Raw genomic sequence first — 144,179 nt, forward strand, 5'->3', positions numbered from 1 at the left:
GAAAGAACAAAAGAAATATGTTTGGAACAAGTTAGAGATTTTATCTCAACTTTGTGCTTTGAAGTGCTGTATGCACTAACTAAAAGCGGACCTTGCCTTTCCATCTTCAGAATGTCTTGAATTGGAGTTTAAAATGTATGCACTCCCCGCAGTATACATTGTAATGGTAGGAATAAACCACAAGGGGGTTTAAATTGTACCTATTACGTAATGCATTCTAATTGAAGATATAAACAAAGAGGGATAATGTTTGAGTTATAAAATGCATTGTTTGAAGAAACACAAATTATGTTGAGATTTGGAATCATCTCATGGTTGCACACTCTTAGACATTCATCAAGTAAAAATATAGTGTGATGTTCTTCATCGATTTTTTTGGGTTTTTATTTTAATGTTCCATGTATGTCAACGTAACCAGTCATGTGTTATCTAGTGCAAGTGTATCGTGTTTTTTGCAAGAAGTATCATGCCTCCCTCGTGGTGCTGTGTCTCTTGGTTTTGTTTCTAATCAAATACCTTTGTATAAATAACATGTTATTCAAGACAACGACGAGCCTACTCTTTATGTAGGAGGTATCTCACCATGAAGTTTTTTGCATTTTGTATAAAAACGTGATGTATATTTTGATTCTACATTGAACATGACAACTTATAGAACCATGGGAAAGTCAATATTTTTTTAGAAAATATGTTGACATGTATTTTTATGGGATTCTCCTTTCACTCTTGATATACAAAAGAATAGGTTTTAAAAATAAATCTTTTTGAAACAACCCGATATTTTCTGGGACCTTGTAAAATCACCATGTGGATAATCACTTTCAATATATAGTTTGATAACACCTTTATGTAACTTATAATTTCAAAGTGCAAATAAAAAGGGAGGAAATATTATCTAAGAAGCCTTGTTATGTTTTAAAGATTAAATGAAATTCAAATGCAAATGTTCGGCTCACTGTAGAATAATGTTTGTTTAATCAAAAAGTGTGAATAATTCTTATAATTTAGTACAAAACCTTACACACACCTTCTATGTTTCAAAGATTAAATGGAATTCAAATAGAAATGTTTGGCTAATTGTAGAATAATGTTATGTAATCTGGAAGTGTGAATAATTCTTACAATTTAGTACAAAACCTTATACACACCCGAGATTTTAAAGGCAAATTATAAATGTGATTCAATGCATATAGTGGAAATCGACTAAGTACAAATAGATTCTAGGTAGCATGTAAGTGTGATTCAATGCATATAGTGAAAATCTAAGTACAAATAGATTCTAGATAGCATGTTATCAATATGTGATATCATGATTTTAAGAGTATGCAATAACCTATAATAAATGGTTATTAGTTTTCATATGTCTTCATAGATTATCAAGGTGTAATGAAAATTTCTTTTTATTTAAAATTACAACTTAATATATAATTTATCACATAACCTACCAATAATTGATCATGGTGGCAACAATAAACCCCTATCATATTTGCTAGCTATTTCACTTGTAATGTAAGATTCCTCCCCAGCCTCTCAAGATGTCCAGCATCTTCCCCTATAATCAATTCTCTCTTCAGAAATATAAAAGATCTTGTTTCTACCTGTTTTGGCCTACAGAGAGAAAATATTCTAGAGAGAGAATATTCAGATTTTGAATATTTTTGGATGGAAAAATATCTCTTCTTATTAAAATAATTTCCCTCGAAACAGAAGCTCAAAAAGATTTTCAGAATAGAAATTAAGTATAATTTATTCAAGAGACCTTATCCTAGGGGTCCAGATTTTTAAAAAATTTCAAATTAAGGTTTTGAAGAGAAAATTCATCCAAATGTATGAAGAAGATAAATAGAAGAAATAAAGAAAATCACCCCCAAAAATGAGTAAATACTCACATAAGATGAAGAGTGGACTAAGGACCAAAGGAAAAGCTAAAAAAATGGATTTTTGACACCTCACAATGGGGATTCCCCTCATGAATGAGGTGCCTACTTCACATGTGCAATTTAGTTTTAAATCTTAAAAAATTGAGATATTTCATCTCTCCTCTCTCCTAATTCAAGTCTAGTTCCAAAAAGTTAGCTCAACTGACCTAAAAATGGTCAAAAATTGACCAAACTGATTTGGAAAATTCTAGAATCAGTTTGTTTGGTTAGGAGCTCAATTTTTCCTATAAATAGAAGCCTTCCTCTTTGTTGAAAAATAATAGTGTTTATGCACTATTAATCTACTCTTCCCAAGCCAAGAACTGTGAATTTATTAATAATTCACTAGTTTTTGACATTTCCCTCTTCCAAAGATTGGTGGCCACTCTTGTTACAAACAAGAGTAGAACCCTCAAACCATCAAGCCAAAGGAAAGCTCCTAGAAATTATGTAAGTAGAGATCTTGTAATTTTCTTTATTGATTTTTATGCTTTTCTAAATTTTATGATTTTTTGAAGTGATAAATGGACACTATGCCTTGATCGAAAGGCTTTTCCCCTCTCTATTCTTAGAATCAACCCTTCTTTATCCTAGTTAAGTGAATTGTTGGAATTAAACTTTTTATAATGTTTTCTCTTTTATAAGTGAATTTTGATTAGTCTATTTTGATTAGTCTAGATTACTTTAAATCAATTACAATTAATTTTTTAGACAAATTAATAGGAAAATTTAAAAAATGGCCAGCCATACAAAGGAGGTTATGGCAAAATTTTTCGAAATAAGTATAATCTTTTATTATGCTAAAAGAGTAATCCCTATCATTTCTATACTCTAAAAGTGTCATTTTCATGCATAGAAGATACATATTGATTATTATTTTTTTCTGCATAAAAGAATATTTTTTTTTTATTATGAAAGTGTTACTTTCATCAAAATGGATTTTTATGCATAAACACTATATTCGTGAGTTTGGGAATTTCCCAACTCCCATTTTTTGAATACTAAAAAGGTGGGACCTGGATAACATGCCTATAAGTTTCTCAAAACCATATCATGTGACCTATTGTTGGAAAGCGCTTGGAAAATGGAATCTTGTGAGCTATAGAGCGCTCAATTTGGAGTAACAGTGTTCAAGTTATGATTAATCCAACGATTTGACCTAATATGGAAAATGTCACTTTTTAAATTATAAGACTCCTTACATATGTATATTTTATGTGACTCCATAAGAAAATAAAACCCCCTTATCTATTTTATTTTAAGTGATTCCATAAGAAATAAAACATAATTTATTGAGTGATGCATGAGATATCTTACATATTTCATGGTGAACTCCCTCAGACTAAATAGAGCATATCTTTTATTGAGTGATGCATGAACTATATTACATATTCCATAGTGAACTCCCTCGAATTAAATAGAGAAGAAGGAAATAAAACATCTTTTATTGAGTGATGCATGAGCTATCTTACATATTTCATAATGAACTCCCTCAGACTAAATAGAGCATAATTTTTGATCCAAGAAAAGATATAATAATCCATTTTTGGTACTGTACTATTTAATTACTTTTTCTTATAGAGCGAGAAGACACACTAATATAATGGGTTTGGTAAGAACCTAAAAAGTCTATCCAACTTGTCACACAAGCAAGCATTAATCCTACTTCACGAAATTATATAAATATCATAATTTTGAACTAAATGTTGATACTTTATGACAACCAAGCATATAATGATGCAGAAAGACATCATCATAGGCATGTGTTAGATCTCACCTAGAAGGATCCTAGTCTCAAATGACCCCCCATTGAACACAATAACTTTTACACAAGCTTACTGAATTTTCTTTGCCTTTTAGACTTTTAATATGTATCCCCTTTTTCAACTTTTCAAATGTATCCCCTTTTGATATATCGTTCTTAAATTAAAATGTACCTATGTCATTGTACACATTGATTGAAGCACCTTCACCTATGCTAAATATGAAGTTACACATAGTCTTTCTATTTTGGCATCCTACCTTGAAGGTACATTTTTTGTTTGTACAACTTGTCTAGAAGCCATGTAGAGGTCCTTTGATAGTTTCTACTTTTAGGGATTTCTTCTTTCTTCTTTTTATGTCTTTCCCTTGTCTTTTTTTCTTTGGTGGGGGTCTCTCTCTCTCTCTCTCTCTCTCTCTCTCTCTCTCTCTCTCTCTCTCTCTCTCTATATATATATATATATATATATATATATATATATATATCCAAGCCAAGTGATAGAGATTGTTTTTTCCTATGTTTTTCTTTTTAAGGGAAAAGGTGTAAGAATTTTTTTATATGTTTAGAATTTTAAAGTGATGGGTTTTTTTAAACCTTGCCATATGCTTCAAATTTTTTAAAATTGAAGGCCTGTAATATACTTGGCCTTCCAAATACTAAGAAAATTTTACTTGGCGCGGCCTTCTTTTAAAACCTAATCTAAAGGTTAGTGGATTTCTTATGGGGAAAAGATGCTTATTGAAGATTACAAATTTTAACACAAGGACAAGGATAAACTTTTTTTCGAATCGGTGAAAAAAAGAATGACATTAGGAAAAATTTGGACTCAGAAAGAGTCCTCGAAGAAGAGCCATATCATCACTTTGCTAGAAAGAAGGAGGCCCCTTATGAATCTTATGTCAAAACCCACACGTGAGACATACCATTGGGAAAGCCCTTAAACACTAATCTATCATTGGGAAATCCCTTAATCTACCACCTTCAAAAAATTTGGAGTTTTTATACTCACGTTATGCCTTCCTCACTAAAAGGTAGATTTTAACGATTGTTTAGATGTTACATCATTAAAATATACCTTTTAGTAGGGAAGGCATAACTTGAGCATATCAACTCCAAATTTGTCATCGATGTCACAATCATTGGAATCTACCTTTTATTGGGGAATGGATAACTTGAGCATATCAACTTCCAATTGGTAGATTTAGAATCTATTGTTCAAGAACTTTACAATGGTATCACATGTGGGGGTTGTGACATGAGGTTCATAAAGTTCAGTATGATCCCCTTTTTCTAGCAAAATGATGACATGGATCTTCTTAGAGGGCCCTTAAGTCCAAATTTTACTTGATGCCTTCAAGCTTAAACTTGTCTTTATTGAAAAATACACACATGGATCTTCTTAGAGGTCCCTTTCTAAGTCCAAATTTTACTTGATGCCTTCAAGCTTAAACTTGTCTTTATTGAAAAATACACAAATTAATCGGTTTTATAACTAAGTTTTAAAAGTTTTGAAACTTTAAATTCAAATCGAGGCAAAATTTTAACTGGTTTTAATAGGAAGGTGACATAATTGATGACGATAATAAGGACTTAACTCATGAGTTTTATTTTGGGTTGCAAACATTGAAGATATATATATATGTATGTATGTATGTATAGAGAGAGAGAGAGAGAGAGAGAGAGAGAGAGAGAGATTTTAGAAGGAGGACTACAAAACTTGATATGGCTATTGAGACTATGGAGGTGGTGGAATTCGCCACACATTCTACATACGATATCTAGGTGTGACATATGGTTGTTTGCTAGGATTTCGATCACCATCTGAAAGTGAAGATGAAAGGTTGTTCCCCCTCTCTCTAGAGAGCATGTACTTGCAATCGTCTCTTTCTCTATAAAATCTTTTAAATTTACCAATAGCTTATCATCCACATCACATCCTCCAATAGATATAGTTACACTCAACTCAAATTGCTTAATGTTTTTATTCTCCTTAGTTTCTTTCTTTTGTTAATAGAAAGAACAAAAGAAATATGTTCGGAACAAGTTAGAGATTTTATCTCAACTTTGTGCTTTGAAGTGTTGTATGCACTAAGTAAAAGCGGACCTTGAGGGGGTTTAAATTGTATAGACCTATTACGTAATGCATTCTAATTGAAGATATAAACAAAGAGGGATAATGTTTGAGTTCTAAAATGTATTGTTTGAAGAAACACAAATTATGTTGAGATTTGGAATCATCTCATGGTTGCACACTCTTAGACATTCATCACGTAAAAATATAGTGTGATGTTCTTCATCGCTTTTTTTTTGCTTTTTATTTTAATGTTCCATGTATGTCAATGTAACCAGTCATGTGTTATCTAGTGCAAGTGTATCGTGTTTTTTGTAAGAAGTATCATGCCTCCCTCGTGGTGCCGTGTCTCTTGGTTTTGTTTCTAGTCAAATACCTTTGTATAAATAACATGTTATTCAAGACAAGGACAAGCCTACTCTTTATGTAGGAGGTATCTCACCATGAAGTTTTTTGCATTTTGTATAAAAACATTGATGTATATTTTGATTCTACATTGAACATGACAACTTAGAGAACCATGGGAAAGTAAATATTTTTTTAGAAAATATGTTGACATGTATTTTTATGGGATTCTCCTTTCACTCTTGATATACAAAAGAATAGGTTTTAAAAATAAATCTTTTTGAAACAACCCGATATTTTTTGGGACCTTGTAAAATCACCATGGGGATAATCACTTTCAATATATAGTTTGATAACACCTTTATGTAACTTAAAATTTCAAAGAGAAAATAAAAAGGGAGGAAATATTATCTAAGAAGACTTGTTATGTTTTAAAGATTAAATGGAATTCAAATGCAAAAGTTCGGCTCACTGTAGAATAATGATTGTTTAATCAAAAAGTGTGAATAATTCTTATAATTTAGTACAAAACCTTACACACACCTTCTATGTTTCAAAGATTAAATGGAATTCAAATACAAATGTTTGGCTAATTGTAGAATAATGTTATTTAATCTGAAAGTGTGAATAATTCTTACAATTTAGTACAAAACCTTACACACACCTGAGATTTTAAAGGCAAATTATAAATGTGATTCAATGCATATAGTGGAAATCTAAGTACAAATAGATTCTAGGTAGCATGTAAGTGTGATTCAATGCATATAGTGAAAATCGAAGTACAAATAGATTCTAGATAGCATGTTATCAATATGTGATATCATGATCTTAAGAGTATGCAATAACCATATAATAAATGGTTATTAGTTTTCATATGTCTTCATAGATTATCAAGGTGTAATGAAAATTCCTTTTTCTTTAAAATTACAACTTAATATATAATTTATCTCATAACCTACCAATAATTGATCATGGTGGCAACAATAAGCCCCTATCATATTTGCTAGCTATTTCACTTGCAAAATTTATGTCTCTTTTTAATCCCACTTAAATACAACACACGAAACAAAAAAATAAGTGAATATAAATTGACTCTATGTGCAAGATGTTTGGATATGGCATGACTTATTATTGTTTTTTAGTAAATTAACCTTAGTATAAAACTAATTGATTTGCAACACCACCATAGTATCTCTCTCTCTCTCTCTCTCTCTCTCTCTCTCTCTCTCTCTCTCTCACACACACACACACACACACACACACACACACACACACACACATGCACATGCACATACATGCAAACACACATGTGCACAAGTTTGCACATTTGGTACAACCTTCGCATAAGTTTCTATGGTGAAGGAGAGTGTGTGTCCACCATCAAACAATTGGTGTAATATAGTTTATACAAATTTTTAAGCTCTAGTAAAGTGATGAATTCCTAGAGGGAGGAGAGCCATGGGGAGAAGATGGTGGGCATGTGCATGCCCCATAGGAAGGCCTCTTGGATAAAATATACAAGCTTATAAGAGAAAAAAGAAAACAGAGGGGGGTTCAAGCGTCAAAGCAAAGTAGCTAGTGAGGGTGTGTCCCCACAACATGGGCAAAGTCTTGTTGAGAGCCATCCATTGACAAGGGAAAGGGGAACCCTAATAAATCTCTATCACTTGGCTTGGATATATATATATATATATATATATATATATATATATAGAAAGAGAGAGAGAGAGAGATTAACGTCGCTAGTAGAATGCAACACAAGGGCATATACGACCAGCACACACACACACACACACACACACACACAGAGGACCCCCACCAAAGAAAAAAAGACAAGGGAAAGAAATAAAAAGAAGAAAGAAGAATTCCCTAAAAGTAGAAGCTATCAAAGGATCTCTACATGGCTTTTAGTTGTACTAACAAAAAATGTACCTTCAAGGTAGGATGCCAAAATAGAAAGACTATGTGTAAATTCATATTTAGCATAGGTGAAGGTGCTTCAATCAATGTGTACAATGAATAGGTACATTTTTTAATTTAAGAATGATATATCAAAAGGGGATACATTTGAAAAGTAGAAAAAGGGGATACATTTGAAAAGTCTAAAAGGCAAAGAAAGTTCAGTAAGCTTGTGTAAAAGTTATTGTATTCAATGGGGGGTATTATAAATTGACTCTTTGTGCAAGATGTTTGGATATGGTATGACTTATTCTCGACTTATTATTGTTTTTTAGCAAATTAACCTTAGTATAAAACTAATTAATTTGCAACACCACCATAGTAGCTCTCTCTCTCTCTCTCTCGCTCTCTCTCTCTCTCTCTCTCTCTCTCTCTCTCTCTCTCTCTCACACACACACACACACACACACACATGCAAGCATGCATGCACATGCAAAAACACGTGTGCACAGGTTTGCACATTTAGTACAACCTTCGCATAAGTTTCTATGGTGAAGGAGAGTGTGTGTCCACCATCAAACAATTGGTGTAATATAGTTTATACAAATTTTTAAGCTCTAGTTTGAAGGAGAGTGTGTGTCCACCATCAAACATGTGGCACCTTTGTGCCCATGCATGTCTTAGAATGCACATGACATGCATATACACATGGATGGTTATGGGTACTTGGGGTGCTTGTTATATCAATAGGTGAGGTAATATAGGCTATGCAAACATGTGTATGTGTAAGATACGTTATGCAAATTTGCATAACTTCTATAGGGATTCGCAGCAAAGTCCCCTATGGATTCTAAATGTTTCTGTGCTGCTAGAAATAAGAGTATTTTTTCATCATAAATTCTTCTACATGACTAGAAAAGAATGCAACTAGGATTTTGTCACATGAACGGAGCCAAGTAAAGTGATGAATTCCTAGAGGGAGGAGAGCCATGGGGAGAAGATGGTGGGCATGTGCAATGCCCCATAGGAAGGCCTCTTGGATAAAATATACAAGCTTATAAGAGAAAAAAGAAAACAAAGGGGGGTTCAAGCGTCAAAGCAAAGTAGTTAGTGAGGGTACAACATGGGCAAGGTCTTGTTGTTGAAAGCCATCCATTGACAAGGGAAACCTGCAAAAGAGAAACCCTAATAAACAAGTGGAGGAGAATATATATAGGGAGAACTTAACTAGACACTTTTAAAAAACCCATCACTTTAAAATTCTAAACATATAAAAAAATTCATAGACCTTTTCCCTTAAAAAGATAAACATAGGAAAAAACAATCTCTATCACTTGGCTTGGATATATATATATATATATATATATATATAGAGAGAGAGAGAGAGAGAGAGAGAGAGAGAGAGAGAGAGAAAGAGAAAGAGAGAGAGAGAGAGATTAACGTCGGTAGAATGCAACACAAGGGCATATATGACCAAGAGAGAGAGAGAGAGAGAGAGAGAGAGAGAGAGAGAGAGAGAGAGAGAGAGAGGACCCCCACCAAAGAAAAAAGACAAGGAAAAGAAATAAAAAGAAGAAAGACAAGGGAAAGACCCCCATTTGGCCCAACCTTCGCATAAGTTTCTATGGTGAAGGAGAGTGTGTGTCCACCATCAAACAATTGGTGTAATATAGTTTATACAAATTTTTAAGCTCTTGTAAAGTGATGAATTCCTAGAGGGAGGAGAGCCATGGGGAGAAGATGGTGGGCATGTGCATGCCCCATAGGAAGGCCTCCTAGATAAAATATACAAGCTTATAAGAGAAAAAAGAAAACAAAGGGGGGTTCAAGCGTCAAAGCAAAGAAGTTAGTGAGGGTGTGCCCCACAACATGGGCAAGGTCTTGTTGAGAGCCATCCATTGACAAGGGAGATGCACGTTGGGTGGGTAACTTTAAACATTCTTGCATCACGCGAGCCTCGCCATGAAAACACAGCAGCCTCTGCCATGAAAACACAGCATGCAAGCAATAGCTTCTTCTGCAAGCATCTTCTCTGCCTGTATTATATGCAAAAAAAAAAACCGTTGCGATAACTGGCACCTTGGATCTGCAAAACATTGATCAGCAATTAACCTTGAATTACCCCGTCTCTATATTTCAAGCTTAGCCGCAGACAACAGCACGGCGGCGGCGGCGGCCTGCATCACCACCACCTGATTGCTGCTCTCTCTGAGTAAATTTCACCACAGGCAGCTCCCGCGAGCTTAATCATTTTTTAAGCCCCCCCTAAACCAGATGCACGGAGAATATCAAGCTCCCAGCGGAAGCTCACAGACCAACGATGTAAGTTGTATTTTGATTCGCAATTATGTCCTCCCTATGATCCTACCTGTTTATACAAAGATTAATTGGTTAACACTAAGTTAACTAACAGTGGGGTTTTTTTAAATTATTGAGAGTGCATGACCAGGTATTACATCTCCACAATAAGGGCAAAGCCTTTGTCAATTTGTTTTATTTTGATATTGAATTACCATATTTTGGCCTTGCGATATAATTGATTGCAAGGGTTGTTTTGCCTGTGAATAGATCATGGCGATCGATAACAACTCAGTTCCTACCCCTAATGAATCGGAGTATCCTTTGGTGGAGGTATTTTAAAATAATCTAGGGTTTTCCAAATGATTTTGTTATCATGGCCTTTTCACTAAAGTTTTGAATACATCAGGTGAATCCTATTGGGAGGCAGGCATTGCAAATTCATGTCGAGTGTAGGAAACAGCGTGGTCTATTAGAGAACCTGGTTACAGCTCTCGAGGCGACGGGCTTGCTTTTGCTAGAAGCAAACATCTCCGTCCAGGAAGATATTGTCAACTTGGATGCAGTTGGTTTATAGGTGAGCCAAGTTCATTTCTTATTACTAGATACAAACTCTTGCACCTACTTCACCTTGTATAAAGTTGTCGTAACCTTTCTTCATGCCTAGCATACCATCATGTAACATAGTTGATGCTAATAGTAAACGTTTGTTAAGTAACCTTTCTCTTAGTATATCATGTCATATAAAAGTTGTATGTCTAGAGTTGTTGTGAATCATAGACACCCTTCACTATTGGGAAGGAAGAAGAATTAGCACCTGTCTCATCGACGCTGACGTGCTAAGAAGCTCTTTGCTCGACATCATCGTCAATGCCAATAATATTGAAGGGTCTAATAGTATTATTGGCAATGACGTCATTGCCAATGCCAATAATACTGATGGCCCTAATAATATTGATTAAGCTAACCCCACATCCTAGTACGGATAATCTCTTGTGACTATGTCACATTATTTTGATAAGGTTCTACGAGTTAAAATTATGAGAACCTATGAGCTTTTATGTAGGGTGGGTCTATAGCCGAGTGACTTAACATTATCATTGTGAATTGATAGGTGTACAACTATGGGGTTACTCATATATATGTTAATGGAATGCCCCCATCAATGTAAGTAATGTCCCCATGGTGAATTGATAGGTGTATAGCTATGGGGCTACTCATATATATGGCAATGGAATGCCCACCAATGTAAGTAATGTCCCCATGGTGAATTGATAGGTGTATAGCTATGGGGCTACTCATATATATGGCAATGGAATGCCCACCAATGTAAGTAATTTCCCCATGGTGAATTGATAGGTGTATAGCTATGGGGTTACTCATATATATGGCAATGGAATGCCCACCAATGTAAGTAATATCCCCATGGTGCATTAAGGTGTGTACCTTTGGGATATCTCCTATATATAACTTTTCAGGTATGATAACACCATGAGAGGAGAAGCATTCTTATTTTCATCTTACTTTTATTTACTTCATATTGATATATTGAAATTCATCATGCATTATAGTGCTATAATAAATAAGGTCGTGTGTGCATGTGTGTGAGCAAGAGAAAAGGGTGGCATGATTGAGAATTGGTAAGTGTTAGAAGTATTAAGTGTTTATGCCTGTGTCTTAGAAAGCAAAGGTTAGCCATGAATATTGATTGTTGCAAGTAAGTAGTAAGTGTTTATGTCTAAGAAAGCAAAGGTTAGCCATGAATATTGATTGTTGTAAGTAAGTAGTAAGTGTTTGTCTAAGAAAGCAAAGGTTAGCCATGAATATTGATTGGACAATGGTAATGTTATGCATGTATCCTAGGAAGGAAAGAGCAGAGGATGTCGATTGGTACCTTGCTATTATGTAAGATCAATCCCCCGATTGGTCACCTAGAAACATGCAAGATCATAGGCAAGAGAGTTTAAGAGAAAGGTTTTTAAGCTTTCTAGACTTATTGAAATGATTATATGTGTAAGGGCATTCATGGGAAAAAAATCAGCTAAAAAGAGCTAGTTTTATTACCTCTTAATTGATATAACCATGTACGTGTAAAGCAAAAACCAATAGACATAGAGATTCCAATAATGTAACGTAGTGCAATGTTTGGTGATCTTTGTCTTGATCTTTCATTGTTTGTTTGTTATTGTCTGCATATTGTCTATTAACATATGTTTAATATGTTAATCTCACTTTGTTGATCATCCACCAACACTTTTGGCGAACCTATTGCATGCTTGCCTTTTCGTTATTCTCTAGTTTTCGTCGTTTTTAGAATGTCAGGACCTTGTTATGGATTTGTTGTTGGTTGAGGGATTACCCCTATCCATCGAGCAAGTAGGGGTAATCATATAGGATCTTATATTTACAATGTTGATATGTCAAGCTCAACATGAGCTGACACTCATGATGTGCCTAGGTGATCGTTCCACCTTTACACTACTGGTGCATTTGGTAGTTGGCACTCATGATATGCCTAGGTGATCGTTCCACCTTTACACCACTAGCGTGTTTGGTAGCTGACATGACGGATCTTTGCTAATGATTCTAAAGTTGGACTACACCCACCTAGTCCCCAACCGAGTTATGGCATATTTATCTTGCTAGCTCACCTACTTAGCATGTTCATATTATGGATTTCTTGTACATATTACTCTAGTACTTATGTTGGATTTAACTTATCTTTTGTAAACCTCTTTTGAGAGCATCAAGTAGAAAAACATTTCAGCCTTCCATCTCAGTGTGTCTTCTCCATTGTTGTGTGAGTGGGTGTGTGCTTACAAGAGCTCAAGCTCTCTCTCCTCCCCAATTCTTCTCCTGGTACCAAATCTTGGTTTAGGGTAATAAGCAGAGGAGAAAGCAAAGGAAGCTATGAAGGCAAATGAAGTGGTATAGGGTAAGAGCATCATCTTCTCTTCCCCTTCTTGTTTTGGTACAAGCCCTTGGTAGCTTTGGGAGCGACACATCTTTGATTAAGGAGCTATCTTCATAGGTGCGAGGTACCTATAGTATGTGCAATACTTTTGTAGATAGATTTACATCTTGGGAACATTTTGGCCTCCATTTGGCCATTACAATGTGTTTATCACTTTTGGGAAGGTTTGGTCTGGAAATGTCTCTCTCCAAACTCTGGTTATTTACAGTGTAGTAGTGCATTTTGGGTGTCCAAACAGTGATTACACATGTTTTACTATTTGTGGGTGTATGTACATGTATTTTGATCACGTGTTGCTGTGACATATAGATTGTGTAGCAGTATCGCTCTACAAGAGTTACAAAAAATATTGCTATATGTTGTAAGTTGCATATATAAATTATCCATTTATAGATTCTTGGTTATTATAAGCAAATATTTCTAACAACATTTACCAAATTATTAGTGACAATAGGTTCCGTGCATGGAAGTTTAAAATGACTAATGTCCTGTTGTGGGAAAAGGATTTTGGGACTATATTGAAGGAGACAATGAGGAGCCTTGAAATTTCTTGAAGAGAACGCTTCTCCAACATAAATAAATGCGTTCAAATACTGGAACCAGCAAGATGCAAGGAAAGTCATGTATTATCTTTCAATCAGTATGATAGACACTATGATAGGGCATATATAGAATGTCAACACTCCAGTACTTGCATGACAAAACCTAGTGAAGATGTTCCAAGCAAACACAAAGGCAAGGAAGTTGTAGCTAAAACAAGAGTTACATATAGTTGAGAAGAAGAACATATTCATCAATGAGTATCCGCATCAAAGATCAAGGGTATTGTTGAATCCCTTGGATCTATCAATGTATCAATGGAAGCAACTGGGTGAGCATCTGTTTGAATGGGCTTGGCAAAGAATACAAGCCATTCAAGAACTCTATTGTCGAAGAGAAAATGTTCCTAGATTTTGGGATTTGGTGTCTATATGAATCATAGAAGAGAAGTCTTTGGGTGATGACTCTTTCTCACAAAGCAAGAGCGCTTCAAAACACACCTTCTACTCAAATTCAGGTACAGGTAAGATGGTGGCTATTCTAGAAATCAAAGTTATGGATAGCAACAATCGAATGATTCACAATAGCAGAGCAACAAAAACACACAAGTGGAAGAAGCCAAATTCAAGAAGGTAGGGGGAGCCAAAGAGGCTGACGAAATTGGCAAAGATAGCAATCGGGATAAGGTTCCAAGGATTTCTTTACAAACATTAGGGAAAATTCAGGCTCCAAACGGTCCCTTTAAGGGCTTTCTCTCTCCTCTTGGAATCTCGAAAAAGTACAAAAATAATATTATTATATTAGGTTTCTCTCTCTTCTTTTTGAATCTAAATTTTCTTTTTTTCATATTTTCTAAAGAGATTCAATGCTTATTTTATTCTAATGTTCTTAAATTCTACGTAACTTCAACCACTACAAGTAGAAATTTATAAATGTGAAAAGCTAGTACTCTATAAAGTAAGAAAACAAGTACGAGAGTATTTGACATATGTAACTATGCAACTATATTTCTGACATAAATACAACATGGAATTAGAAGATGGTGATTGGAATTAGGGGCCTTTTTTAAAAGAAGTCGAATATATCTTCGGAAGCAAACTTAGTATTATGAAAAGCTCTTTTTTTTCAGCGCAATAAACACTCTTAAATTCTATTCTAGTGCATTTTCATGAAGTTATGGTGGCTATCATTGGGTGAGTTTTCCTAATTCAAAATGCCACTCTTCTCTATTTGAATTTCTCTCCATTCAAATCTTCAATCTGTCAAGGAAGCCTCTAAGTTTTCGCCTGAATCTCCTATTTTCTCACATACTGTTTATGCATGGACAACAATGAAGAGAGATTTGGCTTTCTTCATACCTAGCATACCATCATGTAACGTAGTTGATGCTAATAGTAAACGTTTGTTAAGTAACCTTTCTCTTAGTATATCGTGTCATATAAAAGTTGGATGTCTAGAGTTGTTGTGAATCATAGACACCCTTCACTATTGGGCAGGAAGAAGAATTAGCACCTGTCATCGACGCTGACATGCTGAGAAGCTCTTTGCTCTATAGACATCATTGTCAATGCCAATAATATTGAAGGGTCTAATAGTATTATTGGAAATGACGTCATTGCCAATGCCAATAATACTAAGGCCCTAATAATATTGATTTAGCTAACCCCACATCCTAGTACGGATAATCTCTTGTGACTATGTCACATTATTTTGATAAGGTTCTAGGGCTTAAACTTATGAGAACCTATGAGCTCTTATGTAGTGTGGGTCTATAGCCCAATGACTTAATATTAGCATTGTGAATTGATAGGTGTACAACTATGGGGTTACTCATATATATGATAATGGAATGCCCCCATCAATGTAAGTAATGTCTCCATCATACGTTTAGGTATGATAACACCAGAGGAGTAGCATTCTTATTTTCATCTTACTTTTATTTACTTCATTGATATATTAATATTCGTCATGCATTATAGTGCTATAATGAATAAGGTAGTGTGTGCATGTGTGTGAGCAAGAGAAAAGGGTGGCATGATTGAGAATTGGTAAGTGTTAGAAGTATTAAGTGTTTATGCATGTGTCTAAGAAAGCAAAGTTTAGCCATGAATATTGATTGTTGTAAGTAAGTAGTAAAGGTTAGCCATGAATATTACAAACGAGGCAGAGAGTGAACTCCGACCCCTGACCATCGTCCCGCCCCACAGGACACGGTCATACTAGGAACTATGAGAGTGGTCTCGGAAGCTACATCCAAACCCATCTTTTGTAAAATTTGGTCACACAGATTTCGAACGGAAGTGTCACACGGCACTCAGGGATATTCGGGCCATCACTGTTTAGGGGCGGTCGCTACTACGTGGGCCGGCCCGGCCATTGAGGGCTAAAGGATTGGAAGATGGTAATGTTATGCATGTATCCTAGGAAGGAAAGAACAGAGAATGCCATGGTTGGTGCCTTGCTATTATGTAAGATCGATCCCCCGATGGTCACCTACGATGGTCACCTAGGAACATGCAAGATCATAGCAAGAGAGTTTTAGAGATTCTAATAATAGACATAAATTAATAGACATAGAGATTCTAATAATGTAATGTAGTGCAATGTTTAGTGATCTTTGTCTTGATCTTTCATTCTTTATTTGTTATTGTCTAAATATTACCTATTAATATATGTTTAATATGTTAATCTCACCGTGTTGGTCATCCACCAACACTTTTGGTGAACCTATTGCATGCTTGCCTTTTTGTTATTCTCTAGTTTTCTTCATTATTAGAATGTGTTTACATTATTTTATGGTATCTAAAAGGGCCCATTTGAAGCCCAAATTTCCCCTACTAATGCCAGGTCACTTTGCAACAACAGAATGTCACAAGAAGTAGAGTGACGATAAAAGTGGTAAGTTCTAGCAAAACAATTATGTATCTTCAAGCAAGCAAGCTGAAGACAGATGTGAGCATTTGTTTGTTATGTAATACATGTTGAATTCAATGGTTGCAGATGTATCCACAAATGGTGATGATGTATGTTATGTGGATTCAGGAATCTCTAACCACATGACCTGTTATGGTGAGTGGTTTAGAGATGTCTAAAATATGGAAAAGCCTAGGTTATGTAGAGACGAGGGATGACATGGCTTATCCTATTTCTCACATTGGGAATGTGCCTTTGATTATGCAAGATGGCAAGAAATGAGATACTTAGCTGATGTACTTCATGTGCCTAATATAACAAAGAATTTGATTTTTGTAGACACATGATTGGGCAAGGTTTGCAGGTACGCTTTAATCCTAAGCGCTGCTATGTTTGAGGACTTCAACAATAAATGTTGTTTGGTTGCAAAGGACAAAAGAGTGGGTAGAATATTTACTTTGGATGTAAGCATGCGTGAGGTGAAAGCTGCTATGTTTTCACAAAGTGCAAGTATTGTGGCTAACAAAGTTATCTGGCACAAACATATTGGTCATATGAATGTGCGAAGCAATCGAACTCTATCCAAAATTTAAAAAATTGTTACAGGTTTGCCAAATTTTAGGTCGATGGAATGCATAAAGTATGTAAAGCATGTCAATTTAGAAAGCAAAATAAGAATGTATTTCCATACAACAAGAATTTAATTAAGAGGGAACTTGATGTAGTGCACTCAGATGTATGGGGGCCGACAAAGATGGTATCAATGGGAGGATGTCATTAATATGTATCTTTCATTGATGACCACACACAAGGAAAGTGTGGGTCTATATGATGAAAGAGAAAAGTGAAGTGTTTACTCACTTTTAGAATTTCAAAATAGGCTTATAAATAGGTTAAGTGCCTAAGGTCAAATGGAGGGGAAGAGTATAACTTCTCCAATGAGTTTGAGTACTTGAAAGCATGGAATTGAAAGGCAAGTCATAGAAGGTACACTACCATAGCAAAAAGGTATTGCTGAGAGGAAGAATAGGAACATTGCTCGCCATGATTGGGTTGAAGCATTACGACTGTAGTTTACATTATGAACAAGGCCCCCATAGCAATAGTAGTGCATGGTGTAACTCCAATGGAGAAGTATATTGGCAGAAAACTAGGTTTATCACACATGAAAAATGTTTCGATGTATTGCATATGTACACATTCCTGATGAGCTACGTAGTAAGTTAGTTCTAAAGGCTTAAAAATGTGTGTTCATTAGTTACTCCCTTGAGCAAAAAGGGTACATATGCTATAACCCTAGCACACATGAGATGAGGGTGAGCAGGGATATTTTCTTTGATGAGATGAGTATTTGGTATGCTATTATAAAATACTTGATCGGGACTCATATGCATAGGAGCACGTGATTGCACAGAATATAGGTTAGCAATCACAACCATTGAGTGGACCAAGATAATCCTCTAGCAATGCGTCTATTGGAGTGGCAAGCTACATCAGAAAATTAGTCTTGTAGGTTCAGCAAGTGCATCACATAAACGTTAAGAGAAGGTTGATGAGTCTGTTGGTATGCTTGACATTTCAGTAGGGCTTCCAAACTATAGTACCTAGGGTTGGCATGGACGTAGGTCGGTCACGTTGACTAGTCCATGACTTGTTGGTCCAAAATGACCAACCAACTACCTCACCCGATTGGGACCATAGGAGACTATATAACATAGCAGCATATGAACTTTATGTATCTCCTGCCAACATATGAGACCATCTGGACCCTCAAACAAGCCTTGTAGCTCAAGATTGCAACCAAAAAATAGTGTGTCCTTGGTTTGTTATCTTGCACTCATTAATGTGGTCACACAACATGCACAAGCATGCATCCTATTTGGCAGAGTGCCAAGTCTACATAATCCATGTCCTAACCATATGGCCACGCTTGGCCACCATTCAATGTCTAAAATGGGAACTATTTGTGGGTGGGATCCTCATAAAGGGGGCCCTACAAAATAAAGCACATATGTCGCACGCAAAAATAATGTGAGAGTGGAGAATTAAGCAAATGCTTTTCCAATAGTATCATCATGGGAGATGCAGACCTCACTAAGCCTCACTCACCCCCCTAACAATTTTAACAGATATGATTACCATGATAAAAAATTATCACTTTATACTGTATTGAAACGAAATTTTACATTAAAACTAAGCATGTTTACAGCAAGTCCTATGCAACCCTAGTAGGTAAAATGAAAAAAAATATTATCCTCAAAAGGGATGGATTACATGATCAGTTTGCAAAAGATAACCTTAACTCTCAATCTCCAAAATGGAGTAGTTATCGTATCCTTTAAAGACACCATTTTGGCCCAAGCCTTTTGACCTCTTAGGCTTTGTCTCAAGATCATAATGCAGTGACCATACCCTTTATAGATAAGGATTCCCTAAACCTTTTGACATGCTAGGTCTTGTATCCTAAAGTCCATCAACCTGAGTAACTCCTAAAACCCAACACTCTCTATGCCTTGCTACATCTAATGTCCCCTCAAACCATTCTAGTGATCTAAAACCTCATTGTTAATAGAGATGATGGCCAACTCCCAATTTCCAACCCTAACTACTCTCCAGTAAGAGTGGGTGGTGCCAAACCCCCAAAAACACCTTGCCTAGCTAAGATTCCTATGCCCAAACCGAAACTTGGTAGCCACTATATCCAAGTTCTAACCCCAAGCCAAAGCATGCCAAAAGGAGATGCCCCAAGCACCAAAGCTAAAGCCGTAACCAAAGCCCCACTAGGTGCCCACCAATATTCTAGTAGCCCAAGGCTACTAAGAAGGGAACCCTCACATTTGGATCCCTAAACCTAAGGAATCATCACCACAAACCCTTATCCCTAAATCAAGCCAAGTAGAGGCCTCAAAACTAAACTCACAATTGAAACCCCACTAGATTCCAATAAAGCTTCTATTAGCCCAAAGCTACTACAAAAGGAACCCTCGTATATCTGGGTCCTCAAGCTAAAATACCCTAGCAAAAATTGTAATCCAAATACTCCATCCCATTCCAAACATAAGATAGTGTGGGTACCCAAAGTTGTGCCTCTAATTCCACCCAAAGTTTTATCTAGTGTAAAGAGGGAACCCTCGAATCAAAGTCCTCAAGCCAAAACACCCTAATAATAATTGCTTAACCCAAATACAAAGACTCCATCCCATGCCAAACCTAAGATGGAGTGGAGAAATTCATGCCTCTAATTACACTCCCAAAGTTATAACACAGCCCAACATTGTTATAAGGACCTTATAAAATAGCCCTACTTTTTTTCCTTGTTATAAGGACCTCATAAAATAGCCCTACTTTTTTCCTTGCTCTACACAGTGATGCGATTTCTATTATTCATCAAGTTTAATACATTCTTAATTATCATAGCTTTCATTGGAAATATAGTATTCATCAACTTCAGTACATTCTTAATTATCAAAGCTTTTATTCTTAATTATCATAGCTTTCATTTCTCTAGTGTCATGTGATTGCTATTATTCATCAACTTTAATACATTCTTAATTATCATATATTTCATTGGAAATATATTTTGATAAAATTTGGCTAATATCATGTGGAAATATAGCCCTAAAAATAAGTTCTATTATATGGCTATGAGAAAGAGAGCTTGCATAGTGCATTCTTGAGTTGAAGAACATTACGTTTTTCTTGAATCTCCATTCTATAATGGATTGGAGTGGAGACTTGGGAGGGATTGATTCAATGAGTTGTGAGAGACAAGCTTGGAGTGTGAGAAGCTTGGAATGAGTAGTATAGCAATAAATAAAGAGGGAGTGATAGGAGAGTAGTGGGATTAACCTTAGTATAAAACTAATTGATTTGCAACACCACCATAGTAGCACTCTCTCTCTCTCTCTCTCTCTCTCTCTCTCACACACACACACACACACACACACACACATGCATGCGCATGCACGTACGTGCAAACACACGTGTGCCCAAGTTTGCACATTTAGTACAACCTTCGCATAAGTCTCTATGGTGAAGGAGAGTGTGTGTCCACCATCAAACAATTGGCGTAATATGGTTTATACAAATTTTTAAGCTCTAGTTTCAAGGAGAGTGTGTGTCCACCATCAAATATGTGGCACCTTTGTGCCCATGCATGTCTTAGAATGCACATGACATGCATATACACATGGATGATTATGGGTACTTGGGGTGCTTGTTATATCAATAGGTGAGGTAATATAGGCTATGCAAACATGTGTATGTGTAAGATACGTTATGCAAATTTGCATAACTTCTATAGGGATTCGCAGGTGTCACATAAGTCCCCTGCGGATTCTAAATGTTTGTGTGCTGCTAGAAATAAGATTAATTTTTTATTATAAATTCTTCTTCATGACTAGAAAAGAATGCAACTAGGATTTTGTCACATGAACGGAGCCAAGTAAAGTGATGAATTCCTAGAGGGAGGAAAGCCATGGGGAGAAGATGGTGGGCATGTGCAATGCCCCATAGGAAGGCCTCTTGGATAAAATATACAAGCTTATAAGAGAAAAAAGAAAACAAAGGGGGGTTCAAGCATCAAAGCAAAGAAGTTAGTGAGGGTGTGTCCCCACAACATGGGCAAGGTCTTGTTGAGAACCATCCATTGACAAGGAAAACCTGCAAAAGAGGAACCCTAATAAACAAGTGGAGAAGAATATATATAGGGAAAACTTAACTAGACACTTTTAAAAAACCCATCACTTTAAAGTTCTAAACATATAAAAAAATTCTTAGACCTTTTGCCTTAAAAAGATAAATATAGGAAAAAAAAATCTCTATCACTTGGCTTGGATATATATATATATATATATATATATATATATATATATATATATATATATATATATATATATATATATATATATATATATATTGAGAGAGAGAGAGAGAGAGAGAGAGAGAGATTAACGTCGGTAGAATGCAACACAAGGGCATATACGACCAACACAGAGAGAGAGAGAGAGAGAGAGAGAGGGCCCCCACCAAAGAAAAAAAAGACAAGGGAAATAAATAAAAAGAAGAAAGAAGAAATCCCTAAAAGTAGAAGCTATCAAAGGACCTCTACATGGCTTCTACACAAGTTGTACAAACAAAAAATGTACCTTCAAGGTAGGATGCCAAAATAGAAAGACTATGTGTAAATTCATATTTAGCATAGGTGAAGGTGCTTCAATCAATGTGTACAATGACATAGGTACATTTAATTTAAGAACGATATATCAAAAGGGGATACATTTGAAAAGTAGAAAAAGGGGATACATCTGAAAAGTCTAAAAGGCAAAGAAAGTTTAGTAAGCTTGTGTAAAAGTTATTGTATTCAATGGGGGGTATTATAAATTGTATGAAGCTACTTTTTAGTATTCTCTACATATTTGCACAATATAGACCTAGTATATTATAATTCAGAACAACGCGATAAAAGGCTACCTGCCAACATCCACCTTATATCACGTTGTACTGACTTACAATATACGCTCTCATTATAGCATGAATATGGAAGCCTACTTCTGATCGGCTATGTAACTTTAGAGGCCGTTTGTTACATATTAGTGTAATATACGCCTTGTATAGTGCAAGTCAGTACAACATGATATAAGGCCTGCCCTCATCAATGCCCAATGTAAATTGCATTGTAGTGACTTGCAATATAGGTGGTCTTTTTAGCTTGAATATGGAACCCTTTTCCATATCTCTATCTCATAGTGGTGTTTGTAAAATTTTAGCAATGCAGACTTAGTATAACTTGAATTTGTAATCCCCATAGTTTGTGTTGTAATGAAAAGTTGTAGTATCGCTAGCTTCTAATGCATATATGTGCAACGTAGACCGTGTATATTTTAGTTTAGCACAACGTGATATCAAGCTTCACTTGTCAATATCCACCGTGAACCGCGTTGTAATGATGTTTGCACTGTAACTGCACATCTCCATTATTCTCTCATTGCTGTGTAGTTAACAATCATTTTATCATAGAGTCGTTGCATACAACAAAAAATTGAGTATCGTGAACTTTAGAGGCTTGTTTGTTACATATTAGTGTAACATAGACCTTGTATGGTGTAAGTCAGTACAATACGATATAAGGCCTCCCCTCGTCAATGTCCAATGTAAATCGCATTGTAGTGACTTGAAATATAGAAGGTATTTTTAGCTCGAATATGGAACCCTTTTCCATATCTCTGTCTCATAGTGGTGTTTGCTAAAATTTTAGCAATGCATACTAGTATAGCTTGAATTAGGAACCCCCATAGTTTGTGTTGTAATGAAAAGCTGTAGTATCGCTAGTTTCTGATGCATATATGTGCAACATAGACCGTGTATATATAGTTCAGTACAACGTGATATCAAGCTTCACTTGCCAACATCCACTGTGAATCGTGTTGTTGATTTTTATATTGTAACTGCAGATCTCCATTATTCTCTCATTGCTTCTATAGTTAACAATCATTTTGCAAACTTTTTTCTACTTGTAGTTGCATCCTTTTGAGATCAAGGTCAAACTCGATACTAGGTTTGAAGAAACCCCTAATGAGAAATTCTTCGATTTCCTCCACAAAGTCGGCAAGCACCATCTCCAACCTCAGATTATTGGACAACTTCCAATGATATAGTAATCCTGGACAATATTCATATGTGCATGTGGAGGATCTTGTTTCTGCCACATCCTCCAGAGATAATGTGAATATGGATATTTCAAAGGTACCAGGGGATAAGAAGAATAAACATAAATTCCTAGTACACAAGCACAAATGTCATCTTATTGACTACCACTACGGGTTTATTTGCTATTTGCATCTGCTTGCAAATGAGAAGGGTTTAACAGAAGGAGATGAGGAAAGGTCAGAGGAACCTTCAAGAGAAGAAGATGATGAGGTTCACGAGGTTGCAAAGGAGATAAACTTGGCCACGAAGAGGGAACCCAGTGAGTAGTTTGATATTGATGTCCTCAGAAGAAAAGACACCTAACGAGGAGCCTGATGTGGTAGAGGAAACAGAGCACGTTCCAACCTCCGTCCTCCCTGTGTTTCTGATAGGTGACCACCAGTATGTCCTCCTAACAGATATTCAAGCTTTGTCTGACATCAGGGTGGACTACTGTCTCGTTTTCTTTATTTTATGAGAGAGCTCTTCTGTGTGTGTGTGTACGTGTGTGTGTGTGTGTGTGTGTGTGTGTGTGGAGAGAGAGAGAGAGAGAGAGAGAGAGAGAGAGAGCTTAACGGCCATCTTTTAGAATTATCAATGATGTATAAGGATGCTTGTCACTATGAAGCCAACCTTCCCACTGAAGAGGAATTTCAAGATGTTCAACACAGACTCAATAGTCCGTAAAGGTAAGAGGAGTCTTCAACTGTCCAAGTTGTTGAGTCATGAATTTACTTATGGACAAACGATTTACTTGTTAATGACGAGAAATAGAAGGTTTGATTATAATAATTTTGAATATCATGATGAAGCTTTTGGGATATTGCATTTGTTTTGTTGGCTTATGGACAACTTTGTTTTGTATAGCTGGTGGTCTATGACGATGATTTTCTCATACGTGCATTAGGATCACGAATGGGAGGACTTGGAAAGGACTCAGCGAACTGGGCGAGTACATTAACCGGCTTAAATTTCCAGAGGTTATTATCTTTCACAAGAAGTTTGGACAAAGGTTAATTCCCATTGTTTGCAATTAGAACATTATCTAGATGTCTTTGTTACCATATTATAGTAGTGATGTGTGTGAACACACTTAGGACCGCCGGGGCACTTTTTCCCTCACTAGGAGGTTTTTTCCCCCGTGCATTGTATATACGCCCATTATCTTCTAGGGCTTGTTATCTTTCATTTTTGGCACTCATAATACACTACTGTGTTGTGCTCAAGCTTCCTCATCTTCTTGAAGTTGTGTGTGCATTCCTGCAACCCTAATTCCAACAATTGGTATCAGAGCAGGCTTCCTCCTCCCGGGCATCATCACCGGCACCTGCCGCTTCATCTCCTCCGATTGCGACGAGGTTTCACGAGCGTCTGCAGGTTAGTATATGCTGTGGGCAAGCCCGTAGGGCTTGTTCGTTTCAGAATTTTGATCTGAAGTCATTTCGCCCTCCGTTTTTGCATTCCAAGTACTGCGCAGGCAAAATCGTCCTACTATGCAGATTTTCTGTCAACATTAAAATCTGCAGGACAGGTGCCCATTCGTCTGTTTTGGGCTGTGCTACATAGCACAGGTCGATTTTATACAGGTTTACCTCTTACAGACAGCATTTACATCTAGTAGTACAGTCATTGGCCATGGCTGACAACAATGATGTATTCCGCATGTTGGCTGCTGAGGATAAGTTGGATGGCACCAACTATCCATTGTGGGCATATATGATGCGACATGTATTGGTAGCAAAGGGGTTATGGAACATTGTGCAGGGTATTGATGCACGTCCTATTGTGGCTGGGAATGCTGCAAATACATCAGAAACAGGTACTGTTGATGATGGTGCAGGCACAAGTGCTGTAGCAGCTGTTCGAGAACCACCACTTTCAGCAGAGCAGATTCGTTGGGATGGTAGAGATGCGCAGGCTCATGCCTTGATTGCGTTGTCTGTCAAACGTACCATTATCCCACATATTCGCTCCTGCAGGACTTCTAAGGATGCTTGGGATGTACTTGCCACATTGTATCAGGCAAGAAATGAGGCTCGTGTTGCTTATCTCCGAAAACAGTTGGAGAGTGAGCATATGAACGAAGGTGATTCTATGGATAGCTTTTTGACAAAGATCAAGGATTTCAAAGAGCAGCTCATTTCTGCAGATGAAATCCTGTCAGACAGTTCACTTGTGCAGACTGTTTTGAATGGTCTACCAGATTCTTATCAGGGTTTTGCTTCCACTCTTCGCTTGATGATGAAAGGCAATCCCAATGCCTTATCATTTGAGGAGTTAGTTTCTGTTTTGCTGCAAGAAGACCAGTCAAGGCAAAACAGGAATATTATGCGTGTCGCAGATCAAGCTTTCGTTGCTAGTCAGAGAAGCGGGAAAGGTAAAGCTGGCTTTTCTTCTAGTAAGCAGAAATCTGCAAATGCTGCGCAACCAAAGAAGGAAGACAAAGATGAGAAGAAGGGTGACAAACAGAAGACATTTTGCAAGTACTGTAAGGGAAATGATCATGTCATCAAAGCGTGTCCTAAGCTGGCTGCGAAAGAGGCTAAGAAGAAAGAGGCTGGTATGGCTGTTGCAGATGCCTCTCCTTCTAACAATGAATCTGCTAATGTTGTGCTAGATACAGAATGGGCATTCAATGCGCAGTGCAGTTATGACCCATCTTTGCATGACACATGTATGTCTGCAGTAGATTCAGATGTATGGTACTTTGACAGTGGTGCCACTAAGCATATCACCTCGCAGCGCAGTTTATTCACTTTCCTTGAGTCTGCTCCCACAGGGAATACTGTCACTTGTGCCAATAACTCCTCTTATCCCGTTGAAGGAGTTGGACAGATTGTGCTGAATGTTGCAAATGGCAACACCTTTACACTTTTTGATGCATTGTATGTGCCAGGGATCAAAAAGAATCTGCTGTCAGTATCCACATTTGCCAAAACAGGTTTGGTTGTAAAATTTGTGGATGACAGATGTACTGTTCATGATCTCTCTTGTGGTGACATCATTGTAGCATCTGGTTCACTATGTCGAGGACTGTATAAGCTCAATATGGATGGCAAATGTGTAGAGGATTCAGCATGTGCTATTATGGATACGCAGGCTATTTCAAATGCAAAACTGTGGCATGCACGTTTTGGTCATCTGAATTTTGCAAGTTTGCTGCGCCTGCAGAAATCTGAAATGGTGTCTTCTTTGCCTAAGCTTGAGGCACCTGTCAAGCATGTTTGTGAGGGCTGCATATTGGGTAAAATGCAGCGTGCTTCCTTTCCCAAAGATGGATCAGTGAGAGCTGAACGCAGATTGCAGCTTGTTCACAGTGATGTTTGTGGTCCCATGCAAACTCCATCATTTGGAAACTACCTTTACTTCGTGACTTTCATTGATGATTTTACCAGGCATGCATGGGTATATCCTTTGAAGGCAAAGTCCGAAGTGTTTTTGTGCTTCAAACAGTTTTTGGTTATGGCTGAAAATGTGTCAGAAAGTAAGATGGGCACCCTCCGTTCAGATCGAGGGGGGGAGTATATGTCTTCAGAATTTAATGCATTTCTGGCTGAGCGTGGGATAAAACACCAATGTACAGTGCCGTATACACCACAGCAAAATGGTGTGGCTGAGAGAAAAAACAGGTCTCTCATGGAAATGGCAAGATGTATGGTTAAGAGTCAAAGTCTACCACATGGTTTTTGGCTTGAGGCTGTCATGTGTGCCACTTATGTACTAAACAGGTGTCCCACCAAAGCATTACAGGTTGTCACTCCATATGAGGCTTGGCATAGCCGCAAGCCATCTGTTGGCCATTTACGTGTTTTTGGTTGCCTGGCATATGCATTAGTGCCTGTGCAACATCGCAGAAAATTGGATGACAAAGCTGTCAAATGTATTTTTGTTGGATATAGTGCTGAGAGCAAAGGCTATCATTTGTATCATCCACAGACAAAGCGCATTTTGGTTAGCCGTGATGTTGTATTTGTGGAAGATGCAGTTCAGCCCTTGGTTTCATGTACTAAGGAGACAGATATCAGCTCACGTGATGTCTATGATACATTGTTGCCTCTTTTCAGTGGTGCACAGTCAAGTGCAATACCTCATGAGGCAGTTTTTCAGCCTATGCAGGTTTTAAATGATGGCACAGATCAGCCTATATCTGATGCAGATGTGCATGATGCACATGAGGATGAGAGACAAGAGATTGAGGGCTCTAGGAACATGCCTAGATGGCTGGTGCAGACTTTGCGTGACAGCAAGTTGGATGCCCCTTTGTCTAGTCGCACTCGTTCTGGCTCTCATGGTGCCTCTTATGCGTCAGATTGTTATGCATTGGCTGTTTCTAGTATGTGCGATGAAAGTGAGCCTGTTTCATTTGATGAGGCACAAAGTTCAGAAAATTGGATGGCTGCTATGCAAGCAGAATACGATGCTATTATGAAGAATAGTACATGGTCTTTATGTGACTTGCCCCCTGGCAAGAAGGCCATTGGCACTAAGTGGGTATACAAATTGAAGCGTAAGCCTGATGGCACAGTGGATCGCCATAAGGCTAGGCTTGTTGCAAAAGGTTATGCTCAAGAGAAGGGCATTGATTTTGATGAGACTTTTGCTCCCACATGTCGTATGACCACTGTTCGTAGCATCTGTGCATTAGCAGCTCATAATGGTTGGAATGTACATCAGCTGGACATAAAGACTGCGTTCTTAAATGGAGATTTGCATGAGGAGGTGTATGTATCGCAGCCTCGTGGTTTTGTTCAAAGAGGGCAGGAAAACAAAGTGTGCAGGTTAAAAAAGGCTTTATATGGTTTAAAGCAAGCTCCACGAGCTTGGTATAAAAAAATACATGCATATTTGACTGCACATGGGTTTCAGAATAGTCCAACTGAAAGCACTTTGTATGTTAAACGTGTGGATGGTGTACATCTAATCATTGCTCTCTATGTCGATGACATGCTGCTCACAGGACCAAATGAGAGTCATATTGCTGATTTTAAGGCTGATTTGAATGCCTCTTTTGAGATGTCAGATTTGGGGCATTTGCATCATTATTTGGGGATACAATTTAAGCAGTGTGATGGAGGTATTGCTTTGTGTCAGACAAAGTATATTGAAACATTGTTGCGGAGATTTGGCCTTGAAGACTGCAAGCCTATTGCTACTCCAATGGAGACAGGTTTGAAGTTGAGTCTTCATGATGCTGGAGATCACTTTGATGTCACACTCTATCAGACAGCTGTTGGTTGCCTCATTTATGTATGCATTACGAGGCCAGACATTCAGTTTGCAGTCTCACAGGTGAGCAGATTTATGCATAGCCCAGGCATTAAGCATTGGCAGGCAGTGAAGCGTATCTTTCGCTATTTGAGTGGTACTCGGCATCTTGGGTTGTTTTATCCCAAGGGGGGATCATTGCCGCCAGATTTACATGCTTTTTCAGATTCTGACTGGGCTGGTTGTTATGACACACGCGTGTCCACGAGTGGTTTTTGCTTCATGCTTGGAAGCTCATGCATATCATGGTTGAGCAAGAAGCAGCCTACTGTGGCCACTTCTAGTTGTGAAGCTGAGTACAGGGCAGCTTTCACAGCTACGGTTGAGTGTGTGTGGCTCAGACGCCTTATGGCTGATTTGGGTGTTGGACAGCCATCTGCCACCACCATCTTCACTGACAGTCAGAGCGCATTGGCAGTTGCGCGGAACCCAGTGTTCCATGCTCGTACGAAGCACATTGAGGTGCACTACCATTATGTCAGGGAGAGACTCTCTGCAGGAGAGATCAGTTTGGCTTATGTGCCAACACAGGATAACCTTGCAGACCTTTTCACAAAGGCTCTGCCTCGTGAGAAGTTCGAAGCTTTTCGCAAAGCTTTGGGCTTACTCCCTTTTGTGGATTCGTCCACATAGCTAGACACTTCCCTATACATGAGTGCTAGCTCTTGTTCACCGCATCACTCCAGGGGGGATTTGTTACCATATTATAGTAGTGATGTGTGTGAACACACTTAGGACCGCCGGGGCACTTTTTCCCTCACTAGGAGGTTTTTTCCCCCGTGCATTGTATATACGCCCATTATCTTCTAGGGCTTGTTATCTTTCATTTTTGGCACTCATAATACACTACTGTGTTGTGCTCAAGCTTCCTCATCTTCTTGAAGTTGTGTGTGCATTCCTGCAACCCTAATTCCAACAGTCTTGGGGATACCCTGTCAGGTGGAATGCAGATAAAATCATGCTTCTAGAGAAGCAAGTAGTGGTGCAAACCTTCGGGCAAGGCCCCGGAGTGTATGCTCTAAGGAGAAAATATTACTTAGCCTACACCGCATATGGATTAACATGTGGGATCAGGGATCCCAAGATGTTAAGTGAATATGGGAAAAGGGAGTTTCTCAGATTCAAAAGACCGAGAGTTCCGCCATTCTACGATTACACGATGATGTCGAGCCATTTGCAAAAGACCGAGAGTTTTGCCATTCAAAAGACCGAGAGTTCTGCCATTCTACGATTACACGATGATGTCGAGCCATTTGCAAAGAGGGCAAAGCTTCATGCACCACAGTATGCTATTGCACAGGATCAGGAGTAGTAGTAAACTCCCATTGTAAAAAAAACTCATTTTTTTATATAATACAATGACACTTCTGGAGTATAGCCTTTTCTGATTTGGCTCTATTATATCCATGTTTTTAATGTCTAAAAGTTTGAAAGTATCCTTGTTGGGAGGTGATAAATATAGATAGAGAAGAAACGAATCAAAATTTTATTCAAGTCACTGATTTATAAATTTTAATATTCAAAGCATTAAGCCCCATGAATTCAATGTGTTCTATAGTATTTGGTATCTTTCTCCTCTATCCTAACTGCAATCCTCCTATACCACCACATGAGTAATTGTCTCAATGCACTAACTTCATGGATTCCACCACCATGCAAGGTGGCCTTCTAAAACCCACAACGAGTTTGCCAATGTGAGTGCTCCATGCCTTGGGTCGACTAGATAGCTAAGATTTCCTGATTTGCAAAGTAGGGGCCATGAGCCTCCAAAATCTATTGGAATAAAAGTGACATAAGCATACGCACATTGGTTATTTTCACTAAGAATTGCTAAATGACATAAGAACATATAAAATTGGGGATCTTACCATATAATGTGTCATGCTACTTGATGTCCATGCTGCCACCATGTAGTTGTAAAACGTAGTCATAGCTTCTTTAAAGTCGTTGGCATCTTCTTTTTTAAATGTCATTTTTTGTAGAAGTATAGTAACCTTATCAAAGGCAATCCATACATTACCCTTTACGCAATTCTAGTCTCGCCATTATTACTACAATCTGGGACAACCATGTGTAACTTCCTCCATGCCTTATACCTCTAGGTTTTGTCATGCAAGCACTGGAGTGTTCACATTCTATATATGCCCTATCATAGTGTCTATCACACTGATTGAAAGATAATACATGACTTTCCTTGCACCTTGCTGGTTCCAGTATTTGAACGCATTTTTTTATGTTGGAGAAGCGTTCTCTTCAAGAAATTTCAGGGCTCCTCATTGTCTCCTTCAATATAGTCCCAAAATCCTTTTCCCAACAGGACATTAGTCATTTTAAACTTCCATGCACGGAACCTGTTGTCACTAATAATTTGGTAAATATTGTTAGACATATTTGCTTATAATAACCAAGAATCTATAAATGGATAATTTATATATGCAACTTACAACATAGCAATATTTTTTGTAACTCTTGTAGAGCGATACTACTACACAATCTATGTCACAGCAACACGTGACCAAAATACATGTACATACACCCACAATTAGTAAAACATGTGTAATCACTATTTGGACACCTAAAATACACTACTACACTGTAAAAATAACCAGAGTTTGGAGAGAGACATTTCCAGACCAAACCTTCCCAAAAGTGATAAATACATTGTAATGGCCAAATGGGGGCCAAAATGTTTCCAAGACGTAAATCTATCTACAAAAGTATTGCACATACTATAGGTACCTCCGCACCTATGAAGACAGCTCCTTAATCAAAGATGTGTCGCTCCCAAAGCTACCAAGGGCTTGTACCAAAACAAGAAGGGGAAGAGAAGATGATGCTCTTACCTTATACCACTTCGTTTGCCTTCATAGCTTCCTTTGCTTTCTCCTCTGCTCATTAGCCTAAACCAGGATTTGGTACCAGGAGAAGAATTGGGGAGGAGAGAGAGCTTGAGCTCTTGTAAGCACACACCCACTCACACAACAATGGAGAAGACACACTGAGATGGAAGGCTGAAATGTTTTTCTACTTGATGCTCTCAAAAGATTTACAAAAGATAAGTGAAAACCAACATAAGTACTAGAGTAATATATACAAGCAATCCATAATATGAACATGCTAAGTGGGTGAGCTAGCAAGAGAAATATGCCATAACTCGGTTGGACTAGGTGGGTGTAGTCCAACTGTAGAATCATTAGCAAAGATCCGTCATGTCAGCTACCAAACACCCTAGTGGTGTAAAGGTGGAACGATCACCTAGGCATATCATGAGTGCCAACTACCAAACGTACCAGTAGTGTAAAGGTGGAATGATCACCTAGGCACATCATGAGTGCCAACTACCAAACGTACCAGTAGTGTAAAGGTGGAATGATCACCTAGGCACATCATGAGTGTCAGCTCATGTTGAGCTTGACATATCGACACTGTAAATATAAGATCCTATATGATTACCCCTACTTGCTCGATGGATAGGGGTAATCCCTCAACCAATGTGACAAATCCATAACAAGGTCCTGACATTCTAAAAACGACGAAAACTAGAGAATAACAAAAAGGCAAGCATGCAATAGGTTCACCAAAAGTGTTGGTGGATGATCAACACAGTGAGATTAACATATTAACATATGTTAATAGACAATATGCAGACAATAACAAACAAACAATGAAAGATCAAGACAAAGATCACCAAACATTGCACTACGTTACATTATTGGAATCTCTATGTCTATTAGTTTGTGCTTTACACTGACATGGTTATATCAATTAAGAGGTAATAAAACTAGCTCTTTTTTAGCTGATTTTTTTCCCATATATGCCCTTATACATATAATCATTTCAATAAGTCTAGAAAGCTTAAAAACCTTTCTCTTAAACTCTCTTGCTGTGATCTTGCATGTTTTTAGGTGACCAATCGGGGGATCGATTTACATAGTAGCAAGGCGCCAACCATGGCATCCTCTACTCTTTCCTTCCTAGGATACATGCATAACATTACAATTGTCCAATCAATATTCATGTCTAACCTTTGCTTTCTTAGACATAAACACTTACTACTTACTTACAACAATCAATATTCATGGCTAACCTTTGCTTTCTTAGACATAAACACTTACTACTTACTTGCAACAATCAATATCCATGGCTGACCTTTGCTTTCTAAGACACATGCATAAACACTTAATACTTCTAACACTTACCAATTCTCAATCATGCCGCCCTTTTCTCTTGCTCACACACATGCACACACGACCTTATTCATTATAGCACTATAATGCATGATGAATGTCAATATATCAATATGAAGTACATAAAAGTAAGATGAAAATAAGAATGCTCCTCCTCTGATGTTATCATACCTGAACGTACTATTTTTCAAAGTTATATATAGGAGATATCCCAAAGGTACACACCTTAATGCACTATGGGGACATTACTTACATTGGTGGGTATTCCATATATATATGAGTAACCCCATAGCTATACACCTATCAATTCACCATGGGGACACTACTTACATTGATGGGGGCATTCCATTACCATATATATGAGTAACCCCATAGTTGTACACCTATCAATTCACAATGATAATGTTAAGTCACTGGTGGGCTATAGACCCACCCTACATAAGAGCTCATAGGTTCTCATAATTTTAACCCCTGGAACCTTATCAAAATAATGTGACACAAGAGATTATCCGTACTAGGATGTGGGGTTAGTTGAATCAATATTATTAGGGCCTTCAGTATTATTGGCATTGGCAAGGACGTCATTGCCAATAATACTATTAGACCCTTCAGCATTATTGGCATTGACGATGATGTCGAGCAAAGAGCTTCTTAGCACGTCAGTGTCGATGACAGGTGCTAATTCTTCTTCCTGCCCAATAGTGAAGGGTGTCTATGATTCACAAACAACTCTAGACATACAACTTTTATATGACACGATATACTAAGAGAAAGGTTACTTAACAAACGTTACTATTAGCATCAACTATGTTACATGATGGTATGCTAGGCATGAAGAAAGGTTACGACAACTTTATACAAGGTGAAGTAGGTGCAAGAGTTTGTATCTAGTAATAAGAAATGAACTTGGCTCACCTGTAAACCAACTGCATCCAAGTTGACAATATCTTCTTGGACGGAGATGTTTGCTTCTAGCAAAAGCAAGCCTGTCGCCTCGAGAGCTGTAACCAGGTTCTCTAATAGACCACGCTGTTTCCTACACTCGACATGAATTTGCAACGCCTGCCTCCCAATAGGATTCACCTGATGTATTCAAAAGTTTAGTGAAAAGGCCATAATAACAAAATCATTTGGAAAACCCTAGATTATCTTAAAATACCTCCACCAAAGGATACTCCGATTCATTAGGGGTAGGAACTGAGTTGTTACCGATCGCCATGATCTATCACAGGCAAAACAACCCTTGCAATCAATTATATCACAAGGCCAAAATATGGTAATTCAATATCAAAATAAAACAAATTGACAAAGGCTTTGCCCTTATTGTGGAGATTTAATACCTGGTCAGGCACTCTCATTAATTTAAAAAAACCCCACTGTTAGTTAACTTAGTGTTAACCAATTAATCTTTGTATAAACAAGTAGGATCATAGGGAGGAATCAAAAATACAACTTACATCGTTGGTCTGTGAGCTTCCGCTGGGAGCTTGATATTCTCCGTGCATCTGGTTTAGGGGGGGCTTAAAAAATGATTAAGCTCGGAGCTGCCTGTGGTGAAATTTACTCAGAGAGCAGCCATCTCACTAGCGTTTTGTTGATCAGGTGGTGGTGATGCAGGCCGCCGCCGCCGCCGTGCTGTTGTCTGTGGTGGTAATTAAGGGTTAATTGCTGATCAATGTTTTGCAGATCCAAGGTGCCAGTTATCGCAACGGTTTTTTTTTTTTCATATAATACAGGCAGAGGAGATGCTTGCAGAAGAAGCTATTGCTTGCATGCTGTGTTTTCATGGCAGAGGTTGCTGTGTTTTCATGGCGAGGGTCGCGTGATGCAAGAATGTTTAAAGTTACCCACCCAACGTGCATCTCCCTAGATATATTCTCCTCCACTTGTTTATTAGGGTTCCTCTTTTGCAGGTTTCCCTTGTCAATGGATGGCTCTCAACAAGACCTTGCCCCATGTTGTGGGGACACACCCTCACTAACTGTATATTTTATCCAAGAGGCCTTCCTATGGGGCATTCACATGCCCACCATCTCCCCATGGCTCTCCTCCCTCTAGGAATTCATCACTTTACTAGAGTTTAAAAATTTGTATAAACTATATTACACCAATTGTTTGATGGTGGACACACACTCTCCTTCACCATAGAAACTTATGCGAAGGTTGTACCAAATGTGCAAACTTGTGCACGTGTGTGTTTGCATGTATGTGCATGTGCATGTGTGTGTGTGTGAGAAGAAGAAGAAGAGGAAGCTCTTTTAACGTCGTAGGAACAATCCCAAGAGACCAAATATGATCTATCTAACGGGAGTGAGATTCGAACACGAGACGTGTTGAATAACAACTCCATGAGAGAGAGAGAGAGAGAGCTACTATGGTTGTGGTTGCAAATCAATTAGTTTTATACAAGCTTACTAAACTTTCTTTGCCTTTTAGACTTTTCAGATATATCCCCTTTTTCTACTTTTCAAATGTATCCCCTTTTGATATATCGTTCTTAAATTAAAATGTACCTATGTCATTGTACACATTGATTGAAGCACCTTCACCTATGCTAAATATGAATTTACACATAGTCTTTCTATTTTGGCATCCTACCTTGAAGGTACATTTTTTGTTTGTACAAATTGTGTAGAAGCCATGTAAAGGTCCTTTGATAGCTTCTACTTTTAGGGATTTCTTCTTTCTTCTTTTTATTTCTTTCCCTTGTCTTTTTTCTTTGGTGGGGGTCCTCTCTCTCTCTCTCTCTCTCTCTCTCTCTCTCTCTCTCTCTCTCTCTCTCTCTCTCTCTGTTGGTCGTATATGCCCTTGTGTTGCATTCTACCGACGTTAATCTCTCTCTCTCTCTCTCTCTCTCTCTCTCTATATATATATATATATATATATCCAAGCCAAGTGATAGAGATTTTTTTTCCTATGTTTATCTTTTTAAGGTAAAAGGTCTAAGAATTTTTTTATATGTGTAGAATTTTAAAGTGATGGGTTTCTTAAAAGTGTCTAGTTAAGTTCTCCCTATATATATTCTCCTCCACTTGTTTATTAGGGTTCCTCTTTTGCAGATTTCCCTTGTCAATGGATGGCTCTCAACAAGACCTTCCCCATGTTGTGGGGACACACCCTCACTAACTACTTTGCTTTGACACTTGAACCCCCCTTTTTTTTCTTTTTTCTCTTATAAGCTTGTATATTTTTTCCAAGAGGCCTTCCTTTGGGGCATGCACATGCCCACCATCTTCTCTCCATGGCTCTCCTCCCTCTAGGAATTCGTCACTTTACTTGGCTCTGTTCATGTGACAAAATCCTAGTTGCATTCTTTCCTAGTCATGCAGAAGAATTTCTGACGAAAAATTACGCTTATTTCTAGCAGCACAGAAACATTTAGAATCCGCAGGGGACTTATGTGACACCTGCGAGTCCCTATAGAAGTTATGCAAATTTGCATAACGTATCTTACACATACACATGTTTGCATAGCCTATATTACCTCACCTCTATTGATATAACAAGCACCCCAAGTACCCATAATCATCCATGTGTATATGCATGTCATGTGCATTCTAAGACATGCATGGGCACAAAGGTGCCACATGTTTGCTGGTGGACACACACTCTCCTTCAAACTAGAGCTTAAAATTTTGTATAAACTATATTACACCAATTATTTGATGGTGGACACACACTCTTCTTCACCATAGAAACTTATGCGAAGGTTGTACTAAATGTGCAAACTTGTGCACACGTGTGTTTGCACGTACGTGCATGCGCATGCGTGCGTGCATGCGTGTGCGTGTGTGTGTGTGTGTGTGTGTGTGTGTGTGAGAGAGAGAGAGAGAGAGAGAGAGAGAGAGAGAGAGAGAGAGAGAGAGAGAGAGCTACTATGTGTGTGTGTGTGCGTGCGTGTGTGTGTGTGTGTGTGAGAGAGAGAGAGAGAGAGAGAGCTACTATGGTGGTGTTGCAAATCAATTAGTTTTATACTAAGGTTAGTTTGCTAAAAAACAATAATAAGTCGAGAATAAGTCATACCATATCCACCCCCATTGAATACAATAACTTTTACACAAGCGTACTGAACTTTCTTTGCCTTTTAGACTTTTCAAATGTATCCCCTTTTTATATATCGTTCTTAAATTAAAATGTACCTATGTCATTGTACACATTGATTGAAGCACTTCACCTATGCTAAATATGAATTTACACATAGTCTTTCTATTTTGGCATCCTACCTTGAAGGTACAATTTTTGTTAGTACAACTTGTGGAGAAGCCATGTAGAGGTCCTTTGATAGCTTCTACTTTTATGGAATTCTTCTTTCTTCTTTTTATTTCTTTCCCTTGTCTTTTTTCTTTGGTGGGGGTCCTCTCTCTCTCTCTCTCTCTCTCTCTCTCTGATCTCTCTCTCTCTGTGTTGGTCGTATATGCCCTTGTGTTGCATTCAACCGACGTTAATCTCTCTCTCTCTCTCGCTCTCTCTCTCGCTCTCTCTCTCTCTCTATATATATATCCAAGCCAAGTGATAGAGATTTAATCTCTCTCTCTCTCTCTCTCTCTCTCTCTCTCTCTATATATATATATATATATATATATATATGTATATATCCAAGCCAAGTGATAGAGATTTTTTTTTCCTATGTTTATCTTTTTAAGGGAAAGGTCTAAGATTTTTTTTTTATGTTTAGAATTTTAAAGTGATGGGTTTTTTAAAAGTGTCTAGTTAAGTTAATGCAAAAAAATTTCAAGTGACTAGTCTAGGTCCACTAAGCATCCACAAGTACATGAGAGAGAGAGAGAGAGAGAGAGAGAGAGAGAGAGGGAGAGAAAGGGAGAGAGAGAGAGAGAGAGAGAGAGAGAGAGAACCTTTATCATACCTTACAAAATCTAATAAGAAGGTTACAAATGAAATTTTAACTTGAAAGTTTACAGTTTAAGGTTTAAGGAAATCTTTATATGTTTAGATTTTTAAAGTGATGGATTTTCTTTAAAAAATTAGTTGAGTTAATGCAAAACTTTTTAAGTGACTAGTAGTCTAGCTCCACTAAGCATCCATAAGTACATGGATAGAGAGAGAGAGAAAGAGAGAGAGAGAGAGAGCAGAACCTTTATCAAACCTTAGAAAATCTAGTAAGAAGGCTGTAAAAGAAAATGAGATTTTAACTTGAAAGTTTTCTTATTCATTGATTAATGTGTATGGTAATTCCAGATACTTTTGTGAAACGTTTTCTTATTTTACAAGCATAAACGCATGGAACAAAAATGTTTGCATTTGAGACATCCATATGGGCTCTTTACTCATATGGTTTTAGAACATAAACTATAAAGGAACTTAGAAGGCAACGCTTACATAAGGCTTACTACCCTATGACAATCTACACCTAGGTGTTGAGTGTGTGCCAGGGATAGATATTTGCTCAACCAACATTCTTTATGTATTACATACTTGTATCTGTGGTTGATTTTGACAAGCTTCCTTGCCCATCAATTTGTTTTTGAGAAAATGCATCTACATTATGGTTTTTAGTGTATTTTATGATTTTTCCATGTAAAAAATGTTTAGAAAAGGTGATAAATTATGTCAAATCCTATGGATTTACTTTGTCCTAGATATTACTTCAACTTATGGGGCAAAAACTTGCAACCTTGCCATATACTTCAAATTTTTTAAAATTGAAGGCCTGTAATATACTTGGCCTTCCGAATACTAAGAAAATTTTACTTGGGGCGGCCTTCTTTTAAAACCTAATCTAAAGGTGAGTGGATTTCTTATGGGGAAAAGATGCTTATTGAAGATTACAAATTTTAACACAAGGACAAGGATAAACTTTTTTGCGAATCGGTGAAAAAAAGAATGACATTAGGAAAAATTTAGACTCAGAAAGAGTCCTGGAAGAAGAGCCATATCATCACTTTGCTAGAAAGAAGGAGGCCCCTTATGAATCTTATGTCAAAACTCACACAAGTGACATACCATTGGGAAAGCCCTTAAACACTAATCTACCATTGGGAAAGCCCTTAATCTACCACCTTCAAAAATTTTGGAGTTTTTATACTCACGTTATGCCTTCCTCACTAAAAGGTAGATTTTAACGATTGTTTAGATGTTACATCATTAAAATATACCTTTTAGTAGGGAAGGCATAACTTGAGCATATCAACTCCAAATTTGTCATCGATGTCACAATCATTGGAATCTACCTTTTAATGGGGAATGGATAACTTGAGCATATCAACTTCAATTTGTGGGAGATGGTAGATTTAGAATCTATTGTTCAAGAACTTTACAATGGTATCACATGTGGGGGTTGTGACATGAGGTTCATAAAGTTCAGTATGATCCCCTTTTTCTAGCAAAATGATGACATGGATCTTCTTAGAGGGCCCTTTCTAAGTCCGAATTTTACTTGATGCCTTCAAGCTTAAACTTGTCTTTATTGAAAAATACACAAATTAACCGGTTTTATAACTAAGTTTTAAAAGTTTTTAATCTTTAAATTCAAATCTAGGCAAAATTGTAATTGGTTTTAATAGGAAGGTGACATAATTGATGACGGTAAGGACTTAACTCATGAGTTTTATTTTGGGTTGCAAACATTGAATATATATATATATATGTATATATATATATATAGAGAGAGAGAGAGAGAGGGAGGGAGGGAGAGAGGGAAGGGGAGAGAGAGAGAGAGAGAGAGAGAGAGAGAGAGAGAGAGAGAGAGAGAGAGAGAGAGAGAGATTGATTTTAGAGGGAGGGAGGGAGGGAGGGGGAGGGAGAGAGAGAGAGAGAGAGAGAGAGAGGGAGGGAGGGAGGGAGGGGGAGGGGGGGGAGAGAGAGAGAGAGAGAGATTTTAGAAGGAGGACTGCAAAATTTGATATGGCTATTAAGACTCTGGAGGTGGTGGAATTCGCATCATGCACACACATTCTACATACAATATCTAGGTGTGACATATGGTTCCTAGGATTCTGATCACCATCTGAAAGTGAAGATGAAAGAATGTTCCCCCTCTCTCTAGAGAGCATGTACTTGCAATTGTCTTTTAAATTTACCAATAGCTTATCATCCACATCACATCCTCCAATAGATATAGTTACATAGCTCAAATTGCTTAATGTTTTTTAGTTTATTTCTTTTGTTAATAGAAAGAACAAAAGAAATATGTTTGGAACAAGTTAGAGATTTTATCTCAACTTTGTGCTTTGAAGTGCTGTATGCACTAACTAAAAGCGGACCTTGCCTTTCCATCTTTAGAATGTCTTGAATTGGAGTTTAAAATGTATGCACTCCCCGCATTATACATTGTAATGGTAGAAATAAACCACAAGGGGGTTTAAATTGTACCTATTACGTAATGCATTCTAATTGAAGATATAAACAAAGAGGGATAATGTTTGAGTTATAAAATGCATTGTTTGAAGAAACACAAATTATGTTGAGATTTGGAATCATCTCATGGTTGCACACTCTTAGACATTCATCAAGTAAAAATATAGTGTGATGTTCTTCATCGATTTTTTTGGGTTTTTATTTTAATGTTCCATGTATGTCAATGTAACCAGTCATGTGTTATCTAGTGCAAGTGTATTGTGTTTTTTGCAAGAAGTATCATGCCTCCCTCGTGGTGGCGTGTCTCTAGGTTTTGTTTCTAATCAAATACCTTTGTATAAATAACATGTTATTCAAGACAACGACGAGCCTACTCTTTATGTAGGAGGTATCTCACCATGAAGTTTTTTGCATTTTGTATAAAAACGTGATGTATATTTTGATTCTACATTGAACATGACAACTTAGAAAACCATGGGAAAGTCAATATTTTTTTAGAAAATATGTTACGTATTTTTATGGCATTCTCCTTTCACTCTTGATATACAAAAGAATAGGTTTTAAAAATAAATCTTTTTGAGACAACCTGATATTTTTTAGGACCTTGTAAAATCACCATGGGGATAATCACTTTCAATATATAGTTTGATAACACCTTTATGTAACTTATAATTTCAAAGTGCAAATAAAAAGGGAGGAAATATTATCTAAGAAGCCTTGTTATGTTTTAAAGATTAAATGAAATTCAAATGCAAATGTTCGGCTCACTGTAGAATAATGTTTGTTTAATCAAAAAGTGTGAATAATTCTTATAATTTAGTACAAAACCTTACACACACCTTCTATGTTTCAAAGATTAAATGGAATTCAAATGCAAATGTTTGGCTAATTGTAGAATAATGTTATTTAATCTGAAAGTGTGAATAATTCTTACAATTTAGTACAAAACCTTATACACACCCGAGATTTTAAAGGCAAATTATAAATGTGATTCAATGCATATAGTGGAAATCGACTAAGTACAAATAGATTCTAGGTAGCATGTAAGTGTGATTCAATGCATATAGTGAAAATCTAAGTACAAATAGATTCTAGATAGCATGTTATCAATATGTGATATCATGATCTTAAGAGTATGTAATAACCTATAATAAATGGTTTTTAGTTTTCATATGTCTTCATAGATTATCAAGGTGTAATGAAAATTTCTTTTTATTTAAAATTACAACTTAATATATAATTTATCACATAACCTACCAATAATTGATCATGGTGGCAACAATAAACCCCTATCATATTTGCTAGCTATTTCACTTGTAATGTAAGATTCCTCCCCAGCCTCCCAAGATGTCCAGCATCTTCCCCTATAATCAATTCCCTCTTCAGAAATATAAAAGATCTTGTTTCTACCTGTTTTGGCCTACAGAGAGAAAATATTCTAGAGAGAGAATATTCAAATTTTGAATATTTTTGGATGAAAAAATATCTCTTCTTATTAAAATAATTTCCCCCGAAACTGAAGTTCAAAAAGATTTTCAGAATAGAAATTAAGGATAATTTGTTCAAGAGACCTTATCCTAGGGGTCCACATTTTTGAAAAATTTCAAATTAAGGTTTTAAAGGGCCAATCAAATTCATCCAAATGTATGAAGAAGATAAATAGAAGAAAGAAAGAAAATCACCCCCAAAAATGAGTAAATACTCACATAAGATGAAGAGTGGACTAAGGACCAAATGAAAAGCTTAAAAAATGGATTTTTGACACCTCACAATGGGGATTCCCCCTCATGAATTAGGTGCCTACTTCACATGTGCAATTTAGCTTTAAATCTTCAAAAATTGAGATATTTCATCTCTCCTCTCTCCTAATTCAAGTCTAGTTCCAAAAAGTTAGCTCAACTGACCTAAAAATGGTCAAAAATTGACCAAACTGATTTGGAAAATTCTAGAATCAGTTTGTTTGGTTAGGAGCTCAAATTTTCCTATAAATAGAAGCCTTCCCCTTTGTTGAAAAATAATAGTGTTTATGCACTATTAATCTACTCCTGCCAAGCCAAGAACTGTGAATTTATTAATAATTCACTAGTTTTTGACATTTCCCTCTTCCAAAGATTGGTGGCCACTCTTGTTACAAACAAGAGTAGAACCCTCAAACCATCAAGCCAAAGGAAAGCTCCCAGAAATTATGTAAGTAGAGATCTTGTAATTTTCTTTATTGATTTTTATGCTTTTCTAAATTTTATGATTGTTTGATCGTGATAAATGGACACTATGCCTTGATCGAAAGGCTTTTCCCCTCTCTATTCTTAGAATCAACCCTTCTTTATCCTAGTTAAGTGATAATTATTGGAATTAAACTTTTAATAATGTTTTCTCTTTTATAAGTGAATTTTGATTAGTCTAGATTACTTTAAATCAATTACAATTAATTTTTAAGACAAATTAATAGGAAAATTTAAAAAATGGTCAGCCATACAAAGGAGGTTATGGCAAAATTTTTGGAAATAAGTATAATCTTTTATTATGCTAAAAGAGTAATCCCTATCATTTCTATACTCTAAAAGTGTCATTTTCATGCATAGAAGATGCATATTGATTATTATTTTTTTATGCATAAAAGAATAATTTTTTTTATTATGAAAGTGTTACTTTCATCAAAATGGATTTTTATGCATAAAATAATAATTTTTTATTATGAAAGTGTTACTTTCATCAAAATGGATTTTTATGCACAAAAGAATAATTTTTTTTCAAAATGAATTTTTATGCATAAAAGAATATTTTACAGATTTTATAGCCTATATTTTACTCTTATGTAAATCTTTAGATAATAAATTTGCCCCTTCAATATGAAAAATGTCACTTTTTAAATTATAAGACTCCTTACATATGTATATTCTATGTGACTCCATAAGAAAATAAAACCCCCTTATCTATTTTATTTTATGTGATTCCATAAGAAATAAAACATAATTTATTGAGTTAAATAGAGAAGAAGGAAATAAAACACCTTTTATTGAGTGATGCATGAGCTATCTTACATATTTCATAGTGAACTCCCTCAGACTAAATAGAGCATAATTTTTGATCTAGGAAAAGATATAATAATCCATTTTTGGTACTGTACTATTTAATTACTTTTTCTTATAGAGCGAGAAGACACACTAATATAATGGGTTTGGTAAGAACCTAAAAAGTCTATCCAACTTGTCACACAAGCAAGCATTAATCCTACTTCACAAAATTATATAAATATCATAATTTTGAACTAAATGTTGATACTTTATGACAACCAAGCATATAATGATGCAGAAAGACATCATCATAGGCATGTGTTAGATCTCACCTAGAAGGATCCTAGTCTCAAATGACCCCCCAATGAACACAATAACTTTTACACAAGCTTACTGAATTTTCTTTGCCTTTTAGACTTTTCATATGTATCCCCTTTTTCAACTTTTCAAATGTATCCCCTTTTGATATATCGTTCTTAAATTAAAATGTACCTATGTCATTGTACACATTGATTGAAGCACCTTCACCTATGCTAAATATGAAGTTACACATAGTCTTTCTATTTTGGCATCCTACCTTGAAGGTACTTTTTTGTTTGTACAACTTGTGTAGAAGCCATGTAGAGGTCCTTTGATAGTTTCTACTTTTAGGGATTTCTTCTTTCTTCTTTTTATGTCTTTCCCTTGTCTTTTTTTCTTTGGTGGGGGTCCTCTCTCTCTCTCTCTCTCTCTCTCTCTCTCTCTCTCTATTGGTTGTATATGCCCTTGTGTTGCATTCTACCGACGTTAATCTCTCTCTCTCTCTCTCTATATATATATATATATATATATCCAAGCCAAGTGATAGAGATTGTTTTTTCTTATGTTTTTCTTTTTAAGGAAAAAGGTCTAAGAATTTGTTTATATGTTTAGAATTTTAAAGTGATGGGTTTTTTAAAAGTATCTAGTTAAGTTCTCCCTATATATATATTCTCCTCCACTTGTTTATTAGGGTTCCTCTTTTGCAGGTTTCCCTTGTCAATGGATGGCTCTCAACAAGACCTTGCCCATGTTGTACCCTCACTAACTACTTTGCTTTGACGCTTGAACCCCCCTTTGTTTTCTTTTCTCTCTTATACGCTTGTATATTTTATACAAGAGGCCTTCCTATGGGGCATTGCACATGCCCACCATCTTCTCCCCACAGCTCTCCTCCCTCTAGGAATTCATCACTTTACTTGGCTCCGTTCATGTAACAAAATCCTAGTTGCATTCTTTTCTAGTCGTGCAGAAGAATTTATGATGAAAAATTACTCTTATTTCTAGCAGCACAGAAACATTTAGAATCCGTAGGGGACTTATGTGACACCTGCGAATCCCTATAGAAGTTATGCAAATTTGCATAACGTATCTTACACATACACATGTTTGCATAGCCTTTATTACCTCACCTATTGATATAACAAGCACCCCAAGTACCCATAATCATCCATGTGTATATGCATGTCATGTGCATTCTAAGACATGCATGGGCACAAAGGTGCCACATGTTTGGCTAGTGGACACACACTCTCCTTCAAACTAGAGCTTAAAAAATTGTATAAACTATATTACACCAATTGTTTGATGGTGGACACACACTCTCCTTCACCATAGAAACTTATGCGAAGGTTGTACTAAATGTGAAAACTTGTGCACACGTGTGTTTGCAGGTACGTGCATGCGTATGCATGCATGCATGTGCGTGCGTGTGTGTGTGTGTGTGTGTGTGTGTGTGAGAGAGAGAGAGAGAGAGAGAGAGAGAGAGAGAGAGCTACTATGGTGGTGTTGCAAATCAATTAGTTTTATACTAAGGTTAATTTGCTAAAAAACAATAATAAGTCAAGAATAAGTCATACCATATCCAAATATCTTACACATAGAGTCAATTTAAAATACCCCCCATTGAATACAATAACTTTTACACAAGCTTACTGAACTTTCTTTGCCTTTTAGACTTTTCAAATGTATCCCCTTTTGATATATCGTTCTTAAATTAAAATGTACCTATGTCATTGTACACATTGATTGAAGCACCTTCACCTATGCTAAATATGAATTTACACAGTCTTTCTATTTTGACATCCTAACTTGAAGGTACATTTTTGTTAGTACAACTTGTGTAAAGGCCATGTAGAGGTCCTTTGATAGCTTCTACCTTAGGGAATTCTTCTTTCTTCTTTTTATTTCTTTCCCTTGTCTTTTTTCTTTAGTGGGGGTCCTCTCTCTCTCTCTCTCTCTCTCTCTCTCTCTCTCTCTCTCTCTCTCTCTCTCTCTCTCTCTGTTGGTCGTATATACCCTTGTGTTGCATTCAGCCGACGTTAATCTCTCTCTCTCTCTCTCTCTCTCTCTCTCTCTCTATATATATATATATATATATATATATCCAAGCCAAGTGATAGAGTTTTTTTTTTCCTATGTTTATCTTTTTAAGGGAAAAGGTCTAAGATTTTTTTTATATGTTTAGAATTTTAAAGTGATGGGTTTTTTAAAAGTGTCTAGTTAAGTTAATGCAAAAAAATTTCAAGTGACTAGTCTAGGTCCACTAAGCATCCACAAGTACATGAGAGAGAGAGAGAGAGAGAGAGAGAGAGAGAGAGAGAACCTTTATCAAACCTTACAAAATCTAATAAGAAGGTTACAAAAGAAAATGAAATTTTACCTTGAAAGTTTAGAGTTTAAGGTTTAAGGAAATTTTTATATGTTTAGATTTTTAAAGTGATGGATTTTTTTAAAAATTAGTCGAGTTAATGCAAAACTTTTTAAGTGACTAGTAGTCTAGCTCCACTAAGCATCCATAAGTACATGGAGAGAGAGGGAAAGAAAGAAAGAAAGAAATATTTTATTAACGTCTTCCAACAGACCGAACTCAGCCTATGAGACAAATCGGTGTACCTGTATGAGTATCCTCTATCATCCCAACAAAATGAAAAAGTACTGAACTAAAAAGCTGAATCTGGGTGTGCAATAAGTACAATGAGTGGTGGTGAAGGGGATGGAGCTCTACTACTAGGAGAATGCAAAGCTATATGCATGGAGTATACAATCATGATATGCAACCTAGCTAGAAAATCTAGTAAGAAGGCTATAAAAGAAAACAAAATTTTACTTGAAAGTTTTCTTATTCATTGATTAATGTGTATGGTAATTCCAGATACTTTTGCGAGACACTTTTTCTTAGCATAAAAGCATGGAACAAAAATGTTTGCATTTGAGACATCCATATGGGCTCTTTACTCATATGGTTTTAGAACATAAACTATAAAGGAACTTAGAAGGCAGCGCTTACATAAGGCTTACTACCCTATGACAATCTACACCTAGGTGTTGAGTGTGTGCCAGGGATAGATATTTTGCTCAACCAACATTCTTTATGCTTTATATACTTGTATCCGTGGATTTTGACAAGCTTCCTTGCCCATCAATTTGTTTTTGAGAAAATGCATCTACATTATGGTTTTTAGTGTATTTTGTGATTTTGCCATGTAAAAAATGTTTAGAAAAGGTGATAAATTATGTCAAATCCTATGGATTTACTTTGTCCTAGATATTACTTCAACTTATGGGGCAAAAACTTGCAACCTTGCCATATGCTTCAAATTTTTTAAAATTGAAGGCCTGTAATATACTTGGCCTTCCAAATACTAAGAAAATTTTACTTGGGGCGGCCTTCTTTTAAAAGCTAATCTAAAGGCTAGTGGATTTCTTATGGGGAAAAGATGCTTATTGAAGATTACAAATTTTTACACAAGGACAAGGATAAACTTTTTTTCGAATCGGTGAAAAAAAGAATGACATTAGGAAAAATTTGGACTCAGAATGAAGAAGAGCCATATCATCACTTTGCTAGAAAGAAGGAGGCCCCTTATGAATCTTATGTCAAAACCCACACACGAGACATACCATTGGGAAAGCCCTTAAACACTAATCTATCATTGGGAAATCCCTTAATCTACCACCTTCAAACAATTTGGAGTTTTTATACTCAAGTTATGCCTTCCTCTCACTAAAAGGTAGATTTTAATGATCGTTTAGGTGTTACATCATTAAAATATACCTTTTAGTAGGGAAGGCATAACTTGAGCATATCAACTCCAAATTTGTCATCGATGTCACAATCATTGGAATCTACCTTTTATTGGGGAATGGATAACTTGAGCATATCAACTTCCAATTTGTGGGAGATGGTAGATTTAGAATCTATTGTTCAAGAACTTTACAATGGTATCACATGTGGGGGTTGTGACATGAGGTTCATAAAGTTGAGTATGATCCCCTTTTTCTAGAAAAATGATGACATGGATCTTCTTAGAGGGCCCTTAAGTCCAAATTTTACTTGATGCCTTCAAGCTTAAACTCGTCTTTATTGAAAAATACACACATGGATCTTCTTAGAGGGCCCTTCTAAGTCCAAATTTGATGCCTTCAAGCTCAAACTTGTCTTTATTGAAAAATACAGAAATTAATCGGTTTTATAACTAAGTTTTAAAAGTTTTGAAACTTTAAATTCAAATCTAGGCAAAATTGTAACTCGTTTTAATAGGAAGGTGACATAATTGATGACGGTAATAAGGACTTAACTCATGAGTTTTATTTTGGGTTGCAAACATTGAAGATATATATATGTATATATATATATATATGTATGTATAGAGAGAGAGAGAGAGAGAGAGAGAGAGAGAGAGAGAGAGAGAGAGAGAGAGATTTTAGAAGGAGGACTACAAAACTTGATATGGCTATTGAGACTGCGGAGGTGGTGGAATTCGCATCATGCACACACATTCTACATACGATATCTAGGTGTGACATAGGATTTCAATCACCATCTGAAAGTGAAGATGAAAGGTTGTTCCCCCTCTCTCTAGAGAGCATGTACTTGCAATCGTCTCTTTCTCTATAAAATCTTTTAAATTTACCAATAGCTTATCATCCACATCACATCCTCCAATAGATATAGTTACACTCAACTCAAATTGCTTAATGTTTTTATTCTCCTTAGTTTCTTTCTTTTGTTAATAGAAAGAACAAAAGAAATATGTTTGGAACAAGTTAGAGATTTTATCTCAACTTTGTGCTTTGAAGTGCTGTATGCACTAAGTAAAAGTGGTTCTTGAGGGGGTTTAAATTGTATAGACCTATTACGTAATGCATTCTAATTGAAGATATAAACAAAGAGGGATAATGTTTGAGTTCTAAAATGCATTGTTTGAAGAAACACAAATTATGTTGAGATTTGGAATCATCTCATGGTTGCACACTCTTAGACATTCATCACGTAAAAATATAGTGTGATGTTCTTCATCGATTTTTTTTTTGCTTTTTATTTTAATGTTCCATGTATGTCAATGTAACCAGTGTCATGTGTTATCTAGTGCAAGTGTATCGTGTTTTTTGTAAGAAGTATCATGCCTCCCTCGTGGTGCCGTCTCTTGGTTTTGTTTCTAATCAAATACCTTTGTATAAATAACATGTTATTCAAGACAAGGACAAGCCTACTCTTTATGTAGGAGGTATCTCACCATGAAGTTTTTTGCATTTTGTATAAAAACGTTGATGTATATTTTGATTCTACATTGAACATGACAACTTAGAGAACCATGGGAAAGTAAATATTTTTTTAGAAAATATGTTATGTATTTTTATGGGATTCTCCTTTCACTCTTGATATACAAAAGAATAGGTTTTAAAAATAAATCTTTTTGAAACAACCCGATATTTTTTGGGACCTTGTAAAATCACCATGGGGATAATCACTTTCAATATATAGTTTGATAACACCTTTATGTAACTTATAATTTCAAAGAGCAAATAAAAAGGGAGGAAATATTATCTAAGAAAACTTGTTATGTTTTAAAGATTAAATGGAATTCAAATGCAAAAGTTTGGCTCACTGTAGAATAATGTTTGTTTAATCAAAAAGTGTGAATAATTCTTATAATTTAGTACAAAACCTTACACACACCTTCTATGTTTCAAAGATTAAATGTCTTTTAATTTTTGCAATTCTTATCTTGGTCAATTTCTTCATTTTCTATTTTTTGTTCATTTTTTATTTTTACGCATAAAAAATAGTAAATTAGGCTTGAAATGGAATGAATTTGGTTAAGTAGACCTGGAAATTGGTTTCCAGGCATGGGGTTTATCCCAATTTTGACTCCTTACACAAAGAATTTGGGATAAAAATAAGGATTTGGATAGGGCTTGCGAATCGGATTAATTTTTGTGTTTTGCACATTTTTCATTTAATGTGTGCAGACTTTTAGGTCCAAAGTCAAAGAGGGATTCTAGGAAAAATTTGAATATCCTGACACCACCCCTTTTCAGGTAATGAAGCATGGGATTCCATGTTGATATCCCTAACCAAGCAGCTCCTACTGCGCCTATTGCTACTCTACCTAGTGACCCACCTCCTGCACAAGTGCTTATTCTTAAAACAATAAAACATTGGAAGAAGTGTAGGCAATAGAGGCACTAATTCAGGCTACAAGAGCAAAAGACAAAGAGACTTTGCGGTTGGCACAACAACAATTAGTAGCTCAATCTGCCCAAACCAGTCCCAAGCTATAACTATGTAAGTAATACCTGACACATCAGCCAAGACATGAGTGGTGACATTGCACATGCATCCAAGAGGGAACTAGGCGTGCAAATCCTAGACTAGCATTCATGGAAGACTGGGAGTATGACATAGTGTTAGTTGGGAAGAGATTGTCCAATCAATCTCTAGACCCACAACTAAGGAGGAACATTTACGAGGCATCTGTATGCATATATAGGATCATTGAACATAAGAGGATCCAAAGACCCCTTTGTTGCACCCAATTTCCTTTGCACAAGACAAAAGCATAGCACTTGTTATTATGAGAGACGGAGGCTAAACCCATTCTGGAAGGGCTACACAAATAGCCAAACTGACTCACAAATTCATCGGGGATGGAGACCCTACGAGACATCTTGAAGTGTTTGGTTAAGTTTGTGAGGCCCTAGGAGAACGAAATGAGATCACCAAGACCAACGCCTTTAGCCTTACATTAGATGGTAAAGATGGGGATTGGTATAGAACTCTCAGGGCTAAGAATGCGTGAACTTCACAATTCTTAGAAGATTGTTCCTAAAGCAATTTGTGCGTGAAGGGGCATTATGGAGTGTAGCTTCACAGCTGCATAAATGAGAACACGGATTAATACACGCATGGCAGAGAAAAACTGAAAAAAAACTGAATTCCTTAACAAAATTAAAAACTATTTTCCTTAAACCATCTCATAGTACATTACAGTATACATCATTACACAATCCCACTACATGCATTTACAACAATGAAATATATTCAAAAATAAATCATGCATATAAGATGATAGAAATGTCATCAATTTAGAACATACAGTGACGGATTGGTTAGGGTTCGATCTCATCTTCAATAAGATCCATCCTTGCCAAACGATCAACATCAATATCCATTTGATCAATTGGTAGGGCTACGATTAAATTTATTCCACTATCGATATTCTGTACTCCATTGATAATGGTATCGATGTCCTGATCATCCTCATCAACATCACCATCATCCTCAATGGTAGGGTCATTCTCATGATCATGAGAAATGGCATGCTCATCCTCATTATCACGATCATCTCTTATTTCTTGATCATCGATCACAACATCTTCAATGGCATGTTCGACGTCATCTTCATTGCGGCTTGTTACATCCTCCATATGCTCCATATCAGTGAATGTATTATACATCACTTTGGAACGTGGTGCAATAGGGATGACGTACCACCATTTGATGTCATGCACCATTGGTAGATAGATAACCTACTCAAATACACACAGTACAGTAATTAATTAGCATATCAAAAGTCAAGGGGTACGCGAGCTTAGATATATATGTACATGAAACACATTAGTAAAAAAATGCATACCTGCTCACATTGTTGTGGCAATACGAGCCTATCTTTCTTTGTTTGCCAGAACTTTGTAGAGTCAATAGTTACATATCCACTTGCATGGCGTTTTATCATTGCATCAGGCCCTTTTTCTACCACGTTCATTTGCCATTTGACATCCAAAACATACACAAAGAAGCGACGAAAGTCAAGCCTAAATATGTCTTGGATTATGCCACAATAATCATCCATTTTTCCATTAGCTCCCTCAAAGCTACTAATGACACCACAATCTTGTGTATTTCTCTTTTCATCAATTCTTTGTGTTCGAAAATGCTTGCCTTCACACCATATAGCATTGAACATAGTGCACTGGACCAAAAAAGAAGCAATATTTGTGTAAGCAATGTGAATAAATATTAAAAGCAAATCACTTACAACTAATGCAAAACATTAGTTCTATGTACCTTTGACATGCATCCTCGTGCATACTCCCATTCTTCTGCCGTGATATGCAGCCCCTCGTCGCTCTCTGCTCTCTCCATTTCCTCATGCAACCAATCAACATGGATATCATTCGCAAGTGTTGCTAGATGCTTAGGGTACGCCTTCCGAGAGCCATGTTGCCTCCGAAAGAGAGCTCTTTCTGCTTGCCTTTTTGTCTTTGCATCCTCATATCTTGTAACCCATCTGCTCATCACATCACTATTAAGGATACAAGTGAAATTGAGATCATCAATCAATGTTCTGTCAATTACTTTACTCTGTCCTTTTCCTTGAGGCACAATAGAGGTCATCCTCAAGTCCTCTTCATTGCTCCATAGTCGTGGCAAAGAGCTGTCCACCTGACCAAGAAATTCTGAAATATATACAAGAGACTCTTGTATCAACCAACCCTCGGCCATGCTTCCTTCAGGCCTTGCACTTTACCTCACAAAGTCTTTTAAGGTCTTCATGAAGCGCTCTAGGAAGAACATCCAACGTGCATGCACAGTACCACATAAAGCAATTTCGTCCACTAAATGCACAATGAGATGTAGTTGACTTGTGAGAATGGTTCGCGGAAAAGTCTCCTCTACCAAACAAACCACCTCCACTGCCATAACACGTGCATCATCCAACGTGGCTGGATCAATTGCTTTGGAACTAACATATCTGAAAAATAAATAAATAGTACGTTATACCTCATGCACGTTCATTTTGCAAGGTATAATGAAGGGTGATCTGAGCATGGGTTTTACATACCTCACAAGCTCGCCCATCTTATAAATACATTTTTTCAAACTCTTATTCGCACAATGGTCGATGCTAGTAGGTAGTATGAACTGCGCACATAAGAGCACATTTATGGTTTATGGCATTACAAAATTTAATTTCAACGTACATACAAGACTTGGAAAACACATACTTGAAGCATCTTGTGCTAATCGTGGGACTTCAACCCATATAGTTGCTCAACGCCTCTTTTCTTAGTGGTTGTAAAGGCTCCCTTCAATGATCTCATGCATCCAGTGGGAGTACGCAAAGTGGTGATGGCTTGCTTTACCTGCTTCTCCTCTTTCTTTGATATAATCCATGGTGCAGGCGGAAGACGAACGTGCCCACCCACCTCTCGTGGCCAAGCTTGACGCATACGTCCTGCGACCCGCAAGTCCTCACGTACGCTAACATTGTCTCGTTTACCAGTAATATGTTCCCAAATACTAGATCCCACATTCTTGAAGATGTGCATGGGATCAAGAAGATGGTTGATCTTAAGATGGGTCCAATATGGCAGCCGGAAAAAAATAGAGTACCTGCACAAGGGATTGCTCTATGTGACCTTTAATCCAATTAGAGACTACACAAAACAAGATTGAAAAAACATCACTATACATGTTCATGCCATCTGGAGGAAGAATAGTTGTAGACTCCCAAATACGCTTCCAATCTTTTGCACGAAGTGTTTGTGGAGGAATGTTACTCTTACTAGCAACATATTTAGGATGATCTGAGGGGAGAAATCGATGATGATTATCGAATATAGTCTTACACAAACCATCAGCATACTCATGTACTAACGAAGGGCCACAAATAGGACATGCATGTTTACCCGATGTTTTCAAACCTGTTAAAATATAAATAAAAGTTAGAATAATAAAGTCAAACCGTCTAATTAATATATATAGCCAATAGTAATAGAGTAGGGAGGTAATTAGAATTCTTACCAGAACAATCGCTGTATCCTGGAAAGTCATGCATTGTCCACATCAACACTTCTTTTAAGTCAAAGTGTCGAGAGGAGGGAGGCCTACTAATGTCCACCACCGCAACACCTCTCCATAGTTCCTCCAACTCATCAATCAGTGGTTCAAGATAAACATCCATATGCTTGACTTTATGTTTCCCTGGAATTAGAAGGGATAACATAAGATGTCCCTTCTTGATCGCCATTGATGGTGGAAGGTTGTAATTCACCAACACAACTGGCCACACGCTGTATGCGGTGCTTTTGAAACCAAATGGATTCACTCCATCCATACCCAGGCCAAGTCTCAAGTTTCTGGGCTCTGTTTTAAAGCTGGGCCACTCATCTTCAATATGCTTCCAAGCAGGAGTGTCTGCGGGAATTCTCCACATGCCATCATCCGATCGATGTGAGGAATGCCATGACATGAGCTCTGCTATGGATTTGCACTTGAACATGTGTTTGATGCGAGGAATTATAGGAAAGTGTCGCAAGACTTTACGAGGTACATCAAAACTCTTCATATCTGTTCTGTACCTTGCTTCACCACAAGTGGGACAATGTAGAGCCTCCTTATGCGTCCCACGAAAGAGAATGCAATCATTGACGCATGCATGTATTTTATCATAATCCAGTCCTCCAAGAGATGTCACATAGCGCCTCGCTATGTCTCTTGAGGTGGGTAGTCTATTTTCCTTTGGAAGCATGTTTGATAATAGCCTGCATTCAATATCATCAATTATAATTAGTCTTAAATCTTAAACCTTAAACCACTAATTCAAATTTGTAAGTAACAATGCTTACTTCAACAATGCGTCAAGACTTGCATTGCTTCAATTTATCAAATTATATGTTACAACTCTATTAATTTAATTTGGATACCATGAGTCATTGAATACCATCAACTTACATCTACTCACCTCTAAACCTGTTTGATTCCATTCTCCATACATGGAGATGTGATTCAAGGTAATTCGACGTGCTCGTACAATGCATCCTTGACATCGATTACACATACATTTGATCCGTTGTCCCAACCACACATCGCGATTACGATGACGCATTGTCTCATCTTCCCCATAACTGCTTGAAGAGGTTGATGACATCCTGTGTACAAATCAGAAAACACAAAATCATTATATGTTTTTAATGAAAGCACAAAATCGCGTATATTCACGCGGCTATCTCCTAAAAAATGCGTGTATTCACGCGGCTACTTCCTAAAAAACGCTTGTATTCACGCGGCTACTTTCTGCAAAACGCGTGTATAAACGCAGCTAAAATCATATACACGCGAATATACCCGGGTTTATAAACGCGAATATAAACGCGGCAGTATGTTTAAACTAAAAATAGCTCGCCTTCCCTAAATATAGATTTTGAACTAAGAAATCAACAGTGCATGCGTTTTCGCCTGCTTTCGCCTCTTCCAACAGCAAGGAGGGAGCAGAGAAAGGAGCACACACACGGGAGAAGGAGGGAGCAGAGAAGGAGCAGAGAAGACTCACTTTTTCAGAGGTGAGTCACTTTGTCCTGTGCCTTGTCTCTTTTGTCAGATTTGTTTACTTTGCTCTTTGCTCTTTGGGTTTGTCTTTTTGCACACGATTGGGTTACTGCATCCTGACAGGGGCTACAATGGCTGGTTCTTTTATAAGGACATTCTGTCTTTGTCGGGGGGTCGGTCTTTTCGAGAAATTTTTTTCGCAGGTCGCGTGTACGAACGCGTGTAACCTGTCTGCAGAGTTTTTTCACACGCATATACACGCGTTTTTGGACGGGTGTATACACGCGTTTTTTGACGGGTGTATACATGCGTTTCTGCAGACAGAAAACTGCGGCGTTTCAGATTTCATGATTTGCAAGCAACTGACTTGAATGATCTAATTTGTGTGAGTCAAGAGACAGCCCATGATGTACATGAAGATGTTTGTTGCAGGTTCTTTATGGATATTCCAGGTTCTTCATCCGATCCATTTGCGTACAGCAATTGGTTGATGGAGATGATGAATCACTTTGGGCGCCAACCTGGTCCGGTTGAGCTTACAGAGTATATGTATGCCCATCCCCCTCCTTCCCTGCCTGGTGTCTATACCCCTACCGCGAGTATCCAGGGCACTCCAGTGCCGTCTATTCCTCCGAGTCCGACGAGACGGCATGCAGCTTCTCCTCTTCCACGTCCACCGAGGAGACATACCTCGTCCCAGACACACTCACGTACACCCTCACAGCCACCATCACGTGCTCCCTCAGAGCCACCGTCACGTCAGGGCTCACAGCCACCGTCACGTAGACAATCCCCCATTCGTGACTCCACCCGCACAGCAGTAGGAAGAGTGGGAGTGGAGGATGCGGCGGGTGCTTTGGTGGGGGAGGTGGGGGAGGTGGGGAAGGTAGTAGGGCACGCGGTGAGAGAGGAGATAGAGGGAGAAGAGTTAGAGGAGACAGTTCGGAAGAGGAGGAGATGAGAGAGATGGAGAGAGTGGTTTGCTATGATGTGACGGATAGGGGCGGGATAGTGATGGATGCGAGGGGGAGGGAGGTAATGGAGTACATGCGTGGGGTAGTATCAAACTCATATAGAAATTGTTTTATTAAATTTAAAGATCAAAATAGCCGATTAGTTGGGGAGGTGATAGAGGCTGTACATAGTCGGTACCCCAATCCCCCACATGCTACATTCTCGGATGTATGGGGAAGGACGCGAATAAGGGAGATCTTAAGTAATAAAAGATCTCACCTTAAAAAACTCGCGTACGATGACCGGCTAAATGTAGCTGCGGGTGGCTATCCTGCCGAGAAACCTGCCACTGCGCACAAACGCGAGTGGAAGGAGGCAAAGAAACGAGCAGAGGGTGGCGTGAAGAGCAGGCAGCATGTGGAGGCACGACGGATCCAGATGGAGACCGTTGGATCTTCGCATTTTGGATCTGGCGGCGTCGAGTCATGGGAGGCAGAGTTCGTAAGTATCCTGCCACTTTATTTGATTGTTTACTTAATTCATTGATTCTATGAATTGTTTTAATCTTACAAATTGTGTTGATTATGATACAGCGACGGGTTACGGGGAGGAAGCCCACAACCCACGATACTGCGTATGCTCGCCGGCATAGCAGACGTGACACGTGGGCCATCTTCAGAGCCGAGGGACGTATTACGGACGCGCAGTTTGAGTTGGCCATGAGACCATACGGTCGACAGGTACTTGAAAATTCGTAACGAATGGTTTTGGTTTATTGAATTGCATATATATATACTTATATACTATATATTACTTGAACAGGCACAAGCTGCTGATGATCCACCGGCCGCCGCTGCAGAGGGTGGACGTGAGCACTACTCCTCGGACATTCCGACCGATGCGAGCTCATCTGAGCATGGGGGGAGCACCGAGTCATCATCTGGGTCTGAGTAGTACTCAGACTTGTAGTATCACATTCCATATTTAGGATGTGATTGTATATATTTTTTTGTAAACTCAAGCCATGGGCTACTTTGAGATATGGACTCCCTTGTATACATGTATGAAATTTTGATAGTAATATTGAATTGATTGATCGATAGTATTACATTCATGGCTGTCTTGAATCGTGTAATGACAATGTATGCATTCATGTCGTTCTTGTCTTAATCTCCCTCGTGCATATGTTCTTCGTGGATGGTCTAATGGGATGGTCTAATGCACCAAAAACCCTAAACCAGAGAGTGCTATTGGGTGCTGGAATGCTGGAACAGTATTCAGGCACCAAATAGCACTCTCTGGATTATTTTTTTTGCTCTCTGTTCGCGTGTATAAACGCGTCAAAACTGCTAAAACTTACGTGTATCTGCGCGGATACTCTGGAAATTACGCGTGTATTAATGCGTATAAACTGGCAATAACGCGTGTATAAGCGCATCTAAATTAAAGAAACGCGTGTATAGACGCAAGTAAAAACGCGTCTGGGACATTGGAACTGAACAGGATGCGGCTATACACCCGTGTATAACCGCGTCTAATATAATAAGAAGCGTGTATACTGGCGTGTATTAACGCGTCTGTGAAAAAAAACGCGGCTACACACCCGTGTATACGCACGTCTGAGAGATACTGTACACGCGGTTTTACACGCATGTCTCTGGCCGCGATTATACACGCGCTGATACACGGGCCCGCTACTTTTTTTCACAAGTCATTTTTAGCGGCTAAGAGCGCGGGTATGAGCCCAATCCCTTGTAGTGCTTATGTTGGATTTCAATTATCTTTTGTAAACCTCTTTTGAGAGCATCAAGTAGAAAAACATTTCAGCCTTCCATCTCAGTGTGTCTTCTCCATTGTTGTGTGAGTGGGTGTGTGCTTACAAGAGCTCAAGCTCTCTCTCCTCCCCAATTTTTCTCCTGGTATCAAATCTTTGTTTAGGCTAATGAGCAGAGGAGAAAGAAAAGGAAGCTATGAAGGCAAATGAAGTGGTATAGGGTATGAGCATCATCTTCTCTTCCCCTTCTTGTTTTGGTACAAGCCCTTTGGTAGCTTTGGGAGCGACACATCTTTGATTAAGGAGCTATCTTCATAGGTGCGGAGGTACCTATAGTATGTGCAATACTTTTGTAGATAGATTTACGTCTTGGGAACATTTTGGCCTCCATTTGGCCATTACAATGTGTTTATCACTTTTGGGAAGGTTTGGTCTGAAAATGTCTCTCTCCAAACTCTGGTTATTATTACAGTGTAGTAGTGCATTTTGGGTGTCCACACAGTGATTACACATGTTTTACTATTTGTGGGTGTATGTACATGTATTTTGATTACACATGTTTTACTATTTGTGGGTGTATGTACATGTATTTTGATCACGTGTTGCTGTGACATATAGATTGTGTAGCAGTATCGCTCTACAAGAGTTACAAAAAATATTGCTATGTTGTAAGTTACATATATAAATTATCCATTTATAGATTCTTGGTTATTATGTCTAACAACATTTACCAAATTATTAGTGACACAGGTTCCATGCTAGCATGGAAGTTTAAAATGACTAATGTCCTGTTGGGAAAAGGATTTTGGTACTATATTGAAGGAGACAATGAGGAGCCTTGAAATTTCTTGAAGAGAATGCTTCTCCAATATAAATAAATACGTTCAAATACTGGAACCAGCAAGATGCAAGGAAAGTCATGTATTATCTTTCAATCAGTGTGATAGACACTATGATAGGGCATATATAGAATGTCACACTCCAGTACTTGCATGACAAAACCTAGTGAAGACGTTCCAAGCAAACACAAAGGCAAGGAAGTTGTAGCTAAAACAAGAGTTGCATATAGTTGAGAAGAAGATTAACATATCCATCAATGAGTATCCGCATCAAAGATCAAGGGTATTGTTGAATCCCTTGGATCTATCAATGTGTCAATGGAAGACAACTGGGTGAGCATCTGTTTGAATGGGCTTGGCAAAGAATACAAGCCATTCAAGAACTCTATTGTCGAAGAGAAAATGTTCCTAGATTTTGGGATTTGGTGTCTATATGAATCATAGAAGAGAAGTCTTTGGGTGATGACTCTTTCTCACAAAGCAAGAACGCTTCAAAACACACCTTCTACTCAAATTCAGGTACAGGTAAGATGGTGGCTATTCTAACAATCGAATGATTCACAACAGCAGAGCAACAAAACACACAAGTGAAAGAAGCCAGTTTCAAGAAGGTAGGGGGAGCCAAAGAGGCTGACGAAATCGGCAAAGATAGCAATCGGGATAAGGTTCCAAGGATTTCTTTACAAACATTAGGGAAAATTCAGGCTCCAAACGGTCCCTTTAAGGGCTTTCTCTCTCCTCTTGGAATCTCAAAAAAGTACAAAAATAATATTATTATATTAGGTTTCTCTCTCTTCTTTTTGAATCTAAATTTTCTTTTTTCCATATTTTCTAAAGAGATTCAATGCTTATTTTTTTCTAATGTTCTTAAATCTACGTAACTTCAACCACTGCAAGTAGAAATTCATAAATGTGAAAAGCTAGTACTCTATAAAGTAAGAAAACAAGTACGAGAGTATTTGACATATGTAACTATGCAACTATATTTCTGACATAAATACATGGAATTAGAAGATGGTGATTGGAATTAGGGGCATTTTTTAAAAGAACTCGAATATATCTTCGGAAGCAAACTTAGTATTATGAAAAGCTCTTTTTTTTCAGCGCAATTAAACACTCTTAAATTCTATTCTAGTGCATTTTCATGAAGTTATGGTGGCTATCATTGGGTGAGTTTTCCTAATTCAAAATGCCACTCTTCTCTATTTGAATTTCTCTCCATTCAAATCTTCAATCTGTCAAGGAAGCCTCTAAGTTTTCGCCTGAATCTCCTATTTTCTCACATACTGTTTATGCATGGACAACAATGAAGAGAGATTTGGCTTTCTTCATACCTAGCATACCATCATGTAACATAGTTGATGCTAATAGTAAACGTTTGTTAAGTAACCTTTCTCTTAGTATATCATGTCATATAAAAGTTGTATGTCTAGAGTTGTTGTGAATCATAGACACCCTTCACTATTGGGCAGGAAGAAGAATTAACATCGTCATCGACGCTGACATGCTGAGAAGCTCTTTGCTTGACATCATCATCAATGCCAATAATATTGAAGGGTCTAATAGTATTATTGAAAATGACATCATTGCCAATGCCAATAATACTAAGGCCCTAATAATATTGATTTAGCTAACCCCACATCCTAGTACGGATAATCTCTTGTGACTATGTCACATTTTTTTGATAAGGTTCTAGGGCTTAAACTTGTGAGAACCTATGAGCTCTTATATAGGGTGGGTCTATAGCCCAATGTCTTAATATTAGCATTGTGAATTGATAGGTGTACAACTATGGGGTTACTCATAGTTGTACAACTATGGGGTTACTCATATATATGATAATGGAATGCCCCCATCAATGTAAGTAATGTCTCCATCATACGTTTAGGTATGATAACACCAGAGGAGTAGCATTCTTATTTTCATCTTACTTTTATTTACTTCATTGATATACTAATATTCATCATGCATTATAGTGCTATAATGAATAAGGTAGTGTGTGCATGTGTGTGAGCAAGAGAAAAGGGTGGCATGATTGAGAATTGGTAAGTGTTAGAAGTATTAAGTGTTTATGCATGTGTCTAAGAAAGCAAAGTTTAGCCATGAATATTGATTGTTGTAAGTAAGTAGCAAAGGTTAGCCATGAATATTACAAACGAGGCGGAGAGCGAACTCCGACCCCTGACCATCGTCCTGCCCCCACAGGACACGGTCATACTAGGAACTATGAGAGTGGTCTCGGAAGCTACATCCAAACCCATCTTCTGTAAAACTGGTCACACGGATTTCGAACGGAAGTGTCACACGGCACTCAGGGATATTTGGGCCATTATTGTTTAGGGGCGGTCGCTACTACGTGGGCCAGGCCGGCCATTGAGGGCCAAAGGATTGGAAGATGGTAATGTTATGCATGTATCCTAGGAAGGAAAGAGCAAAGGATGCCATGGTTGGTGCCTTGCTATTATGTAAGATCGATCCCCTCTGATGGTCACCTAGGAACATGCAAGATCATAGCAAGAGAGTTTTAGAGATTCTAATAATACACATAAATAATAGACATAGAGATAATAATAATGTAATGTAGTGCAATGTTTAGTGATCTTTGTCTTGATCTTTCATTCTTTATTTGTTATTGTCTAAATATAACCTATTAATATATGTTTAATATGTTAATCTCATCGTGTTGGTCATCCACCAACACTTTTGGTGAACCTATTGCATGCTTGCCTTTTTGTTATTCTCTAGTTTTCTTCATTATTAGAATGTGTTTACATTATTTTATGGTATCTAAAAGGGCCCATTTGAAGCCCAAATTTCCCCTAATGCCAGGTCACTTTGCAACAACAGAATGTCACAAGAAGTAGAGTGACAATAAAAGTGGTAAGTTCTAGCAAAACAATTATGTATGTTCAAGCAAGCAAGCTGAAGACCGATGTGAGCATTTGTTTGTTATGTAATACATGTTGAATTCAATGGTTGCAGATGTATCCACAAATGGTGATGATGTATGTAATGTGGATTCAGGAATCTCTAACCACATGAGCTGTTATGGTGAGTGGTTTAGAGATGTCTAAAATATGAAAAAAGCCCAGGTTATGTAGAGACGAGGGATGACATGGCTTATCCTATTTCTCACATTGGGAATGTGCCTTTGATTATGCAAGATGGCAAGAAATGAGATACTTAGCTGATGTACTTCATGTGCCTAATATAACAAAGAACTTGGTTTTTGTTAGACACATGATTGGGCAAGGTTTGCAGGTACGCTTTAACCCTAAGCGCTGCTATGTTTGAGGACTTCAACAATAAATGTTGTTTGGTTGCAAAGGACAAAAGAGTGGGTAGAATATTTACTTTGGATGTAAGCATGCCTGAGGTGAAAGCTGCTATGTTTTCACAAAGTGCAAGTATTATGGCTAACAAAGTTATCTGGCACAAACATATTGGTCATATAAATGTGCAAAGCAATCGAACTCTATCCAAAATTTTAAAAATTGTTACAGGTTTGCCAAATTTTAGGTCGATAGAATGCATAAAGTATGTAAAGCATGTCAATTTGGAAAGCAAAATAAGAATGTATTTCCCTACAACAAGAATTTAATTAAGAGATAACTTGATGTAGTGCACTCAGATGTATGGGGGCCGACATAGATGGTATCAATGGGAGGATGTCATTAATATATGTATCTTTCATTGATGACCACACACAAGGAAAGTGTGGGTCTATATGATGAAAGAGAAAAGTGAAGTGTTTACTCACTTTTAGAATTTCAAAATGTTGGCTGAAAAAGAAAATAGGCTTATAAATAGGTTAAGTGCCTAAGGTCAAATGGAGGGGAAGAGTATAACTTCTCCAATGAGTTTAAGTGAGTACTTGAAAGCATGGAATTGAAAGGCAATTCATAGCAAGTACACTACCATAGCAAAAAGGTATTACTGAGAGGAAGGTTTGGTCTGGAAATGTCTCTCTCCAAACTCTGGTTATTATTACAGTGTAGTAGTGCATTTTGGGTGTCCACACAGTGATTACACATGTTTTACTATTTGTGGGTGTATGTACATGTATTTTGATCACGTGTTGCTGTGACATATAGATTGTGTAGCAGTATCGCTCTACAAGAGTTACAAAAAATATTGCTATGTTGTAAGTTGCATATATAAATTATCCATTTATAGATTCTTGGTTATTATGTCTAACAACATTTACCAAATTATTAGTGACACAGGTTCCGTGCATGGAAGTTTAAAATGACTAATGTCCTATTGGGAAAAGGATTTTGGGACTATATTGAAGGAGACAATGAGAAGCCTTGAAATTTCTTGAAGAGAATGCTTCTCCAATATAAATAAATACGTTCAAATACTGGAACCAGCAAGATGCAAGGAAAGTCATGTATTATCTTTCAATCAGTGTGATAGACACTACGATAGGGCATATATAGAATGTCAACACTCCAGTACTTGCATGACAAAACCTAGTGAAGATGTTCCAAGCAAACACAAAGGCAAGGAAGTTGTAGCTAAAACAAGAGTTGCATATAGTTGAGAAGAAGAACATATCCATCAATGAGTCCGCATCAAAGATCAAGGGTATTGTTGAATCCCTTGGATCTATCAATGTATCAATGGAAGACAACTGGGTGAGCATCTGTTTGAATGGGCTTGGCAAAGAATACAAGCCATTCAAGAACTCTATTGTCGAAGAGAAAATGTTCCTAGATTTTGGGATTTGGTGTCTATATGAATCATAGAAGAGAAGTCTTTGGGTGATGACTCTTTCTCACAAAGCAAGAACGCTTCAAAACACACCTTCTACTCAAATTCAGGTACAGGTAAGATGGTGGCTATTCTAGAAATCAAAGTTATGGATAGCAACAATCGAATGATTCACAACAGCAGAGCAACAAAACACACAAGTGGAAGAAGCCAGTTTCAAGAAGGTAGGGGGAGCCAAAGAGGCTGACGAAATTGGCAAAGATAGCAATCGGGATAAGGTTCCAAGGATTTCTTTACAAACATTAGGGAAAATTCAGGCTCCAAACGGTCCCTTTAAGGGCTTTCTCTCTCCTCTTGGAATCTCAAAAAAGTACAAAAATAATATTATTATATTAGGTTTCTCTCTCTTCTTTTTGAATCTAAATTTTCTTTTTTCCATATTTTCTAAAGAGATTCAATGCTTATTTTATTCTAATGTTCTTAAATCTACGTAACTTCAACCACTGCAAGTAGAAATTCATAAATGTGAAAAGCTAGTACTCTATAAAGTAAGAAAACAAGTACGAGAGTATTTGACATATGTAACTATGCAACTATATTTCTGACATAAATACAACATGGAATTAGAAGATGGTGATTGGAATTAAGGGCATTTTTTAAAAGAACTCGAATATATCTTCCGAAGCAAACTTAGTATTATGAAAAGCTCTTTTTTTTAGCGCAATTAAACACTCTTAAATTCTATTCTAGTGCATTTTCATGAAGTTATGGTGGCTATCATTGGGTGAGTTTTCCTAATTCAAAATGCCACTCTTCTCTATTTGAATTTCTCTCCATTCAAATCTTCAATCTGTCAAGGAAGCCTCTAAGTTTTCACCTGAATCTCCTATTTTCTCACATACTGTTTATGCATGGACAACAATGAAGAGAGATTTGGCTTTCTTCATACCTAGCATACCATCATGTAACATAGTTGATGCTAATAGTAAACGTTTGTTAAGTAAACTTTCTCTTAGTATATCGTGTCATATAAAAGTTGTATGTCTAGAGTTGTTGTGAATCATAGACACCCTTCACTATTGGGTAGGAAGAAGAATTAGCACCTGTCTCATCGACGCTGACATGCTGAGAAGCTCTTTGCTGGACATCATCATCAATGCCGATAATATTGAAGGGTCTAATAGTATTATTGGAAATGACATCATTTCCAATGCCAATAATACTAAGGCCCTAATAATATTGATTTAGCTAACCCCACATCCTAGTACAGATAATCTCTTGTGACTATGTCACATTATTTTGATAAGGTTCTAGGGCTTAAACTTGTGAGAACCTATGAGCTCTTATATAGGGTGGGTCTATAGCCCAATGTCTTAATATTAGCATTGTGAATTGATAGGTGTACAACTATGGGGTTACTCATAGTTGTACAACTATGGGGTTACTCATATATATGATAATGGAATGCCCCCATCAATGTAAGTAATGTCTCCATCATACGTTTAGGTATGATAACACCAGAGGAGTAGCATTCTTATTTTCATCTTACTTTTATTTACTTCATTGATATATTAATATTCATCATGCATTATAGTGCTATAATGAATAAGGTAGTGTGTGCATGTGTGTGAGCAAGAGAAAAGGGTGGCATGATTGAGAATTGGTAAGTGTTAGAAGTATTAAGTGTTTTTGCATGTGTCTAAGAAAGCAAAGTTTAGCCATGAATATTGATTGTTGTAAGTAAGTAGCAAAGGTTAGCCATGAATATTACAAACGAGGCGGAGAGCGAACTCCGACACCCCTGACCATCGTCCTGCCCCCACAGGACACGGTCATACTAGGAACTATGAGAGTGGTCTCGGAAGCTACATCCAAACCCATATTCTGTAAAACTGGTCACACGGATTTCGAACGGAAGTGTCACACGGCACTCAGGGATATTTGGGCCATTATTGTTTAGGGGTGGTCGCTACTACGTGGGCCAGGCCGGCCATTGAGGGCCAAAGGATTGGAAGATCGTAATGTTATGCATGTATCCTAGGAAGGAAAGAGCAAAGGATGCCATGGTTGGTGCCTTGCTATTATGTAAGATCGATCCCCCGGTCATCTAGGAACATGCAAGATCATAGCAAGAGAGTTTTAGAGATTCTAATAATAGACATAAATAATAGACATAGAGATAATAATAATGTAATGTAGTGCAATGTTTAGTGATCTTTGTCTTGATCTTTCATTCTTTATTTGTTATTGTCTAAATATAACCTATTAATATATGTTTAATATGTTAATCTCATCGTGTTGGTCATCCACCAACACTTTTGGTGAACCTATTGCATGCTTGCCTTTTTGTTATTCTCTAGTTTTCTTCATTATTAGAATGTGTTTACATTATTTTATGGTATCTAAAAGGGCCCATTTGAAGCCCCAATTTCCCCTAATGCCAGGTCACTTTGCAACAACAGAATGTCACAAGAAGTAGAGTGACAATAAAAGTGGTAAGTTCTAGCAAAGCAATTATGTATCTTCAAGCAAGCAAGCTGAAGACAGATGTGAGCATTTGTTTGTTATGTAATACATGTTGAATTCAATGGTTGCAGATGTATCCACAAATGGTGATGATGTATGTTATGTGGATTCAGGAATCTCTAACCACATGACCTGTTATGGTGAGTGGTTTAGAGATGTCTAAAATATGTGGATTCAAGAATCTCTAACCACATGACCTGTTATGGTGAGTGGTTTAGAGATGTCTAAAATATGAAAAAAGCCCAGGTTATGTAGAGACGAGGGATGACATGGTTTATCCTATTTCTCACATTGGGAATGTGCCTTTGATTATGCAAGATGGCAAGAAATGAGATACTTAGCTGATGTACTTCATGTGCCTAATATAACAAAGAATTTGGTTTTTGTTAGACACATGATTGGGCAAGGTTTGCAGGTACGCTTTAACCCTAAGCGCTGCTATGTTTGAGGACTTCAACAATAAATGTTGTTTGGTTACAAAGGACAAAAGAGTGGGTAGAATATTTACTTTGGATGTAAGCATGCCTGAGGTGAAAGCTGCTATGTTTTCACAAAGTGCAAGTATTGTGGCTAACAAAGTTATCTGGCACAAACATATTGGTCATATGAATGTGCAAAGCAATCGAGCTCTATCCAAAATTTTAAAAATTGTTACAGGTTTGCCAAATTTTAGGTCGATAGAATGCATAAAGTATGTAAAGCGTGTCAATTTGGAAAGCAAAATAAGAATGTATTTCCGTACAACAAGAATTTAATTAAGAGATAACTTGATGTAGTGCACTCAGATGTATGGGGGCCGACATAGATGGTATCAATGGGAGGATGTCATTAATATGTATCTTTCATTAATGACCACACACAAGGAAAGTGTGGGTCTATATGATGAAAGAGAAAAGTGAAGTGTTTACTCACTTTTAGAATTTCAAAATGTTGGCTGAAAAAGAAAATAGGCTTATAAATAGGTTAAGTGCCTAAGGTCAAATGGAGGGGAAGAGTATAACTTCTCCAATGAGTTTAAGTGAGTACTTGAAAGCATGGAATTGAAAGGCAATTCATAGCAAGTACACTACCATAGCAAAAAGGTATTACTGAGAGGAAGGTTTGGTCTGGAAATGTCTCTCTCCAAACTCTGGTTAGATTGTGTAGCAGTATCGCTCTACAAGAGTTACAAAAAATATTGCTATGTTGTAAGTTGCATATATAAATTATCCATTTATAGATTCTTGGTTATTATAAGCAAATATGTCTAACAACATTTACCAAATTATTAGTGACACAGGTTCCGTGCATGGAAGTTTAAAATGACTAATGTCCTATTGGGAAAAGGATTTTGGGACTATATTGAAGGAGACAATGAGAAGCCTTGAAATTTCTTGAAGAGAATGCTTCTCCAATATAAATAAATACGTTCAAATACTGGAACCAGCAAGATGCAAGGAAAGTCATGTATTATCTTTCAATCAGTGTGATAGACACTACGATAGGGCATATATAGAATGTCAACACTCCAGTACTTGCATGACAAAACCTAGTGAAGATGTTCCAAGCAAACACAAAGGCAAGGAAGTTGTAGCTAAAACAAGAGTTGCATATAGTTGAGAAGAAGAACATATCCATCAATGAGTATCCGCATCAAAGATCAAGGGTATTGTTGAATCCCTTGGATCTATCAATGTATGAATGGAAGACAACTGGGTGAGCATCTGTTTGAATGGGCTTGGCAAAGAATACAAGCCATTCAAGAACTCTATTGGCGAAGAGAAAATGTTCCTAGATTTTGGGATCTGGTGTCTATATGAATCATAGAAGAGAAGTCTTTGGGTGATGACTCTTTCTCACAAAGCAAAAACGCTTCAAAACACACCTTCTACTCAAATTCAGGTACAGGTAAGATGGTGGCTATTCTAGAAATCAAAGTTATGGATAGCAACAATCGAATGATTCACAACAGCAGAGCAACAAAACACACAAGTGGAAGAAGCCAGTTTCAAGAAGGTAGGGGGAGCCAAAGAGGCTGACGAAATTGGCAAAGATAGCAATCGGGATAAGGTTCCAAGGATTTCTTTACAAACATTAGGGAAAATTCAGGCTCCAAACGGTCCCTTTAAGGGCTTTCTCTCTCCTCTTGGAATCTCAAAAAAGTACAAAAATAATATTATTATATTAGGTTTCTCTCTCTTCTTTTTGAATCTAAATTTTCTTTTTTCCATGTTTTCTAAAGAGATTCAATGCTTATTTTATTCTAATGTTCTTAAATCTACGTAACTTCAACCACTGCAAGTAGAAATTCATAAATGTGAAAAGCTAGTACTCTATAAAGTAAGAAAACAAGTACGAGAGTATTTGACATATGTAACTATGCAACTATATTTCTGACATAAATACAACATGGAATTAGAAGATGGTGATTGGAATTAAGGGCATTTTTTAAAGGAACTCGAATATATCTTCGGAAGCAAACTTAGTATTATGAAAAGCTCTTTTTTTTTAGCGCAATTAAACACTCTTAAATTCTATTCTAGTGCATTTTAATGAAGTTATGGTGGCTATCATTGGGTGAGTTTTCCTAATTCAAAATGCCACTCTTCTCTATTTGAATTTCTCTCCATTCAAATCTTCAATCTGTCAAGAAAGCCTCTAAGTTTTCGCCTGAATCTCCTATTTTCTCACATACTGTTTATGCATGGACAACAATGAAGAGAGATTTGGCTTTCTTCATACCTAGCATACCATCATGTAACATAGTTGATGCTAATAGTAAACGTTTGTTAAGTAACCTTTCTCTTAGTATATCGTGCCATATAAAAGTTGTATGTCTAGAGTTGTTGTGAATCATAGACACCCTTCACTATTGGGTAGGAAGAAGAATTAGCACCTGTCGACGCTGACATGCTGAGAAGCTCTTTGCTTGACATCATCGTCAATGCCAATAATATTGAAGGGTCTAAGAGTATTATTGGAAATGACATCATTTCCAATGCCAATAATACTAAGGCCCTAATAATATTGATTTAGCTAACCCCACATCCTAGTACGGATAATCTCTTGTGACTATGTCACATTATTTTTATAAGGTTCTAGGGCTTAAACTTATGAGAACCTATGAGCTCTTATATAGGGTGGGTATATAGCCCAATGACTTAATATTAGCATTGTGAATTGATAGGTGTACAACTATGGGGTTACTCATAGTTGTACAACTATGGGGTTACTCATATATATGATAATGGAATACCCCCATCAATGTAAGTAATGTCTCCATCATACGTTTAGGTATGATAACACCAGAGGAGTAGCATTCTTATTTTCATCTTACTTTTATTTACTTCATTGATATATTAATATTCGTCATGCATTATAGTGCAATAATAAATAAGGTAGTGTGTGCATGTGTGTGAGCAAGAGAAAAGGGTGGCATGATTGAGAATTGGTAAGTGTTAGAAGTATTAAGTGTTTATGCATGTGTCTAAGAAAGCAAAGTTTAGCCATGAATATTGATTGTTGTAAGTAAGTAACAAAGGTTAGCCATGAATATTACAAACGAGGCGGAGAGCGAACTCCGACACCCCTGACCATCGTCCTACCCCCACAGGACACGGTCCTATGAGAGTGGTCTCGGAAGCTACATCCAAACCCATATTCTGTAAAACTGGTCACACGGATTTTGAACGGAAGTGTCACACGGCACTCAGGGATATTTGGGCCATTATTGTTTAGGGGCGGTCGCTACTACGTGGGCCAAGCCGGCCATTGAGGGCCAAAGGATTGGAAGATCGTAATGTTATGCATGTATCCTAGGAAGGAAACAGCAAAGGATGCCATGGTTGGTGCCTTGCTATTATGTAAGATCGATCCCCCGATGGTCACCTAGGAACATGCAAGATCATAGCAAGAGAGTTTTAGAGATTCTAATAATAGACATAAATAATAGACATAGAGATAATAATAATGTAATGTAGTGCAATGTTTAGTGATCTTTGTCTTGATCTTTCATTCTTTATTTGTTATTGTCTAAATATAACCTATTAATATATGTTTAATATGTTAATCTCATTGTGTTGGTCATCCACCAACACTTTTGGTGAACCTATTGCATGCTTGCCTTTTTGTTATTCTCTAGTTTTCTTCATTATTAGAATGTGTTTACATTATTTTATGGTATCTAAAAGGGCCCATTTGAAGCCCCAATTTCCCCTAATGCCAGGTCACTTTGCAACAACAGAATGTCACAAGAAGTAGAGTGACAATAAAAGTGGTAAGTTCTAGCAAAGCAATTATGTATCTTCAAGCAAGCAAGCTGAAGACAGATGTGAGCATTTGTTTGTTATGTAATACATGTTGAATTCAATGGTTGCAGATGTATCCACAAATGGTGATGATGTATGTTATGTGGATTCAGGAATCTCTAACCACATGACCTGTTATGGTGAGTGGTTTAGAGATGTCTAAAATATGTGGATTCATGAATCTCTAACCACATGACCTGTTATGGTGAGTGGTTTAGAGATGTCTAAAATACGAAAAAAGCCCAGGTTATGTAGAGACAAGGGATGACATTGCTTATCCTATTTCTCACATTGGGAATGTGCCTTTGATTATGCAAGATGGCAAGAAATGAGATACTTAGCTGATGTACTTCATGTGCCTAATATAACAAAGAATTTGGTTTTTGTTAGACACATGATTGGGCTAGGTTTACAGGTACGCTTTAACCCTAAGCGCTGCTATGTTTGAGGACTTCAACAATAAATGTTGTTTGGTTGCAAAGGACAAAAGAGTGGGTAGAATATTTACTTTGGATGTAAGCATGCCTGAGGTGAAAGCTGCTATGTTTTCACAAAGTGCAAGTATTGTGGCTAACAAAGTTATCTGGCACAAACATATTGGTCATATGAATGTGCAAAGCAATCGAACTCTATCCAAAATTTTAAAAATTGTTACAGGTTTGCCAAATTTTAGGTCGATAGAATGCATAAAGTATGTAAAGCATGTCAATTTGGAAAGCAAAATAAGAATGTATTTCCCTACAACAAGAATTTAATTAAGAGATAACTTGATGTAGTGCACTCAGATGTATGGGGGCCGACATAGATGGTATCAATGGGAGGATGTCATTAATATGTATCTTTCATTAATGACCACACACAAGGAAAGTGTGGGTCTATATGATGAAAGAGAAAAGTGAAGTGTTTACTCACTTTTAGAATTTCAAAATGTTGGCTGAAAAAGAAAATAGGCTTATAAATAGGTTAAGTGCCTAAGGTCAAATGGAGGGGAAGAGTATAACTTCTCCAATGAGTTTAAGTGAGTACTTGAAAGCATGGAATTGAAAGGCAATTCATAGCAAGTACACTACCATAGCAAAAAGGTATTACTGAGAGGAAGGTTTGGTCTGGAAATGTCTCTCTCCAAACTCTGGTTATTATTACAGTGTAGTAGTGCATTTTGGGTGTCCACACAGTGATTACACATGTTTTACTATTTGTGGGTGTATGTACATGTATTTTGATCACGTGTTGCTGTGACATATAGATTGTGTAGCAGTATCACTCTACAAGAGTTACAAAAAATATTGCTATGTTGTAAGTTGCATATATAAATTATCCATTTATAGATTCTTGGTTATTATAAGCAAATATGTCTAACAACATTTACCAAATTATTAGTGACACAGGTTCCGTGCATGGAAGTTTAAAATGACTAATGTCGTATTGGGAAAAGGATTTCGGGACTATATTGAAGGAGACAATGAGGAGCCTTGAAATTTCTTGAAGAGAATGCTTCTCCAATATAAATAAATACGTTCAAATACTAGAACCAGCAAGATGCAAGGAAAGTCATGTATTATCTTTCAATCAGTGTGATAGACACTACGATAGGGCATATATAGAATGTCAACACTCCAGTACTTGCATGACAAAACCTAGTGAAGATGTTCCAAGAAAACACAAAGGCAAGGAAGTTGTAGCTAAAACAAGAGTTGCATATAGTTGAGAAGAAGAACATATCCATCAATGAGTATCCGCATCAAAGATCAAGGGTATTGTTGAATCCCTTGGATCTATCAATGTATCAATGGAAGACAACTGGGTGAGCATCTGTTTGAATGGGCTTGGCAAAGAATAGAAGCCATTCAAGAACTCTATTGTCGAAGAGAAAATGTTCCTAGATTTTGGGATTTGGTGTCTATATGAATCATAGAAGAGAAGTCTTTGGGTGATGACTCTTTCTCACAAAGCAAGAACGCTTCAAAACACACCTTCTACTCAAATTCAGGTACAGGTAAGATGGTGGCTATTCTAGAAATCAAAGTTATGGATAGCAACAATCGAATGATTCACTACAGCAGAGCAACAAAACACACAAGTGGAAGAAGCCAGTTTCAAGAAGGTAGGGGGAGCCAAAGAGGCTGACGAAATTGGCAAAGATAGCAATCGGGATAAGGTTCCAAGGATTTCTTTACAAACATTAGGGAAAATTCAGGCTCCAAACGGTCCCTTTAAGGGCTTTCTCTCTCCTCTTGGAATCTCAAAAAAGTACAAAAATAATATTATTATATTAGGTTTCTCTCTCTTCTTTTTGAATCTAAATTTTCTTTTTTCCATACTTTCTAAAGAGATTCAATGCTTATTTTATTCTAATGTTCTTAAATCTACGTAACTTCAACCACTGCAAGTAGAAATTCATAAATGTGAAAAGCTAGTACTCTATAAAGTAAGAAAACAAGTACGAGAGTTTCTGACATATGTAACTATGCAACTATATTTCTGACATAAATACAACATGGAATTAGAAGATGGTGATTGGAATTAAGGGCATTTTTAAAAAGAACTCGAATATATCTTCGGAAGCAAACTTAGTATTATGAAAAGCTCTTTTTTTTTAGCGCAATTAAACACTCTTAAATTCTATTCTAGTGCATTTTCATGAAGTTATGGTGGCTATCATTGGGTGAGTTTTCCTAATTCAAAATGCCACTCTTCTCTATTTGAATTTCTCTCCATTCAAATCTTCAATCTGTCAAGGAAGCCTCTAAGTTTTTGCCTGAATCTCCTATTTTCTCACATACTGTTTATGCATGGACAACAATGAAGAGAGATTTGCCTTTCTTCATACCTAGCATACCATCATGTAACATAGTTGATGCTAATAGTAAACGTTTGTTAAGTAAACTTTCTCTTAGTATATCGTGTCATATAAAAGTTGTATGTCTAGAGTTGTTGTGAATCATAGACACCCTTCACTATTGGGTAGGAAGAAGAATTAGCACCTGTCTCATCGACGCTGACATGCTGAGAAGCTCTTTGCTCAACATCATCATCAATGCCAATAATATTGAAGGGTCTAATAGTATTATTGGAAATGACATCATTTCCAATGCCAATAATACTAAGGCCCTAATAATATTGATTTAGCTAACCCCACATCCTAGTACGGATAATCTCTTGTGACTATGTCACATTATTTTTATAAGGTTCTAGGGCTTAAACTTATGAGAACCTATGAGCTCTTATATAGGGTGGGTCTATAGCCCAATGACTTAATATTAGCATTGTGAATTGATAGGTGTACAACTATGAGGTTACTCATAGTTGTACAACTATGGGGTTACTCATGTATATGATAATGGAATGCCCCCATCAATGTAAGTAATGTCTCCATCATACGTTTAGGTATGATAACACCAGAGGAGTAGCATTCTTATTTTCATCTTACTTTTATTTACTTCATTGATATATTAATATTCATCATGCATTATAGTGCTATAATGAATAAGGTAGTGTGTGCATGTGTGTGAGCAAGAGAAAAGGGTGGCATGATTGTGAATTGGTAAGTGTTAGAAGTATTAAGTGTTTATGCATGTGTCTAAGAAAGCAAAGTTTAGCCATGAATATTGATTGTTGTAAGTAAGTAGCAAAGGTTAGCCATGAATATTACAAACGAGGCGGAGAGCGAACTCCGACCCCCCTGACCATCGTCCTGCTCCCACAGGACACGGTCATACTAGGAACTATGAGAGTGGTCTCGGAAGCTACATCCAAACCCATATTCTGTAAAACTGGTCACACCGATTTCGAACGGAAGTGTCACACGGCACTCAGGGATATTTGGGCCATTATTGTTTAGGGGCGGTCGCTACTACGTGGGCCAGGCCGGCCATTGGGATTGGAAGATGGTAATGTTATGCATGTATCCTAGGAAGGAAAGAGCAAAGGATGCCATGGTTGGTGCCTTGCTATTATGTAAGATCGATCCCCCGTCACCTAGGAACATGCAAGATCATAGCAAGAGAGTTTTAGAGATTCTAATAATAGACATAGAGATAATAATAATGTAATGTAGTGCAATGTTTAGTGATCTTTGTCTTGATCTTTCATTCTTTATTTGTTATTGTCTAAATATAACCTATTAATATATGTTTAATATGTTAATCTCATTGTGTTGTCCACCAGCACTTTTGGTGAACCTATTGCATGCTTGCCTTTTTGTTATTCTCTAGTTTTCTTCATTATTAGAATGTGTTTACATTATTTTATGGTATCTAAAAGGGCCCATTTGAAGCCCAAATTTCCCCTAATGCCAGGTCACTTTGCAACAACAGAATGTCACAAGAAGTAGAGTGACAATAAAAGTGGTAAGTTCTAGCAAAGCAATTATGTATCTTCAAGCAAGCAAGCTGAAGACAGATGTGAGCATTTGTTTGTTATGTAATACATGTTGAATTCAATGGTTGCAGATGTATCCACAAATGGTGATGATGTGTGTTATGTGGATTCAGGAATCTCTAACCACATGACCTGTTATGGTGAGTGGTTTAGAGATGTCTAAAATATGTGGATTCAGGAATCTCTAACCACATGACCTGTTATGGTGAGTGGTTTAGAGATGTCTAAAATATGAAAAAAGCCCAGGTTATGTAGAGACGAGGGATGACATGGCTTATCCTATTTCTCACATTGGGAATGTGCCTTTGATTATGCAAGATGGCAAGAAATGAGATACTTAGCTGATGTACTTCATGTGCCTAATATAACAAAGAATTTGGTTTTGTTAGACACATGTTTGGGTAAGGTTTGCAGATACGCTTTAACCCTAAGCGCTGCTATGTTTGAGGACTTCAACAATAAATGTTGTTTGGTTGCAAAGGACAAAAGAGTGGGTAGAATATTTACTTTGGATGTAAGCATGCCTGAGGTGAAAGCTGCTATGTTTCCACAAAGTGCAAGTATTGTGGCTAACAAAGTTATCTGGCTTAAACATATTGGTCATATGAATGTGCAAAGCAATCGAACTCTATCCAAAATTTTAAAAATTGTTACAGGTTTGCCAAATTTTAGGTCGATAGAATGCATTAAGTATGTAAAGCATGTCAATTTGGAAAGCAAAATAAGAATGTATTTCCCTACAACAAGAATTTAATTAAGAGATAACTTGATGTAGTGCACTCAGATGTATGGGGGCCGACATAGATGGTATCAATGGGAGGATGTCATTAATATGTATCTTTCATTGATGACCACACACAAGGAAAGTGTGGGTCTATATGATGAAAGAGAAAAGTGAAGTGTTTACTCACTTTTAGAATTTCAAAATGTTGGCTGAAAAAGAAAATAGGCTTATAAATAGGTTAAGTGCCTAAGGTCAAATGGAGGGGAAGAGTATAACTTCTCCAATGAGTTTAAGTAAGTACTTGAAAGCATGGAATTGAAAGGCAATTCATAGCAAGTACACTACCATAGCAAAAAGGTATTACTGAGAGGAAGGTTTGGTCTGGAAATGTCTCTCTCCAAACTCTGGTTATTATTACAGTGTAGTAGTGCATTTTGGGTGTCCACACAGTGATTACACATGTTTTACTATTTGTGGGTGTATGTACATGTATTTTGATCACGTGTTGCTGTGACATATAGATTGTGTAGCAGTATCGCTCTACAAGAGTTACAAAAAATATTGCTATGTTGTAAGTTGCATATATAAATTATCCATTTATAGATTCTTGCTTATTATAAGCAAATATGTCTAACAACATTTACCAAATTATTAGTGACACAGGTTCCGTGCATGGAAGTTTAAAATGACTAATGTCCTATTGGAAAAAGGATTTCGGGACTATATTGAAGGAGACAATGAGGAGCCTTGAAATTTCTTGAAGAGAATGCTTCTCCAATATAAATAAATACGTTCAAATACTGGAACCAGCAAGATGCAAGGAAAGTCATGTATTATCTTTCAATCAGTGTGATAGACACTACGATAGGGCATATATAGAATGTCAACACTCCAGTACTTGCATGACAAAACCTAGTGAAGATGTTCCAAGCAAACACAAAGGCAAGGAAGTTGTAGCTAAAACAAGAGTTGCATATAGTTGAGAAGAAGAACATATCCATCAATGAGTATCCGCATCAAAGATCAAGGGTATTGTTGAATCCCTTGGATCTATCAATGTATCAATGGGAGACAACTGGGTGAGCATCTGTTTGAATGGGCTTGGCAAAGAATACAAGCCATTCAAGAACTCTATTGTCGAAGAGAAAATGTTCCTAGATTTTGGGATTTGGTGTCTATATGAATCATAGAAGAGAAGTCTTTGGGTGATGACTCTTTCTCACAAAGCACGAACGCTTCAAAACACACCTTCTACTCAAATTCAGGTACAGGTAAGATGGTGGCTATTCTAGAAATCAAAGTTATGGATAGCAACAATCGAATGATTCACAACAGCAGAGCAACAAAACACACAAGTGGAAGAAGCCAGTTTCAAGAAGGTAGGGGGAGCCAAAGAGGCTGACGAAATTGGCAAAGATAGCAATCGGGATAAGGTTCCAAGGATTTCTTTACAAACATTAGGGAAAATTCAGGCTCCAAACGGTCCCTTTAAGGGCTTTCTCTCTCCTCTTGGAATCTCAAAAAAGTACAAAAATAATATTATTATATTAGGTTTCTCTCTCTTCTTTTTGAATCTAAATTTTCTTTTTTCCATATTTTCTAAAGAGATTCAATGCTTATTTTATTCTAATGTTCTTAAATCTACGTAACTTCAACCACTGCAAGTAGAAATTCATAAATGTGAAAAGCTAGTACTCTATAAAGTAAGAAAACAAGTACGAGAGTATTTGACATATGTAACTATGCAACTATATTTCTGACATAAATACAACATGGAATTAGAAGATGGTGATTGGAATTAGGGGCATTTTTTAAAAGAACTCGAATATATCTTCGGAAGCAAACTTAGTATTATGAAAAGCTCTTTTTTTTTAGCGCAATTAAACACTCTTAAATTCTATTCTAGTGCATTTTCATAAAGTTATGGTGGCTATCATTGGGTGAGTTTTCCTAATTCAAAATGCCACTCTTCTCTATTTGAATTTCTCTCCATTCAATCCTTCAATCTGTCAAGGAAGCCTCTAAGTTTTCGCCTGAATCTCCTATTTTCTCACATATTGTTTATGCATGGACAACAATGAAGAGAGATTTGGCTTTCTTCATACCTAGCATACCATCACGTAACATAGTTGATGCTAATAGTAAACGTTTGTTAAGTAAACTTTCTCTTAGTATATCGTGTCATATAAAAGTTGTATGTCTAGAGTTGTTGTGAATCATAGACACCCTTCACTATTGGGTAGGAAGAAGAATTAGCACCTGTCTCATCGACGCTGACATGCTGAGAAGCTCTTTGCTCGACATCATCATCAATGCCAATAATATTGAAGGGTCTAATAGTATTATTGGAAATGACATCATTTCCAATGCCAATAATACTAAGGCCCTAATAATATTGATTTAGCTAACCCCACATCCTAGTACGGATAATCTCGTGTGACTATGTCACATTATTTTTATAAGGTTCTAGGGCTTAAACTTATGAGAACCTATGAGCTCTTATATAGGGTGGGTCTATAGCCCAATGACTTAATATTAGCATTGTGAATTGATAGGTGTACAACTATGGGGTTACTCATAGTTGTACAACTATGGGGTTACTCATGTATATGATAATGGAATGCCCCCATCAATGTAAGTAATGTCTCCATCATACGTTTAGGTATGATAACACCAGAGGAGTAGCATTCTTATTTTCATCTTACTTTTATTTACTTCATTGATATATTAATATTCATCATGCATTATAGTGCTATAATGAATAAGGTAGTGTGTGCATGTGTGTGAGCAAGGGAAAAGGGTGGCATGATTGTGAATTGGTAAGTGTTAGAAGTATTAAGTGTTTATGCATGTGTCTAAGAAAGCAAAGTTTAGCCATGAATATTGATTGTTGTAAGTAAGTAGCAAAGGTTAGCCATGAATATTACAAACGAGGCGGAGAGCGAACTCCGACCCCCCTGACCATCGTCCTGCTCCCACAGGACACGGTCATACTAGGAACTATGAGAGTGGTCTCGGAAGCTACATCCAAACCCATATTCTGTAAAACTGGTCACACCGATTTCGAACGGAAGTGTCACACGGCACTCAGGGATATTTGGGCCATTATTGTTTAGGGGCGGTCGCTACTACGTGGGCCAGGCCGGCCATTGGGATTGGAAGATGGTAATGTTATGCATGTATCCTAGGAAGGAAAGAGCAAAGGATGCCATGGTTGGTGCCTTGCTATTATGTAAGATCGATCCCCCGTCACCTAGGAACATGCAAGATCATAGCAAGAGAGTTTTAGAGATTCTAATAATAGACATAGAGATAATAATAATGTAATGTAGTGCAATGTTTAGTGATCTTTGTCTTGATCTTTCATTCTTTATTTGTTATTGTCTAAATATAACCTATTAATATATGTTTAATATGTTAATCTCATCGTGTTGTCCACCAGCACTTTTGGTGAACCTATTGCATGCTTGCCTTTTTGTTATTCTCTAGTTTTCTTCATTATTAGAATGTGCTTACATTATTTTATGGTATCTAAAAGGGCCCATTTGAAGCCCAAATTTCCCCTAATGCCAGGTCACTTTGCAACAACAGAATGTCACAAGAAGTAGAGTGACAATAAAAGTGGTAAGTTCTAGCAAAGCAATTATGTATCTTCAAGCAAGCAAGCTGAAGACAGATGTGAGCATTTGTTTGTTATGTAATACATGTTGAATTCAATGGTTGCAGATGTATCCACAAATGGTGATGATGTGTGTTATGTGGATTCAGGAATCTCTAACCACATGACCTGTTATGGTGAGTGGTTTAGAGATGTCTAAAATATGTGGATTCAGGAATCTCTAACCACATGACCTGTTATGGTGAGTGGTTTAGAGATGTCTAAAATATGAAAAAAGCCCAGGTTATGTAGAGACGAGGGATGACATGGCTTATCCTATTTCTCACATTGGGAATGTGCCTTTGATTATGCAAGATGGCAAGAAATGAGATACTTAGCTGATGTACTTCATGTGCCTAATATAACAAAGAATTTGGTTTTTGTTAGACACATGATTGGGCAAGGTTTGCAGGTACGCTTTAACCCTAAGCGCTGCTATGTTTGAGGACTTCAACAATAAATGTTGTTTGGTTGCAAAGGACAAAAGAGTGGGTAGAATATTTACTTTGGATGTAAGCATGCCTGAGGTGAAAGCTGCTATGTTTCCACAAAGTGCAAGTATTGTGGCTAACAAAGTTATCTGGCACAAACATATTGGTCATATGAATGTGCAAAGCAATCGAACTCTATCCAAAATTTTAAAAATTGTTAAAGGCTTGCCAAATTTTAGGTCGATAGAATGCATAAAGTATGTAAAGCATGTCAATTTGGAAAGCAAAATAAGAATGTATTTCCCTACAACAAGAATTTAATTAAGAGATAACTTGATGTAGTGCACTCAGATGTATGGGGGCCGACATAGATGGTATCAATGGGAGGATGTCATTAATATATGTATCTTTCATTGATGACCACACACAAGGAAAGTGTGGGTCTATATGATGAAAGAGAAAAGTGAAGTGTTTACTCACTTTTAGAATTTCAAAATGTTGGCTGAAAAAGAAAATAGGCTTATAAATAGGTTAAGTGCCTAAGGTCAAATGGAGGGGAAGAGTATAACTTCTCCAATGAGTTTAAGTGAGTACTTGAAAGCATGGAATTGAAAGGCAATTCATAGCAAGTACACTACCATAGCAAAAAGGTATTACTGAGAGGAAGGTTTGGTCTGGAAATGTCTCTCTCCAAACTCTGGTTATTATTACAGTGTAGTAGTGCATTTTGGGTGTCCACACAGTGATTACACATGTTTTACTATTTGTGGGTGTATGTACATGTATTTTGATCACGTGTTGCTGTGACATATAGATTGTGTAGCAGTATCGCTCTACAAGAGTTACAAAAAATATTGCTATGTTGTAAGTTGCATATATAAATTATCCATTTATAGATTCTTGGTTATTATAAGCAAATATGTCTAACAACATTTACCAAATTATTAGTGACACAGGTTCCGTGCATGGAAGTTTAAAATGACTAATGTCCTATTGGGAAAAGGATTTCGGACTATATTGAAGGAGACAATGAGGAGCCTTGAAATTTCTTGAAGAGAATGCTTCTCCAATATAAATAAATACGTTCAAATACTAGAACCAGCAAGATGCAAGGAAAGTCATGTATTATCTTTCAATCAGTGTGATAGACACTACGATAGGGCATATATAGAATGTCAACACTCGAGTACTTGCATGACAAAACCTAGTGAAGATGTTCCAAGCAAACACAAAGGCAAGGAAGTTGTAGCTAAAACAAGAGTTGCATATAGTTGAGAAGAAGAACATATCCATCAATGAGTATCCGCATCAAAGATCAAGGGTATTGTTGAATCCCTTGGATCTATCAATGTATCAATGGGAGACAACTGGGTGAGCATCTGTTTGAATGGGCTTGGCAAAGAATACAAGCCATTCAAGAACTCTATTGTCGAAGAGAAAATGTTCCTAGATTTTGGGATTTGGTGTCTATATGAATCATAGAAGAGAAGTCTTTGGGTGATGACTGTTTCTCACAAAGCAAGAACGCTTCAAAACACACCTTCTACTCAAATTCAGGTACAGGTAAGATGGTGGCTATTCTAGAAATCAAAGTTATGGATAGCAACAATCGAATGATTCACAACAGCAGAGCAACAAAACACACAAGTGGAAGAAGCCAGTTTCAAGAAGGTAGGGGGAGCCAAAGAGGCTGACGAAATTGGCAAAGATAGCAATCGGGATAAGGTTCCAAGGATTTCTTTACAAACATTAGGGAAAATTCAGGCTCCAAACGGTCCCTTTAAGGGCTTTCTCTCTCCTCTTGGAATCTCAAAAAAGTACAAAAATAATATTATTATATTAGGTTTCTCTCTCTTCTTTTTGAATCTAAATTTTCTTTTTTCCATATTTTCTAAAGAGATTCAATGCTTATTTTATTCTAATGTTCTTAAATCTACGTAACTTCAACCACTGCAAGTAGAAATTCATAAATGTGAAAAGCTAGTACTCTATAAAGTAAGAAAACAAGTACGAGAGTATTTGACATATGTAACTATGCAACTATATTTCTGACATAAATACAACATGGAATTAGAAGATGGTGATTGGAATTAGGGGCATTTTTTAAAAGAACTCGAATATATCTTCGGAAGCAAACTTAGTATTATGAAAAGCTCTTTTTTTTAGCGCAATTAAACACTCTTAAATTCTATTCTAGTGCATTTTCATGAAGTTATGGTGGCTATCATTGGGTGAGTTTTCCTAATTCAAAATGCCACTCTTCTCTATTTGAATTTCTCTCCATTCAAATCTTCAATCTGTCAAGGAAGCCTCTAAGTTTTTGCATGAATCTCCTATTTTCTCACATACTGTTTATGCATGGACAACAATGAAGAGAGATTTGGCTTTCTTCATACCTAGCATACCATCACGTAACATAGTTGATGCTAATAGTAAACGTTTGTTAAGTAAACTTTCTCTTAGTATATCGTGTCATATAAAAGTTGTATGTCTAGAGTTGTTGTGAATCATAGACACCCTTCACTATTGGGTAGGAAGAAGAATTAGCACCTGTCTCATCGACTTTGACATGCTGAGAAGCTCTTTGCTCGACATCATCATCAATGCCAATAATATTGAAGGGTCTAATAGTATTATTGTAAATGACATCATTTCCAATGCCAATAATACTAAGGCCCTAATAATATTGATTTAGCTAACCCCACATCCTAGTACGGATAATCTCTTGTGACTATGTCACATTATTTTTATAAGGTTCTAGGGCTTAAACTTATGAGAACCTATGAGCTCTTATATAGGGTGGGTCTATAGCCCAATGACTTAATATTAGCATTGTGAATTGATAGGTGTACAACTATGGGGTTACTCATAGTTGTACAACTATGGGGTTACTCATGTATATGATAATGGAATGCCCCCATCAATGTAAGGAATGTCTCCATCATACGTTTAGGTATGATAACACCAGAGGAGTAGCATTCTTATTTTCATCTTACTTTTATTTACTTCATTGATATATTAATATTCATCATGCATTATAGTGCTATAATGAATAAGGTAGTGTGTGCATGTGTGTGAGCAAGGGAAAAGGGTGGCATGATTGTGAATTGGTAAGTGTTAGAAGTATTAAGTGTTTATGCATGTGTCTAAGAAAGCAAAGTTTAGCCATGAATATTGATTGTTGTAAGTAAGTAGCAAAGGTTAGCCATGAATATTACAAACGAGGCGGAGAGCGAACTCCGACCCCCCTGACCATCGTCCTGCTCCCACAGGACACGGTCATACTAGGAACTATGAGAGTGGTCTCGGAAGCTACATCCAAACCCATATTCTGTAAAACCGGTCACACCGATTTCGAACGGAAGTGTCACACGGCACTCAGGGATATTTGGGCCATTATTGTTTAGGGGCGGTCGCTACTACGTGGGCCAGGCCGGCCATTGGGATTGGAAGATGGTAATGTTATGCATGTATCCTAGGAAGGAAAGAGCAAAGGATGCCATGGTTGGTGCCTTGCTATTATGTAAGATCGATCCCCCGTCACCTAGGAACATGCAAGATCATAGCAAGAGAGTTTTAGAGATTCTAATAATGGACATAGAGATAATAATAATGTAATGTAGTGCAATGTTTAGTGATCTTTGTCTTGATCTTTCATTCTTTATTTGTTATTGTCTAAATATAACCTATTAATATATGTTTAATATGTTAATCTCATCGTGTTGTCCACCAGCACTTTTGGTGAACCTATTGCATGCTTGCCTTTTTGTTATTCTCTAGTTTTCTTCATTATTAGAATGTGCTTACATTATTTTATGGTATCTAAAAGGGCCCATTTGAAGCCCAAATTTCCCCTAATGCCAGGTCACTTTGCAACAACAGAATGTCACAAGAAGTAGAGTGACAATAAAAGTGGTAAGTTCTAGCAAAGCAATTATGTATCTTCAAGCAAGCAAGCTGAAGACAGATGTGAGCATTTGTTTGTTATGTAATACATGTTGAATTCAATGGTTGCAGATGTATCCACAAATGGTGATGATGTGTGTTATGTGGATTCAGGAATCTCTAACCACATGACCTGTTATGGTGAGTGGTTTAGAGATGTCTAAAATATGTGGATTCAGGAATCTCTAACCACATGACCTGTTATGGTGAGTGGTTTAGAGATGTCTAAAATATGAAAAAAGCCCAGGTTATGTAGAGACGAGGGATGACATGGCTTATCCTATTTCTCACATTGGGAATGTGCCTTTGATTATGCAAGATGGCAAGAAATGAGATACTTAGCTGATGTACTTCATGTGCCTAATATAACAAAGAATTTGGTTTTTGTTAGACACATGATTGGGCAAGGTTTGCAGGTACGCTTTAACCCTAAGCGCTGCTATGTTTGAGGACTTCAACAATAAATGTTGTTTGGTTGCAAAGGACAAAAGAGTGGGTAGAATATTTACTTTGGATGTAAGCATGCCTGAGGTGAAAGCTGCTATGTTTACACAAAGTGCAAGTATTGTGGCTAACAAAGTTATCTGGCACAAACATATTGGTCATATGAATGTGCAAAGCAATCCAACTCTATCCAAAATTTTAAAAATTGTTACAGGTTTGCCAAATTTTAGGTCGATAGAATGCATAAAGTATGTAAAGCATGTCAATTTGGAAAGCAAAATAAGAATGTATTTCCCTACAACAAGAATTTAATTAAGAGATAACTTGATGTAGTGCACTCAGATGTATGGGGGCCGACATAGATGGTATCAATGGGAGGATGTCATTAATATATGTATCTTTCATTGATGACCACACACAAGGAAAGTGTGGGTCTATATGATGAAAGAGAAAAGTGAAGTGTTTACTCACTTTTAGAATTTCAAAATGTTGGCTGAAAAAGAAAATAGGCTTATAAATAGGTTAAGTGCCTAAGGTCAAATGGAGGGGAAGAGTATAACTTCTCCAATGAGTTTAAGTGAGTACTTGAAAGCATGGAATTGAAAGGCAATTCATAGCAAGTACACTACCATAGCAAAAAGGTATTACTGAGAGGAAGGTTTGGTCTGGAAATGTCTCTCTCCAAACTCTGGTTATTATTACAGTGTAGTAGTGCATTTTGGGTGTCCACACAGTGATTACACATGTTTTACTATTTGTGGGTGTATGTACATGTATTTTGATCACGTGTTGCTGTGACATATAGATTGTGTAGCAGTATCGCTCTACAAGAGTTACAAAAAATATTGCTATGTTGTAAGTTGCATATATAAATTATCCATTTATAGATTCTTGGTTATTATAAGCAAATATGTCTAACAACATTTACCAAATTATTAGTGACACAGGTTCCGTGCATGGAAGTTTAAAATGACTAATGTCCTATTGGGAAAAGGATTTCGGGACTATATTGAAGGAGACAATGAGGAGCCTTGAAATTTCTTGAAGAGAATGCTTCTCCAATATAAATAAATACGTTCAAATACTAGAACCAGCAAGATGCAAGGAAAGTCATGTATTATCTTTCAATCAGTGTGATAGACACTACGATAGGGCATATATAGAATGTCAACACTCGAGTACTTGCATGACAAAACCTGGTGAAGATGTTCCAAGCAAACACAAAGGCAAGGAAGTTGTAGCTAAAACAAGAGTTGCATATAGTTGAGAAGAAGAACATATCCATCAATGAGTATCCGCATCAAAGATCAAGGGTATTGTTGAATCCCTTGGATCTATCAATGTATCAATGGGAGACAACTGGGTGAGCATCTGTTTGAATGGGCTTGGCAAAGAATACAAGCCATTCAAGAACTCTATTGTCGAAGAGAAAATGTTCCTAGATTTTGGGATTTGGTGTCTATATGAATCATAGAAGAGAAGTCTTTGGGTGATGACTCTTTCTCACAAAGCAAGAACGCTTCAAAACACACCTTCTACTCAAATTCAGGTACAGGTAAGATGGTGGCTATTCTAGAAATCAAAGTTATGGATAGCAACAATCGAATGATTCACTACAGCAGAGCAACAAAACACACAAGTGGAAGAAGCCAGTTTCAAGAAGGTAGGGGGAGCCAAAGAGGCTGACGAAATTGGCAAAGATAGCAATCGGGATAAGGTTCCAAGGATTTCTTTACAAACATTAGGGAAAATTCAGGCTCCAAACGGTCCCTTTAAGGGCTTTCTCTCTCCTCTTGGAATCTCAAAAAAGTACAAAAATAATATTATTATATTAGGTTTCTCTCTCTTCTTTTTGAATCTAAATTTTCTTTTTTCCATATTTTCTAAAGAGATTCAATGCTTATTTTATTCTAATGTTCTTAAATCTACGTAACTTCAACCACTGCAAGTAGAAATTCATAAATGTGAAAAGCTAGTACTCTATAAAGTAAGAAAACAAGTACGAGAGTATTTGACATATGTAACTATGCAACTATATTTCTGACATAAATACAACATGGAATTAGAAGATGGTGATTGGAATTAGGGGCATTTTTTAAAAGAACTCGAATATATCTTCGGAAGCAAACTTAGTATTATGAAAAGCTCTTTTTTTTAGCGCAATTAAACACTCTTAAATTCTATTCTAGTGCATTTTCATGAAGTTATGGTGGCTATCATTGGGTGAGTTTTCCTAATTCAAAATGCCACTCTTCTCTATTTGAATTTCTCTCCATTCAAATCTTCAATCTGTCAAGGAAGCCTCTAAGTTTTTGCCTGAATCTCCTATTTTCTCACATACTGTTTATGCATGGACAACAATGAAGAGAGATTTGGCTTTCTTCATACCTAGCATACCATCATGTAACATAGTTGATGCTAATAGTAAACGTTTGTTAAGTAAACTTTCTCTTAGTATATCGTGTCATATAAAAGTTGTATGTCTAGAGTTGTTGTGAATCATAGACACCCTTCACTATTGGGTAGGAAGAAGAATTAGCACCTGTCTCATCGACTTTGACATGCTGAGAAGCTCTTTGCTCGACATCATCATCAATGCCAATAATATTGAAGGGTCTAATAGTATTATTGTAAATGACATCATTTCCAATGCCAATAATACTAAGGCCCTAATAATATTGATTTAGCTAACCCCACATCCTAGTACGGATAATCTCTTGTGACTATGTCACATTATTTTTATAAGGTTCTAGGGCTTAAACTTATGAGAACCTATGAGCTCTTATATAGGGTGGGTCTATAGCCCAATGACTTAATATTAGCATTGTGAATTGATAGGTGTACAACTATGGGGTTACTCATAGTTGTACAACTATGGGGTTACTCATGTATATGATAATGGAATGCCCCCATCAATGTAAGGAATGTCTCCATCATACGTTTAGGTATGATAACACCAGAGGAGTAGCATTCTTATTTTCATCTTACTTTTATTTACTTCATTGATATATTAATATTCATCATGCATTATAGTGCTATAATGAATAAGGTAGTGTGTGCATGTGTGTGAGCAAGGGAAAAGGGTGGCATGATTGTGAATTGGTAAGTGTTAGAAGTATTAAGTGTTTATGCATGTGTCTAAGAAAGCAAAGTTTAGCCATGAATATTGATTGTTGTAAGTAGCAAAGGTTAGCCATGAATATTACAAACGAGGCGGAGAGCGAACTCCGACCCCCCTGACCATCGTCCTGCTCCCACAGGACACGGTCATACTAGGAACTATGAGAGTGGTCTCGGAAGCTACATCCAAACCCATATTCTGTAAAACCGGTCACACCGATTTCGAACGGAAGTGTCACACGGCACTCAGGGATATTTGGGCCATTATTGTTTAGGGGCGGTCGCTACTACGTGGGCCAGGCCGGCCATTGGGATTGGAAGATGGTAATGTTATGCATGTATCCTAGGAAGGAAAGAGCAAAGGATGCCATGGTTGGTGCCTTGCTATTATGTAAGATCGATCCCCCGTCACCTAGGAACATGCAAGATCATAGCAAGAGAGTTTTAGAGATTCTAATAATAGACATAGAGATAATAATAATGTAATGTAGTGCAATGTTTAGTGATCTTTGTCTTGATCTTTCATTCTTTATTTGTTATTGTCTAAATATAACCTATTAATATATGTTTAATATGTTAATCTCATCGTGTTGTCCACCGGCACTTTTGGTGAACCTATTGCATGCTTGCCTTTTTGTTATTCTCTAGTTTTCTTCATTATTAGAATGTGCTTACATTATTTTATGGTATCTAAAAGGGCCCATTTGAAGCCCAAATTTCCCCTAATGCCAGGTCACTTTGCAACAACAGAATGTCACAAGAAGTAGAGTGACAATAAAAGTGGTAAGTTCTAGCAAAGCAATTATGTATCTTCAAGCAAGCAAGCTGAAGACAGATGTGAGCATTTGTTTGTTATGTAATACATGTTGAATTCAATGGTTGCAGATGTATCCACAAATGGTGATGATGTGTGTTATGTGGATTCAGGAATCTCTAACCACATGACCTGTTATGGTGAGTGGTTTAGAGATGTCTAAAATATGTGGATTCAGGAATCTCTAACCACATGACCTGTTATGGTGAGTGGTTTAGAGATGTCTAAAATATGAAAAAAGCCCAGGTTATGTAGAGACGAGGGATGACATGGCTTATCCTATTTCTCACATTGGGAATGTGCCTTTGATTATGCAAGATGGCAAGAAATGAGATACTTAGCTGATGTACTTCATGTGCCTAATATAACAAAGAATTTGGTTTTTGTTAGACACATGATTGGGCAAGGTTTGCAGGTACGCTTTAACCCTAAGCGCTGCTATGTTTGAGGACTTCAACAATAAATGTTGTTTGGTTGCAAAGGACAAAAGAGTGGGTAGAATATTTACTTTGGATGTAAGCATGCCTGAGGTGAAAGCTGCTATGTTTTCACAAAGTGCAAGTATTGTGGCTAACAAAGTTATCTGGCACAAACATATTGGTCATATGAATGTGCAAAGCAATCCAACTCTATCCAAAATTTTAAAAATTGTTACAGGTTTGCCAAATTTTAGGTCGATAGAATGCATAAAGTATGTAAAGCATGTCAATTTGGAAAGCAAAATAAGAATGTATTTCCCTACAACAAGAATTTAAATAAGAGATAACTTGATGTAGTGCACTCAGATGTATGGGGGCCGACATAGATGGTATCAATGGGAGGATGTCATTAATATATGTATCTTTCATTGATGACCACACACAAGGAAAGTGTGGGTCTATATGATGAAAGAGAAAAGTGAAGTGTTTACTCACTTTTAGAATTTCAAAATGTTGGCTGAAAAAGAAAATAGGCTTATAAATAGGTTAAGTGCCTAAGGTCAAATGGAGGGGAAGAGTATAACTTCTCCAATGAGTTTAAGTGAGTACTTGAAAGCATGGAATTGAAAGGCAATTCATAGCAAGTACACTACCATAGCAAAAAGGTATTACTGAGAGGAAGGTTTGGTCTGGAAATGTCTCTCTCCAAACTCTGGTTATTATTACAGTGTAGTAGTGCATTTTGGGTGTCCACACAGTGATTACACATGTTTTACTATTTGTGGGTGTATGTACATGTATTTTGATCACGTGTTGCTGTGACATATAGATTGTGTAGCAGTATCGCTCTACAAGAGTTACAAAAAATATTGCTATGTTGTAAGTTGCATATATAAATTATCCATTTATAGATTCTTGGTTATTATAAGCAAATATGTCTAACAACATTTACCAAATTATTAGTGACACAGGTTCCGTGCATGGAAGTTTAAAATGACTAATGTCCTATTGGGAAAAGGATTTCGGGACTATATTGAAGGAGACAATGAGGAGCCTTGAAATTTCTTGAAGAGAATGCTTCTCCAATATAAATAAATACGTTCAAATACTAGAACCAGCAAGATGCAAGGAAAGTCATGTATTATCTTTCAATCAGTGTGATAGACACTACGATAGGGCATATATAGAATGTCAACACTCGAGTACTTGCATGACAAAACCTAGTGAAGATGTTCCAAGCAAACACAAAGGCAAGGAAGTTGTAGCTAAAACAAGAGTTGCATATAGTTGAGAAGAAGAACATATCCATCAATGAGTATCCGCATCAAAGATCAAGGGTATTGTTGAATCCCTTGGATCTATCAATGTATCAATGGGAGACAACTGGGTGAGCATCTGTTTGAATGGGCTTGGCAAAGAATACAAGCCATTCAAGAACTCTATTGTCGAAGAGAAAATGTTCCTAGATTTTGGGATTTGGTGTCTATATGAATCATAGAAGAGAAGTCTTTGGGTGATGACTCTTTCTCACAAAGCAAGAACGCTTCAAAACACACCTTCTACTCAAATTCAGGTACAGGTAAGATGGTGGCTATTCTAGAAATCAAAGTTATGGATAGCAACAATCGAATGATTCACTACAGCAGAGCAACAAAACACACAAGTGGAAGAAGCCAGTTTCAAGAAGGTAGGGGGAGCCAAAGAGGCTGACGAAATTGGCAAAGATAGCAATCGGGATAAGGTTCCAAGGATTTCTTTACAAACATTAGGGAAAATTCAGGCTCCAAACGGTCCCTTTAAGGGCTTTCTCTCTCCTCTTGGAATCTCAAAAAAGTACAAAAACAATATTATTATATTAGGTTTCTCTCTCTTCTTTTTGAATCTAAATTTTCTTTTTTCCATATTTTCTAAAGAGATTCAATGCTTATTTTATTCTAATGTTCTTAAATCTACGTAACTTCAACCACTGCAAGTAGAAATTCATAAATGTGAAAAGCTAGTACTCTATAAAGTAAGAAAACAAGTACGAGAGTATTTGACATATGTAACTATGCAACTATATTTCTGACATAAATACAACATGGAATTAGAAGATGGTGATTGGAATTAGGGGCATTTTTTAAAAGAACTCGAATATATCTTCGGAAGCAAACTTAGTATTATGAAAAGCTCTTTTTTTTAGCGCAATTAAACACTCTTAAATTCTATTCTAGTGCATTTTCATGAAGTTATGGTGGCTATCATTGGGTGAGTTTTCCTAATTCAAAATGCCACTCTTCTCTATTTGAATTTCTCTCCATTCAAATCTTCAATCTGTCAAGGAAGCCTCTAAGTTTTTGCATGAATCTCCTATTTTCTCACATACTGTTTATGCATGGACAACAATGAAGAGAGATTTGGCTTTCTTCATACCTAGCATACCATCATGTAACATAGTTGATGCTAATAGTAAACGTTTGTTAAGTAAACTTTCTCTTAGTATATCGTGTCATATAAAAGTTGTATGTCTAGAGTTGTTGTGAATCATAGACACCCTTCACTATTGGGTAGGAAGAAGAATTAGCACCTGTCTCATCGACTTTGACATGCTGAGAAGCTCTTTGCTCGACATCATCATCAATGCCAATAATATTGAAGGGTCTAATAGTATTATTGTAAATGACATCATTTCCAATGCCAATAATACTAAGGCCCTAATAATATTGATTTAGCTAACCCCACATCCTAGTACGGATAATCTCTTGTGACTATGTCACATTATTTTTATAAGGTTCTAGGGCTTAAACTTATGAGAACCTATGAGCTCTTATATAGGGTGGGTCTATAGCCCAATGACTTAATATTAGCATTGTGAATTGATAGGTGTACAACTATGGGGTTACTCATAGTTGTACAACTATGGGGTTACTCATGTATATGATAATGGAATGCCCCCATCAATGTAAGTAATGTCTCCATCATACGTTTAGGTATGATAACACCAGAGGAGTAGCATTCTTATTTTCATCTTACTTTTATTTACTTCATTGATATATTAATATTCATCATGCATTATAGTGCTATAATGAATAAGGTAGTGTGTGCATGTGTGTGAGCAAGGGAAAAGGGTGGCATGATTGTGAATTGGTAAGTGTTAGAAGTATTAAGTGTTTATGCATGTGTCTAAGAAAGCAAAGTTTAGCCATGAATATTGATTGTTGTAAGTAAGTAGCAAAGGTTAGCCATGAATATTACAAACGAGGCGGAGAGCAAACTCCGACCCCCCTGACCATCGTCCTGCTCCCACAGGACACGGTCATACTAGGAACTATGAGAGTGGTCTCGGAAGCTACATCCAAACCCATATTCTGTAAAACTGGTCACACCGATTTCGAACGGAAGTGTCACACGGCACTCAGGGATATTTGGGCCATTATTGTTTAGGGGCGGTCGCTACTACGTGGGCCAGGCCGGCCATTGGGATTGGAAGATGGTAATGTTATGCATGTATCCTAGGAAGGAAAGAGCAAAGGATGCCATGGTTGGTGCCTTGCTATTATGTAAGATCGATCCCCCGTCACCTAGGAACATGCAAGATCATAGCAAGAGAGTTTTAGAGATTCTAATAATAGACATAGAGATAATAATAATGTAATGTAGTGCAATGTTTAGTGATCTTTGTCTTGATCTTTCATTCTTTATTTGTTATTGTCTAAATATAACCTATTAATATATGTTTAATATGTTAATCTCATCGTGTTGTCCACCGGCACTTTTGGTGAACCTATTGCATGCTTGCCTTTTTGTTATTCTCTAGTTTTCTTCATTATTAGAATGTGCTTACATTATTTTATGGTATCTAAAAGGGCCCATTTGAAGCCCAAATTTCCCCTAATGCCAGGTCACTTTGCAACAACAGAATGTCACAAGAAGTAGAGTGACAATAAAAGTGGTAAGTTCTAGCAAAGCAATTATGTATCTTCAAGCAAGCAAGCTGAAGACAGATGTGAGCATTTGTTTGTTATGTAATACATGTTGAATTCAATGGTTGCAGATGTATCCACAAATGGTGATGATGTGTGTTATGTGGATTCAGGAATCTCTAACCACATGACCTGTTATGGTGAGTGGTTTAGAGATGTCTAAAATATGTGGATTCAGGAATCTCTAACCACATGACCTGTTATGGTGAGTGGTTTAGAGATGTCTAAAATATGAAAAAAGCCCAGGTTATGTAGAGACGAGGGATGACATGGCTTATCCTATTTCTCACATTGGGAATGTGCCTTTGATTATGCAAGATGGCAAGAAATGAGATACTTAGCTGATGTACTTCATGTGCCTAATATAACAAAGAATTTGGTTTTTGTTAGACACATGATTGGGCAAGGTTTGCAGGTACGCTTTAACCCTAAGCGCTGCTATGTTTGAGGACTTCAACAATAAATGTTGTTTGGTTGCAAAGGACAAAAGAGTGGGTAGAATATTTACTTTGGATGTAAGCATGCCTGAGGTGAAAGCTGCTATGTTTTCACAAAGTGCAAGTATTGTGGCTAACAAAGTTATCTGGCACAAACATATTGGTCATATGAATGTGCAAAGCAATCCAACTCTATCCAAAATTTTAAAAATTGTTACAGGTTTGCCAAATTTTAGGTCGATAGAATGCATAAAGTATGTAAAGCATGTCAATTTGGAAAGCAAAATAAGAATGTATTTCCCTACAACAAGAATTTAATTAAGAGATAACTTGATGTAGTGCACTCAGATGTATGGGGGCCGACATAGATGGTATCAATGGGAGGATGTCATTAATATGTATCTTTCATTGATGACCACACACAAGGAAAGTGTGGGTCTATATGATGAAAGAGAAAAGTGAAGTGTTTACTCACTTTTAGAATTTCAAAATGTTGGCTGAAAAAGAAAATAGGCTTATAAATAGGTTAAGTGCCTAAGGTCAAATGGAGGGGAAGAGTATAACTTCTCCAATGAGTTTAAGTGAGTACTTGAAAGCATGGAATTGAAAGGCAATTCATAGCAAGTACACTACCATAGCAAAAAGGTATTACTGAGAGGAAGGTTTGGTCTGGAAATGTCTCTCTCCAAACTCTGGTTATTATTACAGTGTAGTAGTGCATTTTGGGTGTCCACACAGTGATTACACATGTTTTACTATTTGTGGGTGTATGTACATGTATTTTGATCACGTGTTGCTGTGACATATAGATTGTGTAGCAGTATCGCTCTACAAGAGTTACAAAAAATACTGCTATGTTGTAAGTTGCATATATAAATTATCCATTTATAGATTCTTGGTTATTATAAGCAAATATGTCTAACAACATTTACCAAATTATTAGTGACACAGGTTCCGTGCATGGAAGTTTAAAATGACTAATGTCCTATTGGGAAAAGGATTTCGGGACTATATTGAAGGAGACAATGAGGAGCCTTGAAATTTCTTGAAGAGAATGCTTCTCCAATATAAATAAATACGTTCAAATACTAGAACCAGCAAGATGCAAGGAAAGTCATGTATTATCTTTCAATCAGTGTGATAGACACTACGATAGGGCATGTATAGAATGTCAACACTCGAGTACTTGCATGACAAAACCTAGTGAAGATGTTCCAAGCAAACACAAAGGCAAGGAAGTTGTAGCTAAAACAAGAGTTGCATATAGTTGAGAAGAAGAACATATCCATCAATGAGTATCCGCATCAAAGATCAAGGGTATTGTTGAATCCCTTGGATCTATCAATGTATCAATGGGAGACAACTGGGTGAGCATCTGTTTGAATGGGCTTGGCAAAGAATACAAGCCATTCAAGAACTCTATTGTCGAAGAGAAAATGTTCCTAGATTTTGGGATTTGGTGTCTATATGAATCATAGAAGAGAAGTCTTTGGGTGATGACTCTTTCTCACAAAGCAAGAACGCTTCAAAACACACCTTCTACTCAAATTCAGGTACAGGTAAGATGGTGGCTATTCTAGAAATCAAAGTTATGGATAGCAACAATCGAATGATTCACTACAGCAGAGCAACAAAACACACAAGTGGAAGAAGCCAGTTTCAAGAAGGTAGGGGGAGCCAAAGAGGCTGACGAAATTGGCAAAGATAGCAATCGGGATAAGGTTCCAAGGATTTCTTTACAAACATTAGGGAAAATTCAGGCTCCAAACGGTCCCTTTAAGGGCTTTCTCTCTCCTCTTGGAATCTCAAAAAAGTACAAAAATAATATTATTATATTAGGTTTCTCTCTCTTCTTTTTGAATCTAAATTTTCTTTTTTCCATATTTTCTAAAGAGATTCAATGCTTATTTTATTCTAATGTTCTTAAATCTACGTAACTTCAACCACTGCAAGTAGAAATTCATAAATGTGAAAAGCTAGTACTCTATAAAGTAAGAAAACAAGTACGAGAGTATTTGACATATGTAACTATGCAACTATATTTCTGACATAAATACAACATGGAATTAGAAGATGGTGATTGGAATTAGGGGCATTTTTTAAAAGAACTCGAATATATCTTCGGAAGCAAACTTAGTATTATGAAAAGCTCTTTTTTTTAGCGCAATTAAACACTCTTAAATTCTATTCTAGTGCATTTTCATGAAGTTATGGTGGCTATCATTGGGTGAGTTTTCCTAATTCAAAATGCCACTCTTCTCTATTTGAATTTCTCTCCATTCAAATCTTCAATCTGTCAAGGAAGCCTCTAAGTTTTTGCCTGAATCTCCTATTTTCTCACATACTGTTTATGCATGGACAACAATGAAGAGAGATTTGGCTTTCTTCATACCTAGCATACCATCATGTAACATAGTTGATGCTAATAGTAAACGTTTGTTAAGTAAACTTTCTCTTAGTATATCGTGTCATATAAAAGTTGTATGTCTAGAGTTGTTGTGAATCATAGACACCCTTCACTATTGGGTAGGAAGAAGAATTAGCACCTGTCTCATCGACTTTGACATGCTGAGAAGCTCTTTGCTCGACATCATCATCAATGCCAATAATATTGAACGGTCTAATAGTATTATTGTAAATGACATCATTTCCAATGCCAATAATACTAAGGCCCTAATAATATTGATTTAGCTAACCCCACATCCTAGTACGGATAATCTCTTGTGACTATGTCACATTATTTTTATAAGGTTCAAGGGCTTAAACTTATGAGAACCTATGAGCTCTTATATAGGGTGGGTCTATAGCCCAATGACTTAATATTAGCATTGTGAATTGATAGGTGTACAACTATGGGGTTACTCATAGTTGTACAACTATGGGGTTACTCATATATATGATAATGGAATGCCCCCATCAATGTAAGTAATGTCTCCATCATACGTTTAGGTATGATAACACCAGAGGAGTAGCATTCTTATTTTCATCTTACTTTTCTTTACTTCATTGATATATTAATATTCATCATGCATTATAGTGCTATAATGAATAAGGTATTGTGTGCATGTGTGTGAGCAAGAGAAAAGGGTGGCATGATTGAGAATTGGTAAGTGTTAGAAGTATTAAGTGTTTATGCATGTGTCTAATAAAGCAAAGTTTAGCCATTAATATTGATTGTTGTAAGTAAGTAGCAAAGGTTAGCCATGAATATTACAAACGAGGCGGAGAGCGAACTCCGACCCCCCTGACCATCGTCCTGCCCCCACAGGACACGGTCATACTAGGAACTATGAGAGTGGTCTCGGAAGCTACATCCAAACCCATATTCTGTAAAACTGGTCACATGGATTTCGAACGGAAGTGTCACATGGCACTCAGGGATATTTGGGCCATTATTGTTTAGGGGCGGTCGCTACTACGTGGGCCAGGCCAGCCATTGAGGGCCAAAGGATTGGAAGATGGTAATGTTATGCATGTATCCTAGGAAGGAAAGAGCAAAGGATGCCATGGTTGGTGCCTTGCTATTATGTAAGATCGATCCCCCGCCGATGGTCACCTAGGAACATGCAAGATCATAGCAAGAGAGTTTTAGAGATTCTAATAATAGACATAGAGATAATAATAATGTAATGTAGTGCAATGTTTAGTGATCTTTGTCTTGATCTTTCATTCTTTATTTGTTATTGTCTAAATATAACCTATTAATATATGTTTAATATGTTAATCTCATCGTGTTGGTCATCCACCAACACTTTTGGTGAACCTATTGCATGCTTGCCTTTTTGTTATTCTCTAGTTTTCTTCATTATTAGAATGTGTTTACATTATTTTATGGTATCTAAAAGGGCCCATTTGAAGCCCAAATTTCCCCTAATGCCAGGTCACTTTGCAACAACAGAATGTCACAAGAAGTAGAGTGACAATAAAAGTGGTAAGTTCTAGCAAAGCAATTATGTATCTTCAAGCAAGCAAGCTGAAGACAGATGTGAGCATTTGTTTGTTATGTAATACATGTTGAATTCAATGGTTGCAGATGTATCCACAAATGGTGATGATGTGTGTTATGTGGATTCAGGAATCTCTAACCACATGACCTGTTATGGTGAGTGGTTTAGAGATGTCTAAAATATGTGGATTCAGGAATCTCTAACCACATGACCTGTTATGGTGAGTGGTTTAGAGATGTCTAAAATATGAAAAAAGCCCAGGTTATGTAGAGACGAGGGATGACATGGCTTATCCTATTTCTCACATTGGGAATGTGCCTTTGATTATGCAAGATGGCAAGAAATGAGATACTTAGCTGATGTACTTCATGTGCCTAATATAACAAAGAATTTGGTTTTTGTTAGACACATGATTGGGCAAGGTTTGCAGGTACGCTTTAACCCTAAGCGCTGCTATGTTTGAGGACTTCAACAATAAATGTTGTTTGGTTGCAAAGGACAAAAGAGTGGGTAGAATATTTACTTTGGATGTAAGCATGCCTGAGGTGAAAGCTGCTATGTTTTCACAAAGTGCAAGTATTGTGGCTAACAAAGTTATCTGGCACAAACATATTGGTCATATGAATGTGCAAAGCAATCCAACTCTATCCAAAATTTTAAAAATTGTTACAGGTTTGCCAAATTTTAGGTCGATAGAATGCATAAAGTATGTAAAGAATGTCAATTTGGAAAGCAAAATAAGAATGTATTTCCCTACAACAAGAATTTAATTAAGAGATAACTTGATGTAGTGCACTCAGATGTATGGGGGCCGACATAGATGGTATCAATGGGAGGATGTCATTAATATGTATCTTTCATTGATGACCACACACAAGGAAAGTGTGGGTCTATATGATGAAAGAGAAAAGTGAAGTGTTTACTCACTTTTAGAATTTCAAAATGTTGGCTGAAAAAGAAAATAGGCTTATAAATAGGTTAAGTGCCTAAGGTCAAATGGAGGGGAAGAGTATAACTTCTCCAATGAGTTTAAGTGAGTACTTGAAAGCATGGAATTGAAAGGCAATTCATAGCAAGTACACTACCATAGCAAAAAGGTATTACTAAGAGGAAGAATAGGAACATTGCTCGTCATGATTGGGTTCAAGCATTACGACTGTAGTTTACATTATGAACAAGGCCCCCATAGCAATAGTAAAGCATGGTGTAACTCCAACGGAGAAGTATATTGGCAGAAAACTAGGTTTATCACACATGAAAAATGTTTCGATGTATTGCATATGTACACATTCCTAATGAGCTACGTAGTAAGTTAGTTCTAAAGGCTTAAAAATGTGTGTTTTAGTTACTCCCTTGAGCAAAAAGGTTACATATGCTATAACCCTAGCGCACACGAGATGAGGGTGAGCAGGGATATTTTCTTTGATGAGATGAGTATTTGGTGTGCTGTCATAAAATACTTGATCGGGACTCATATGCATAGGAGCACGTGATTGCACAGAATATAGGTTAGCAATCACAACCATTGAGTGGACCGAGATAATCCTCTAGCAATGCGTCTATTGGAGTGGCAGGCTACATCAGAAAATTAGTCTTGTAGGTTCAGCAGCGCATAACATAAACATTGAGAGAAGGTTGATGAGTCTGTTGGTATGCTTGACATTTCAGTAGGGCTTCCAAACTATAGTACCTAGGGTTGGCATGGACGTAGGTCGGTCACGTCGACTAGTCCATGACTTGTTGGTCCAAAATGACCAACCAACTACATCACCCGATTGGGACCATAGGAGACTATATAACATAGCGGCATATGAACTTTATGTATCTCCTACCAACATATGAGACCATCTGGACCCTCAAACAAGCCTTGCAGCTCAAGATTGCAACCGAAAAATAGTGTGTCCTTGGTTTGTTATCTTGCACTCATTAATGAGGTCACACAGCATGCACAAGCATGCATCCTACTTTGGCAGAGTGCCAAGTCTACATAATCCATGTCCTAACCATATGGCCACACTTGGCCACCATTCAATGTCTAAACTGGGAACTATTTGTGGGTGGGATCCTCATAAAGGGGGCCCTACAAAATAAAGCACATATGTCACGTGCAGAAATAATGTGAGAGTGGAGAATTAGGCAAATGCTTTTCCAATAGTATCATCATGGGAGATGCAGACCTCACTAAGCCTCACTCACCCCCCTAACAATTTTAACAGATATGATTACCATGATAAAAAATTATCACTTTATACTGTATTGAAACGAGATTTTACATTAAAACTAAGCATGTTTACAGCAAGTCCTATGCAACCCTAGTAGGTAAAATGAAAAAAAATATTATCCTCAAAAGGGATGGATTACATGATCAGTTTGCAAAAGATAACCTTAACTCTCAATCTCCAAAATGGAGTAGTTATCGTATCCTTTAAAGACACCATTTTGGCCCAAGCCTTTTGACCTCTTAGGTTTTGTCTCAAGATCATAATGCAGTGACCATACCCTTTATAGATAAGGATTCCCTAAACCTTTTGACATGCTAGGTCTTGTATCCTAAAGTCCATCAACCTGAGTAACTCCTAAAACCCAACACTCTCTATGCCTTGCTACATCTAATGTCCCCTCAAACCATTCTAGTGATCTAAAACCTCATTGTTAATAGAGATGATGGCCACCTCCCAATTTCCAACCCTAACTACTCTCCAGTAAGAGTGGGTGGTGCCAAACCCCCAAAAACACCTTGCCTAGCTAAGATTCCTATGCCCAAACCGAAACTTGGTAGCCACTATATCCAAGTTCTAACCCCAAGCCAAAGCATGCCAAAAGGAGATGCCCCAAGCACCAAAGCTAAAGCCGTAACCAAAGCCCCACTATGTGCCCACCAATATTCTAGTAGCCCAAGGCTACTAAGAAGGGAACCCTCACATTTGGATCCCTAAACCTAAGGAATCATCAACCCTTATCCCTAAATCAAGCCAAGTAGAGGCCTTAAAACTAAACTCACATGAAACCCCACTAGATTCCAATAAAGCTTCTATTAGCCCAAAGCTACTACAAAAGGAACCCTCGTATATCTGGGTCCTCAAGCTAAAATACCCTAGCAAAAATTGTAATCCAAATACTCCATCCCATTCCAAACATAAGATAGTGTGGGTACCCAAAGTTGTGCCTCTAATTCCACCCAAAGTTTAATCTAGTGTAAAGAGGGAACCCTCGAATCAAAGTCCTCAAGCCAAAACACCCTAATAATAATTGCTTAACCCAAATACAAAGACTCCATCCCATGCCAAACCTAAGATGGAGTGGAGAAATTCATGCCTCTAATTCCACTCCCAAAGTTATAACATAGCCCAACATTGTTATAAGGACCTTATAAAATAGCCCTACTTTTTTCCTTGCTCTACACAGTGATGCGATTTCTATTATTCATCAAGTTTAATACATTCTTAATTATCATAGCTTTCATTGGAAATATAGTATTCATCAACTTCAGTACATTCTTAATTATCATAGCTTTCATTTCTCTAGTGTCATGTGATTGCTATTATTCATCAACTTTAATACATTCTTAATTATCATATATTTCATTGGAAATATATTTTGATAAAATTTGGCTAATATCATGTGGAAATATAGCCCTAAAAATAAGTTCTATTATATGGCTATGAGAAAGAGAGCTTTGCATAGTGCATTCTTGAGTTGAAGAACATTACATTTTTTTTGAATCTCCATTCTATAATGGATTGGAGTGGAGAATTGGGAGGGATTGATTCAATGAGTTGTGAGAGACAAGCTTGGAGCGTGAGAAGCTTGGAATGAGTAGTATAGCAATAAATAAAGAGGGAGTGATAGGAGGGTAGTGGGATTTATGAGAGAATATGAGTGGGATTAACCTTAGTATAAAACTAATTGATTTGCAACACCACCATAGTAGCACTCTCTCTCTCTCTCTCTCTCTCTCTCTCTCTCTCACACACACACACACACACGCACGCACGCACGCACGCATGCGGATACACGCATGCGCATGCACGTACGTGCAAACACACGTGTGCACAAGTTTGCACATTTAGTACAACCTTCGCATAAGTTTCTATGGTGAAGGAGAGTGTGTGTCCACCATCAAACAATTGGCGTAATATAGTTTATACAAATTTTTAAGCTCTAGTTTGAAGGAGAGTGTGTGTCCACCATCAAACATGTGGCACCTTTGTGCCCATGCATGTCTTAGAATGCACATGACATGCATATACACATGGATGATTATGGGTACTTGGGGTGCTTGTTATATCAATAGGTGAGGTAATATAGGCTATGCAAACATGTGTATGTGTAAGATACGTTATGCAAATTTGCATAACTTCTATAGGGATTCGCAGGTGTCACATAAGTCCCCTGCGGATTCTAAATGTTTCTGTGCTGCTAGAAATAAGAGTAATTTTTTATTATAAATTCTTCTTCATGACTAGAAAAGAATGCAACTAGGATTTTGTCACATGAACGGAGCCAAGTAAAGTGATGAATTCCTAGAGGGAGGAGAGCCATGGGGAGAAGATGGTGGGCATGTGCAATGCCCCATAGGAAGGCCTCTTGGATAAAATATACAAGCTTATAAGAGAAAAAAGAAAACAAAGGGGGGTTCAAGCATCAAAGCAAAGAAGTTAGTGAGGGTGTGTCCCCACAACATGGGCAAGGTCTTGTTGAGAGCCATCCATTGACAAGGGAAACCTGCAAAAGAGGAACCCTAATATACAAGTGGAGGAGAATATTCTTGCACGTTGGGTGGGTAACTTTAAACATTCTTGCATCACGCGAGCCTCGCCATGAAAACACAGCATGCAAGCAATAGCTTCTTCTGCAAGCATCTCCTCTGCCTGTATTATATGCAAAAAAAAAAAAAAAACGTTGCGATAACTGGCACCTTGGATCTGCAAAACATTGATCAGCAATTAAACGCGTCTCTATATTTCAAGCTTAGCCGCAGACAACAGCACGGCGGCGGCGGCCTGCATCACCACCACCTGATCAACAAAACGCTAGTGAGATTGCTGCTCTCTCTGAGTAAATTTCACCACAGGCAGCTCCGAGCTTAATCATTTTTTAAGCCCCCCCCTAAACCAGATGCACGGAGAATATCAAGCTCCTAGCGGAAGCTCACAAACCAACGATGTAAGTTGTACTTTGATTCGCAATTATGTCCTCCCTATGATCCTACTTGTTTATACAAAGATTATTTGATTATACAGTGGGGTTGTTTTAATTAATGAGAGTGCATGACCAGGTATTACATCTCCACAATAAGGGCAAAGCCTTTGTCAATTTGTTTTATTTTGATATTGAATTACCATATTTTGGCCTTGCGCGATATAATTGATTGCAAGGGTTGTTTTGCCTGTGAATAGATCATGGGGATCGGTAACAACTTAGTTCCTACCCCTAATGAATCGGAGTGAAAATAATCTAGGGTTTTCCAAATGCTTTTGTTATTATGGCCTCTTCACTAAAGTTTTGAATACATCAGGTGAATCCTATTGGGAGGCAGGCGTTGCAAATTCATGTCGAGTGAGGAAACATTGTGGTCTATTACAGAACCTGGTTGCAACTCTCGAGGCGACGGGCTTGCTTTTGCTAGAAGCAAACATCTCCATCCATGAAGATTTTGTAAACTTGGATGTAGTTGGTTTACAGGTGAGCCAAGTTCATTTCTTATTACTAGATACAAACTCTTGCACCTACTTCACCTCGTATAAAGTTATCGAAACCTTTCTTCATGCCTAGCATACCATCATGTAACATAGTTGATGCTAATAGTAAACGTTTGTTAAGTAACCTTTCTCTCAGTATATCGTGTCATATAAAAGTTGTATGTCTAGAGTTATTGTGAATCATAGACACCCTTCACTATTGGGCAGGAAGAAGAATTAGCACCGGTCATCGACGCTGACGTGCTGAGAAGCTCTTTGCTCGACATCATCGTCAATGCCAATAATATTGAAGGGTCTAATAGTATTATTGGCAATGACGTCATTGCCAATGCCAATAATACTGAAGGCCCTAATAATATTGATTCACCTAACCCCACATCCTTATAGTACAGATAATCTCATGTGACTATGTCATGTTATTTTGATAAGGTTCTAGGGGTTAAAATAACGTGACTATGTCACGTTATTTTGATAAGGTTCTAGGGGTTAAAATTATGAGAACCTATGAGCTCTTATTTAGGTTGGGTCTATAGCCCAATGACTTAATATTAGCATTGTGAATTGATAGGTGTACAACTATGGGGTTACTCATATATATGATAATGGAATGCCCCCATCAATGTAAGTAATGTCTCCATCATACGTTTAGGTATGATAACACCAGAGGAGTAGCATTCTTATTTTCATCTTACTTTTATTTACTTCATTGACATATTAATATTCATCATGCATTATAGTGCTATAATGAATAAGGTAGTGTGTGCATGTGTGTGAGCAAGAGAAAAAGGGTGGCATGATTGAGAATTGGTAAGTGTTAGAAGTATTAAGTGTTTATGCATGTGTGTAAGAAAGCAAAGTTTGGCCATGAATATTAATTGTTGTAAGTAAGTAGTAAGTGTTTATGTCTAAGAAAACAAAGGTTAGCCACCATGAATATTGATTGGAAGATGGTAATGTTATGCATGTATCCTAGGAAGGAAAGAGCAGAGGATGCCATGGTTGGTGCCTTGCTATTATGTAAGATCGATCCCCCGATGGTCACCTGGGAACATGCAAGATGGTCACCTAGGAACATGCAAGATCATAGCAAGAGAGTTTTATAATAGACATAGAGATTCTAATAATGTAATGTAGTGCAATGTTTAGTGATCTTTGTCTTGATCTTTCATTCTTTATTTGTTATTGTCTAAATATTATCTATTAACATATGTTTAATATGTTAATCTCACCGTGTTGGTCATCCACCAACACTTTTGGTGAACCTATTGTGTGCTTGTCTTTTTGTTATTCTCTAGTTTTCTTAATTATTACAATGTGAGGACCTTGTTTTATGGATTTGTCATTTGTTGAGGGATTACCCTTATCCATCGAGTAGGTAGGGGTAATCATATAGGATCTTATATCTACAGTGTCAAGCTCAACATGAGCTGACACTCATGATGTGCCTAGGTGATCATTCCATCTTTATACCATTGGCGCGTTTGGTAGTAGCTGACACTCATGATATGCCTAGGTGATCATTCCACCTTTACACCACTAGTGTGTTTGGTAGCTGACATGACGGATCTTTGCTAATGATTCTATAGTTGGACTACACTCACCTAGCATATTTATCTTGCTAGCTCACCTACTTAGCGTGTTCATATTATGGACTGCTTGTACAAAGTACTCTAGTACTTATGTTGATTTTCACTTATCTTTTGTAAACCTCTTTTGAGAGCATCAAGTAGAAAAACATTTTAGCCTTCCATCTCGGTGTGTCTTCTCCATTGTTGTGTGAGTGGGTGTGTCCTTACAAGAGCTCAAGCTCTCTCTCCTCCCCTGGTCTTTTCTCGGAGCTATCTTCGCAGGTACTGTCCGACCTCACGTAGTCTAACTAAATTCATTCAGTTTAGTTCTACCAGGATTCCTTTCAACTAAACATCTAGTTTTGGGGTAAATATCCATTTAGTGATTCTACCAATTCAAATATCCAAGATATTATTTTTCCCACATAAATTCTCAAACTTAATTCATTAGGTAGAATTATAATGGAAATTCATCTTCAAGACATTAGAATTGAATTCAAATCTATCTTTTCTCAAATATCATGGAAATTCATCTTTTAACTAAAATATCAATACCTATTTTTTTGAATAAACTTGAAATCCTTCTTTTTCTCATTTTAATGAGTGCAATCCAATTATCATGGAAATTCCTCTTTTCCATAAATTCAATCTATTAAAATTCTTCTTAAAATTACATAAAAATAACCATTAATTTCTTTAATCTAAAAATTCCACTTTTCTCATCTAAACATTTGAATTCCAATATAGTGGGAATTTCTCTTTTATCATTTAAACTTATCTATGCAAAAGGATAAATTTAACTAAATTTTTCTCTTAAAATTTAGATAAGAATCTCCATTAATTCCTTTACACTAGGAATTATACTTTCCTTATTTAAATATTTGAATTTCAATATGGTGGGAATTCCTCTTTCATCATAAAAATTTATCTATACAAAAAGATAAATTTAACTAAAATCTTTCATAAAATATACATTATTTTATCATTCCATTTTTTTTTCTAAATCATTGGAATCCATGGATTTCCAATGTCATGGGGATTACTCTTTTAACATAAAAATGTTTTCTAGAAATTTCTTTTTTTCCTAATTTACTAATTATGCATAAACATAAAAAATCAATTTCTCCATGATTACAATGAGAATCATTCAATTATTCTACGATGATAATTCCTAGAATATGGTAGGAAGTCCTCTTTTCATATTATGAATGAAAATATTTTATGTGTTTATTTTACAGAAATTTTGCCATAGCTCCGCTGTGTTATTACTGATAATTCTCAATTTAATTGAAAGAATAAAGTTTAATATTATTGATAAGATTAGAATGACCACTAATTGGATCATTATCCAGTACTTGGTCAACTCTTCATCTTATGTGGGCATTTACTCATTTTTAGGTATTTTCTTTTATTCTTTGGATTTATCTTGTCCCAACACTTGGATTAATCTTATTGGTCTATAAGAACCTTAATTGGACCATAATTAAAAAAAATTCAAAAATCTGGACCCTTAGGCTATAATTCCAATTGCACCTTGGAAAATCTATTTTGATTTTTTGTTTCAGGGAAACATTTTTTTGATATTTGTAGAATTTATTTACCCAAAAATATCCCAATTTTGATTTACCACTCTCTAGTTTTTTTTCTCACTAGGCAAAACAAGGAAAAATGATATTTTCTTGTATTCAGAAACATAGAATGATTACAAGGGAGGCTTATTTGATATTCAGGCTGAGGAGGAATCTTACATCCTCTCCCACTTGAAAAACGCGAGAGGTCCTCATCTCGCAAAGTGGGGGTAATCCTTCGCCAACTCTTCTTCTTTCTCCCAAAGCAGGTGGCATCTTCTAGAGGGAAGAACTTCCACTTTACTAAGAATTCTACTCTTGAGAGTCTTCTCCCGAACGTCAAGGATTTCCTCAGGGTGGAGTACCATGGTCGGAGTACCATCTGGCCTTGATCAGAGAGATCAATTGCTCATCATCAAGCACGTGACTCGGGCTAGGTACATATTTCTTAAGCAAGCTGACATGGAATACATCATGTACCTTGAGATGGGGAGGCAGAAGAAGTTTGTAGGCTAGATCGCCCACTTTCTTTATGTATTGCAATGCAGCAGTGCATTTTGGAAGTGCAAATAGGGTTTGCACATGTATTTTTTATACTGGGTGTATGTACATGTACTCTGGTCAGGAGACTCATGTAAAGTTGGATTTGTCTTAGGTACACAAGTTGATGGTGGAATTGTGTAACAAGGATAATTTGGGACAACTGGTGTTTCAATACATGTTTTGGGAAGGTCAACACAAGGAGATTTGTAGGTGCTATCACAACCACCTATCCTATCTTGAAGAGGTTGTGTATATTTCCTTTGCACTTACTGATATGGAAACCAAGGGTGGCTTTTGGAATCTTATTGATACACTCTTTTACCTCTAGCAAACCATGGCATTTGGGAAGCCAAAGTGCTGTTGCACCCTCATAATAGCCTTGTGCTTTAAGAACATGCTTTGGGACCCAACGAGTAACAATCTGAGGTTTAGGCTTGGAAAAGATGTGCTTTTTAGGAGGCTTAGCAACTAGGCTAGATGGTACAAGTTTGTACGCATCTTTGGGTAGCCAAATTGATAATTCCTTCTTGCCTGGCCTTCTTTGAGCAGTGACTAAAGTAGTTGGAACATGCCAGCCATGGCCCTCACTTGAGGACTCATCGATTATCCACATCATTTGTGTTGGAGCTTCAAGAGCAGATTTTGAAAGTGGGTTGTGTAAGGTAGAAACACCACCCTTTTGACATGATAAAGCTCGTGGAGTAGCCGATCCCAATACACAATCAGAATCAATTTATAATTTGTATTGTCTATTCTTCCAATCTAAAGAACAATTGGTAGCACTTAACCATGATCGACCGAGAACCGCCTCTACCACTGCCTTGGACTTACTTGCCACATAAAAGGGCACTGACATCTGGTGATCCTGAATGGACATCATAATGACACATTTTCCCTCTATAGGGTTATCTTCACCTGAGAAGCTTCGTAAGTCAACAGGAATGTGCACAAGTGTTGGTTGTCCCAAGGCTATCCGTGTGTCAAACGAGAGAACATTATAATCTGCACCAGAGTCAATTAAGGCAGAGACAAAGTAGGTAGTCTCATGAAGATGAAGACACACTTGAATATTGAAAGGATCGACATATTGTTCATCAGTAGCCAACTGTAAGGCCAACATAAAAGCCTTGCGACGCTCCTTGTCTTTTGCAACTCTAGCTTTAGCCTCTTCTTGAGCCTGACGTTTAAGTAGGTCATGTGCTTCTTTCCTTGTGTGTGCAGCATGCATTTGTTGAAGCATGGCTTTAGTTAATGGTTCATTGTATTTCTTGAGACGACTTCCATTAATGAAGTTACGCATTTGCTCACCTTCTAGTGTCTCTAAACGCAATGGAGTAAGCTCATTAATCACAAACGGTCCTAGGCCATGTTTCTTGAGCTTTCTCTTATGCTTCTTAAGTGTGTACAAGAGCACAAGGTCCCCTTTTTTGAATCGGCCAGTTGTTACATTTCTATCATACCATTGCTTTTGTCTCATCTTTTCAGCATACATCCCCATTATCGCCAATAAGCGGGTCTCATCAAGCTTTTCCAATTCATCAATGTGTTGTGAAAGCTCATGACCAGTCCAGTCCAATTGTTTAGCAACTCGTAGAGTAGGTACAAGAAATTCAATGGGAAGAATTGCATCTAACCCAAAAGCAAGCTCAAATGGGGTTGTGCCCATAGATGTTTTATAGGCTGTCCTATATGCCCAAAGAACTGAGTGTAACTTTTGCTCCCAATCAGTCCTATGTCCCTCAACAATCTTTGTGAGTGCTGTGCATAGAATCTTGTTAGTACTCTCAGCTTGTCCATTGGTCTGGGGATGATAGGGTGCAGAACGCTTGTGAATTACCATAAATTCTTGAAGCAAAAACTCTATGACCTCATTCATAAAGTGCACACCTTGATCACTAACGATTTCAATAAGTAAGCCATAGCATGTAAACACGTACTCATACAAAAACTTGGCTGTGGTTCCTGGCATCATTTTTAACTGTAGCCTTTGCCTCTACCCATTTGGTCAAAATAGTCAATTGCGACTATAATATATTCGGCATGCGTGTGACGAGATGGAGGTTTAATGGGACCGACAAAATCAATACCACATTTTGCAAAAGCACGTGTGCTTAGCATAGGCCGCAATGGCATATTGTCCTTTGTGATGGGAGGTTTGGTCCTTTGACAATCGTCACAACGTTTTACATATTCTTCGACATCCATTTGTAAGGTTGGCCACCAAAGCCCAGACCACCTAATCAACTTAGCTGTGGTATTGCCCGAAAAGTGTCCACCCCTAACACCTGCATGTGCATGAGTCAAGATTTTCAAGTAGTCAGCTTCACATACACACATGCGTAAGTTGCCATCCTTGCCCCTCTTGTAGAGTTGGCCCTCTATCAGCATATAGTTTGCTGCTTCAACTTCAGTAGTATGCTTTCGATATTTAGGAATTTTTTGATCAGTATGACCATGCTGAAGATAGTCCACAATATACTTACTCCAACTTGGTGTAGTTGAAATTTGGAATAATGTGACATTATGAATTGGCTGTTGAATTTGACATGAAGCATAGTTGCGAACAAATTTTTCAGCATCCGCATGCATGGTAGGCCACCATTGCCCATCTTGAGATATACGTCGCACACAAGTAGTAGCTGATGCATGGATTCCACCGATACCCGCATGTGCCCATTCCAAGATCTCCTCATATTGGTCAGGGTTAGGTATAAGCTGCAACACTCCATCATTACCCTGACGATATAATCTCCCTGAGATTAACTTGAAATGTCGCCATAGGTCCACATTAGGACCCGCTAGTTGTATTTGTCCACTTGTCAAAATTTCTAAGATGGGTTCAGATCATTTAGGAGCTGTCTCTACAAGGAAAAGTATTGAATCTAACATATCATCATCCACACCCACAGGAGCTTCGCCAGAGGTGATTCGAGACAAATGATCTGTCCTAAGATGAGTTATTCCTTTTCGGACTGCCACTTCAAAATCAAACTCAAGAAGGATGATAAACCACCTCACAATCCTTCCAGTTGCATAAGGCTTATTCACCAAATATAGCAATGCTTGATGGTCCACAAAAAATATGAATTTGTTTGCCAAAAGGTAATGGCAAAACTTTTTCACTGCATATATCATGGATAAACCTTCTCTTTCTGTTGTGGTACAATTCTTCTCAGCATTGTTCAACTGTCGACTAGCATATGAGATTGGGAAATCCTTATTATGTTCTCCTGATTGAGCCAAAATACATCCAATTGCAAAGTTTGAAGCATCAATATGGACATGAAAGATTTGGTTCCAATCTGGTGCTCGTAAGATGAGTGCAGTCACTAATGCTTGCTTCAACTTTTCAAAGGATTCCTCACACTCGCCAGTCCAATTAAACTTTACAAGAAGAGCATATAATGGTCTGGCTAGGACAGCGTACATGTAGATGAATCGACGATAATAGCCACAATGTCCCACCCCTTTAGGGTTGATAGGCCGAGGTAATGAGACAATGACATCAATTTTATCCATATCTGTTGAAATCCCATTGCGAGAAATAATATGGCCCAAAATTTTCCCTTGTCTTACCATGAATTTGCACTTGTCCGGATTCAAGCATATATGATAAAGTTGACACTTTTGAAACACAAGTCTGAGGTCTCCATGTGATCATCACGCTCTTGTGAGTGAACACATAAATCATCCATGAAGATCTCAATAAATTGCCTAAGGTACTCCTTGAATACATGACTCATTAATTGCTGAAAGGTTGCTAGTGCATTTGTTAGACCAAATGGCATAACACGATAGGCAAAGATGCCATCTTCAGTAGCAAAGGCTGTCTTGTGTTGATCCTTTGGATCAATTGACACTTGATTATAACTGGAGAATCAATCCAAGAAACTATATGCCTTTTTCCCTGCAACTCGTTCCAGAACATGATCCGTGATGATTGGAAGTGGGTAATGATCACGTACAGTAGCTGCATTTACCTTCTTGAGGTTTACACATACTCGAAGTTTTCCATTTTTTTGGGCACCACTACAATAGGGGAGACCCATTCAGTGTGTTCAATCTCATAGATAAATTTTGCCTCTAAGAGCTTGTCTATTTCTTCTTTTATCTTTCGTGCAAAATTCTCATTGTAAGTATAAGGACGTTGCTTGGAAGGCTTTGCATCCTCTCGCAATGGAATTGTATGCTGACATATGCTTGGATCAACTCCTTTGAGGTCTTTATAACTCCAAGCAAAAACATCGCGATACTCCTTTATTGTTTGAATTAATAACTTCTCCTCATCTACTAAGGACAAGTCTGTGGCAATCCACACATAGCGAGGCTCTTCTCCTAGCTTAGCGATATCAAATTTTTTTGCATCTTCTGGACCATCATATGAAACCCCTGGCATGCTTGGCTTTTGTCGCATGGGCTGTTGAAGAACAATCTTCCGATCTTGAAGAGTGTACTGTGTGAAGTTGGGGGGAACATTGAGACCTTGTTCTTGTCCACTTGAGTCGTCACTCATTGAAGACCATGCGGTTTTGAGCTCTCTGTTGCAATCTTGCATCAGATTTTTTTGTTCAACCGTTATCTTTGCACTTCCGACATTCTCTTTTAAATCGGTTTTAGACTTGAGTTGTGGTTTTTGTTTCTTCGTTTTTTTACAATTTTTGCTAACAGTTTTTAGCTTTTCTCTTGGTTGGAATCCATCTGATCGTTTTACTTGGTCTTTGATACTATCCTGTGCTTGGACATAGTATAGATATCCATTCTTTCTTGAGAAGTGAGGTGGTGGTCGAGAGTGTTCATTCTTAACCTCCTCCTTTTCTTTTTGTAGTCTCTCACGTCGTTCCATCTCATCTTGTTTTCGGATTCGCTTATGGCTCTTACAGCATTTACGTTTAGGTCGGCTTCGAGGGATCTCTACTTGAACCTCCCTTCCTCTCAAGAGTAGGCGTGCCTTTCCTAACTCTTCCTCAGGGATTATCACATCATTATTAAAATTAGAGTCCCATCCATCTTCCTTATCAGCATCATTAGCAGATTCCAATGTTAAATCCTCCACTGAGACTTCCTCTACATGCAGTGCTGTTGTGGATACATCTCCATAGTACAAAACATCTAGAAGGTCATGTGGTTGCACCATTCGTATAGGAATAATGTCATATCCATCTGAGTCACAAAATTGAATTGGCTTAGGTAAAGCACATGTCGATAGTGTTGCAAGGACATGACTCCATTCTAGTGGATCAATTAAGCGCTCAGGAAAGGGTTGTGGAATGTATGCCTCATCTGATACACTTCGATTACCCTTAAGTCTCTCAGTGTTGAAATCCCTACATGAGGCTCCACACATCCATAGATCTTCTCGCCCATCTGACAATGTAACTCTTGAGCCCTCAGATTTGGAGACCTTGTTACATCACGATATGAGTGATTCTTTAGGTTGACCCTTGTGATGACAGAATCATATCGGAGGTACAAATAATTGTATCCCCAATCTTGAATCATTTGAAATTATCGCATGAATGGTCTACCCAATATCACTTCATAGTTTGGATGTTTTCCAAAATCCACTACTGCAAAGGTGTGCTCATATTCAATCCCACATGTGGTGACCAATATGTTCTCAAGCAGCCCAAGGGGATGTTCTAAGCTTCCATCTGCTAGCTGCAAGCGCATCCTGGTACTCCTAATAGTAGCTGGTTTGCCCCACTTTTCCCAAATGGACCTTGTCACAATGCCCACTCCTGCACCACTATCAAGTATTACAGTTGAAGCTACTTTTTGCACTTCTAATGGGAGGGTAGCATTTCCCTGATCGTCCTCACAAAATTTTCCTACTTTGTTGATAGGAACTGGCATAACATGCTTTGTCTCAGGGTGTATAGTACACTGATGGTGACCCTTTTGTAGCAATACCTGCTCTGACAAACATGTGGTAATATCATTCCACAACTCAGGTCAAAGCTTTATCAAATCAAGCAAAGGTAAGGTACAAGCCACCAGTGCCGACAAAATAGCTTGCACGATACCCATATCCTTCTCCTTTATCAACCTTTTATGCATAGAGGATATCCTCAAGGTTTGAGAACAGTTCTCATATTCTCCCAAATATGATGGTAAGGTTTTCATTGTATGCTTACTTCTAGGAGAAACAATTGTTTGAACTTCCTCTTGGATGCTTGGGCGTCTAGAGTTGTTTTCTGTGCCCCTGGTAAAATCCACCTCAGAGAATGGAGGTGAAATAATAGAGGACATATTCTCATTAACTTTCTCATGAACTGCTGCCCACATCTCATTTGCCATGTTCTCGTTAGCATCAATAACTTCATCATTGCATGGGAAGACAAGGCTAGGTGGTGGCAGAATACCTTCTTTCAATGAGGTTGTGAGATGAGCTCACTTTTCATTTCCCGACTTGATGACACTTCTGGTATGGTTTCTAATGTTGGATTAAGAGAGGTTGGGTCTCGAGGGATAGGTGGAGGTGGTCCCTCAAGTATTGATTGAGCTTCCCTAATGAGTTGCTGATATACAGCTAGATTGATCTTCTCCTCACGAGGGTTTGGGTATTCTTGAAGCTTCTGGGGTAGCTCAGATAAAGCTGCAATGCGACTTCTATGAGCATCAATGATGGCATCTAGAGTCACAAAAACAAAACCCCCAGAACTATCCTCGGTCGTACTAGCCTCATCTTGTTTAGCACTAGGCCCAGGTTGAGGTTGATGCTCCTCATGCACGTCTTGGGATGTAAAAGTTTGATCCCTCATGTTTTGTTTAGAGACTTCTTGAGAACTAGTGGATGCACTTTTAGTTTGCTTGTTGCGGTTCTTTTTCCTCCTAGTGGTCCTTTTTCTATTGGAATGTAGGGTCTTGTCCACTAGATTTGCCTTTGCATCCCTAGTTCGAGGTGTCTCATCAGTCTGCATTTCGGCATTTCGTGTCTATGATCTAGTCATGACTCTAAGTGGCAAGACATCCTCATTCTCTGATGAAGGTGGTGATGGAACTGCCCCTACAAGGTTGAGTGAGACCTTTGGTTGAGAGGTGCCTTCCTCATGTGGTTTCAGTAAACAATCCTTTGGGAAGTGTTCTACACAACACCCTAGACAATATCTTTTAATTGGTGGAAACTGTGGTACTGTTGTATTGGATCGAGATGCTTGCCTTGAGCGATGTGGACAATCACGAGCCCAATGGGGTTCTTCGCACTCATAACAGGGACCCATTAGTTTGGCTTCTACTTTCCTTTTCTACCATTGACCTGAGGGGCCTGGAGTCCTAGGTTGGTAGCCGCCTAGCAACATCAAAGAATTTTGTTCCCCTGGTTGAGCCTCCAGTGCTTGGCTTGGATATGCGGGACTTTCAAAGAGATTTTCCTTGGATGAATATGATGCATATTCCTCCTCCACATAGCCTGGGTTTACCAAGTCTCTACACATTTGAATTGTCTTAGTCAACAACCCTCATAGGAGCAGTCCCAGGAGCAGGAGGTTGAGCTCCAAGAACAGGTCGTGCTTGCTCTTGTGCCATCGGTGGCTTACGTTCAAAATTAGTAATATATATATATATATTTATATATATATATATATGTATATGTATTTTTTTTCTTCCTAACCCCTAAATGCAACTAACATGATTATGTGTGTAACTATCTATCCTATTTTTTTATTTTTTTAAATTATTTTTTTTTCTAATTACACAAAAATATGAATTACGTTAAAAAAATACTAATTATGCACAAAATTACAAAAATTTTAAAAAATGCAAATTACACTAATTATGTAAAAATTACAAAAAATTTAAAAAAATAAAAAAATTACGAAATATGCAAAAAAGTGGACTCCTAAAAAAACACATAATTTATAAATTTTTTTATTTTTTTATTTTTTATTATTATTTTTTCTTTCTTTTTCTTTCCTTTCTTCTTTTTTTTTAAATTATTTTTATTATTTTATTTTTTTATTATTATTTTATTTTATTTTTTTTAAAAATGCAAACAACATAAAAATTAACAAAAAAATAAAAAATAACAAATAACAAATTTTAAAAAAAAGAAAAAATACTAACCTTTTCTTCTTCTTCTTCTTCTTCTTCCTTATCGCATCCGGATTCCTCGCCGGCTCCTGATTCCTCTGATGCGGCCGCCTTCACCGCTTCACGTGCTTCGTCTTCATCTTCACCGCTTCACGTGCTTACTGTCAGCTACAGCCAACTGCCTCCTCGCCCTACGCCACCACCTTTTGCCTGCCTTCCCAACCTTCGCCTGTACGTGCCTTCCCTCTTGCTACAACCAGTTGTCGGTCGCCTCCACAACTGCAACCTCCCGCCGGCTTAGCAGCTCTTCACGCCCTTGTCGGCCAGCAGCTCTTCACGCCCTCGTCGGCCAGTCGCCTCTTGTGCCTTGCTCCTTCGCTAGCTCATTCGCAGCCAGGCGGCCACGTTCACAGCCAGGCTCTCCTTCACATCTCCCACACAGCCAGTCTCCACGCCGGCCACCTTCACGCGGCCGCTCGCCTTCTTCTCATCTGCTACTATAGCACCGTCAGTCGCCTTCCCAACCTTCTTTGCTGCGGGTGAGGCAGAGACGGCCAACCCCGTCAACGCCTGGGCTGCCAGCTTCACCACCGCCTCACAGCTGCAATCACCCATCTCTCGTCTTCTTCCTTGCCACCCTGACATTTTGCTGTCCTCTTGCTACAACCACCTAAGCTGCACAACACCGCCTTCCTTTCTCCTAGCCGCCTTCGCCCGTCTGCTTGCTTCTCCGCTAGCCAGCAGCCGACAGCCCCACAATACTCCACGCGGCCTTTGTCAATCCTTCGCCGCCTTCGAACCAGTCAGCCAACAGCCACCGGTTGTTTGTTATAAAGTTTTTTTTTAAAAAAAAACTTTATAATGGCTAGTTCAAAGACTATTGATTTACGTTCTGGGAGAGAGAGAGAGAGAGAGAGAGAGAGAGAGAGAGAGGTTATACAAGTAATCTCCATGAATTAATCATTAAACTCAAACCTACCCCACCCTCTACTAAGGACCGTAGGATTCATCCGCGTGCCCATCAAGTGCTTCAAAAAGCACGAGGAATTTGCGCAATAATGGGGGAATGTGCATGAAATGACAAAAAAACAATGAAGATAAGCTTAATGAACGGTACTTGAAAAAGCATAAAAGCAATAAAACATAAAAAACAATGCAGGAGAAACCTCAACCACTCAATGGTTTTTTCTTATCCTAACCTTATCCACTCACACCGGGATCGCACACCCGAACTTAACCTAATCACTCAATGGTTTTGCAACCAAAAGAGGAAATAGTGGTGGTTTCCACACACTCTCAACGAGATTTGAGTCTTCTCCCCGGCAGCGGTGCCAATGGAGAGACAGAAAACTCTCTCATTTGTAGTAAGAGTAGTATGATCCACGTGTAGCTCAATCCAATGGGATTTGCATCCCTTTCGGACCTAGGGATTCAACCCGTACCGGTGCACAAAAGCTTATCCACACATGGAGAGAATGCTAAGAATACTACTACTATTGACATAGACTTAACACACACACAAGCTCAATCTTGCCATACTCATTCACTCATCATCCCACTCATTCATGCATCCAAAACAAGAAGAAAGCTAAGCTAATGCATACACAAGCTCAAAGCATCCTTCATTCTCAAGCTCTTACTTCCCTAGCATGCACACAAACCTTGAAGCTATCAACCAAGAAACATGCACACTAGAGAATAGACATGAGAAGAGAGACAAACATCACTCATTGTATTGAATTAAAAAAAAAGAACTTACAATAATGTAGATGGGGAGAGAGAAGAGCTTGCACCTCTATGGAAAAAGAGGGAGAGCTAGTCTCAAGAGAGCTCAAACATGAGTTTAGCCCAATGTGTTCATAAGCTCTCAAATGAGCCACTTTTTATACAAAAACTCTAAAACTCCCAAAAGTTCCCATGTGGGATTATTGTCAAGCCCACTCCCACACTCATCTACAACTTGGAACTCTTTACAAGAGCCCTAAATAAGCCCGTCACGTAACACTAGGACTCTGAACTAGCACTCTGTTACATTCCCATCTAAGCTAAACTAAATAAGGTCAATCTCAAGGTGAGTAAAAAGAATCTTCCCACTGGCTAATTCCACTTGCATAAGTTTCCCTGATTTTTGATTTAGGACTAATTTATGCATACATCCTGGGGAAATAAAAGAATGAGTTCTACTGCCTGAATCAATCAAAAGCTTGAATTTCTTACCTTGGTACTCTGCTGGAGTTTGGAGGACTCAGAATTGACGGTTATTCCCTTGATGCTCAATTGCTGCATAGATCTGTCCTTTCTCTTCCTCCACTTCCTCAACTATGGTGACTGCGCTGGTTGCTATAGTCTGAGGTGGGACTCTCTCTCTTTGGTTATTCCAATTCTGGGAGGGAGTTCGGAGACTGCTTTGCATGAGGTTGTTGCAGGCTAAGCTGGCACTCTTCTTGGGTTACCATGATTCTAGCGCGGGGGACCCTGATTGGTGGATTGATAAAGAAGGAGTCTGTCTTGGAACTCTGGGACCCTGGCTTCCTTGGCCCACAAAAGGAGATGGGTAATCCTTGAGCTGGTGCCCAAGTCCTTGACATCCGAAGCATCTGTTCTCGCTTCAAAGGTCTTCATGAAGCTTTCCATCTCCACATTCTGGTCAGGACCTTGGTGTCTCTTTGGAGGCAAAAAGTTGGAAGAACTTCCCGGTGTCCGAAATCTCTTGAAGGATGAGGGAGATGGCTTTGGCGGGACTTTTACGACGATGAAAGCTTTGGCAAAAACCTTCGCCATTCTGATAGCTTCAGCCATGGACACTGGCTTGACATTTTTGACCAATGTCTCCAAGGGTTCGTTCATTCCCTAAATGAACCTGGCCATGAGTTGCTCTTCATCTAGAGGTGGTGAATATTTGAGTAGAAGAGCAAAGGCCTCGTGATATTCCTCGATGGTTTTGCTCCCCTGCTTTAGCTCTAAGAGTTCATTCATTTTGATTTCCAAAAATTCAGGGGACAAAATCTCTTTCTCAAATAGGTTTTAAGGTCGTTCCACGACTGAGTTTTTCTGTCCAGACGGTTGGTGTCACAGTGGTTCCTCCATGCCACCCTGGCTGTTTCCACTATTTTCAGCTTGGCAAGAGCCATTTTGCTCCGCTCATTGTAGCCCTGTGACGTCAAAATATTCTTCCATGGCTTCCACCCATTTCTCCAGAGCCTCGCCCAGGTTCTCCCTTTCTCCTTTGAAGGGTCCTGGGGCTAAGTCCTATGAAGAGCCTTGCGAACATTAGGGTCAAGCTCATCATCTTGAGAGAGAGGGTCTGACTGCTGTGACGGCCAAGGTTTCCTCATCTTATGATTCTACCAAAAATTATATATTATTAAATTTTTATTTTGATATTGTCCACGAGATCCTAAGACTTAAGAGGTTCGAAAAACAATTTCTTAAACAAGACAATGATCTTATTGGAGATCTATGACATATGTCCGATAATAGATTTTTCTTTATCAGTTCGTCCATTTTTTCTCCAGAAACAATTTCTTTATTTATATAAAAGTTACAATATGTACATAGAGCAGCTTGGCTCCAGGATTCAAAATCTCCTCGAGAGACGCATAAGACGATGGTACTAGTCCATAGCCATGCCAAACGTTCACTTACTGACAAGGGAGCTATTATCTTCTCCTTATTAGGAATAAAGAAACTAAGGAGTCTGTAGACTTGGCATGAAAGTCTTAAATTCCGTAGCATTGAATGATATAGAATGACACCATGTACCATTTTCAGCTTTAACAGAATCATTGCCAATGAGAGGTTCTGCCTCAGCATTGCACGTAGGTCGCAAGAGGTGTGGACATACTGTCTTGCAAACCACTTATGCTATCATCTCTTCGTCCAAGAAGATATTGTCAACTTGGATGTAGTTGTGAGCCAAGTTCATTTCTTATTACTAGATACAAACTCTTCCACCTACTTCATCTTGTATAAAGTTGTCATAACCTTTCTTCATGCCTAGCATACCATCATGTAACATATTTGATGCTAATAGTAAAAGTTTTCTAAGTAACCTTTCTCTCAGTATATCATGTCATATAAAAGTTGTATGCCTAGAGTTGTGAATCATAGACACCCTTCACTATTGGGCAGGAAGAAGAATAAGCACCTGTCATCGTCGATGTTGACGTGCTAAGAAGCTCTTTGCTAGACATCATCGTCAATGCCAATAATATTAAAGGGTCTAATAGTATTCCAATGCCAATAATACTGAAGGCCCTAATAATATTGATTTAGCTAACCCCACATAAGTATGGATAATCTCTTGTGACTGTCACATTATTTTGATAAGGTTCTAGGGCTTAAACTTATGAGAAGCTATGAGCTCTTATGTAGGGTGGGTCTATAGCCCAATGACTTAATATTAGCATTGTGAATTGATAGGTGTACAACTATGGGGTTACTCATATATATGATAATGGAATGCCCCCATCAATGTAAGGAATGTCTCCATCATATGTTCAGGTATGATAACACCAAAGGAGTAGCATTCTTATTTCCATCTTACTTTTATTTACTTCATTGTTGATATATTAATATTCATCATGCTTTTATTTACTTCATTGTTGATATATTAATATTCATCATGCATTATAGTGCTTTAATGAATAAGGTAGTGTGTGCATGTGTGTGAGCAAGAGAAAAGGGTGGCATGATTGAGAATTGGTAAGTGTTAGAAGTATTAAGTGTTTATGCATGTGTCTAAGAAAGCAAAGTCTAGCCATGAATATTGATTATTGTAAGTAGTTAGTGTTTATGTCTAAGAAAACACAGGTTAGCCACATGAATATTGATTGGAAGATGGTAATGTAATGCATGTATCCTAGGAAGGAGAGAGCAAAGGATGCCATGGTTGGTGCCTTGCTGTTATGTAAGATTGATCCCCCGATGGTCACTAGGAACATGCAAGATCATAGAAAGAGAGTTTTAGAGATTCTAATAATAGACATAAATTAATAGACATAGAGATTCTAATAATGTAATGTAGTGCAATGTTTAGTGATCTTTGTCTTGATCTTACATTCTTTATTTGTTATTGTCTAAATTTGATCTATTAACATATGTTTAATATGTTAATCTCACCATGTTGGTCATCCACCAACACTTTTGGTGAACCTATTGCGTGCTTGCCTTTTTGTTATTCTCTAGTTTTCTTCATTATTAGAATGTGAGGACCTTGTTATGGATTTGTCATTTGTTGAGGGATTACCCCTATCCATCGAGTAGGTAGGGGTAATCATATAGGATCTTATATCTATAGTGTTGAGATGTCAAGCTCAACTTGAGCTAACACTCATGATGTGCCTAGGCGATTGTTCCTTCTTTATACCATTGGCGCGTTTAGTAGCTGACACTCATGATATGCCTAGGTGATCATTCTACCTTTACACCACACTAGTGTGTTCGGTAGCTGACATGATGGATTTTTGCTAATGATTCTATAGTTGGACTACACCCACCTAGTCCAACCGAGTTATGGCATATTTATCTTGCTAGCTCACCTACTTAGCGTGTTCATATTATGGACTGCTTGTACAAAGTCCTCTAGTACTTATGTTAATTTTCACTTATCTTTTGTAAACCTCTTTTGAGAGCATCAAGTAGAAAAACATTTCATCCTTACATCTCGGTGTGTCTTCTCCATTGTTGTGTGAGTGGGTGTGTCCTTATAAGAGCTCAAGCTCTCTCTCCTCCCTTGGTCTTTTCCCGGAGCTATCTTCACAGGTGCAGAGGTACGTAAAATATGTGCAGTACTTTTGTAGATAGATTTACGTCTTGGGAACATTTTTGCCTCCATTTTCCCATTATAATATGTTTTAGTTACTTTTGGGAAGGTTTGGTCTGGACATGTCTCTGTCTGAACTGTGGTTATTACAGTGTAGCAATGCATTTTGGGTGTCCAGAGACAATGATTACACATGTTTTACTGGTGTATGTACATGTATTCTAGTCACGTGTTGTTGATGTGTAGAAGTATCGATCGCTACAAGAGCTACAAAAAATATTGTTGTGTCGTAAGTTGCATACATAAATTATCCATTTATAGATTTTTGGTTGTTGTAAGCAAAGATGTCTGACAACATTAACCAAATTATCAGTGAGAAACTTGACAAGTACAACTTCCGTGTATGGAAGTTTAAAATGACTAATTTCTTGTTGGGAAAAGGATTTTGGGACTATATTGAAGGAGACAATGAGGAGCCCTGAAATTTCTTGAAGAGAATGCTACTCCAACAGAAATAAATGCGTTCCAAGACTGGAACCAATAGGGTGCAAGGAAAGTTATGTATTATCTTTCAATCAGTGTGACAGACACTATGATAGGGCATATATAGGATGTTAACACTCCAGTAGTTGCATGACAAAACCTAGTGAAGATGTAGAGCAACAAAAACATACGTGGAAGAGGCCAGTTTCAAGGCAGGGGGAGACAAAGAGGCTAACAAAATTGGCAAAGATAGCCATGAGGAAAAGGTTCCAAGGAATTCTTTTGTTATGGGGAAACATTAGGGGAAATTCGGGCCCTTTAAGGGCTTTCTCTCTCCTCCTCGAATCCCGAAACGTGCAAAAATAATATTATTATATTGGGTTCCTCTCTCTTATTTTCAAATCTAAATTTTCCTTTTTCCATATTTTCAAAGAGATTCAATGCTTATTTTATTCTAATAATGTGAGGTCCCTGCCCACCCACTCTGAGGCTCCTGCCCCGACGACGGAAGCGGCATCGGCCTTCCGCGTGGGGCAAGAGTCCTGCACACTTAAGGCCTCGCCCGCGGATGTTCGGGGACGAGAGGCTAGCGCGAGGGGGCGGCCCGGGCCCGAGAGACTTCCCCTGCCTGAAAGGCACGGGCGATTCCGCCAATTGGGAAAAATCTTCTAACTAGGAGATTACTCTAACGAGTCAAGTCTTGACTAAATTAAACTGATCTTACCGAACCTGAAGTCACATGGTCAGATCAAGAAGAGACTTGCACTTGGTCCATGGAATCATCACTTTTTTTTTCATTTTCGAGGTGATGATCTCTTCCCACAGAACAAGGTCTTCTCAGGATTTAAACTGATTAAGTAGACTACTACTTGTTAGTCAATGAAGAGCTATTGTTGGTGTAGATCCATCACACTCTAGATGCTCGGTTGCTATTGACATTGCATTTGGAGTTATAGAGACTCCTAGATGAATTGGTATTCATTATAACTTTCACAAGAGACGGAGTTTACGTCACTTGGGACTCTATAGCATGGTTATCTAAGTTTGGTCCATTGATTTATGAGGGTAAGGATAATGGCCCTACCCTCTTGGTGCATAGAAACATGGTTAGTAGATGCACTTTGAAGCAAGCTCCTAACTTGCATTGGTGACATCTCATGGCATAGTGGAGGCTTATTGGAAGATTATTATCATGGTAAATTTGAAGGGCCAGATCCATACCCCTAGCCAATCAATTGGTTTGGTATGTTGTAGGAGTCACCAAGGAAGATTGAAGAGAGAGAGAAGCTCCAATCTCTTCAATTTTATAGAGGTTTTCAGAGGATAATAGAAATTAAGCTTAGTTTAAAGTAATACCGACATAGTTTAGTTCACAGATAATAATACAAAGGAATGAGGGTCTATTTATAGGAGAGGGAGACCACTAACTGAGTCCAATTGAGTTCTATAATTTTCCAGCTTCAATTTGGCTGAATTTGGATAAGATTTGGACCAGTTTGGCTCCCTTTTTTATTTGGTTTGATCCAGGAGAGAGGAGAGATAAAAATATCCTATTATTTTTGAGTTTTAAACTCATCCAAGCATGTGAAGTAGGAACCTCCTTGAAGGTCTCCCTTTTCCTTACACGTGTGTCAAAAATGAATGATTACTCCAAAATATCTCATTTTTTTATTAATACTTCATAATTTTTAACTAATAAACCTAGTACTTGGTCAACTCTTCATCTTATGTGGGAATTTACTCATTTTTTGGTATTTTCTTTTATTCTTTGGATTTATCTTGTTCCAACACTTGGATTAATCTTATTGCTCCATAGGAATCTTAATTGGACCATAATAAAAAAAAATTCAAAAATTTGGATCCTTAGACTGTGGTCTTCTGAATCAATTTTAATTAATTCCAATTGCACCTTGGAAAATATATTTTGATTTTTTGTTTCAGGGAAATATTTTTTTGATATTTGTAAAATTTATTTATCCAAAAATATCCCAATTTTGATTTACCACTCTCTAGAAATTTTTGTCTCACTAGGCAAAACAAGGAAAAATGATATTTTCTTGTATTCAAAAACATGGAATGATTACAAGGGATTGAAGTAGAGGCTTATTTGATATTTAGGCTGAGGAGGAATCTTACAAATGTTCTTAAATTCTACGTAACTTCAACCACCTGCGAGTGGAAATTCATAAATGCAAAAATCTAGTACTCTATAAAGTAAGAAACAAGTACGAGGATATTTCTGACATATGTAACTATGCAACTATATTTCTGACATAATTACAACATGGAATTAGAAGATGTTGATTGGAAATAGGAGTATTTTTTAAAAGAACTCGAATATATCTTGGGAAGCGAACTTAGTATTATGAAAAGCTCTTATTTTCAGCACAATTAAACACGCTTAAGTTCTATTCTAGTGCATTTTCATGAAGTTGTGGTGATTGTCATTGGGCAAGTTTTTCTAATTCAATATCCGCTCTTCTCCATTTGAATTTTTCTCCATTCAAATCTTCAATCTTCAAGGAAGCCTCTTAACTTTTGCCTGAATCTCCTCTTTTCTCACATACTATTTATGCATGGACAACAATGAAGAGAGATTTGGCTTTCTCGTGCCTTCAAGTGGAACCCAAAAGTCATATTTACCTTCGTTGATTTTATATACTCAATTGTTTTTCTACCAAGAAGTGTTATTACATCAAGAAGTGTTGCTACAGTGCTCAATTGAGGTATGGCATTAATTTTTATGTTATTTAAAATGCAAACTTGTCTCAAATTAATGATAATGTTTTACTACACCCTATTTTTTTGCAAAGAAAGGAGTTAGTTACAATTTCAGTATTATTTTATGGTCTGTAGAACATCAACTAAGAAGAGATGTATACATGTGGACCTCGACGATGAGTATGTTCCTCTCTAAGAGAACAAAGGCTTCTAAGGTCAACCCTTATGTAATGCAACAAGCCAGGGAAATAGGGAGAAAGCATGTTGATATATGGGTGGAAGGATCAATTTACCCACGTGATCCCTTGACCCAACAACCACCTAAATTTTCAAGCCTAACTTCTTTGATCAAATATGTTTGTGAGGGAAAGGCTAGCTTGCTTGGTTACACAACAAGGCTTGCTAGTTAGGTACAAAGCATTTTGATATCATCACAAAGGATGTTAATAATGAAGGAAGCTTAGATCAAGCAATTAAATGCTCGACTATCTAACAACAAGGAGAATGAATATAATGAGTTGGTAGAAGTTGTTCATGCTCATCATTTGCAGAACCATGAATTGGATCAAAAAGAAAAGGATCTAGAGGCCAAGAACAATAAATTAGAAGGGGTGTTAGAGAAGACAATCAAACATGGGCCCACCTCTAATTTAGATACACGTGAACGAGTAAGAGAACAAAGACCACTTACTGCATTGTCAAAAAATGGAAACTACAAACACCTTATACATGCTGAGACTGATAAGTTGACGAACCTTAAACAAAGACAATGGAGCACTCTCAAAAGTCTTCTCGAGATAGATGGTGAAGTCTACACTTTCTCATTCAAAATTCATAACAATTAGCGATGATCTCGTGCATGCAAGATTGCAAGATGTGAAGGATGCATGTATTGCATCATCTAAAGTTCAAGTTATTTGTGATGACAAAATTGGTTTAAGTAGAGAATCCATGCAATGATCTACAAACAGATGGATGCAGGTTTTAACTTCACTGTCGTGTCCTTTTATAGTGTCAGAAAAGCAAGGCAACAATTGAATAACAATTTCCGTGAACTCATTGGTGAGCCAAAACACATAGTTCACTCACATGTATTCAAGCATTGTGCTAAAGAAGTGACCTTTGATCTAAATCCAAACAATAATTTTGTATTGGATGTGTGCAAATTGCAAGCTGCAATGGTAAAGTTCTATGAAATGTCTGTTCAATGTGGTGGCACACTGAAATTTGTACTAAAACTTCATGAGAGTGAAATTGTAAAGAATCAAAAGATAGAAAGAGTAAGTTTGACATTGATGAATAGGGCATTGGATCCTTCCATAAAGACAGGTGATCCTTAGTACTTCAGTGTTCAATCTAAAAAGGAAATCTGATAGCTCCTAGCATTTGAGGTTCCAAAAGAGGACCATGAGATCGTAAAGATGTTTTTTAATCTAACAGGAATTCCTAATGTGATTCAACATCAAAAAACAAGTGAAATTCTAAATGTGGATGGTTTCGGAGACTACTCAGTGTGGAATGGCATCTTGCAGGTGATCTAAAGACACTTAGTGCATGTTTGGTGTCTCAAATGCTGCAAATGCAGAGTTTACTTGCTTGTATTACATGCACTTGAGGAAAAAGGGTAAGAATGGAAAAAAGGCATGGAATATGAATACTAGGAAGGATAGTGCACCAGCTCATGATGAGTTCATATGGGATGGCATAACAATTGTTAGGGTGGATCCAAAGTGGGACCCTATACTTGACATTCCTTTAACATAAGTCCATCCTTGTACACTACAAGTCCATCCTTGTACACTACATGCCATTTGTAGAATTGTGGAAAAATAGTGTACAAGTCCATCCTTGTACACTACATGCCGTTTGTAGAATTGTGGAAAAATAGTTTATGAATATATATGTTTTGTATATAAGATGAAACCAACATCAGAGGCCCAAGAAGTGTGTAAGGAGATTGGAGGAGGTACTTTCATGTGTGGGTCTACACAAAGGGAAAGTGGAAATCAAGAAAGATGAGAAGAGGTCAGCTCTCACTACAAGAGTAGAAACCTGTAGCGACCCTTACGGGGGTCGCTATATAGAAGTCGTTCCAAAGGTCGCTCTTGACCATCATTTAAACGACCTTGTTAGCAACGTTTTTGAGATGCATAAATGATGCTTTTTGGGTGGCATAAACCACGTTTCAAAGGTGGCATATACATCGCGTTTGGGTGGCATAAACGACGTTACGAGGGTGGCATAAACCACGTTGTTAGGTGGCATAAACGATGCCGCGAAGGTGGCATAAAAGACCCTATTTGAGTGGCATAAACACCCAAGTTTGGGTGGCATAAGCGACCCAATTTGTAATATTTTTTTAAGCCGTTGGGGTCGCTTTTTGTTCTAAACGTTTTTTTTTTAGCCGATGCGCATTCTCTCTCTCTCTCTCTCTCATACACATTATCTCCACTTGTGTCTCTTGCAACACATTCTCTTTCTCTTTCTCCCTCTCTCTCTCTCTCACACACACACACTTCACATAAACATTAGTCTCTCTCTCTCTCTCTTTCTCCCTCTCTCTCTCTCTCACATACACACACACTTCACGTAAACATTGGTCTCTCTCTCTCTCTCTCTCTCTCTCTCTCTCTCTCTCTCATACACACTTGCCTCTTTATCACACACACATCTGTACGTATGCAAACATCATAAAAAATCTCTCTCTCTCTCTCTCTCTCTCTCTCTCTCTCTCTCTCTCTCTCTCTCTCTCTCTCTCTCTCTCTCTCTCACACACACACACACACACACACACACACACACATACGCACGCGCATTCGTGTATGACAAAAGACCCAAGAATCGACATACATCGACTTTTGAAAAAGCAATGGCCGACATCGATTACGGTAAGTATAAATTAAATTTTGTAATCAATTAACATTTAAATCTATAGATTTGGGAGGTAGACACTTCAAGAAACTCTTGATAGATGTAACACATGTGCATCATGGCCAAAAACACACATACATAAAGAAAATGTTAATGAAAGAGTGCCATCATTCTGAATGAGCGACTATATGTACCAAAAAATTATGTCTACAAACTTAGCACTAAATGGCTCTATCATTAATCGGAGTCATCGGAGGAAGAGTCCTCCTCTTGTACATTCATGGGTGGTTGCGATGATAACCCTGCTGCTACCTGTCGAGCAACCTCGTCCATGTCCTTCTCACCATGTTGCTCCTGCAATTAAAAATGTCTATTAGCTATTTGAGTATAAAAAAAACCACATAACATATAACACATGCAGATCTTGATTGGCATAAAATAATATTTGATAGAATTACTTACAAAAGCATCAGGTGTCGGCATCTCCTTCTCTAGTGCTCTGTAGCCGTAAATTGTGGCTCTCCGTATCTCGTCTACAGATGGTGCTCGACCATAATCCTTTCTCTGTCATTTAAACATTGCATATATATAAGTAAGAAGTGAATTAAATGCATATGAGATCATAGATACATGGATACATATATATATATATATATATACAAATAGCTATAGATAGATGAACAAAAAATTTGTGCACTTACAAAGAGTGCTCAAAAGCCACTAGAGCCCATCCGGCCAAGCTGAGAGGTGTGCCCTGACTGGACACGAGCCTATGCTGCCTCCTGCAAATTAAATGTGCTTTTATATGAATATATAATTAATGCTATTCGAGAAGTACCTATCATATGCATTGAGTGAATTAACTTTGTGTACCTTCTGTTGAGGCCATGTCACTCTCAAGCGAATCTCTTTCCTGAAGTGTCGCCAAGAATCTCTGCACATTGCAGGTGGGCGTGTATGCTCAGGGACGGCCGCAAATTTCCTAAGCATTTAACAACAGTGTGTTATTACAATGTTTCACAATTTACGATCAATAAACATATAGATGGATATATAAACACATATACATAGGTAGGTGGATAGATAAATAGATAAATGTAGCGGTCTATATGCGCTATGGATGCTCAATTGGGTGCATTTGGAGAGCGTACTGGCTCTCCGAATGGACCAATTGCACATCCATAGTGCATACGGACCAGCCGACGGTCCGTATATGCTATGCTAACACATTTGGGTGCATGTCAATTACACCTTGAAGAACTATTTTGTGCAAGGTTACTGTAAGCCTCTAATATGGACATAAGTACAGTAAGAAGGTATGATTATAAATTAACTAGTTTCTGCTGAGGGAAGAACATTCTTCCTAACGTGGGGATAAGCAAATATGCATTGTGCGCTACCATAGCATTTACAAACACTTCTAGGATGATTTTGTATGTGTATTATTTTTGTTCAAGTTTTCTTTGATTTTTAATGATATTAATATGACATTAATATTTTATGAATGCAGATTCCGGGTCATCCTCTGGGACACCGCCTCCTCCCACTCTTCCTGTGCGTCCATTTGTAGTTGCTAGAGGAGATGGTTCCTCTTCTTCCACATCATCTACGACACTAGGTGACTCACAAACATATTACGTTGAAAGAATCCCATGTTGGTGTGCAGCATGCCATGGCACTCATCGGCGAATGCGACGCATATGTTTTGCCCATATGGAGCAATATGGTCCATGTCCTAATATGCCACCGCAAGAGGAACAGGAGGATCCCATGGTAAGTGATGTCATTTTAGAACTATGTATAAATTCATATCCAAGTTTACTCCGCACTATTAATCGTGTTCCATGTGTGTCTCACCCTTCATATAATCAACAATGATGCATTATTCAGCACGTACCAGTTCTACATCCTCGATTTCATGAGGATTGTGAAGACCATGGAATTGATCCTTCATTCCTTCCACGCACACGATATGGTCAAGCCATTTTTCAGTTGCAAATGGAGGCATCATCAACTTCTTTGCCCCTTGGTGCTCAGAGACATTGGGTGATCATCCATTGCCTGATTGTCTTCTATCTCTCATTCAAACGTACGATCATAGATGCTATGGAGGATGGTTGGGAGCAGCCCTTCCAGCAGACGGAGAGGTTTTCAGTTTTTGGGGTGCTCGATATGTGATTGCACCATCTACCATTCCCAATGGTGGACGAGGTCTCTTTATTGCACAGGATTTACGCGTGCCCGCAAACTCAAAGGTGACTCTTATGTCATTTTGTGGGCCCATTTATGGTTGGGGCGCATGGCATGCACTTGTTCGCTTTATCAGAAGTATGACAACATATGGGCTTTGTGCTAATGCGGCCTCACTCACCGAAAGAAACATTAGATATAATTGTGGATCGCGGCTTTATATTGATGGAAGACCCTATGCTCAAGGAAATATAGCAGGGCTAATCAATAGTAGTAGGGAGAAATGAGAGAACAAATTGTAACTTTATGGAGTGTGAGAATAGTCACGAGCCATGTTATATGATTAGAGATGTACCCATATATATAGTAGTGTGTGCTACAAGATCATTACAAGCTGGCGAGGAATTATTTGTAAATTATGGATGGCGTCGGCCATCACCAGCCCCTCTTTGAGAATGAAATTTGAGATAAAGTGTCGGCCTCTTAAATTATGTATGTTTCAAATAATGTATCCAGCTTTGTAGCCCAATCAGCATTTAATTTTGACAAATATTTGATGATATATTTCATTGTCTCGTCAGTAATACAACTAAGGGTATTTTAGTGTCTTGTCTAAGGTTATCTTGAGTATAGATTTTTGTTGCTAATATGCTTGAATTGTGTTGTAAAAAGGGTTTTAATGTTATGATTATATCACTTAATAATTCGATTGTTGTTACTTTAAATCATTTCTTCATGTAGACTATGTTTATACATGCAGTGTCCAGATGTTGAGGGTGTATCTAGCTCTCACCGAAGTCACCATATCTTACCAGAGGAGTACATGAGGCTTTTACGTACACAAGATCCAAGTACATATCAACGACTTAGAGATGAGTACAATGCAAAATGCAGAGAAAAAGCGACCAATGAGGGACATGTTGATGATGACATCAATGAGTTTATCGACGATTGGTTCCAAGCAAGTAGTGAAGAAGAAACTTGTCCGCATGAAAAATTTCTACGAGAAGAAGCTTCAAGGCCCATCTACGATGGTGCATCCATATCAAGATTGAGTGTGACCTTACTCATCTTGAATCTCCAAACACGCTACCAATGGAGTAATGCATCGGTTTCTGCATTACTATCGTAAGTTATATTTGTATTTTGTTTGCATAAAAATAATGGCTCTCAATCACTTTTGTGCTCATTAAATATTTACAATTGAGTGGTAGGCTTCTTTCGAACAAGATTCTACCATCAAACAATGTGATCCCAAAGTCGAGGGACGAGGCAAAGAAAATGATCGCATCCCTTGGACTCGAATACAACACAATTCATGCATGTGTCAATGATTTCATTTTGTATCGTGGAGAGTATGAAAATGCAACCACTTGTCCCAAATGCGGTGTTGCTCGTTTCAAGGCAGGAACCTTGAATGTCCCTATGAAAGTTCTACGACACTTTCCCTTGGCACCACGAGTTGAACACATCTTCCGCAGCCCCGAAATAGCCAAGCTTATGGATTGGAGTTCGAGAAATGCAAGTATAGATGGAGTCATGAGGATTCCAAGCGATAGCAAAGCATTTAAGCATATCAATGCTACATGGCTAGAGTTTCATTGGGAGCCTCGCCATATAAAATTTGGAGTTGACTTGGATGGAATCAATCCCTTTTCCATGCGATCGAGCAAGTGGTCAACTTGGCCCGTAGTTCTTATCAACTACAACATCCCACCATTCATGTCAATTAAGAAAGAGCATTTAATATTGTCTTTGTTGATTCCTGGTATGTGACAAATATTCTCATTTCTAAATAGCACACTCATTTCTATTTGAAAAATGTCAAATTTAAACGATGCATCAATGTAGGGAAGCGGCAAGTTAAAGACATCAACATATATCTTGCACCGCTCATGATTGATGACTTGCAACAAATATGGAAAGGAGTAAATGTTATTGATATGTCAAAACCTATGGGTAATAGAAGTTTCAAGGTTCGTGGCATTTTAGCATGGACAATACATGACTATCCTGCCTATGGCTTTGCATCAGGTACAGTAGGGCTCTTTAGTTGTTTGTTTGTTTATACAATCAAAAAATTTGGATGTTGAAAACATAAAAACAATTTTTGTTCAAAGGGTTACAAAGCATGTCCACCATGCGGTGATTGGCTATGCTCCAAATATAATCAAAGTTTGAGTAAAAATATATACCTTTGACATCAATGATTTTTGCCTCCAAATCATGTGCTACATTCCAAAGCGAATGCGAGACATTTTAATGGCAAAGTGGAGAATGGACGTTGTCCAACGCGAATGACTCCAAGAGATTGGTACATCAAGTGGACAAACGGACCTCTAATAGATCCGGAGGCAGAACTTGCAAGTGATAACGATAACGAATATGATTTGTGACAGTCATCGAGAGGCAAGAAATCAATGGCACAGAATTCCTCCATATGGTATACGTTGGAGTATTGGAAAGATCTAAAAATAACTCATTTGCTTGATCCCATGCACATATTTAAAAATGTTGCACACTCGCTTTGGAATCATCTTGTGGGCTTCAAGGATACAGAGGCTGCAAGGGCAGACCTAAAGATTTGCAACTGCAAACGATCACTATGGCCTATAATCAATGAGGAGACAGGAAATATTACTTATTCACAGGCACCATGGGTACTCACAAAGCAAGAGATAAGCGTCATCAATGAGTGGATACGATGCATACATACTCCTACGGGCTATGGTGCTTCATTGCAAAACATGTTTACCATGGATGATAACTCTCTTTCGGGTCTAAAGACACACAACTGGCGTAACTTCATTAAGGTATGGTGCCTCTCTAACATGTATCGTCAATTTTTAATGAAGGTGCCATTACATTATCATTTGTTAACACTAGAGCTAATCTGTGTGTAGCACGTCTTGCCACTTGTTATCGACGGTTGTTTGACTGAGGGTATTAGGGATGTTATATATCAATTGGGATCATTGACAAGGTATTGACAGTGGAACATCATATTGTTCTTACTTCTTTTTCAACAAAAATCTTATGCTAATCACATTGTTTCTCTTTATAGATGGATTACATCCAAAGAGATCGACTCATGTGATATCCCGCAACAACGAAAGCTAGAGTGTATTGAGCTCCTTTGTCTGATGGAGAAGGAGTTACCTACCTCCTTTTTTGACATTCAAGTCCATGTTATGATCCATCTCGTTGAAGAGATGGAGATTGCTGGGACCATGAGTACACGATGGATGTTCTGGGTTGAAAGGTACATGGGGGTATTGAAAGGATTTGTGCGCCAACAAGCAAGACCCGAGGGATCCATGGCAGAGGGATGGCTGCTTCACGAGTGCATGTATTATCTATCCGAGTACTTGCAACATGTGGATAACGAAGCTCCTCCTGGTTGGAGAGAAGAACAATCAGACAACGAAACCACAGAGATGTTATGTGGGCAAGGGATCCCACTAAAGAGAAGTGCTGAGGAGAGGGAAGCGCTTAGTACTTTTGTGGTGTATAACTCAGATTGCATGCAAAAATGGATTAACAAGCATGACAAAGAATGCAAAGAGAGAACTGGAGAAGTACCCTGGTACCCGAGGCAAAACATAACCAAATTCCTAAATGGATCCTATCACTACAGTAGTTGGCTAACCCATGGGATTGGATGGGGTGGACTAATGGATCCCTAAAATGAGACTCAATTCTGTGCTAAGTTACGATAGTTGAAGTAAATCTCGGATAACCCTTGTTCTATGGAAAAGAATCAACGGGTGTGTCTCTTGATAAGGAAAAAAACATTGGACTCTATGATCCAAGTGCAAGTCTCTTCCTTGATCAGACCATGAGACTTACGGGGTCGGTCAGATTAGTTCAGTTAAGTGAAGACCTTGACTACGTTAGAATAAAATATCCCGAAGGAATCGCCTGTCTGGTGGGCGAGGGAAGTTTTTTCGAGTTTGGTTTTGGAAGAACCGAGGGATTAGTCTCTTGTCTAGATATCCGTGGGAGAGGCCCCGAGTGAGAGGCTTTTCCCTACACAAGAAGTGCTACTTCTTCTGCTAACACCCCCAGAATTCATTGCACGGAGGGGGAAGGGATCTTTGAGCTGGTATCAGCCAGAGAGCAAATTGGCTAAAGTGGATCAACTGAGAAGGAAGAAATGTCGAAATTTTATGAAGTACCAATAAAAGATTGTAATTGTGTGATGAAATTCATACAAATTGATACTCACAATAAAGATTCACAAATTAGCAATTAGGTCTTCAGATGGAAGTACCGCAATTGTGTGGAATCCTTGACTTGCTTGAGGCCTGAATATGATGGTATTTACCTTATAACTCCAAGGATCGTGACTAGATATGATGGTATTTACCTTATAACTCCAAGGACCATGACTACTTGTATATACCGTGGGTATAACTGCAGCTCTTTACTGACAATATATACAAGTAAATCTAAGACCTTGAAATTATAAGCAAAAATGCTATCCAGATGATGAATTCGAATGCTGGTTGATATGATTTTAGAATTCTGGTTGAGAATTAATGAGTTGATTTGGATTCTGATTGAAAGATGATGATTTTTAAATTCTGGTTGAAACAAGATAAGTTGAACAAAACCACAATGAGGATGAGTGGGGAGAATCCCAGTGATGATGGAAGTAACTGGAAGATGATTATAACTTTCAGAGATCACTATGAGATTACTGGATTGTGCTGACAGATTGTTAATGCTTGACCATTGATCCATTGGATCTAATTAAGGAATTCGGTCTGATGGACCATTATTGTGTAAAGGATATGAATGATATATTCTGAATGAATTGTTCTCTGATAATGAGTTCTGTATGTTCTTCTTGTAGAAGAGATCTTTATCCTAGGATTCTACCTGGGTTGACCAAACTATAAGGAACCCCAAAATCAGTTGGATCTTAAGGTGAAAGAGTTTATCCTCCAGACGCGAGATGAGGACATCTTGCATTTTTTAAGTGAGGTAGGATGTAAGATTCCTCCCTCCATCTTTTGAGGTGTAAAGGTGTAAGAACCTCCCCTTCTATTCCTTAAATTATTCCCCTCTCTGAAATAGAAGAAAGATCTTGTTTTACCCTGTTTTGGCCTACAGAGAGATAATCCAAAATTGAGATATTTTTGGATATAAAAATCCTCCTAGTATGTAAAATGGATTCCCCTGAAACAGAAGCTCAAAATGAACTTTCCAATGTGCATTAGGAATTAATTGAAAATGGTATAAGGGACCTTAGCCTAAGGGTCTACATTTTCAGAAATTTTTGGATTATGGTCCAATTAAGACTCCAATGGGCCAATTTCATTAATCCAAGTGTTGGGATGAGATAAATCCAAAAGAATAAAAGAAAATACCCAAAAATGAGTAAATTCTCACATAAGATAAAGAGTTGAATGAGTACAAGGTTTATTAGTTAAAAATAATGAGATATTTTGGAATAATGATGCATTTTTGACACCTTGGTAAGGAGATACTTTTAAGCATTTATTGTTTCTTTGACCATGTATTTCATTGGGAGGCAAACATTATGCATGCACTTTCATTACAGAAGATGGCAACTATGGAGAGGTGTCTAGCAAAGCTTGGATTAAGACATGTGTGATGGAACATACTCTTCCATCACACATGTCATCGATGTTGTCATCCAATTACAAGGTCGAGACCCATTAGTGGGTCAATCTAGAAAGCCACTAGCACCATTGGCCTTTCTTCGACACAAGAGATCCAATTGATGTGTAGTGATGTACCAAGGGATTTCTATTTTAAGTTAGATGGTAGGAAGATCGGAAGTAGGATTGAAGCTTCCAAAACCGGCTCTGTTCATCTATAATAAAACTTCAAGAGTTATAACTTATCTTTGGTCTACATGATGTATAAATGTTACTTCTTTTTGCATATTTTTCCTTCTATGGCAACCACACATCTTGGGCATCCCTACTCCTCTACCTGAAAAATGTCTAGATTTCAACATTAAGCCGTAATAGGCTATTATTTACATACACTATTTTGAATTCTATATATAAGTCCATATTAGTGAAATATAGATCTTGTATAGTGCAAGTCAGTACAACGCGATATAAGGCTTCCCCTTGCCAATGTCCAACATAAATCACGTTATACTATTGACATGCAATATATAAGTTCTTTTTGCTCGAATATGAAACCCTATTCCATATCTTTGTCTCATAGTCATCTTTGCTAAAATTTGAATAATGTAAACTTCATATAGCTTCAATTCGGAACCATGGAGAACGAAAGGAACATTTAATGTAAAGACATTACCATAAAGCGAGTTCTCTTAGAGATCATCATTGCAACATGGAGATTCAAAAATTCCTTGTTAAAATTCGGCATGAAGAAATTTTGTACATGTCGAAAGCAGTTAATATAAAGAATTTACACTCAATATAAATTTGCACATTGCGTCAAAGGTGAATGCGCTAACGTAGAATATTATTGTTGGGCAGGGGAGTGCTCTTACTGTGCTTTCTCCCTCTGAGGGGATGGCGAATCTCCAAGATGGATCCACTTGCTCTCATTGCCCAATATTGTTGATTAGAGTCTCAATTGTTGTGGCCCTATGTAGTCACACATCCAAATCTATATAATCCGATAGTAGTCGTAGATTCTACACATACAAAAAATGTACAAAGAAACTGAGGTATCATTAGAAGAAGAAGTGCATGCTTACATTTTCTAAGGGCAGTGCCAACATTGTGTATAGTAGTAACATGGCATTGTAGCACACTCTCCAACCACAACTAAAGCCATCCTGTTGCTCTAGGACATTTGCATCTAATGATCTCCATTGAATCTAAAATCTACTCCTGGGTAAGGGCCTCAATACTAACTATTAACTTTCTAATAGATTTGCACACCATTCATCATCAATAATCTCCCTCCCTCCCTCCCTCCCTCTCTCTCTCTCTCTCTCTCTCTCTCTCTCTCTCTCTCTCTCTCTCTCTCTCTCTCTCTCTCTCTCTCTCTCTCTCTCTCTCTCTCAGTAATATAAAAAATGATCACGTGGACTTGCTACCTCATGTTGCCATGAAATCCTGTAGTTGAATTGGCAAGATAGCATCGCTTTGTCTCGGTATCTACAATAATCAAACTCAAGTGTCCACTACAAAAGTCAATAAATAGTATAAGATGGTAAACCTAGTATCTATGTCAGAATTCCACAAGTACAATTTAGGTCACGTGACAATTATGCTTCGTGGTGGTAGGCCATTACAAAGATCTAGGCACGGTCCAAATATATGTGCCTAAACCACGGGCAGATATCCATGTAGAAAACATCCTCTAAAACTAGAACCGAGGATATAAGAGAATCCAAAATATATACCCTGCGCTGAGCTTCCCATGGCAGATTTGATAAGACCAGACTGCACATATAATAAACATCGATTACTTTGAGAAAGAATAACACTTTAAACTAAAGTTTAGGGTATGGAACATAACAAACCTTAAAATATCCTGCGTCACTTTGTCGTTGAACTCCTTGTGAATTCTACATAACACCTCAATCTCTTCCACCCCAAAAGGAAAGTATTGAGGAGTTTCTCGCACACCGAAAACCTCACAACGAAGGAGGGGGAAAAATAACTCAAAGAGTGGACATTAGAACTATGCAATTCTTGAAATTCAGCTTCTCTCCTTGCCCTTTCAATTCTCTCGATATTAGCCTTCCTATTTATGGCTTCGTTATTAGCCTTTTGTACTTTTTACCATGTGTCAGTTGAACTTGGTTAGTGCCCTCCCTCACCTATAAATATACCCTCAATCATTTGTAAAAAATATTGGAGCTATACTATGCCAGTAATATATTAAAATAATCATATTTTCTATTATCCCTTAAATTCTCCTCTCTCTTGGGAGCTTGGAGCTCTCTCTCTCTACAACAACTCTTGGAGTTGCTCTTCTCCTCTTCGTGGACCAATTGATTGGTTGGGGGCTTCACTGCTAATAGAGAATCAAGCCAAACTTGATTCTTAATGACTTTCTTCTTCTCAACCCCTCTCAATCTTGAGAAGCTTTCTAAATAGATGTTTTAATTCAAATCAAGCTTTCCCTTAAAGTCTTAATGCTTACGAGAAAGTTAATCTTTATGCTTATTTGTAATGCTTTCTTTAAGTAAATCTCTCTCTCAAAGAATAGCCATCTTTATGGCTAAATCCCTTGAAAAAGGATGCTTCTCAATGATAGTCTCTCAATTCAAAGCTAAACTCCAGGCTTGATAAGCTAGAGATTAAGAAAATGATATTTTTATGATTTTGTGTTAACAAAATAATGGTTATTTCTTTTAGATTATCTATAAGTAGTTAAAAACTACTTTGATTGATTCTAAATGAGAAATGGACTATACTATCAATTTGGAAAAAGAGAAATATTGGAATGAGCTTAATTTAGTGGGATAATCATAATTAAGTTTATGATTATGGTTACAATTATGATTTAAATTCATAGTTTGATTTTAAGCATAAAAGAGGAACTACTATCATATTTTCATTACAAGCTTTCACTCTTTTAAGAAAAATTTAGAATTATCAATAATAGCAACGAAACTATGGTAAAATTTTTAGAATTATCAATAATAGCAACGAAACTATGGTAAAATTTTTAGAAAATAATACACATCTTATTTTTAAGCATAATGTTAAAAGAGGACTTCCTACCATATTCTAGGATTGGACATCCTATGCAAAAAGAATGATTTTTATCATATTCATGAGAAAATTATTTTTTGTAATTATGCATAATTAATTGATTATGAGAAAAGAGTAAATTTTGGTAAATTTATTATTATGCAAAAAGAGAAATTCCCATGATATTTGAGATCCAAGTAATTAAATGGTAAAAGAGGAATTGTTGGCATAATTCAAATTATGAGTATTTATCAAAAGTGAAATTTTGAATATTATTATTTTTTATTGGAAAATATGGGCAAAATTGAACTTTTTAAATCCCATTAATATTGAATATATCTTACTTGAGAAATTTAAGAAAGAATATGAAAATATCCATCGATAAAACTTGGATAATTCTTATTCAAAAAAAGAGAATCTAGAATCCCTCGAGGATCCAATGAGCAAACGGAAGTTTAGAATTAGTTCTTATTAGTAAAGCTTAAGGAATGAAAATACAATATGTAAATGAATGTGATGAGATGTGATGCAATGTAAATGGATGTGGATGTAAATGTGATAAGATGTGAATGTGATGTGAGGAGATGTGAGTGGACGTGATGAGATGTGATGCGATGTAAATGGATGTGGATGTGAATGTGATGTGAGGAGATGTGAGGAGATGTGAGTGGATGTGATGAGATGTGATAGGTGGATGTGAATGCGATGAGATGTGATTATATGTGAATGGGTGTGATGTGATGTAAATAGATGTGGATGTGGATGTGAATGTGATGAGATGTGAATAAGATGTGAGGATATGTGAAAGGATGTGATGTAATGTAAATGGATGAGAATGAGATGTGATGATATGTGAAAGGATGTGATGTGATGTGATGTAAATGGATGAGAATGAGATGTGATGTGATAGATATGGAGACATTTGTCTAAATCTTTTATAGATAGTGCGAACAAAGAAGATAGCAAGGGCCTCCTCATCTAAGGATCCAAAAATAGGGTAGAAAGCTCAGGAAGCTGGACCAAGAAAGATATTTCCAGCCTTCGCTCAATGAGAACTCGAAGGTACGAGTAGCATAGGTCTGTCTTACGTGAACTGTGAAAGGTACAGAGGCACATACAGTGCACAATTTCGAAGCTCCCATTCCAGTGCCTTGTCAGATCTATTTGTGAAAGGAACCGCTATGATGTGCGTTGGTAGGGCTTCACATTGGGGTGCTTGCATGAGGTTGTCGAGCATTGGCTCATTGATCATTTCTAGGACAGCTATGTTCTAGCTGTCCATGCACATAGAGTAGCAATAATGTCAAAGGACTCACTACGGCTTCTTAGGTTTAGATATGACAAGACCCTAGAGCTAGTGAGCCTCACTGACACAAGGATGAAGGATATAGAATTTTCCAGGCTCAGTTTGACTCAATTTGGACAAGATTTGGACCAGTTTGGCTCCCTTTTTGATTTGGCTTGATTCAGGAGAGATAAAAATATCATAATTTTTTTGAATTAAAAACCCTTCCAAACATGTGAAAGAGGTGCCTACCTCAAGAGTCCCCCTCTCCTTACCAAGGTGTCAAAAATGCATCATTATTCTAAAATATCTCATTTTTTTAGTAATATCTCATTATTTTTAACTAATAAACCTTGTACTCATTCAACTCTTCATCTTATGTCAGCATTTGCTCATTTTTGGGTATTGTCTTTTATTCTTTTGGATTTATCTCATCTCAACACTTGGATTAATCCAATTGGCCCATTGGAACCTTAATTGGACCATAATCTTAAAATTTATGAAATTGTAGACCCTTAGGCTTAGGTCCCTTATACCATTTTCAATTAATTCCTAATGCACATTGGAACGTTCATTTTGAACTTTTGTTTCAGGGGAATCCATTTTAGACACTAGGAGGATTTTTATATCCAAAGATATCTCAATTTTGGATTATCTCTCTATAGGCCAAAACATGGTAAAACAAGATCTTTCTTTATTAAAGAGCTGCAGTTATACCCATGGTATATACGGGTAGTCACGATCCTTGGAGTTATAAGGTAAATGCCATCATATCTAGGCCTCAAGCAAGTCAGGGATTCTACACAATTGCGGTACTTCCATCTGAAGACCCAATTTCTAATTTGTGAATCTTTATTCTGAACATCAATTTGTTTGAATTTCATCACATAATTACAATCTTTTACTGGTATTTCATAAAATTTTGACATTTATTTCTTCTCGATTAATCCACTTTAGCCAATTTGCTCTCCGATACCAGTGAAAGATCCCTGCCCCCTCTGCACAACGAATTCTAGGGTGTTAGCAACAGAAGTAGCACTTCTTGCGTTGGGCAGAGCCTCTCACTCGTCGGGGCCTCGCCCACGGATATCTAGACAAGAGACTAATCCCTCAGTTCTTCTTCCAAAACAGAACTCGAAAAACCTCCCTCGCCCAGCAGATAGGCAATTCCTCCGGGATATTTTATTCTAACGTAGTCAAGGTCCACTAACCAAACTGATCCGACCGAATCCGTAAGTCTCATGGTTAGATCAAGGAAGAGACTTGCACTTGGATCATAGAGTCCAACGCTTTTTTCCTCATCAAGAGGCACAGTCTCGTTGATTCTTTTCCATAGAACAAGGGTTATCCGAGATTTGCTTTAACTATCGTAACTTAACATAGAATTGAGACTCTTTTTAGGGATCCATAAGTCCAGCCTAACCCCATCCAATCCCATGGGTTAGCCAACCGCCCAACCACTTTAGTGATAGGATCCATTTAGGAATTTGGTTATGTTTTGCACCAGGTACTAGGACAAAGAGTTCCAAGGCCCCCTAGCTGGCGCTTCAAGCAAAGTTCAAGATAGTCACACCACTTATACACCCAATATGAAATTGCCTCTTTCACAGATTCAGTTGTCTTTAAAACAATCTTTTAATGAAACCATAGTATCATTGATCATAATCCTCCAAAATATCTAGCTTGAATTCTAATTTCCAATCATTCCTTCATCGGTGTACCTATGGCATCATTGGCAACCAAAACGCTCACCACCTATTCACTCAGGGGCCTTTTCAATAGTTCCTAGCTCCCTCATAGTACTCGGCAATATAATCAAGTATTACATTCATTTCTTCCCTAGCGTACCTATGGCATCATTGGCAACCAAAACACTCACCACCTGCTCACTCAGGGGACTTTGCGGTAGTTCCTAGCTCATAGTACCTGGAAATATAATCACATAAGAAAGATCTAGATGGAATCTTTGTTAAAGATCAGCAAGATCAACCAAGAGATCCATGGACTCATCGATTGAGAACCTGCAAGGCCAATCAACCAGATCCATGCCTAAGTTCAGAAAACAACTGTAACTCCTTGTTCCATTTTCTTCCTCGATGCACATGTGGGTAATTTTGGCGACCCAGAGCCCGAGCATCGTATGGTGTGAGCACCCTCTAGGCTCCTTCGCAGGTCACCTAGCACTTCACTCATAGGCCGCTTCCTTGGTCCCTCATCCACCGTACCGGAAGCTCACCATTTAAATCAAACTGAGGTTGGTCAAGACCTCAGTCGACCGTGCTACACAAGACGTCCTCCGTTGAATCTTTTCGTCAGCACAGCTGTTGCAACTTTATCACTTAGATCTCCACCACGATCTCATTCACAACATGGTCAAAATGCTTCGTCAACATTCTTGACATAAAACTGTCATTTAAAAATAGGTCATAGATACAATTTCTAATGAACTCTCATCTTTCCACATTGTTCCACATCATTTCTTGTTATTCCACATTCTTCTACATCAACTCACATTGGTTATTCCATATCCAATCATATGTATTCCCATCTATGTATTCCCATCGTCTTCATCCATTCTCATCCAATCACATCATATTACATCTTATCACATCTATCCACATCTATCCTCATCACATCTCATCCATTCACCTACCCATATCCACATCACATCACATCACATCACATCACATCTCATCCATTCACATCTACCCGGATCCACATCACATCACATCCATTCACATCACATCTCATCCATCCACATCACATCTCATCCATTTATGTCTCATTACATCATATTCACATCCATTTACATCTCATCATATCATATTCACATCACATCACATTCAGATATCATATTCACATCCATTTACATCTCATCATATCATATTCACATCACATTCATTCAGATATCATCACATCACATTCACATCCATTCACATCTCATCGCATCCATTCAGATATCATCACATCACATTCACATCTCATCTCATCCATTCAGATATCATCACATCACATTCACATCCATTCACATCTCATCGCATCCATTCAGATATCATCACGTCACATTCACATCCATTCACATCTCATCGCATCCATCACACCCATTCACATCCATCACACCCATTCACATCCATCACATTCATTGCATCCATATCACATCACATACATTTCATCCACATCTATCCTTATCACATCCACATCTATCCTTATCACATCACATTCTTTGCATCCATATCACATCAGATTCATTCTGTCCACATTACATCACGACCACATCTATCCACATCACATCTCATTCATTCCATCCACATTACATCACATCCACATCTATCCATATCTCATCACATCCATTCACATCTCATCACATTCATTCACATCTATCCATTCATTCAGAGTCACATCTATCCACATCCATCCATTCATTTACTTGCACATCTATCCACATCCATCCATTCATTCACATTCACATCTATCCACATCCATCCATTCATTCACATGCACATCTATCCACAATCCATTCATTCACATTCACATCTATCCACATCCATCCATTCATTCACATGCATATCTATCACATCCCATCTCATTCTCATCCATTTACATCTATCCACATCACATCCTTTCACATATCATCACTCATTCTCATCCATTTACATCACATCACATCCTTTCACATATCATCACATCTTATTCACATCTCATCACATTCACATCCACATCTATTTACATCACATCACACCCATTTACATATCATCACATTCACATCTGATTGACATCCACATCCATTTACATCTCATCACATCCACTCACATCTCCTCACATCACATTCACGTCTTATCACATTCACATCCATATCCATTTACATCGCATTACATCTCATCCACATCCACATCTCATCATGTCCACTCACATCTCCTCACATCACATTCATATCCATTTACATCGCATTACATCTCATATCCATTTACATCGCATTACATCTCATCCACATCTCATCATGTCCACGCATCTCCTCACATCACATTCAAATCTCATCACATTCACATCCACATCCATTTATTACATCACATCACATCTCATCACCTTTATTTACATATTGTATTTTCATTTCTTAAGCTTTATTAATGAGAACTAATTCTAAACTTCCGTTTACTCATTGGATCCTTGATCCTTCTAGGGATTCTAGATTCTCTTTTTCTGAAAAAGAATTATCCAAGTTTTATCGATGGATATGTTCATATTTTTTCTTAAACTTCTCAAGTAAGATATATTCAATATTCATGGGATTTACAAAAATCAATTCTACCCAAATTTTCTAATAAAAAATAATAATACTCAAATTTCACTTTTGATAAATACTCATAATTTGAATTATGCCAAAATTTCCTCTTTTACCATTCAATTACTTGGATCTCAAATATCATGGGAATTCCTCTTTTTACATTAAAATTAATTTACCAAAATTTACTCTTTTCTCATAATCAATTAATTATGCATAATTACAAAAAATTTATTTCTCATGAATATGATAAAAATCAATTTCTAAAATTTTTGCCATAGCTTTGCTACTATTACTGATAATTCTCAATTTTTCTTAAAAAAGAGTGAAACTTGTAATGAAAATATGATAGTAGTTCCTCTTTTATGCTTAAAATCAAACTATGAATTGAAATCATAATTGTAACCATAATCATAAACTTCATTATGATTATCCTAGTAGATTAAGCTCATTCCAATATTTCTCTTTTCCCAAATTGATAGGATAGTCTATTTCTCATATAGAATCAATCAAAGTAGTTTTTAACTACTTTTAAATAATCTAAAAGAAATAACCATTATTTTGTTAACACAAAATCATAAAAATACCATTTCTTAATCTCTAGCTTATCAAGCCTAGAGTTTAGTTTTGAATTAAGAGACTATCATTGAGAAGCATCCTTTTTCAAGGGATTTAGCCATAAAGATGGCTATTCTTTTCGAGAGAGATTTACTTAAAGAAAGCATTACAAATAAGCATAAAGATTAACTTTCTCGTAAGCATTAAGACTTTAAGGGAAAGCTTGATTTGAATTAAAACACTTATTTAGAAAGCTTCTCAAGATTGAGAGGGGTTGAGAAGAAGAAAGTCATTGAGATAAATTGGAAAAAACCATAAAAATGGATTTTACCTTCAAGTTTGGCTTGATTCTCTATTAGCAATGTGAAGCCCCCGACCAACCAATTGGTCCACCAAGAGGAGAAGAGAAAATCCAAGAGTTGTTATAGAGAGAGAGAGCTCCAAGCTCCCAAGAGAGAGGAAAATTTAAGGAATAATGAAAAATATGATTATTCTAATATAATACGAGCATAGTATAGCTCCAATATTTTTTTACAAATTACTGAGGATCTATTTATAGGTGAGGGAGGCCACTAACCAAGTCCAATTGGGTTCTAGAATTTTCCAGGCTCAATTTGACTCAATTTGGACAAGATTTGGACCAATTTGGCTCCCTTTTTGATTTGGTTGATCTAGGAAAGAGGAGAGATAAAAATATCACAAATTTTTTGAATTAAAAACCCTGCCACAAATGTGAAAGAGGTGCCTACCTCGAGTCCCCCTCAACATCACCATCATCCTCAATGGTAGGGTCATTCTCATGATCATGAGAAATGGCACGCTCATCCTCATTATCATTGGCCACCCTAACTGAATTTTCTATAAACACAAATCAAATTTATGTTTTTATTTCATTCGAATATAGCATCTGGTATTATTACTTTCCATTCTATGGCATATTCTACAGAGGTCCTCTTTACATCCCATCCCTACCCCAAAAATTGGTTCATCCAATCATTATCAAGGGACCTCACTTGATATGTTAACTTTTTTTTCTTGACACCCTCACATGATGCAAACATCTGTACAAATAGTATACACCAACTCAAATGGACATCCTTAGAGCTTGTTGATGGTTTCATTGACGCACGCATATCTACTCTTATCTTATTCTTGTATGCTGCAATGATGTCTGTGCAAGAAAAAACCCATTCTTGGCTAGACAATGGTGGTAGTGGGATAGACTCCAGTCTACCAACATTATCATTTGCATTGGCCAAAACATACATGGAATTATAAAAGAAGATTCCCTGTGCTGCTAAATGGCTATATAGCAATGTGTCTATCTCTATATGGAAGACATGAATTCTTCCACTGATGCACTCTACATTCTGCCACTTCTCCACATTCGATGGATATAAAGTTGTAAGAAAATTTTATGCTTAGCTATAGAGAACAAAACAATTAGGCATTAAACACAGAAAACAAAGACTACTTATTGAATCTTACTATTTGTCTTAGATCTTGTACTTTCATCGTGGTGATGTAGCATTATGTCCGTGTGCATATAAACATGCTACACAAGGACCTCAATTGCACCATTTGGCTGCCTGCAAAACTCCATGATCCTACCTTTCCAATGCTTTTTACAATCACCAATGTCTTTTCATTTTACCTTGAATGCTCTTTGAGTGGTGGGTCTCATCGTGATCCAATCTGACTTCCTAAACCATTGAGGGATCCAACTGTCCCATCAGCATCCTTCTTGTTGAAAA

The 144,179-nt window shown here is 37.4% G+C and overlaps 1 protein-coding gene and 2 long non-coding RNA genes across 4 annotated transcripts; 1 reads left to right on the top strand and 2 right to left on the bottom strand.

Annotated features, from left to right (window-relative positions):
* Positions 1 to 10,045: 10,045 nt before the first annotated feature.
* Positions 10,046 to 101,360, bottom strand: LOC147610061 (uncharacterized). Its single transcript, XR_015264172.1, has 2 exons — positions 101,218 to 101,360; positions 10,046 to 10,188 (listed from the first exon to the last, which is right to left on the bottom strand). It is a non-coding gene; the product is annotated as an uncharacterized LOC147610061 (long non-coding RNA).
* LOC147610062 (uncharacterized) lies at positions 10,187 to 15,323 on the top strand. Of its 2 annotated transcripts, XR_015264171.1 has the most exons (4): positions 10,187 to 10,318; positions 10,565 to 10,627; positions 10,704 to 10,871; positions 15,305 to 15,323. It is a non-coding gene; the product is annotated as an uncharacterized LOC147610062 (long non-coding RNA). The 2 variants fall into 2 exon arrangements; XR_015264170.1 differs by lacking the exon at positions 15,305 to 15,323 and having other exon boundaries at positions 10,704 to 11,012.
* On the bottom strand, positions 32,654 to 34,502 carry LOC147610063 (uncharacterized). Its single transcript, XM_086787056.1, has 5 exons — positions 34,445 to 34,502; positions 34,318 to 34,365; positions 34,020 to 34,082; positions 33,776 to 33,943; positions 32,654 to 33,551 (listed from the first exon to the last, which is right to left on the bottom strand). Exons 2-5 carry the CDS (start codon positions 34,363 to 34,365, stop codon positions 33,375 to 33,377), a joined length of 456 nt encoding a protein of 151 aa, XP_086643182.1. The 5' UTR covers positions 34,445 to 34,502; the 3' UTR covers positions 32,654 to 33,374.
* Positions 101,361 to 144,179: the final 42,819 nt, after the last annotated feature.

Source organism: Cibotium barometz, chromosome 50 (genome assembly GCF_041138505.1).
Source record: "Cibotium barometz isolate CiBa-2024 chromosome 50, ASM4113850v1, whole genome shotgun sequence".
Classification (NCBI taxonomy): domain Eukaryota; kingdom Viridiplantae; phylum Streptophyta; class Polypodiopsida; order Cyatheales; family Cibotiaceae; genus Cibotium; species Cibotium barometz.

What these genes read in the sequence shown, in the direction of transcription:
- LOC147610063 (XM_086787056.1), bottom strand. Translation starts at nt 34,365, where the DNA reads ATGCACGGAGAATATCAAGCTCCCAGCGGAAGCTCACAGACCAACGAT. An exon ending in GAAGCTCACAGACCAACGAT is followed by an intron (nt 34,083 to 34,317) that starts GTAAGTTGTATT and finishes TGCCTGTGATAG; the next exon opens with ATCATGGCGATCGGTAACAA. An exon ending in TGGATGCAGTTGGTTTACAG is followed by an intron (nt 33,552 to 33,775) that starts GTGAGCCAAGTT and finishes ACTATTGGGCAG; the next exon opens with GAAGAAGAATTAGCACCTGT.